At 36.2% G+C, this 126,962-nt stretch overlaps 1 protein-coding gene across 2 annotated transcripts; it reads right to left on the minus strand.

The window, feature by feature from the left end:
- Positions 1-5,780: 5,780 nt before the first annotated feature.
- On the minus strand, positions 5,781-95,227 carry DYNC1H1 (dynein cytoplasmic 1 heavy chain 1). 2 transcript variants are annotated; one of them, XM_031953228.1, is made up of 78 exons: positions 94,740-95,227; positions 85,227-85,314; positions 81,191-81,364; positions 80,784-81,039; positions 79,662-79,848; positions 78,988-79,259; positions 78,668-78,895; positions 76,171-77,247; positions 75,216-75,395; positions 73,842-73,991; positions 72,914-73,060; positions 69,773-69,913; positions 68,733-68,909; positions 68,498-68,608; positions 68,293-68,412; positions 67,603-67,842; positions 61,921-62,076; positions 61,721-61,834; positions 61,337-61,447; positions 61,019-61,228; positions 60,390-60,536; positions 59,982-60,148; positions 59,683-59,856; positions 55,365-55,530; positions 55,090-55,278; positions 54,793-54,996; positions 53,193-53,475; positions 52,796-52,896; positions 52,067-52,226; positions 50,954-51,197; positions 50,643-50,826; positions 47,451-47,663; positions 46,787-47,025; positions 46,276-46,432; positions 45,346-45,573; positions 44,676-44,906; positions 44,377-44,517; positions 43,692-43,925; positions 43,396-43,602; positions 42,089-42,210; positions 41,253-41,418; positions 40,743-40,906; positions 38,959-39,088; positions 37,810-37,943; positions 37,593-37,707; positions 37,294-37,455; positions 37,000-37,214; positions 36,687-36,891; positions 35,250-35,423; positions 35,001-35,120; positions 34,757-34,877; positions 32,243-32,438; positions 31,961-32,078; positions 31,631-31,846; positions 30,419-30,631; positions 30,145-30,272; positions 27,244-27,397; positions 26,602-26,748; positions 26,354-26,504; positions 24,402-24,655; positions 22,458-22,592; positions 22,231-22,325; positions 21,705-21,879; positions 21,423-21,498; positions 18,353-18,513; positions 17,283-17,394; positions 17,130-17,190; positions 16,904-17,027; positions 16,632-16,745; positions 13,926-14,096; positions 13,492-13,709; positions 13,170-13,273; positions 12,052-12,263; positions 10,629-10,782; positions 7,875-8,017; positions 7,413-7,581; positions 7,014-7,141; positions 5,781-6,155 (listed from the first exon to the last, which is right to left on the minus strand). In XM_031953228.1, the coding sequence occupies exons 1-78, from the start codon at positions 94,993-94,995 to the stop codon at positions 6,027-6,029; spliced, it is 13,950 nt and encodes a 4,649-aa protein (XP_031809088.1). In that variant the 5' UTR covers positions 94,996-95,227; the 3' UTR covers positions 5,781-6,026. The 2 variants fall into 2 exon arrangements, with proteins under 2 accessions (XP_031809088.1, XP_031809087.1); XM_031953227.1 differs by lacking the exon at positions 32,243-32,438 and adding an exon at positions 32,778-32,973.
- Between the last annotated feature and the right edge of the window lie 31,735 nt (positions 95,228-126,962).

Here is a 126,962-nt window from a genome sequence, read left to right on the forward strand (position 1 = left end):
TTTGCACATGTGAGTCCCTTTCCCTCCTTTATGATCTCTTTGGGCTACAGACCCAGTAGAAACACTGCTGGGTCAAAGGATATGGACAGTTTGGTAGCCCTTTGGGCATAGTTCCAAATTGCTTTGGTTACATCAGTTCACAGTTCCACCAACAAGGCATCAGTGTCCCAGTTTTCCCATATTCCCTCCAACATTCATCATTATCTTTTCTTGTCATCTTAGCCAATCTGAAAGGTACAAGGGTGGTACCTCAGAGTTGTCTTAATTTGCATTTCTGCAATCAAAAGTGATTTAGAATATTTTTTTCATATGACTAGAAATGGTTTTAATTTATCAGAAAATTGTCTATTCATATCCTTTGACCATTTATCAATTGGAGAATGACTTGTATTCTTATAAATTTGAGTCAATTTTCTATATATTTTAGAAATGAGGCCTTAATCATAACTCTTGGATATAAAGATTTTTTTCCCCAGTTTTCTGCTTCTCTTTTAATCTTGTCTGCATTGGTTTTGTTTGTACAAACCTTTTTATGATTTCTCCTTCAGATTTACCTTTTATGCTTCTCTTGAGTTTTATATTTCATTATCAAATTTTCTACTTGGCTCTGGTCTTTTCATAAGGAATGCTTGAAAATCCTCTATTTTATTAAATATTCATTTCCCTCCTGTAGGATTATGCTGACTTTTACTGGGCAGGTTATTTTTAGTTGTAATCCTAGCTTCTTTGCCTTGAAGAATATCATTATTCCAAGCCACTCAAGTAAAAATCCAGACTCAATTTCTTTATTATAATAGCTGTTAAATCTTGTGTAATCCTGACTGTGGGTCACTATTATCTAATTTCTTTCTACTCACTTGCAGAAGTTTCTCCTTCACTTGGGAGTTCTGGAATTTAGCTATAATACTCCTGGGAATTTTCATTTTAGAATCTCTTTCAGGAGGTGAGCAGTGTTTCTTTCAACTTTTACTTTGCCTCTCTGGGTCTTAAATTATCTTAACATAGTATATAATTTCTGAATTATGATGTAAGCTCTCTTTGATTATGGCCTTCAGATCATCTAATAATTCTTAAATGACCTCCCTTTAATCTGTTTTCTAGTCATTTGTTTTTCTTATGTTTCCCATTTTCTTCAATTTTTAGTCTTTTGATATTGTTTCATTGCTTCTTGATGTTTCATGATTCATTAGCTTCTGCAAATTCAATTCTAATTTTTAAGCAATTATTTTCTTCAGTGAGATTTTCAGATCTCTCCTACCATTTGGGCAATTCTTTTTTAAGGAGTTATTTTCAATATTTTTTTGGCTGTTAATTTCCTTTTCATAATTTTTATGCATAGCTCTCATTTCTTTAATTTTTCTTCTACCACTCTTCATTTTATTGAAAAAAATTCTTTTTGCTTCTTTATTTCTTGGACTTGTTTATAATCTGAATTTTTTTCCTTAAAATTTTTTTATTATTTTTAACATTTTTCTCAATGTTTTATTTTTTCAAATATACATACAGTTTTCAACATTCATTTTTGTAAGACTTTTTGTTCCAAAATTTTTTCCCTTTCTTGCCTTCCCTTCTCCAAGACAGCAAGCAATTCGATGTTAAATATGTGCAATCCTCATAAGCATATTTCCATATTTGTTATATTGTACAAGAAAAATCAGACCAAAAGGGGAAAAAAAACATGAGGAAGAAAACAAAAAAGGTGAAAATATACTTTGATTCACATTCAGTCTCCATAGAGCTTTCTCTCTCTGGAGAAGATGGCATTTTTCATCCCAAGTCTTCCCATCTGTATTTTTATTTGAAGCTTTAATTATAGGTATTCTCAAATGGCACATATGGGGGAATATAAAGGCAGAATCAACAGGTCTTGAAATGAAACAAATTAGGCAATGATCTTGTAAAGCTTTGAAGATCAAGAGAGCCAGGGTCCAAGCCAGAATTTCTAATCCGGCAGCACAGCCTTGATAAGTAATTGAGACAATTCTAGCTTAGTAGATAGTCCCAACAGCCAAAATGACAAGTTCCAAAGCAAGGGAGTGACTCTCCATTTTTTATGCTGAATTCAAAGTGATGTGATAAATGCTTTGTAGAAGTTAAGTTTGAGGTCACTATTCCTAGAGACCCATATGCTGTGGAGCTATTCCTGTGGAACTATTGGGAGTTATGTTATATCCAGTAGCATCTCCCCACCTCATCCTCCCCTTAACTATTATTACATTTAATTTTATTTTTTATATTATTTTATTATTATTCTTAGGACTTAACTATTATTCCTGGGCATTTAGTCACATTGTAAGACCTGTTGCATTCAAACTGCTGCAAATCATTTCATTGTGATCTCTGCGATATATATAAGGTTATACTTTTGCTTTATAGCAATTTTGTAAGTGCTGTCCTTCACTGAGAAATTTAAATCAATATTGTTTGCTATAGCATATATTCATGTGTGTACATGCACATATATATACACACAAATATGTATAATTGATCCTTGCTATTCATCAATTCCACGTTTGTGAATTTGCCTCCCTGCTAAGATTTATTTGTTTAAAATTGATTTCAAAATCAATTCTTGCAACACTTTTGCAATCATCCATGCACAGGACAGAGAAAAATTTGACTAACCTGACACAGGCATGTTTCTGGCTGAGGCTGAACAAGGTAATGTTTTGCTTTGAGTTTTCATTCTGTAAATAAGTGTCCTCTTCCCAGTCAAATGCTATGTTTTTCTCATTTTTATGTTTTTAATTGGAGACTTCATTGTTTAAACTGGCCCACAGAGGTCTTGTTTTCCTAAGTATACAAGAAAGCTGTGATATGCCTGACAGGAAGTTATATTACTGCTGGCTTTGAGTTCAATGTGGTACATCCCGAAAAAGGAAGAAGAAATTTGCCTATCTCCACAGGAAACTGCTTTGGGAAGTGCTAAAGTAAATCTGTGCCAGAGACTCACAGGAACCTTATCCTGTACTTCCCCTAGGAAGCAATGGTTTGGAATCCGCTAATTCAGCATTTGCTGAGACTTTATAGATCCAACGACATGCATAGTGAAAAGCAATTCTGTGTGTTTGCACATATCTAGATACATAAGCAAAGATTTATACATAACCGTAATAAATAAGAACTTTTATTACTCTGTTGGGATATTTGCGGATTCTGAATTGGCATTTCGCATGTGAATCCTTAGGGGAGAAAATCCTGTAAGCACCTTCAGGAGACTTTTCATCCCTCACCCAGTCATTCTTCTGTCATTTGCCAGATAATTTAAGAGACACAACTCCCTGAGGCTTTTAGCCACATGACACTTGAGACACATATTCTAAGCCCTGCAGCTGCTTGTTTCTTGGCTTTTAGCCCCCAAACTGACTGGTCTTAATTTTACCCCATAATAACTCCATTAAGTGTCCATGTGGACCCAGACAGCCTCATAGCACCTCGCATCTTAGATGAGATCCTCAATAGTCGTTAGCTAACTTCCCTGAGTGAATCAGCAAGTGTCTCATTCTCATTTCCCTCAAAGTGCAGACTTGAAAGCAGAGGAAACAGCATCTTGTTCCCTACCAATTACCCTCCCAGGGGGAGCATCTCTAACACAATCACCAATGGAATTTTTCGAATACAAAAGGGCAAGCGGGGAAGTCATCATTGCCCACACCGAGCACAGACGTGGAGAACCACGGCATCCTGCTTTCTTCACCGAATCTCCTGAGGTCCGAGGTGCCGGTATGAATAACCCCTCCACTCCTCTGCCCCCTTTGTTGTTTTGTGCACAGGCCTTTCCCCTTAGCATGGGTGCTGGATTACTAGTGATTAAGAACTTAGAGAGAAGTGATGAACTGACGCTAAGTGAAGTGAGCCGAGTTCATGATATTATAAAGAAAAACAACCGAGTTAAGACTTTACTCCAGAAAACTGATCGGAGTCAAGTTTTCCACTTCTTGGCAGATAGGTGATGGACAAGGAGTATAGAAGATGTGTATTTTCAGACATGGCCCAATGGGTAGATGTTTTGCTTCACTATTTCTAGTTGTTACAAAGGAAAACTTTACTGGGGGGGCAGGGCTAATTATGGAGAGAAATAATGGAATAACTATGGTGATACCAAATTAGAAGAGACTCCCAAAGAAGCATAAAGATGTTTGGAAAAGGCTATAAATAGGGCAGTGTTAAAATTAACATGTTCAATTTGAAATATGAAATCACATAGAGCTTGCTTTTTAAGGTATATCTAGTCTTTTCGGTACAGGAAGATGCTCACTTGTTGATCTTCAAAATAAAAAGGGAATTAGGAAAATGTATTAAGGAAGAGCAGGGATCTGGAGACTGAGATTAAAGAAATCTGACATTAAGAGAAAAGTCATAATTGTGAAATTTGACAAATGAAAGAGGTATAAAGCTCACGTAAAGGGTCCCAGTCTGCTCAGCGAAGGGTAGGATTCTCAAGTGCAGGGGGTGGAAGTAGGGCTGGAGACAAACAGCTGAGGATCAGAAGCCAGGGGAATCAGTGAAAGAGACAGAAATTGAGGGATTGATAAGTCTTCCAGTGGGGTCTTAAGCCCTGGGCCAGAAGCAGAGATGGTAGAGGTTCCTCCAAGGAATTTGAAAGATTTGAAGGTTAGGAAAAAGTAGGTGGGAAATAAGGGATAAAGAATCATAGATAAGGAATCACTGAAAGTGGTGGCTTAATTGCATCTCTGCTAAGCCTTTTGGAAGCATGCTTTTCTGGATACTGTTTTATGAGGTGATCTTGATCAGTCTTGTACCTGTCACCCTCTCAGGTGTTTTTACAAATGAATTTATGCTGGATGCTACCTCTGGTGAGCAGATTAAGGGCAGATTCTAGGTGTTTTAGCAGTTGATGTATATTGTTGAACTTCCTTAAAAAAAAAACTGTAATTGTTGATGCCTGTTCTTTTATCCATTTCCGTTTTTGGGTGTTGGTAACAAGCTTAACTAAATCAGTTTGAACTTAACTGCACACCAAAACTTGGGCGAGACAATCAGGGTTAAGAGTCACAGAGCTAGTGTCAAATGTCTGTGGCCTGATTTGAATGCAATCCCCAGGGCTGATGCCGCCCCACACCATAACCTTTTCAAACTTTCTCAGATCTTCGCTCTAATGAGGCGGCAATCTGACTACCCAGACATCCCACCGTGATTGTTGTTGTTTGCCCTCTGACTTTTGTGATGAGATGCTTCTCCTGTCTAGCACTTGCCCACTTTTGACAGGATACTTTTATATCCTCTTCAAGCCTTTGGGCATTTTATATTTTAACCCATAGACATTTTCCCCAAACTTTTTTTTTGCTGTCCTCTCTTGTATATAATATCTTTGTATTAAAGTCACTGAGCATGTTTAATTTGGAAGCCGTGGCTCATCATGCGAACTCTCTTCTTGATTCTCTGTATCCATGTTGGCATATAAAAATTAGCTGCAGCTTTAAAATGGTCTTTAAAATGCCATGACTGGCCTAGATGTCGTGGAGCTGTCTCACCTCCTCAAAGAATGGATGACAGCAGTGGGATCTGAACCCGGTTCTCCTGACTCCAAAGACTCTTTTCTACCATGTGACCTCGGGTACCTTCCAGTTCCACTGTCCAACTGGAATACAGGCACTCATTCTGAGGAGCTTAACCTTCATTTAAAAGTGTGCCAGCCCTAAGGCCACAGGGCAGAGCGGGACGGGAGGCGCTCATCATGACCTCCACTGAAAAGGATCTGACCCTGCTCCCAGCAGATGCTAACACTGGCACAGAGATATCAACAAAGAGTCTTAAGATTCATGCTTGAAAACTTTATTTCACAATATAAAACAATCCACATCTCCAAACCACTGTTTCCTTTTGCCTTCTCACTATCGTCTACGCCTCAGATGCACACTCAACTTCCAATCTCCCATTACCTACTTGCACAAATCCCTCTTCATACAATCCATAACCCTCTGAACACAATTTAAGCATGAAAAACAGTATTTTTGATGCCCACCAGGACACAAACAAATCACGAGTAAGATGCCAAAGAGAGTTTACTCTGTGCACAAGACTGCCACTCCACGCTCGTAGAAGCTTCGAGGGTCTTCTTTTGTAGCAATTTCAAAGTCCACAGTAAAGATGAGATCTGCCCGAGTGAAGTTCAGATACACAGGTAAGGTGACCTGCAGGAGAGAGCAAACATGCAACAAAGAGCTCAGTGCTCAAGGCAAAAATGCTTCAATCAAATGAGCAGATAGATACTAATTGTCTATATGTCTACTCTGAAGGACTTATAAAAAACCCTATCCATACCATACCCAGAAAAGGAATTGATTGGATTGTTGTCTGAATACAGATTGAAGCATTCTCATTCTCAATTTTTCTTGTGAGTTTTTATTTTCATTAGGGTGGGAGACTTATATTTTCTTTCACAACTTTGACTTATGGCAATGTTTTGCATAATTTCACATGTGGTTTCTTTATTGTGGATGGGGATAAGGGAGGAAACCTAGAACTCAAAATTTTAAAAACATCTAAGAAAAAAAAAATTTTTGAATGTAATTGGGAAAAACATTAAATAAAAAACCAACCAACAAACAAGCAGAACTGAACAATGATAGAATGCTTGGTTCATGAAAAGATCGGTTAAAGCAACAAAGCTGAAAACATTCTACTTTTAGAGGCCTTACATAAAACAGAAAACTTCTCCATTGAGGGGCACTGCCGGATTAAAGCCAAGGCCCCAAACCACCTACTGCTCCAATTCCTCTTCAGAGTTAATGGGCTAAATGTTGGTTCTGTCCAATCATCAGGACCCCAAAGCACCTTTACCATCAACCCCTGCCCTTTCCACCAAAAAGTAACCACATGGACTGAGGTGGGGTACGGTGAGGCCTATAGAGTAGGGAAAGTATGTTTATAGAACACAGGGATTTGTGAAGCTCCATGAAAAAACATTCACAAATTAAAGAAAGGAGCACAGCAATCAGAGAGATGATAAAAGCCCTTTGCCTGCCCCAAATCAGGCAAGCTTAACTCACCACATTTGCTTTTTTCTCCGCATTTGTCTGCTTGATCCAACGTAGCTGAGTAATAGGAAGTATGGTTGAAATTGCATTAGAGAGAGACAATTTGTTATTGTTGCATGTGGCTCCCTGAAGCTTCAAACCTACAAGAAATATTCAACAAAAAAATAAAAATAAAGTGAACACAGAATCTATCACAGTTAATACCCATCCTCCCCAGAGATTTTCATAGACTGTTAAAAGGGAAAATTTTGTAGAAACATCATTAAGTCTATTTGTTTAGCATAAAAGTTAGATAAATATAAACCTCAACAACTAGCAGCCTTTGTGGCTCTCAAGTCACCATCTCAGTTATAACTGTGCCCACACCAAACCCCTAATCTGGACCAAGAACAGGCAGGACCAGAGGCTCACCTGTGACTCCAAAACTGCAGGCGTCCAGCACAGCATTCTGGGCAGTTGTGACATTGACTTCCAGGCAAAGCTCCTCCAGAGACCAGCTGTTTGCTTGGGCCACATACTGTCTGGTGGCTGTAATATAAGCCTCGGGAACAAATAGGCCACCAAGGCACACATGGATGTTCTATCCCCCAAAGAAAAAGCAGCATTAGGTCATGTATGTGAAAATGGAAATCTTTCTCTTTTCAAACCAAAGCACACACTGAGTTTGTCTCACAAGCCAACCTCTTGATCCTAAGAGATCACATTTAATATCCACCTGGCAGTCTCAGCTGATTCCAAATGATTTGCTATAAACCTGCCAAACTATGTGCCCCAATAAAGTCTGATTCCTCCCTTAATGTCAGTCCAGAGCAGCTGCTGACAACTCCTGGATTTCCAATGGAAAATCTAATTTCAGTTAGACATAGGAAGTACCTTTAATTCTTTTGCCCCACCGGATGCAGCTGCCAGTGAAATATTCTGAAGCTGTTTAATTCGTTCACTGAAGTCTGAAACCCACTGAATAACTGTCATACCAGCAGGCACTGTGTAGTGGGACCAGCTCCGAGGCAAGATACCTGCAATAGGAGAATATGAATACTCAGGACAGTTCTAACCCCTTGCCAGTTCAAAAGCTGGATAAGTTTTGTAAAAATATTTTCCTCTCAATTGGGACGGGTTCCATTCTAACTACTGGGAATCATAATAACTACCATTTCTAACGTCACCAAACCTTTTACAAATAATTTGAACTAAGCTAAAGTTCCTGGGATGGATGCCTGAATCTAGAATATTTTGATTCAAGGAACCAATCCAGTGTTTTTAAATACTGCTCACGTAGACAAAAGAATGATTTTAATTATGCTGTGTCCTATAGGGAATTCTATTCCCAAAGCAACTGAAAACAGTGATCATTTTCTGGCTGAAAGTTCAGGGCTGGTTTATTCCCAAACAGAAAAGATCAATTCAGATGTTTTAAAAGTGTATTAATATTTTCATCTTATTTTTCCCTCTGCCTAAACTCCCAAGCAACTTAAAAAAAAAAAAAGTCTAATCTACATTATGTAAAAGGACACTGGTAACAGCTGATGGAAGTACTTCAAGGTCCTATGATTTCAGCAATACACTTCGTTAACTAATGTAGAACTCACTAACCCCGCTCTATCTCAGAGTCATCAGCTGATGAGAAGAATTTCTGACTAAGCTCGTCTGGTTCTCAAGGAATAGATATGTACACAGTCTGTCGCTGGGTTTTTTACCAGAAGCCTTCCCAGCTTTATACTGCCTGCCCCAGATCTTGTGTTCCCCCTGGCACAAAGAGTCTCCTCCAGCTATGATGGACTTTGGTAGAGGAAAACATAAAAATCTAGCCTCAGGCCACTTTTCCTCTGAAATGGACAAGAATTTCCTTTCAGTTCTAAAGGCACCATTAATACTTATGATCAACATTCTTTAGCAGGACTAATTAAAAAAGTAACCTGGCAGAGAGTTGGGAAGAACCCAGACCAGAGACCTTTTACTCCAGGACAGCAAAAAGGAGCAGATGGACTAATGAGCTTTGGGGCTACACAAGGAAACAGGGTAATGAAGAGTCAGTTCTGGAAAGAGAACTCTTCTGGGCATTTATTTATATTGGTAGGAAGCCAGTGTATCTTTGTCCCTTTTTTTCTGAAGCCCTGTTTCAGGTCAGGGAGATGTTTCCTAACATCTCAGAGCTGGAAAGGCTTAAGTCTGACCTAAACTAAGAATCTTCTTTATCACATCATGAATAAATTTTCATCTAGGCTTTGTTTAAATGCCTCTCTCATAAAAGCAGATTTATTTCATTCTTTGATTGCTTTTAATTATATAAATTTTCTTGTAATTATGTAGGATTTATATGATCCCTATTAAACGACACTCTTACTGTCATTCTAGTCTGCTGATATTTTTTTGGATGTGGCTGCCACCTAACACATTAGCTGCTTCTCTCAACTTTGTGTTTTCAGCAAATCTGAACAGGGTATTAGAGAAACCTAGGACAAATCTCTGTGGCAGTCTGTTAAAGATGTCCCCCACTCTAAGTTGCCGCCACTATTCCTCTCAATGTGTTCTCTGTCAGCCAGTTATTCAACTACTTCACAATTCACTTAATTGTGTCATCAACTAGCCTACATCTTTTCCTCTCACACCAACTAGTGTAACAGAAGAAATTGTCAGATACCTAGTGGTAGTTATTCAGATTACTATTAAGGAGACACTCACCACATGCTGTTGCTGTAGGAAAACTTGAGTTATTTAAAAATGTGTGTAACCCAAACCCCTGGAACATAACCACTTGATCAATTGGATCTGGTTTGTTTAAGGAAACTTAACTGTTAACCTCCACTGCAAAAAGTCAAAATAGGATTAAGAATCCTTTATTAGAATCCCCTTGGAGTGAAGGCTCCAGTGAAGGAGCTCATGTGCCACCTGTAACAAGAAGCCTTTTCAGACATGCAATGTTCCCTCAATTATCTTGTATTTCCATTTCTATATCAGTGTTATATCCCACAAAAAACTGTTCTCATTTTGTCTTTGTATTCACAGAGCTTAGACTAGCACCCTGTAACACAGTAATAACTAACATTATACAGAATTCTAAAAGTTTGCAAAGTGCTTTACACATTTCACAGTAACTCCACGAAGTGTTATTATTATTCACACTTTATAGATGAGTAAATTGAGGCTAAGAGGGTCACAAAGCTATTAACATCTAAGGTATGATTGAATTCAGTCTTCCCAACTCTAAGTCCATTGCTCTATTCCGAGTACAAGAAGCAACTATAATTTGGCTTATAGTTGGCCAAAGATTTTTGGCCAAAATCTTTTAACATTCATGCTGTTGCTATGGGCAATGAACTGCTATTATGGAACAAAAGAACCTGAGATCCCATGAGATAGCATGTCTAACCCTTGGGAACAGACCAACCTGGTCTGTACCCAGCAGGAATCAAATGTATCATTGTAAAGATGAAACTTATTTTAAAACATTTTATGCTAGCCCAGCAACAGGGTCCTGTTATTATTCATCATTCATTTACAGAGCCCTTCAGTAGTTTGAAGATCAGCAATCCCTTAATGCCAAATCAGTCTGACTATAGCCTTCAATCCTATGCGTCACCCAGGTAGTGAGACCATTATATAACAAGGAAGCAAAAACCATAATACCTTTCACCAGTTCGTTTATAAGCGTCCGTAGATAGTTGGTTTGCTTCTTTTTTCCTTCACACACCTGAACCACATCAGCAAGATCCTGACGGACATCTTGGAGTAACCTGGCCCCCATTTTCACTTCTCTTTCAAAGAATCTGAACAGAGGGTCCTAAATTTAAAATGAAATTAAAGATAAATTGAAGGGAATAATATTTTCTTTCCTAAACCCAATCACAATCCCTCAGGATTACATATGCTCCCTGGAATTACTTAGCCTTTACCTTGCATACACTTCACATTTATTTATGTTTGTATGTTGTTTCTCTGAGGGGCAGGGACAGTTTTGTTTTTTCCTCTTGTACACTCAGTACCTAACCTGATCCATTATAAACTCACCGATTACTGAAGAAGCATCACTGAGTTGCCCTTGGTTCCTGAAGCACATGCTTAGAACATTCTCCTCTCAATGTGGGTGGGCCTATGAGAACTGATTCCCTCCAGGAAGGGGGATATCACCAAACCAGAGAGCTTAGAGGAATATGTCTGTTATGACAGATTTGTTTTTCAAATGGAGTAGCTGGAATGTAAATGGTGGCTGGAATAACTACTAGCTAAGCTTGATGAACAAACAAATGCAGAGATGTATAGGGGAAATATATTTGTTGTTCTGCTACATAAAGGATAAACTTCTGAATATTTTGCTTGTTAAATGAAATAACTATACATATAGAACCTGGAAATTCGAGTTTCTGAAACCAGATTGAGCATAAACTGGACAAGAGTTTATAAAGATGGCTGTAATCAGATGCTTTTACTAAAGAAATACTGGATGCTCTCATTGTCTCTTCTGGAATACATATTTTGGGATAGATAGCTAGAAGGTGCAGTGGATAGAGCACCAGTCCAGGGATCAGGAGGATCTGAGTTCAAATTCAGCTTCATTTACTTAACACTTCCTAGCTATGTAACCACAAGCAAGTCATTTAATCTCAACTGCCTTGCCCAAAAAAAAAAAAAAAAGGTTAGAATATATGCTGCCCTTTCTTACACAAAAAGATAAAAGATATAAAGGTTTAAAAAAAAAAAAAAAAGTATAAATGTATCATAAAATGAATCAAATCAGCTGTCCCATGACTTGTTCTATGGATGATGTTCTATTAAAACAGACAACTGTTTCTTCTACACAGAGGTGGCTTGGTTCTCACCCAGAAAAGGTATGCTATGATTTCCTTCTTAGATACCACTTGAAAAAATGATTCAAAAGAATGTCTTGACTACATAACTATATAACTTGATTGTATAACATATCAAATTACTTGCTTTCTCAATGACAGTGGGGAATTTGTAATTCAAAATTAAAAAAAAAAACTGAATGTTAAAATTATTAAGTGAATTGAGGGAAAAATAAAAGATTAGATTATACAACAAAAAGACATGCCTTAATGTTTTCTACAGTTCTCTTCAGGTGATTCAGAGTTAATGGTATGAGATGCAGCCAATTGGATGCAGTGGTATGGAGAGTTCTCATCCAAGCTGGGCGGCCATCAGAAGTGGAATCTGTCCGAGTCTTCTTCTCTGTTTCTGCATAAGCTAGGTCATCTTCATCCTCCAACATCTGCATCTTCAACATTTTACTGATCATGTCAATGCCTAAGTCAAACATACATTCGTTTAAAGGTGGCAAGGAGTGTAAAAATTTTTTAAAAATATAAACTATCTAAAATATGTTTACTTTAAAAACTAGGTTAACAATAAACCTAAATGGAATAGTTTGGGTAAGAAAGAAACAGTTGCTTTTATGTGACAGGAATGACTGAATTTTATATCTGATTTCATCACTTGAAAAAATGTAGTTCTAAATAGCAAATAAATTACTGATAAACAGTAATAACATCGCCCCTTCACCTTTATCAAAATCTCTTTTGAATTAATTATTTATAATATGTCTTTCTACCATATTAGATAATAGACTACTTGAGTGCAGGATCTGCTGCTTTTCAGAGGCATGTATCCAAACCAAGACATTACATGTTTATAATTCACACTGTCAGAAAGAATCCAGAAAAAAATGGCTAAGATGATTAAAGTCTGAGACAAGAAGGTGAAGAATTTTTTCACAGAGTTGTATTTTCATCATTGTGGTCAGTCAAGATAAACAGATTTGGCAAGTTAAGAGTTGATTAAAGAGAAAAGAATCTATTTTTGGACCATGTATTAAAATGTAGAACTGGCAGGGTATTAAGTCAGGGTATTAACAATGACTGGTAAGAATATATTTGCTTTGGGTCCTACAAAATTTACCAAAACAGTTTTAAACTGAAAAAAAGTAGTAAGGAAAAACTGCCTGTGTAATTCTAGTTGTGAAACTACTCAGAAATTCATTAAAAGTAGAAATCTAACAAAGAAGTCTGTAAAAAAATCTCATTCCATGAAGAAATTTGCAATGCATGGTGGAGATCCTAAAACAAAAAGGCAAATTTGACTATATGAAGTACTTCCAACATTTGACAGGACTAGACGTATGACCAGAATTCAAAGGAAGAAGAGACAAGATACCCTGAGTGGTGAGAAGGACTTTCTCAGCATTATTCGGTAAGCCAAGCCATGAAGGTGTCTGGGTATCTGGAAGCAGTTCAACCCACTGTACAAATTCCTCTCGTCTGGAAAAAAAAACCAAAAAAACACAATAAAACATAAAATATATATACACCAAATTCATAAGTGTCATCATTATGTACATGATTCCAAGTATTTTATATAAACTGAGTTAGACCTTGCATGGCAAAAGGTCAAGGCAGGCAGAAGAGAAAGCTACACTCTTGTCACAAAACAAGTAATCCCTGCTATAAATGAAGTCTAAATGGAAGTATCTGAATACCTAATGCCATCTGGCATTTGAATGTCTTTGTGCCCATCAACCTTGCTGGCCAGTTTAAATTCACTATCAAAGCTTTTAGTTGTAAATAAACGTTCCAGGAAAGTGTTCAGTAAACGCTGGTCAAATTCATTATCAACACGCCCTCCATAAATGGACTGTGCCATCAGTGTCTTCAGAGCTGACCATGGAATTTTATCAGGAGAGATATTCTGTCGGCCCTAGGGAGAGAAAATAATCTATGTTACAAATTCAAGAACAAAGGACAGATGGACAAAATTTGGATTTCAATTCTAAGAAACTCCAAAAATGTGCTTCTGCTACGTTTCTGCTATTACTATGGGGCAGCACATAGAATATGTCCCATTTTCATCATAATTTCTTACTAATCTAAATGGCTCCACAAGACAATAGATGATTAGAAAGAAACAACTTGCCTTTGCTGTATCATCAAGCCATGTATCCACTGTATCACAGGCAGAGCGTAAATCAGATTCTCCAAATTCATACTTTTTGGACCACCCCAGGGGGGCATATCTCAAGCGTTCTTGGATGATGGCATGGAACCAGGCCAGCAGGAAATACAAGCGGGCACGTTCATTGGGAGACTAAAGAAGCCACCAAGAAAAGAAAAAATAACCATAAAATGGCTCTAACTTCTAAACAGTTAGCAATAATCCAGCCACCACCATCCCTCCCTCATTCCTTCAAATAGTTAAGTCCCTGAAATGTGCATATAAAGGGAAAATTTCCCTACAGATCATATATTGATTCAGAAAACCACAAATTGGCATTATCTATACTCTATTTTTTTATACTGTACTTTAAAACTTATTTTTTATCTATTTTGCTAGACATTTCCCCAATTTTAATTTGGGCAGCAAGTTTGAGACCTCTTATCTATTACAAAACCCTGCCTAATATATTTCTCCTTTATAATGTTTCCAAAAAAACCAACTAGCTTTTGTTTTAAACACTAATGAAGACCCAACTTTATACCTTTACAGAGTAGACCATAACCTTTGGGGACAGCTTTTCCTTATATTAAGCCATAATCTGCTTTCCTCTAATTTTTACTAATTATCTCCTTTCGTATAACACATAGTAAGTCTAACCATTGTATTCCATAATGTATTTCTGCCAAATTTTTCCTTCTTTAGGCTAAACATATTCTAGCTCTTTTAACAAGTCCTCATAAAATAACTTAGGTGGCAGTAAATAGAGGGCTAAACCTAGAATCAGAAAGACTTGGATTCAAATCCAGCTTGCCAGACACTTAGTAGCTGGGTGTCCCTGCATAAGTCACTTAACCTCTGTTTGCCTCAGTTCTCTCATCTGTAAAATGGGGATAATAACAGCACTTGTCTTCCAGGATTGTTCTAAAGATAAAATGATATTTACAAAGTACTCTGAAAACTTTTAAAGCCTTATATGAAAGCTAACATTATTGCAATAAGACAGTTTCACGTCCTTTACCATCCTTTGGATCTGCTCAGATTTTGCAATGTCCCTTCTATAATGTGTTGCTCAGAGGATACCAGGATAAAGTACAGCAGAATTAAGAGTATCATCTCCCTCACTTAGGACACTATGCTTTTAATCACTTGCTGGCTCTGTGTGTGAGTGCATACATCCATAATTCTAAAAAATTCAGTATAAGCTCTAGTAACATGGTTAGGAACCTGGTTCCTAAAGGTAGAAGAATACAGAAATATATTGGAAGCAAAATAATATGTATGAATTTGGAAAGAATTTCTGGGCAGATGATGAGCCTCAGAATCAGGAAGATTTGGGTTCCAGCTTCCTCTATGACACATATTGGCTAAATGACCATGAGCAAAACATTTAACCCTCAGTATTCTAGGTCATTCCTTAAGATTATTAGTTACAGAGAAAATGCCTAATTGCACTGGTTGGGGGTGGGAGTGAGTATGCTCTGCCTTATCTGGGAGATACCTATTCTAATAAAATCTTGGGCCCAGTCCCTACACTCATACCCTATTGGAACGAAAACAAAATTAATAAATTAAGAAACTGATCACTGAGGCCATTATCGCCTTTCCAATCAAATCTTAATTAATGATCAATTATTGATTTATAAATACAATTAGATTTTAATCATTCATCTGGATATTTCATTTCCAAAATGAATGTAATGTTTAATAGTATAGCAAATGGTCAAAATAAACACAGGCATTTACTTTTCTAGGAAGTATCTAACCATCTATGCCCTGTGGAATCCTTAGCAGCAACATATCTCATTCAGAGGAAGGTAATGCTGACATGGCTGGCAATTTATATATATGTACACACACACATACACACAGTCTGTATAAATGTGTACATGAATGCATGCTTGGCTGGTTTTATGAAGAGTTTCATTTCTGAGGCATTAATTAAATTAATATATGATCACATGTCTTCTATCTTTTCTAACCAGAGTATAGGTTTGTTCTGATTGTTTAGCCTTCAAAGAACTCATCCATAAGGAAATGAAGTACCAACCATCTCTGTTGGTGCTATGGCTACTTTCTGTGAAAAATAGGAGAACAGACTATAGGAGTGTTCCCCTGTCAGATACTAGTTTTCTGCCACAATCCCTGAATCTACTTCTTTTGCTTTGTTATATTACTTGAAATTTTACCAACTAGATATTCCTGGAATTATCAATCCTGTCACATGTTAATGTAAATTACGGTCACTAAGATTACTTTATTTTAACAAAAAAAATTGATCTAAAATTTTTATTTGGGTGGGGAGGGGAGAGAATTCTGGAACATCAGATTTTAGCAGATGGACTATGAAGTAGAAGAAATGGGTGGAATTAAGACTGGTGCTTTATTAAAGAAAGGGGCAAGAAACTTGTTCTTCTTACACTACATAATTCTCTCTTCCCAGGACTGAGAAGTTAGGCTGATATCATTAAATCTACAATTTGACTATGGTACAATTATAAGACTATAATAAAGGACTTCTCATCAACTACAGCACTATTTCTACAGACAATAATTGATTAAGAAATGACCTTTGGGAACACAACTTATTCCTCAGTTAGGGATGGCCTATCTCCCAGGGTGGGTTATATCAATAAACATTGACCTTTGGAATCTGCACAGAAAAGGGCAGAGAGCATTGTTACTTACCTTGCATATTCTTGACACAGGAATACTGCTGAAGGTCCTCAGCATGTTGGCTTTTACACCAGGAGGAGGCTCAAATACAAAGATGCGTCCAGCACGAAGCAAGTTCACAGGCACCTGAGGAAGAATGTGGCCCTTGTATCAACTCTCATGTTTCTTCATGTATAAATCCAATGCCCAGACCCCAAAAGCCCCAAACCAGAGTGTTTGTATGAAAGCCTGTATTAAGCCAGCATTTAAGAAGAGTATACCAAGGCAGCATTTTCAGTCTTTACCTTAGGATTAATCTCCATTGTGAGGAAGAGTCTGAAACAAGCATGGGGCTGCAGAGAATGAAGCTTCTTCTCCAATTGCATCAGCCATCCTGGGGCCAGGTGGACATTTTTCAGCATCACCCACCTAGAGAAAGCAAGTAGCGGCATTCCATGACATTTCACACCATGACTTGCAGTGTTTGAACACTGAGATTTTCAATTGGGAAAAAAAAAATTCATCACCTACCTGCCAGACTTGACTGCTGTGTTTATTGCTTTATCGGCTTGATTAAAGCCTTCAGCAGAGCCTACAAACAGAAAGAAATGGAAAGTTGCACTCAATTTTTAGGCCCCAATATGTAGTGCTATGACTTCTTGAAAGATAGCCAAGAATTCTCACCAATTGCAATAGATGTAATCTGGGTGTTCTGTTCAGCTGCAAGATCTTCCACATGTCCACTGGCATCATAACCAGGCACAGAACACATCAGGACAGGAGTATTTGGCTTTACCTATAAAAGAAAGACATATTCAATATGATAAAAATATGGATAAAAGCAGAAACTATACTTATCTTTCTTTATATCCTTAAACATATGGGGATGGGAGAAGAAAGGGCATGGTAAACAAGAATATATGGTAATTCTTTCTTCACTGGAAATTAAAATGCTATCAGAATGAGCCCAGAGAGGTTTCACAAAAGTCCCATGGGAATAGTTTACTCAGAATGCACAAGAGACCAAATACACTGATGAAGCCAAAGAAGCACTGAATTGGGACTGAAAGGAAACTTCAGCACGTCACTTAGCTTGACCTTGCTTAGAGTCTCCAGAGACAGGGAGGAGCTCCTCCTCTATCTCCTGCCAATGTTCTGTTCTGGCCTTTACTCAATGAGCTGTTACTGAAATGTGCCTCCTGGCAACTTCTGCCAACTGGTCTCAGAGTGACAACTTAATACAACCTGTGTTCCCACCCCCGTGTTCTCTTTTCCCAACCTGAGCATCTCCACTTCCTTCAATGGCTCTCCCTTAGCTTAAGTTCCCTCACAATCCCAGTCACTCTACTCTGGATGCATGTTAAGGCTTTCCATGTGCCCAGATCTGAACATAAGGTAACATATGATGGGGATCCCTAACCATTCAGTCATGCCCAATTCTTTGTGACTCCATCTGGGATTTTCTTGGCAAAAATACTGGAGTGGTTTTTGCCATTTCCCTCTACAGTTCATTTCCTAGATGGGGAAATTGAGGCAAACAGGGTTACACTGTTAGGAAATAGTTTGAGGTCACATTTGAATTCAGGAAGAGGAGGCTTCCGGACTCCAGGGCCCCATTCCATTTAAAAATCCTAAGGTATTTCTCAATTGCATTGCTGTCCAAATGAGAGAAAACTACTGTCTGAGTAGGATAAAGTGCTACTTCCTAATATTTCTCAAGTGCTTTGCATTTTTCAAAACCTGGTTTGTATTACCTCAGTATCCACAATGTGTGTCAGATCTAATGGCTGTTCCATGATGGACATGAAGGATTCACCCAGATTTGTGGAAACAAACATATGGGCCATGGCTAGAAGACGATCAGGGCGGAAAGCCTGGATCAGCAGGAGGCGGTGAATGGCTTGGCCAATGGGGGCTGAAATGAAGAAAAATCATTATGGGAATGAAAAGGCAACAATAATTCAATTTCATTCAATATATTAGGAATGTGACCTCCCACAGGTTTCCCTTTTGTTTTTCATATTTGATGACCAAGTCTACTTGACTCAGAATAGAAATTTGGATTTATTTTCTTCCATTGCTCTGATATTTTCAGAGTTAGAATCTTAGAATTAGAAGAGACCCTAAGAAGTAACAGAGTGCAATCAGATATCAAGAATCCCAGCAGTAACTCCTCACATAGGTTGCTGGCCAACTTCTAGTTTGAGGTGGCCCATCTTGCCTCTGCTAAATCCACCTCTACAATTTTCAACAAGATCTTAGCTTGCCACTCAGAACAAATCTACTTCTCTTCTACATAAGTCTTCCTCCTTGAAGATGTTACCCCCATACCAATATCCTTACCTACCTCTTCTCCAAGAGATGCCCACTTCAGCTGAGGTTTTTGCACATGAATATGAGGCCAAGCCCTTCACCTTTCAACTAGGCTGTCCTTTTCTAGATTCCCTCCAGTATGTTAATTAAAATGTAGCACCCAGGGTTATTTTTTTCTTTTTAAACAAAACAATCTAGTGTATTTTTGATTCAAGGGAGCAAAGTAACATTCCTCTCTCATTTTGAATTCTATTCCTATCTTAGGGTAGTCGAAGATGGTTTTAGTTTTCTGGGTTTCATATTACATACCTAACTCAAAGCCTCCCGATCTTTTTCGTGGGCCCACATCCCACTCATTTCAAAGCTTATCTTCTTAAAAGCAAGTTTAAGAATTTGTCCCTATTATATTTCATCTTAATCTGAAAAGTATGCTTTTATCCAAGTTAGTGGATTTTTATTATTTACAATTTGTATCAAGATAGGTCTCTGGAGTAGTCTGCTAGAGATTCTCCTCCAAAATGATGTGAACCATTAACAACTACTTTGAGTACAGCCATGAGTCTTTTCTCATTTGGAATATCAAATAACAGCACTATTACTGAACCTCCATTTTTCCCACTAGGCCATCAGATTGTTGATTACCTTTTTGAAATAAAAGATTGAAAAATGATTTCTGAAAATCTACTTTAACTTTTATAACAATAGTCTTCCTATATCCTATCTACCCTATCTAGTGACACCTGTCACAAAAAGGAAATGAGTTAGTCTGACATGATTTGATCTTAATGAGACCCAGCTGGCTCTCTGAGATCAGAATTTCTGTTCTTGAAGTTCATTAATCATTCATAATATAGTCTCTATTTTCATCAGTAAAAGAAATAAAGTTCAAGTGATAAATGACAGAAAATGATAGTGAAAGGGCTATGAGAAATAAGCATATTAATGATGGAGCTCTGAATGAACTCAGTCATTTTGGCTGTTTGGAAGTGCTTGAATCCCTTTGATGAAGGGATATTGCTACTAGGTCAATATTCCAAAGAGATCAAAGAAAAGAAAAAGGACTTATGATATATGCAAATATTGCTAGCAATTCTTTTTGTGGAGGGAAAAACTTTTGGAAGGTGACTGTCAAACTGGAGAATGGATGAAAAATTTGTGGCATATTTTGCTGTAAGAAATAATGAAGGACAGTTTCAGAGACAATTGGGAAAATCTGTACAAATTGATTCAGAGTGAAGGAAGCAGCAGTAGAACAATTTACATGACAACTAAATTATAAAAATAAACAACTTAAAAGACCCAAGAACTCTGAAAAAATGCAATGATTAACCACTATTCGAAAGGCTCTAGGATGAAGAAGCTATTATCTGACAGATGGACAAACATTTTGTGGATAATGGCCAATGTGGGATTTTTCTTGACTTGATTTGCTCTTCCTTCCAAACTACCTTATGTTTAAATTTATATTTATGGCATATACATAGCACTTATTTCCCCATCAGAATATAAGTGCCCTGAGAGCAGAGAGAATTTCATTTTTTATACTTATATTTTCAGTGCCTTGCATATAAAAGATGTTTTGAAAATGCTTGATTGATAGATATACATTAGGAAGTCTCTATTGCATTCTAGACATAAGTTTTGGGACTTCCTACTATTACTATTAGGATAACAAAGAATTAACATCATTAGGGAACCAACTTGGATGTTAATCTTTTCTGGCCTTTACTCAATGAGCTAAGAATAGCTGTCAATCTACCATTTTTAGAGGACAAGTAGCAGCTTCCTCTTGAGATGGTCCAACTCCCTTCCCTTTGTCAAGAAGAAATTAGGGATCTCCTATCTTCTTAAGCATTCACTGATCTTTTCCCCTCTCTTTTGTGTCATACAAGGTCAGGATTTCTCACTGCTTTTCTGACTCTTTTCTTAAACTCCATCTGTTTTCACAGTGAATCCCCTTCCCTCTGATCTTTTAAGGATACTCCCATCTCCCCAACATTATGAGAAGTGCCTCTTTGCTGTCTTTGGGAGGAAAATAAGCCTACACTTTGAAGTCAGAAGACAGTTACCAAGCCCTGGGGAAAAAAATCCCAAAAAACATCTTATGCATGCTGAAATGTAAGCATAGACCTTCCTCTGCTTTTTGTAAGTATCCTGGAAATGAAATCCTGAAAGTTCTGTCTTCCTTGCTAGTAGCTTTTGGGGTCAACTGTTGCTACAACAAAATTCCATGGAGTTGATAATTTCCTTATCCTATTAGCACATTAATAGCATAGGTATAATCTCTTAAAACTTAAAATTTCCACACTGCTGATTCTTTGATAGTTTATTTGCTTCTTGCTCCTGCCTGGGAAATTTATACAATTGTTAATCATTAGGTAACTTCAATTTCTTGAGAGATTTCTTCAAGAAACAAGATTAAACTTGATTGAAAAATCAAAACAATTGTAGTCTAGGGATCAGTTCTCAATAAATTATGATTATAAGAGAAAAACTTGAGTCTAAACTCACTGGCAGGTTTTTCTTCACTCCAGAGGTATGGCACAGTCTGCTCTGGGGAGCTGCTGTCTAACCAAATGCAGAATTGCTGTAACAGAAATATTTAACACATTACCATTATACAAAAAAAGCACATTAAAAAGTATTAAGGTATTTCTGATGGTCATATGTTGAAAACCCAAGTCAAGATTCCACAACTATAATTTATGCTGTTTTATAGGCTCAATTCCTCATATTCAATTTTCTGGGACAAGATCAGTCTTCTTCATAATAATTATTAATTAAAATACTTACCTCATCAGCTTGAACTTTTGCAACTATATCTTTAAATGCAGGAAGGCAGCTCAGTCTCATCATTGCTTCTGTCTGTTCTACAGTCAATCCATTTATTTTGGGAACAACACCAGTGCTAAGTACGATTTCTTTCCCTCTCAAGAAGTGCTGGAATTCAGCATCATAAGTAGGCTCCCTGAATGTGAAACAACTCAAGATTTCTTATTTGCATATTCACTATTACTAAAATTAATAGAACCAAAATAATACTTGGTCATGGAATAAATACAAATTATAGCAGAAATCCAAAAAATTGACATAAGAAAAACACAAAGTTCTTTTCCTTTTTTCTACTTCTATAATAATTTGCAAAAGATTACACATTCTTTGCTTCACAAAGGCCTGGAAATTCCAGCCATATTTTCTACTCAGTATCAAGAATAGGGATTAAATATAGAGCAAGCACTCAGTAAGTATTTGTTTAGTAAATGAAAACGTATCTAGTTCTTTGCCCATTGGTTAATCTGAATAAGGAAAAAAAATTTACCCAATAGTGCCTTTCAGTTTAATTCTTGCTAAAAGCATTGCAAAGGTGATGTGATCTTGATGTAGCATGCCTCTGGCCACTCTGTTAAAAGCCACCTGTTGACAGAAAAGAAAGATGTTAATGTTCTCAAAGAAAAATCAATGAACCAATTATTTTCCCTGGAGTAAACAAATTTCACAAGAAATGCCAAGTTTTTTTTGCATGAAAAATAGATAATCTGTTCTTACCTGGAAGAGATCTTTGGTAATGATTGAGAGCCGCTGAGTATGATCAGTAATGCTCTTTAAGTTTGGATTCTCATATAAAACATTGTGATAAATATCCAGGAAAAACTGTAGGGAATACTGATATAAGAAGTGTATCTGAAAAGAAATAATTTAGCCAGTTAGACAAATTTTTTTTGTAAAGCAAATAACTAGAAAAATTTTTTTAAATCCATCAATTTTTAAGTAAAATTTTTCCCGAGTGATTGTTTCTTTCCTCTACTTTCCAAATAACAGTGAAAACACAGTAGAAACAAAAACTCTTCCTGACAACTGGAGCTGGGTTACCAGCAAATTAGTCCAAGAAGATTAAAAACTCTTGATAACCTTACAATTGGTCTATAATTACAGGTCTTATAGGTCTCAAAAATTTTACTGCAGTATTTATACCAAATACCAAAATGAGCTTAAAATATACAACCTAAATATTCAAAAATCACAATATTTTTAAAAATTAGAAGAGAATCTTTTGTAGACATTTAGTTAAGGGAAATGCTTGTAAACAAGGAATAGAGGCATTCAGAAAAGATAAATCATTTTAATTACATAAAACTGGAAGGCTTTTTGCATGTGCAAAATCAAGACAACCAGGATAAGGGAAGCTGCTCAAATGGGGAAAATTTTTGCACTACATATTCTTTAAAAGAATCTAATATTCAAGATATGAAGGTGTATAAAGGCAGAACCATTTTACAATAGATAAATGGTCAAAGAATATAAATAACCAGTTTTCTTTTTCTTTTCTTGGTGAGGCAATTAGGATTAAGTGATTTGCCCAAAGTGACACAGCTAACAAGTGTTAAGTGTATGTGAAGTCAGGTCCTCCCATCTCCAGAACTAATGCTCTATCCATTGTACCACCTAGCTGCCGTACCAAGTAACCAGCTTTCAAAAGAACTACAAAATATTATTCCACATGAAAGATTATGCCAAATCACTAACATTAATAGAAATACAAAGCAAAGTGTTAAAATAATCAAGCAATATTTGATGAACGATAAAAAGACAAGCATGGTAGATCTATGAATTGGCCCAACCATTATGTTAATGAAGTAAACACAATGTCCATATAATCACCTATGTGCCAAGTACTGTACTAAGCAATGGGAAAAAAAAGAGCCAAAAGACAGTCAGACAGTCTTGTTCTTGCAGAACTTACACAAAAATATACAAAGCACATTATATACACAGAAAATAGGAAATAATTAAACAAATGCAAGTCCTGAAATTAGGAGTTGGGAAAGGCTTTCTGTGCCTTTGTGTGTGAAGATGGGATTTTAGTTGGAACTTAAATGAAGCCAGGGAGGTCAGTAGTTGGAATGGGAACTAGAGAAAACATTCTAGGCATAGGGAAAACCAGGAGGCCAATGCCACTAAATCCAAATATCACTACTAGGTATTTACCCTAAATAAGTCAAAGAAGAATACTTTGTGTGTGTGTGTGTGTGTGTGTGTGTGTGTGTGTGTGTGTGCGTGATTCTGCTTTACAGAATTTCTCATTTCCTTCAAGACACGGTTCATGTAGCAAACCTCCTCAAGGTCTTTTCTAAACCCCCAAACTGCCAGTAGTTTTCCTTTCTTAACGACCTCATACAAATCTACCTTATTTCTCTTCTATTCCTACTATAGATCCTTATACATAACTGTAAATCTCCCCAACAGTGAGAATTGTTTTATTTGCTTGTTTTTATAACTCTAGCTCCAAGAACACATCAGGAGCTTAAAAATGTTTGATTATTAACTGATGAATTGCTTGGCACATGAGGCATAAAGCCAGTCAAAACAAGTTTGGAAAAGCAACAAACTTTAAGATTTGAGCTCCAAAGCAGTGGTCTAAATTATATAAATTCTGAAAAGGTTAAAAACCAAAATTTTAGAACTGAGGGAAAGTCTCAGTATCTTTTTTACCTGTTTCAATGACTCCATGGTAAAATAAATACTGCTACAGGCAGTAGAAAGTGGAAGATACTGCTGGGAAACAGTTTCAACTTCTTGCATAACTATGTCAGTTTCTTCTACTTTTCGAGTGACCTCTGCTGCTTCCTTCTTCAGATTCTCCAAGGTAGTAATGATGGTATCATCATCCAAAATACGTCCCTTAACCTCATTAAGAGCTTGCAGCAGAGACTTTTCTAACTGCCGTAGACGCAATTGGAATTCACCTTTAAAACAAACAAACAAACAAACAAAAAACAACTTTAGCTACAGTAATGAAACTCAGTCAATCTCTCACCAAATATTTACCTACTTTATACAAGAAAGTCAGGGAAGGCTTCATAAAGGCACTATCTGATGAAAATCAGTTCAAGATTTTATACTCTGAGAATCAATGTAAGCCAATGAAAGGTTCTTGTTTTTTAATCAGAGGATTAAATACAACCAAAGACTTGAGCAATGCTATTAAAGATTAGAGAAGAGGTTATTCATAAGTAAGAAAATGATAACAATAGTTTTAAATAAGAAAAAAAGAAGACCTGGATTAGCATGGCATATTAGTGGGAGAATAACAAATGATTGGTTGGGGTGAGGAGGTGGGGAGGTGGTGAGAAGAATCACATCTGATGTTACAAGTGTTACCATCAACAGAAATACAGATGTTAGGAAAAGGAATAGCTGTTCAATTCTAGACATGATGAAGTTCTGAGGTGATAAGTTGCAATGTCTTTTCAGTACACATTATTAGGATATTTTTTTAGCCTAGGATAACAGGGATAAGGAGAAGCATAAGAATCAATGACAGAATTAAGGAAGCATGTAAAGAAAATAAAGGAACCCAAATGGACTTGGAAGATTAAAATGACCTGAAATGATATGGAACAAAAGGAAATGTAAAAATAACATCCTTCTATCTTAGTCATCAACTTTATAACAGACAGACCAAGAGAAAGGTCAAAGGGAACTGGTGGCCACTGACAAAAAGAACAATGATGTGCACAATTTCTAGTACTAAATTTACACTGGATAACACCTACTGCTAAAAGGAAAGCAAGCTTATTATGTCATATCTACATTTACTCTCAGTCTACAATACCTACATAGTAAAGAACATTGTAGCTATTTAAAAGGGAAAAACAAACCTTTCCTGAGGTCTACTTCTTCTCTGAGAGCAAATAAGGATGAACAGAAGCATCCATTCTTATCCTCATCTGTTCTAGGTAAACTAGCTGCTGCTTTGGAAGCATCAGTAAATTACTACAGACCAAAACAGAAGGTAAACAATCCCTGGTATTACAACCTTATTAAAAGGCTAGATGAGTCATTCTACAGAAGCTGTAATTATGTCTCCATGAGTAAACTCAACTAGTGAATTCTTAAGAGTGGATTAAGTGTTAATATCCAGGTTACAGCGCACTGTGAGTCAAGCTCTGCAATGGGGAGAAGTAGCTGGAGGAGCTGCATAGCCTGGCTCTCATTCCTTGGGGGTCTTGCAGAATGACATCCACCTTTCCTTCTATCAAAGTTTCCCTAGACATGTGTGACAAAACCTGAGATGCTGAACTTCCTCAACCTTCTAGTCTTATTGTGGTTCAGTTGCTTCTGTCATACCTAACACTCTTCATGACCCAGTTTGAGGCTTTCTTAGCAAAGGTACTGGAATGATTTCCCATTTCCTTCTCCAGCTCATTTTACAGAAGAAGTAGTGAGGCAAACAGGATAAAATGACTTACCAGGGTCACATTGCTAGCAAGTATCCAAGGTCAGATTTGCGCTAGGAAGATGAATCTTCTTGACTCCAGAGCAACACTCTACTTACTGTATCATCTAGCTGGCCCTCCTAAACCTCCTAACTTTCACCAAATAAACTTCTATACATTTTTCTCAGACTTCATTTTAGCTTACTGTTAGATTTGGAAACATACCTTGAAGTTTAAGGAGATCAGAACGCTTTTCATCCACATCAGGTCTCTCAGCTTTAAGAACCTCATTCAGACATTGACTCTGTAAACTGCTCCGGGTTACTGTAAAGTTCACAAATGTCACACGGGAACAGAGATCTGGTGGGAATTCAACCTATAAAAAGAGATAATGGAATACATTCTGCCTTGTATTCAATGCCAATACCCTAAAACTTGATAGATTTTTATTCATGGTTTGTCTCCTTCCTTACTGTTGGGTCTCTAGTAGACAGGAAGATGACAAATGATGGAGACAAGTCTATATCCTGATCGCCAAGGGTGATCAGTACTCTTCCACCGGTCCTGCGGACTTCACGATTCAGCACTGGATTCAAAACTGGGTCATAGCTCTCCACATCCTAAATATGAATTTAAGTTTAAATACCGAATAAAACACCTTTCACAATTAGCATCAATTAAATGGTGACTTTAAGAACAAATGGATGCTTTCAATAGTCAGGATAAACATTTACAATCACATAGCAGTTGAGAGCTTTTCAGATAGGTTTTTCAACTGAATCTATAATAAGATTTATTCTTGTGCTATTTTTCATAAAGTTATAATTTCTAAGTTTTATCTTCTCTATTCTACTACTACGTGAAACTTCAGAGTTCTCAAATTATCAAAATTTCTTTTTTCATATTAGTTCACAAATTCTAAAAAATCAAATATGGCCCTAAAGCAGAGGTTATTAATCTAGGATTCATGAACTTAAAATATATTTTTCGTATTTTAACCTTGATTTTGAAGAATTCCTATTTTTCACTGGATTTCCAGAGAATTCATACATTCAAAAAGCCTGATATAAATACACTTGAGAGAATAAAAAATTTTGTGGAATTTAACTACACACCTGGACAAGAAGGGGGTTACCAAATCTCAGTGCACTTTCTAAATTCTTTCTAAAGGCATCATCCAAAAAGCTTGTTCGAGTAATTTTCCGATCTTTATACTCATTCATAATAAATTCTGTGGCTTGTCCAGAAGGATCAATGATCAATGGATATCTACAATCACATAATAAAAGAGTCAGCTTAGCAAAAACAACAACAAAACCCATTCTAAGTTTGGAAAAAAGTATCACAAACTGATACTAAGTTTTTGATGAAATCTGTGAACATACACATATTATCATCATTTAAACAAAAGAAAAAAAATGCTTCACAATAGCATAATAGCTTCTGTTATAAACAATGTCAGGTTTGCAAAGACCAAATAGTCAAACATCAGAAATATTTATTAAATAAGAAAATGGATCTCGGATCTTATCAATAAGGAATTCTCTCCAATGATGCAGATTGGGATCCATTCATTCCTCTCCATTCCCGATGTTCTCCCAAAAGTCACTACACTACCATTTGTGCCAAAAGCCCTCCTCTCTCCCAATATATCACATACCAAGGCATCACCTGAGGAGTCTGACTATCCATCTGTTTGTTATTAGACTATAATGATCAGTTGTTATGAATGGGAAACACTTTGTTACAAAAGAATTCTTAAGGTAGTACTTTGTTCTGTCTAGCAAATCAAATGTCCTTTCATAATCAACAAAAAATAAGTACTATGGATGTATCTTTTATGTTCTATATGTGCAGACCTGTGGTAAATATCACTTGTGAAAAGGTTGTCACTCTCTATTAATACCCTTATTGGGAGAAAGAACACTGGGAAATGAATGTAAACTGTTTGCATTTTTGTTTTTCTTCCAGGGTTATTTTTACCTTCTGAATCCAATTCTTCCTGTGCAACAAGAGAACTGTTCAGTAATGCGCGCGCGTGCGCACGCACGCACACACACACACACACACACACAGAGATATAATAAAAAAAATTAAAAAAAAAAAAGAAATCTCTCTTCCAACTGGACTTTGTATAGGATAAGGTAGAATACTTTTGGTATGCCTATAAAATATTACATTGAGGCTCATTTGTTTCTGATAATCAGAGGATTATTGAGCAGAGTCAAGTCTATTTTTGCATCTATTAAGGGATATTATATGATCATAACATATGCACCAAGGTCACTTTATTGGATGGAGAGAGCCCTTAAGGAAATTTTATTCTGTGGAAGGAAAAACTTTTTAACAAATAAAAAAATCAACAGAAAAAACCCACCTTCATTGGGGATGGGTTTTTCTCCTTTCAAATTTATCCCCTAAACTGTTGCCTAAGTCCTGACTTTCCAAAATACAGATTTATACAATTATACAATTGATATTATACATACATTACACACACACACAGAAGTTAAATTTAAAATAAATCTAATGCCAGATATAAATTAATGTGAAATGTTATAATTAAAAATGTTATTAAGAAGGCATTTCATCACAAAACTGTGCTGCCTGAGAACATTACAATTCTACATTTCAGTCCTCACTGCAACAAGATATCCATTTATTTCTTCTTAATTAATCCTTCATTTCACTACCAAAACATCTCTTGTCTTCCCAAGATAACTCCCACATCTTTCCTCACAAGATTCTTTACCTTGCATGTTTAAACTTACTATCTACTTTATTGAGAAAGCTAAAGACATTTGCTATGGGGTTTCTCCTCTTCTCCCCTTTTCTTCATCACCAAGTCCCTTGATGACATCTCTTACTATCTCCTCCTCTCCTACAGTCTTGGATGAGGCAGTCCTTCTCTTTGCTAAAGGCCAGCCCTTCTGTAAGTTTCCTTGATGCCATTTCCTCCCGCATGTTCTCTCTTTTTTTTTACTGAGGACAATTAAGATTAAGTAACTTGCCCAGGGTCACACAGTTAGGAAATGTTAAGTGTCTAAGACCAGATTTGAACTCAAATCCTCCTGACTTCAGGGCTCGTGCTCTATCTACTGTACCACCTAGACGCCCCCTCGCATGTTCTTTTTAAGGTAATTCCCATCCCCTTTCTCATCCTCAATTTTTTCCTATCTCTTGGTAACTTTCCCACTGCCTCTGCATATGTCCAAGTCTCTCTTATCCTTTGAAATCCACATCTTTCACATTCCTCCCCTTTTCTACTCAAACAGATACCACCTCTCACCCAGATTATTGCCACTTACGAGATTTCCTTGTCTTGCATCTTTCCCCTTTCAAATTCATCTCCTAAACTGTTGCCCAAGTCCTGACTTTTTCATGAGGGCAGATTTGGCCATGTCACTTTCTTAATCAATAAATGTCACCAGCTCCCTAGACCTTTAAAATCCTTTACAACTAATCTCAAACTACTTTTCCAACTTCATTACATGCTAATTCTCCTTCCCCAAGTTCCACCAAACTAGCATTACTACTCATACTTGGTACTTTATCTCCTGCATATCTTTCCAGGCCCAAGATGCCTGAGATTCCTCCTTGCCTCTGCTCTGTCTATTAGAATCCCTCACTTTCTTCAACTATCACATTCTACACAAAGTCATTCTTGATATGCTCCCTAAATTACATCTTATTTACTTTACAAATACTCTGTATATATCACTTTGAAAAAGAGAGCTTAAACACAAATTATATTTCAAAGCCTAATCACCTTCATTCATTACTGCAGCTAAGTTCCATTTTCTCTCATCCCTATCTCACTGAAAAAAAAAAAAAAAAAAAATCACTGGACACTTTGCTCCAGAAGAAAGAATTCCGGTTTTTATAACATTCCCCAATACTTCTCAGAGAAGAGAGGGGAGTTTGAAAATTCACCAACAGTGAGATTAAAAATGACCAAAACATAAACACTTAGTTATTCTTTGAAGGAATTAGGTTTGATTTTCCTTTAAACATACCTATTAAACCGTTTAAGCATGATTGCATTTTCAGTGCACAGATCATCTGCAGGTAATGAACTTGCTTGCCAGCGAAGTCGTTCATCAGCATTTGAAAGATATTCTGTCCTTGCAATATCTGTACGGAACTGAAATAGTAAGTCTTCGTTATTTTTCCTTCATCTAAACTCTTTTGCACAAAACTCTACTGTTGTCTTTGCAAAAGCCAACCAAATATTCAGTTTGGTCTTACACTTTTAACACTAGAATATAAGCCTCCTCACAGGATTCCTACCTGTATATTTGCTTGCTGTAAGTGATGGGACCAAGTAGTAAATAAGTTTTGACGCATCTGTTGGTCAAAATAGCCAGCATAAGCAATGAAGGCAGCAGACAACAGACAATCTCCTGCAATCGTTGACATTTGGTTTTTGAAGGTTTCACTTGTTTTCTCCCAGCGTTCACGCTCAGCAGACAAACTCTTAAGAAGAGCAGTACTTCGGTTTACCTAAAGTTAAAGCATACAATTTAATTGAAACCAAATGCTGCATTATAGTTGAGTTATTTATGCAAAACAGTTAGAAATACTCCAGGTACCTAATATTTCTACTCTCATAAAATGCATTAGCATTAAAAAAAATCCTGTTGAATATATAGTCATATGAAAAAATGCTATAAATCAATATTGATTAGAGAAATGCAAATCAAAACAACTTGGAGGTATAACCTCACACCTTTCAGATTGGCTAAGATGACAGGAAAACATAATGATGAATGTTGGAGAGGATGTGGGAAAACATGGACACTAAATGCATTGGTGGAGTTGTGAATTGATCTAACCATTCTGGAGAACAATCTGGAACCATGCCCAAAGGGCTATAAAAGTGTGCACATCCTTTGAACCAGCAGTGTCATTACTGGCTCTGTATCCCAAGGAAATCATAAAGGAGGGAAATCATAAAATCCACACGTGCAAAAATGTTTTCGTAACTCTTTTTGTGGTAGCAAAGGATTAGAAAAGAAGTGCATGCTCATCAACTGGAGAATGGCTGAACAAGATGTGGCACAGGAAGGTAATGAAATATTATAAAAAATGATGAACAAGCTGATTACAGAAAGGTCTGAAGATTTCCATGAACTGATACTGAGCAAAACAAGCAGAACCAAGGATACACTGTACACAATCACAGCAAGAATGTGCGATGATCAACTATGAAAGACTTGGTTTTTCTCAGTAGTTCAGTGATCCAAAGCAATCCCAATAGACTTTGGACAGAAAATGCCATTTGCATCCAGAAAAAGAACTACAGAAATTGAATGTAAAATCAACACATGCTATGTTCATCGCTTATTTTTTCTGTTGTTTTTTGTCCTCTCCCAAACCCTTTTGTTCTGATTTTTCTCCAGCATGATTCATAAAGCAATGTGTATCAAAAATAAATAAACTAAAGAAGTCTGGAAAAAAATGGAATGAGAATCAATGTACGGGTTAGCAGTAATATGTTACCTTTGCTTCCACAGCAGCAAGATCTGCTTTAATTGCCTGGGCCTCAGAGATCAGCACAGCATATTCCTCCTTGTACCGAGCAATGCTAGCTTCCAAGTCCCGTATCATCTGTTCAACCTCATTAGCTTTCTGCTGGTTGTCTTTAGCATCATCTTCCAGTTTCTGTAACTCATTCCGCAAGGGCTCTACTCGTTTTAGCATGTCTGCATAGTTAAGCTGTTAAATAAACAAAAATGACCAATATTTACAGATAGTTTAAGGAATCTCCAATTCACTAGATATCACAAGTAAATACTTCCACATATGGTTTTTCCACATGGCACCAATTACCTGTGCAATTGCCCATTTAACCATAGGACCACAAGCCAAAGATGCTCTGTTTACAATTTCATAATTGTAACTTGGATTTGACATATAATTCTTCTTCATCTTTTCCCTTATGGCATCACTGCAAAAGAATTATTCTCATTAGTATAAAAATAAAGAGAAGAGTAGGTCAGCATCTCTTTGGGATTTAGTTCTTCAAAGTATAAAAAGTGCTATTTCAAAGTCTCTACAGTATTTCTATACATTACCCCAAATGACCACTAAAGACAAAACTAAAACCAATACCTTAGTTCTTCAATATTAAAGTTGACAATGCTGCTGATGAAATTATCTCTGAGAATAACTGGTCTGATCTTTTTCCAATCATTAGTTTCCTCACCCAACAGAAGACAGATTGACTCTAAAGCCAGTTTTACTGCAGCAGGAGGGTTGGCCATTGCTCTTACTTCAACAAGATGCTGCTTCCTTATAGAGCTCACAGCTATTTGTGGGGGATGAAAACAGCATTCAGCATGCAGGAGGTTAAGGAATTATAATACTACTGCTGGGAATGTCCGAAAGAAATTTCAGTTCTTCACTCAAGAAAAAATTTGCCTAACAAGATGTCCATCTGATAAAACATGGTGTCTTTTAGCAAACAACACCAAAAAGTACTTATACAGCAAGTGACTATTATAGTTAATTAGGATTTCTGCTAAATATAAGGAATTCCATTGCCAAATTTAAATTCCTCCTTCCAGATAAAGACAATGATCTTCAAATACGTTATGAACAATTTCTTTCAATTCCCAGCAGTAGCACTGTACATTCATTTAATCACCTGATCTCCTCAGCAGAAAAGTTTACAATAGTTGGTATGAAGTTTTCCCTCATAATGATGGAACGTATCTGTTTCCAGTCAGTGGTGCTTTCACCCAACAGCAGACAGATGGACTCTAGGGCCAGCTTCACCGCTGCAGGGGGATTTGCCATAGAGCGGACCTCTACCAGGTGTTGCTTCTTTATTGATTTTACAGCTAAAAGACAGCAGTCAAACCAGTTGGAGCAGAAGGAGTAGAGAAAGTATTGATTGGAGAGAGGGGAAAAGAAAGATCGAGTACAAACATAGTAAGATAGGAATAACAATCACCACCTGAAGCTTTGAGCATTCTCTAAAAATTCATGTTATGGCTAAGATCTGCTAGACTAATGTAAGATTTGGCAGATATCCTAGGGCTTTAGCTCTTCTAAATTCCAATCAATAGAAATATAATTTTATTATACAGAATGCAAACTAACTAGATTTAGTTACCAATGTGAAGCACAGTACTCCTGCAAAATTTACTGAAGCAAAGTTACATACTAGATGGACAGAAGTTATTTATCATTCACAATGACAACCCTAATGACATTTGAAAAAGACTAATAATAACATAGTAAAACCCTCTTATTCACATATTATCTGTATGTTTTATTTTGTACCTTCCAGCCCAATTTTCCCATTCCTTTTAGTAACTGATTCCTTGAAAAACAATAATGAAGAGAGTTTCACTATGCTAGATACCATCACCAAAGAATAAAATCTGTTCATCCATATAAAACAATTTTCTTAAAAATAAACAAAAAAACTAGAGAATTTTAAACAATGAAAGTTTTATACAGCTTGAAGGAAAGATGCAAACTAGAAAAAAAAGAGAGCCCAACACTGTTCTTAATTTTCAAGTGATAGAAGCATAATGATGGGATTTAAAATTCTAAAACAATGGCCAAATCTTACATCAACTGAACTGTATAACTTCCTGTTGTGTTCAGGATAGAATTAGATCTCAATCTGAATAAAAGTGGCAATAAACATTTAAATAAGTTTATCATATTTCCAAAGGTTGATGAGCCACTGCCTCCAAAGAATTCATATAGGAAATTAACATTATATAAGGCATTAATTGAAAGGCCTTAGAATATGAATCTTTTATCTTAAAGAATGAAAAAGGTATAAAAACTCAAGGTTTTATTATTAGAAACAATAAAACCTGATGGCAGGAAAAGAATGAAACAGAAAATTCTAAGATTGAAAATGAATTACAGAGGGGTCAGGGAGAGATATTTTGCTAACATATTTACTTTGCAGATGGAAAAATTAATTTTGGCAGAGTTAGGGAGGGGAAGAGAAGTGAAAAGAAATGACTGCTGTCTCTACTTACATTTAAAGCACTGATTTAGAGTCAGAATGTTTTAGTATTGGCTTATGAAATGGCACTGTGTATTTCAATATAATGCATTAACACAAGGATGCCATGATGCCATGTAAATGAAATACCCAAACAGCTAAAACAAATAAGCCTCAAATCTCTAATATATATATAAATATCTATATAATAACATTTTTCAATTTCAATTTCCAACTTGGAAGAGACAAATTTTTAATTCAACTATTTAAACCTCTCTGGACCTCAGTTAACTGACCCATAAATATGAAAGACTTGCTCAGTATCCCACAGTGACTTAGGGGCAGAATCAGGAGGAGTTTCCAGGTCTCACAACTAATTAGCCCTTTGCTCTTTCTTCTGACACTCTAATTACTTTTTCCTTATGAAATAAGATAGGCAATGTATGGACTATTCTTTGAGATGAGTACAATGCCCCCTTTAAGATCTTTTGTTTTTACAGATTATCCTATTTTGCTCTTAGAGAAGTGCAGGAAAATTTCCCTTGGCAGTGTGTCTCACCTCCTGGACATTATCTCAGAGAAAGTCAAGTTTGATAGCCCTGAACTTGAAAGCTCTTTTCCTAAAAGTTCAGTCCTTAGTTTTACACACGTACCATTCTGTGCTTCAATGACAGCAGGCTCGACTTTATCTAGATCTTCCTTTACGCTCATCTGCTTGTCAGCAATCACTTCCTGCTGCTTGTGCAACTGTTCCTGAATTTCTTGGCTCATAACCTATAAAGAAACAGTAGTTTGGGAGTCACTGGCTCCTAAATATTCAGTATTTGGAGGTAAGGGGAAGAAGGAAACAAAACCAAACCAAAAAAACCCTAGTTTTCTAAAAGACAACATAGCAACCTTTTTCTTTTCTGCTTCTTGCTGATCTTTCACCATCTTCTTCAGCTTGTCATTAGCAGCAGCATTCTTTACTTCCAGCTCCTGGCTTTTTATCCTCAAGTCCCGACGCAGTTCCTCCACCTGCAGTCACAGGACAGAGAGTGTAGTATGGGGTTAGCTACCTTTACCTCCCCCCTCACTGCTCTTTCTCCCCATCCTTTCTACCCGCCTTTCAGATCAAATCTAAACAAGCCACATTTTAAAAAATACCTGGTCAACTGTTTCTTTGATTTTTCTAAGGCCAACGTTCAAATGCATCTGCTGTTCTTCCAGTTCACTGCGCTTTTCATTGAAGAGATTAGCATAATGATTGATGAAATCTAAATAATGACGAGGTGTGATTGCCATAGTTCTGCCTCCTCGTTTTGCTAAACGAGCATTAGCCTTTAAAATGAAAGATATGAAAAAGCATGAAGAAAGAGTAAAGAGAATCAAATTCTAAAAGGACAACACTGATTAGTTTAAGAAGATTTCGGTTCAAAAGTATGCAGGGTGCCATATGGCTAAAAATGGAGACAAGGGTATGAAGCAGATTTAATTGGAATGGACTCTGAGAATGAATCACTGGTCAGGGCACAGAATTCTCTTATATAGATGCCCTACAACAGAAACGGCATTGCCCAGGGAGAAGACATATAATTAAGAGATTACTTGAAAGCATGTCCCAGAAAGGAGATTTATTTGCTGGCTTTAAGGAAGAATTGGTGGGTTTGATACCATTATTCAAAAAAGCCATCAATGACAAAGAAACCTGTTGCCTCAGTGTACTCATGAAAAAAAAAAAAAACTTTAAAAATTTAAAATATGTCATGAACTGTAATGTTCCACTTAAATGTTTTCTACTAGTACCTGAGCTCCCTAAGGAGGACTATTTCACTCTCCTATATGGATCACCCATATTTAACACAGAATGCACTTAATATAGGCTTATTCATTCCTCATAACTCCTATGATTATACTGATTTTACCAAGCCAGAAAACATGAATAACTTTTAAATATCTTGAACAGTCCAGATTTTAAAAATGATTTAAATTGGGCTTGTAGCTATGAGACTGCTTTCTGTATTTTTAATATTCAAATTCTAATTGCATTGTCTTTTACTTCTTAAAGAAAATTAAAACAGTTTAGATAAAAGTTGATGAAGTACAATTTTTAAGCCAAATTCTCAGGTGCAAATATTTATAAATATTACTTATAGAGAAGATCTTAATTTTTTTTGTATGACTTTTACATGTAATGAAAAGGAATGGGGTAGAAAGGAGATAATGTCTTAGTTAAAATTCTATATATAAAACAACTAATGTCCCTCGACATATATTCCTGTGTTTTATATATATATATAGCAAGGAACGAAGCAGCTCCATTTTAATCCTTAATTCTCTTATATTCTACATGGTCAAATAGTGTGACAATAATTCAAGCATTGCTTTTGTATTAATGAAAAGCATTTCATTATAATTAATTTTGATTACAAAGAATATTAAACATTTAAAAGAAAAATAATCATTCACCTTAGTAAGAATATGCTTCACACTAATGATTTTCTACAATATATTCTTGAATTGAAAAGAGGACACACCAATCAGGTTTAAGTCTGTCAAAAGTCTGAGTGGAAAAAAATTACTTAGTGTAGTGATAGAATTTACCTGATGTAGAGTCTGATGAACAAATACACAACTATTCACAATGGCTTCCCGGTGGGATGGAGGCTGTGGTAATTTATCATAAACAACTGGCATATAATCTGGTACAATGTAATTTGGCTTCTCAAGGTCCATTTTACTAGTGAATTCTTTGCCAACTTGATACAGGGCTTCAGTAGACCAGTCACCAAACCAGTTGAGCACACACCTAAAAAAGACAAAGTATTATGTCTTTCTACATAACAGCATTTTCTCTGGTCAATCAGGAACCTTTGGGACTTTGTGTGAGGCAATAAGTGATAGTGCATCAGTTTACCTATTGAAAAGAGCGGGTGAAGTAGCTGCTCTGTCTTTCAGTCCCTCAGAAGATGGATTCATGGTAAATACAACATGGAGATTGCGAATAACTTGGCTAGTGAACCATTTGTATAATTCTTCATGTGAATCCAGCATTAAGCCTTCTTTCTGAGCACCCTCTTTACACTGGGTCATAAGGGTGGCATACTCATCTCCTTCAAAGAGACCAGGAACCTGAGTGGAAAAATCAATCACATTTTTAAAAAAATCTGATGATTACCAGATTGGTTGATTCAATATGTTATTTAATTACCTCTCCATTGGCAAGAAGGGTGTTCATTCGCTCTAGGAACCCAGAATCCAGTACATTGGACTCATCCATAATGAATGCTATCTTCTCATTTTTACAGCCAGAACGTCTCAATACAGTTCTAAGATCTTCATCAAAATCTTCACCAGTGTACTTTCTATGGACCTACAAGATTAACAAGATAAAATTACTTCATGGCATTGGATCTTATTCTTCTAGGGGAATGCTTTTATGTTAGTAACTCAAATAATATTAAATCCATAGGCTTTTGGTGGTATAAAGGGACAACAGGTTGTACTTACCTTGATCTGATAGACACTTAAACCATTCATCCAGGCAACAAATCTGGAAAGAGTTGTCTTTCCTGCTCCACTAACTCCAATAAGTAGCAAATGACCTTGAGGCTGACGGAAGATTCTGAAAAATATTAAAGAAGGATTTGCTTTGTTTTGCTTTTTTTTTTTTTTTAGTAAATTACAGCACCTGTTCTCACATCAGGAATGACAGAATTATACCTACCGGTCAATCCTGAGGACATGATCCAAAACTTCATTAAATAGCACAAGAGGCACATCAAGTTCTTCTTCATAGAACACTTTCAACCTAGCTTTGACATAATCTCTTAACTCTTCTTGATCCACTGGGATGTAATCCTACCAAAAAAATCCAGACAAAAACAAAATCCATATCAATCAATTTCCATAGCTATAATCCATATCAATCAATTTCCACAGCTATATTTAACTCAAGAAAATCAAAAGGGGTAAAATGATATTTCAGAAGGAGAATTTAATTAAGATTTGAGGTATTAAATAAAGTTTTAAGGGTTGCATATGTGCCTAAAATGAAAAGAATACAAACATTCTTGGGGTCAAAAGTAACTTTTCTATCCTTAAAAACTTAAAAATATTTTAAAAGACTATGATAGGCAATTAAAAGGTCATTATTTTATAATTTATGTCCAATTTCATAGGACTGTGGCCAAAACTAAATGAGACAACATTTGTAAAAGTATTTTTAAAGCTGTTACATGATACACAAATGTAAGGTACTGATATCATTAGTAAAGTATCTTAACAGGTAAAGAAAAGATGAAAATCAATATGATTTCGAGAAGTCCTATCAATTTAGATAACAATTGTACTAAACTGACAAAATCCAGGCTGTTTTATTGATGACTTGTATAACTGTAGTTAAGATTCACCATAAAATAAAATTGTCTATTAAGAAAATATGTACAGCACTAATTATAAGCCACAGATTTCATATAAATCAGATTTGGGATGAAAAAAATACTGCCTCTGTTCACATTAAGAACAAAAACTCCATGTGATTCTGGAAGTAACGGCAGTAATTCTTAATACTATATAAAAGAGAAAAAGATAAGTGAGAAAAAAAAAAGAAACAATTCCATCCCATTCCACTAACATCAGACATCTACTCTGCAAAATGCATTGTGGATACAAAGACAAAACTCAATAAAACGCAACAAAACAGTTCAAAAAGCTTGCTTCCTACTTTACAAGTTTTCATTCTCAGCTGAGATTATTTTAACTATAAATACCTATTGTAAAATCAGCTCTATTAAGAACTGTGTAAAATTTAGAGGTCATAAAAGGACAACAGAAAAGGTAACATTATTAATGAAGCTATTTAAAATTGGGTTACCTTTGACAGCCAATTGCTATATAAGATGGGCCTGCTCATGGCTTTTTCTTTGTCAATATTAGGGAAGTGCTTTAGAGCTACCATATCAATATTTTCATCAGTCCAACGTCTTTCTTCATCTTCCACAAGTCTGTTTTTAAGGAAAAGAATAAATAGCAACATAGAAGTTAAAAGGTCTAACTAATACAAATGTTGCGCTTATAATTAACACAGTATTTTATATGCTATTGGAATAAATTCTGGAGGGCCTATGAGAGAATAGGCACATTGATTTACTGTTGATAGAATTGTGACTTGGTTTAGTCATTCTGAAGAACAATTTAGAACTATGTTCGTGAAGTTATTAACTGTGCATTCTCTTTGATCCAGCAATAACACTACTCAGACTAAACTCTAAAGAGACCAAAGAGAAAAAAAATCCTAACTGTACAAAAGGGTTTAAAGCAGGTCCTTTTGTGAAGGCAAAAATCTGGAACCAAAAAGAGAGCCTGTCAATTGGGGAATGATTGAACAAACTATGGTTTATGAAATGTGCTTTGAGGAAACAAAGTGGAATTAGATGATACAGTGGATAGAAGTTGGCCTTGGAATCAGGAAAATTCAGCTCCTTGAGTTCAAATTGGCCTCAGACACTTAGTATCTGTGAAATTCTGGACAGAGTGAACAATGATGGTGACACATAGCTGGAAAGGACACCAAACTACTGAACGACAGAATTGATCTATACACACTTATTAAGTAAAAATTTTCTGGGGCCTTGCCACAAGTTAGGCTGGTCTTTAGACAATTCAAAGAGCTTTTGGGCCTATTTATCAGACTTTAACAATTAATTGGCTTCACCATGAGAAGGAAATGGAGCACTTCTACAGAGGTTGATGCACTTAAGTATCATCGTGTACCACTGTCTGTTTCACATTGCACTACTAGATTATAAAGTCCACAAGGGAAGACAACTGATTTTACAAAAAAAAGTGCCCCCAAGCACCCAGTACTTAAGTGCATGCATTGTTGAACTGAACTTTAACTGAACCCAGGTCTAATGGGCCAGATTAGATGATAATTAAGGTGACCACAGGAGTCAACTAGTATTTATTGAAAGCATGCTATGTGCTAGGCACTGTGCTAAGCACCAGGAAGAAGGAATATCAAGATAGTTCATGTGAGCAAAAGTTTTCTCTTTCATTTAAATCATCACAAATTCCTCCTCATGGACCTCAGAGGGTGAAAAATACTTAAATTAAAGAATATTGAGTTACCCATTGTGCATTGTGCTGGTGGAATTGTGTAAGGATGAACTGTTATGGACTTGTCTCTTGTAAGCAATGTGGTGGCCCAGGACAATTACAACAGACTTGGGATGGAGGATGCCATCTGTATTCAGATGAGACTGAATGTGGACTGAAGCCTAGTATTTTTACCCTTTTTTTTTTGTTTGCTTTTTCTTTCTTGTGGTTTTTCCCCTTTTGGTCTGATTTTTCTGGCACATGACAAATACGAAAATATGTCTAAAAGGATCATACATATATAATCTACATTGAATAGCTTGCTGTCTGGGGGAGAGGAGAAAACAAAGGAGAGGGAGAAAAAATTTGGAATACAAAATCTCACAGAAGTAAATATTGACAGCTACTATCTTTGCATGTTTGGAAAAACAATATTGTTGAAGGAAAAAAAAAGAATGTGAGTTATCAATACTGAAAGCTGAATATACTGTGGCCAACTATCATTTCAGAGGACAAAAATTTCAAATTAAGTTCTATTTTCAAACATTTCAATTTCCTTACCTGTCTTGGAAGAGACGGAGAGCTTCATGTGCCCAAATTCGAATAAGTCCTTCCACAGGCAAAGTCTCCAAGGGTCTTAAGGCTTCAAAAATACCCCTTACCCATCGGGTCATTTCACGGGGTGAATAGATATAATGAGGCTGTGTGTCCTGAGTGAATCTCTCCTGTTAAATTTCAAAAATTTAAAAGTTTATATATGAATATTTTACTACAAGATATCAAGGACAGAGATCATAAGATTCCTGATCATCATTTATCCCAAATTCCCAGCATTTAGTGCAATATGCTTTGGATGTTGGAGATATTTAACACAAGTTTGCTGAATCAAAAGTTAAAAGTTACATGCATGCAAAATGAAATTATTTTAGTAAACATACATGCATATGCACAAAGTATGCAAAAGGTCTCAGAAAAAAAAATTTAGTCTAAAAAAGCATCAACCAGAAAGATGATTTTTAAAAAATTTAACTATTAGAGAAAAACTTGGTAGTAAATTTAGATGAAAAGTACCTGAGACATTGTGTAGAATTCAACCATTGCAGCTGTAAGAGGTTCTGCATATGTTCGAAGAGATGGAATGAGTCTCAGCATTGCTCGGTTGAATGTACCATATATCTGAGTTAGTGATGCAGGTCCTGGATAATCCACATATACTACAGGTACATGACGCAAAAATCTGGTAAAAGCACAAACCATTTTAAATAGGAAATCTCATCTAAAAACCAAATTAACTATTCAATCACATCCAACAAGCATTTACTTTTCTGTTTTGGTCCAAATCATTGATGCTTAACCTTTACTTGAAAGTTACATTTGCTAGATCTGGGAAGGAACTGACTAAAATTTAAAAAGCATTACTGATCTCTATAGTCAATCCCAGATTTCAAATTTCATGAAAATGTTGGTTTGGCTCAAAGGGCAAAATAAAGTGGTATCAAATCAATACAGACTGCTAGGAAGGTAAGGTATGCTATTTAAGAATAAAATTATGTCTCCTAGAAAAATAAAAAGGATAAGAAAGCTAGGGAGAATGTTTATAAATTAGAATAAGTCCTAAAACTAAAGAGCTGAAAAGGTACACTGCCCTTTTTCATATATAGGGAAACAAAGCCCCCCCCCCCCCCAATAGGGAAATCACTTGTCCAAGGTCACTTGGCACAACTAGATTATTAATTGAGATTCCGTAACTAAAGTGTGAATACTACCTACAAGTAGATTTGTACTAAAATATGCTACCTCTTTTTAAAAACTACCTTTTATAATTAAATTTGGATTTTATTTGTATAGTTTAAATTACAAGTAATGTTGGGTTTGTGCTAAAACTGTAAAATGTACAAAGCTATTACCTGTGTGAGAGAGGTTTTCTTCCAGGATCAGTAGGTGGATTACAAGCTCCAACAAACTGAATCCTCTCCAATTTCACCCATGTTTGATCAGATGTTCGGTAGAATCCTCCATGTTCTACCATCTAAAGGACAAAAATGGGAATGTGAAAGATGACAACCACAGAATCTAAGAATTAGAAAGACATAATTAGAAAATAGTAAAGAAATATTCTCATATAAGATAAAAAAATCTCCCCCCCCCCCCCAATTCCTTAATGAAGAATTCAGGGTCATGGAGAATTGAAGGATGATGGGAGATGCAATTTATAACTGAAAAGAAATCTCTCAACAACACCCACAAAAACAGTTTGTCCAAACTCTTCTTGAAGAGAAACAGTGAAGCAGAAATTATTACATCAATAGGTAATGGTTATTCCATTCACAGATAGCTCTAATTTTAAAGTGATTTTCCTTACAAAAAGTCTATCCTTTACCACTTCTAGATGTTGCTCCTAGTGCTGCCTTCTGGTACCAAGAATACTTCCTTTCACTTGAAAATGAAGATATTCTCCAGAAGTTTTCTCTTCCTGAGGATAAATACCCTCAGTTCCTTCAATAGCTCCTTATCTAGTGTTCTCTCAAAGCCCTTTTTAATTCTGTTTGCACAACACTGCCTATCCTTCCTAAACTATGGCTTCCAATAAGTAAACTCAAAGTATGATGTGAAAAGACAAAGTACAGGGAAACTATTACTGCCCTCATTGTATATAGTATGGTATTGTTAAGGCAATATAGGACATTAGCTTTTCGAGTTGGATTTTTTTTCCCATTACTCTCGACTTACATGAAGTTTGTAGTCCAATAAAATCCCCAGATCTTTCTCAAAGAATTGTTATCTAGATCCAGTCATACCTATTCCAACATATCAATGAAATTGACTTTCTGAACTTAAGCATTATAACTTTAGATTTGTCCTAGTTGGCCCAACACGCTAACTTGTTATAAACTTTTTCGGTAAGAACTCAATTATCTAAAATGGATTAACCATTCTTTTATGCTTCTTCAAATAAACTGCAAATCTGAGAAGTATGCCAGCTCCATTTTCATCTAAAATTTTGATAGACTTAAGAACTGAATCTTGGGGTACTCTCCTAGAGACTGCCCTTAAAGCTGACTTTAATCCATGACTATTCTTTATATCTGTCATTAAACAGCAACCTAATTAAATGACCATCAAGCCTATATCCTTTGTTCACCAGGATAACATGGGAAACTGTGTCAGAGATGACAGATTCAATTAATTTATGATTATTTTAAAGTATACAAACCTGTCTGATAAATGATATAACCCTCTGTGTTCCATATTTGTCCATATCTGGCAAGTTGATTTCATCACAAAACAAAACCAACCATTTTCCAAGCTGGACAGGTGCCAACACCACTCCATTTGGTGTACGCCTGTATTCACAATAATGATCAAAGGTTTTTAGAAGCAGCTCAGGAGTTGTAGCACTTGAGAAATTAAGCCCAACAACCTAGAAAAATGAGGGGAGGAAATATTTTAATGTGGGTACTGGATTTTAAGTCTATGGCATCTCAGGTGACATGTTGTTTTTTCTTTTACCTCCATATCGGGCAAAGCCCTGAGAGCACTAAAGAGAGTCATAGTCTTTCCAGAACCTGGTGGCCCACACAAGACTAAAGGCTTATGCTCTGCAAGCCAGGTATACAGAAGTGCTTCATGACGGACTGTGTCTAAGGTTGGTACAACAACATCAGGAGCAGCAACCTTGTGTGTCTCTACTTCAATCTGAGGAACCTTGGATTGCCATGGTGCCCATTCACCAGTAATAGAAACCTATTAAAACAAGAAATATTAGGTTAGGATAGTTCCTCAAATCAAATAGTTTGTTTACAATCAAGTACACTAAAACTTACAATAAGAATCAAAGCATTTAGAATTAAGAAGGATGTTAAAGATGATATAAGGCAACTCTCATAATTTATAGATGAGGAAACTGTCTATTCACTTATTAGTGTCAGAGCTCGAACCCAATTCTTCTGATCCAAATCCTTCTATTACATGATGCAAGGGCCATGGATTCACTCTTTAGTACTCACATTTCTTGCTATCCTTCAATATCAACAAATGAAAATCAAAGTTCTCACAATTCTTAAAAAAAAACAACAACTTTAAATTTACTGTAAGGATGTTTTGGGAGTAAATCAAACCTTTCAGCCAATGAACATTAAACAGAACTGTGGGTTTTGAAATAAATTGTAAAAGACCAGAACCTCCAAGCACTTACTTCATAATCAATTATGGGTATATTAGGTGCAGTAGGCAATGGCACAGTAGTAATTCTTCTGATGTATTCACCCAGCTCAGCTCTCATTTTCAGACGACTATCTCCAGATAAAGACCACAAGATAGCATAAACCAAGTATCGCTGTTGGAAAAGGAATTATAATTTAATTTTCTACAAATTACAAAGTAAGAGATGAAGTACCCAGTCAATAAAGGCTCATCCTTTACAATCCATCTTACTAAAATAGCAGACTGACCTTTAAGTTTGGGGGTTACTTCAACTTCAATAATTTAAATTACCTGAATATAGCGTTCTAGTTGATCTATCTGCATGGGAAAGTCAGGATGGTTTGCATTGTACTGAGCAACATTTCGGCAGGCCTGATGCAACATGGAGAAAAGGGAGCCAAGACATCGTAACCGAGTGAGGTCCATGATATGTTCCAACTTGAAAGCATGCTCAAGTGCCTTAGTAACCAATCCATTAGATGTGAAGTATGGTTGCATGATTGTTGCTGCATCTCTCTGGATCTGTAAGTAAAAAATTAATGATTATTATCAATAGCCTGCAAACTTTTTTTTAAACCACCAATCACAAGAATAGATCCCATGGCCATGATTAAAAAAATTTGGTGTAAAAATGTTTACACAGTTAACACGAGTTCTGAACTACTTACTAAAATAAGTGTTCTTAACTTGGGTCCATGATTGTTTTAAATAAACACATTTTGATATAATGGGTTTCTTTTATAATCCTATATATTTTGCATGTCAAAAAACCCAACAGTATTGTGAAAACACTATAGATTTTGCCAGACTACAAAAAAGGGCCCAAAATACAAAAAAAGTAAAAAAAAAAGTCTTCATCCTAGAAGCAGTCCTTCAAACTCTAGGAATATTCTTAAATATCTGCTGTTACTGTCTTCATTTCTGAAACATCTGCTATATTTACTGTAGTTCTAAATCCTACCTGTAACATTGGTGAAGCAGCTTCTTCACCTTCATCCTCTTTTCCCTTTCGTCTACGTTGGGCTTCATCTTCACCTTCATCCAATGGGATGCTTCGCAGTCTGGCCAGAAAGTTATTGAATATCATGTCGGTGCTCAGAACATCTTCACTAAACCAGACCATTCCACATCTTGATACTGTGGCCAGTGTTGCATATTTCAAATCTTGTACTTCAAACATAATTCTAACCTAGAAAGAAGACAAGCAATAGATTTGGTGCTACGCAGCTAAAAATCAAATCTATTTATATCTGTACACCATCTATTTATTATATACCTATTTATATACAGAAAAATTATAGTGTCATAGAAACAAAGGACTTAACACAAGCTAGTTCCCACAACCAGAATATTCATCTACATTTTCTATCTACAAGACGGGTTAGGAATTCTTTATACAACTGCAAACTGGAGGCAGGGAAGGTTTTAATGTTTCTACACTTAGCCAAGAAAATTTCTGATAGTAGACTCTGCATAAGGATGACTGGGCTTTTAATTTCATCAGCATAGGTTCTCAAACAATATAAGGCAAGACTTTTTTCTGCTCATCCATCAGGTCATTATTTTTACAGACCTATGATAAATATCCATTTTCATACCTGGGTCATTAACATATCAAATTATAAAAGGTACAATATGGATACATTCTTATTACTCTCTTCTTTTCAACATGGCTTTTACTACCAAAAGAAACAAATTTAAAAACCAAGAATTGTGACTAATCAAAATTTTTTTCAGTTTAGAGTCCTACTCATATAAATGACTACTAAAATAATAACACTAGGTCTACTGAAAACACCTTCGCAACTTTTTCTAATAGTGCCAGACTGAATTTCAGTAAAGATAGTAACAGAAGAATTTAGCAACAAAAACGTGAAAGAACACAATTTACATTGGGTGGAAGACTGAGGCGCTCTCCATTTGGCAAAGTTAGTAGTTTATTGTCATCTAGTACAGAGTTTAAGTTCTCAACCCACTCAGGATCTACATCTCCATCAAAGATAATCCATTGGCGTTTCTGTAGTTCACCTCTTACATTATCGATGATTCTGAATTAAAAGAAAAATTTATATAAAAATCTGGTTAAGAAAGAATTGCAAAAAAAGTTTTTCCTACTCTCTTCTAGGATTGAGGTATTAATGAAATTATAGTAAAAAAGTTGGGAGTGCTTCCTGTCTATTCAAACTTGTAACAAACAGTAAGATGCCTTACTTTTCTGAGACTATTTCTTTAGCTATAAAATTAGGGATAATATTTTTTTAACAAGATGATTATAAAACTATGAGGATCTGCTACTGCTACAATTACTACTACTATTACAATTTAGCACAAGAAATAAGATTGTTAATTAATCTTGAATACAGAATCTATTCATGGAAATATAGGTCAAAACCTTAACTTACTTTCTGAGAACATGTGTGAATAACCCGTCTGTCCATTCTCGAGTATTTGGATCTAGGGTACCATAAAGATGATCCTTGCTGATTGCTTTAGGATCAATGATGTGTGCTACCCCTTCCACACCTTCTAATCTTTCTAGTGCTTTCAGGAGAACTCTCCAAGCCATACTCTTTCCACTTCCTGAAGGCCCCACCATCATTAAACCATGATTTATTTGGGTTATCTGATAGAGCTGAAGAACCTACAAAAAGAAAAGAAAAAAAAACAAAAACCTTATACTCTTTAATATTTTATACATCCAAAAGAAATCTATCCTAGATTTATTCCTTTTATATGGTCATTGTGTACTAAGAATTTGGTCCAGTGAATTTTACAAATAAATTTATAGAAATATATTCAACATTTATTAACATAATACATGGAAGACAGTTTCATATGAGTTAAGAGAAAGTAGGAATGTTTACAGCATGCGATTTTTCTTGTAACAGAGAACAACTTATCACTTGGGTGCCCAGTGTCCAAGGCAGAATAGTAAACTAGATGGACCACAAGATTAACCTTATATAACAATTCTTACACATTTATATGATGATGGTGATGATGCAAACAGTAAAAGTTTTTCTAAATCTATACCAAAATGGCCTCCTCCTCCAATTTGTGAGTTACCTTTTCAACCCACATTCCACCAACTTCTTCTCCATCTCCGTATGTCAGGTACATTTCCTGACAAACTTTCTTGAGCTCTTCTCTTAATGCTGTCATCTCACCACGATGGTACTGGACCCCAGGAAATACATCAGAGAGAAGACTGAAGAGCAAAGGAATATCTTCTGCTACAAGCTTTGGTACCATTGTTTCACAGACACTCTGAATTAGAATCTAAGTAAAAATAATAGATTAAAAGTTTCAGAGGAAAGGAAAAAAATCTATCATAATCCTTTATATTTAACCAGCTAAAAATCCACATTATCATAGCATCTCTAATGTGTTTGGTTTAAGAATTAGGAGAATTCATTTCTAAAATATAGAGAGAATTGATTCAAATTTATAGTAGTTCAAGCCATTCTTCAGCTGATAAATTGAGGATAAATGGTCAAAGGATATGAACAATTTTCAGATGAAAAAATTGAAATTATTTGTAGCCACATGAAAAGGTGCTCCAAATCACTATTGATCAAAGAAATGCAAATTAAGACATCTCTGAGATACCACTACACACCTGTCAGATTGGCTAAGATGACAGGTAAAGATAATGATGGATGTTGGAGGGAAAACTGGGACACTGATGCATTGTTGGTGGAACTGTGAACGGATCCAACCATTCTGGAGAGCAGTTTGGAACTATGCTCAAAAAGTTATCAAACTGTGCATACCCTTTGACCCAGCAGTGTTTCTACTGGGTCTATATCCCAAAGAGTTCTTAAAGGAGGGAAAGGGACCATTACGTGCAAAAATGTTTGTGGCAGCTCTTTCTGTAGTGGCAAAAAATGGAAACTGAGTGGATGCCCATCAATTGGAGAATGGCTAAATAAATTATGGTATATGAATGTTATGGAATATTACTATTCTGTAAGAAACGACCAGCCGGATGATTTCAGAAAGGCTTGGAGAGACCTACATGAACTGATGCTGAGTGAAATGAGCAGAACCAGGCGATCATTATACACAACAACAAACAAAACTAAGTGATGATTAATTTTTCAAAAATGAGATGAATGAGATGATTCAAACCAGTTCCACTTGTTCAGTGATGAAGAGAGCCATCTACACTGAGAGAGAGAACTGTGGGAACAGAGGGTGGAACACAACATAGCATTCTCACTCTCTGTTATTTGCTTGCAATTTGTTTTTTTTCCCTCAGTTTTTCTCTTTTTTCCTTCTTAATGTGATTTTTCTTGTGCAACCAAATAGCTGTATAAATATGTATACACATATTGGATCTAACATGTATTTCAACATATTTTACATGTATTGGACTACCTGCCAGATGGGGGAGGTGGTGGGGGAAAGAAGGGGAAATTTTGCAACAAAAGGTTATGCAAGGGTCGATGTTGGAAAAATTACCCATGTACATGCTTTGTAAATAAAAAGTTTTAATTAAAAAAAAATAATAATAATTAGGAGAACAGGCAGCTAGGTGGTGCCATGGATAGAGTACCAGCCCTGAAGTTAGGAGGATCTGAGTTCAAATGTGATCTCAGACACTTGACACTTCCTAGCTGTGTGACCCTGGGCAAGTCACTTCACCCCAACTGCCTCAGCAAAAAAAAAAAAAAATTAGGAGAAGACAGTTCAATTTCATCAATTCAGTTTAACTTATCAAGTACCTATTATAGGCAATATTTGCTCTGAAGAGGAACAAAAAAATAATGCCTGCTCTAATAAAATCATCCCTAGCAGGGGAATCCAGAAATGTACACAATAATAAAGATAAGATATAACAAATGCAATAAAGTATAAAGTGGAATAGTTAAAGAATTCAGTGGGGAGAATATACGTGGAAGGCAAGAGACTTGTGGCATTAAAGATGCCACTTTGCCTCCAGGCAAAAGGAGTAGCACTAACCAAAAAAAAAAAAATTATAAGAAAAATGAGTCAATGAAAATGAAGAGTACATATCGCATGTTCAGGGAACACTAGACAAGTAAGTTTGACTATCATTTTAATTCTAGTCTAAGGAGTTTGCACTTAGTCAAGAATATGAAATGTGTACAGGATTGACACTGTGCTTCAGAAAAATCAATCTTTCACAAATGAGGAGAGGATAGATAAGAAAGAACAGAACAGAGTCAGGGAAACCTATATATAAGTCTACTATAATAATACAGACAACAGAATTGTAAAATATGGGCCATTCACATTCAGTCAATTCAACAAATATTTATCAAATTTAAATTGGAAGTAGTACATAAAGGCTTGATGGAGGAGATAGAGATTTTAGTTAGACTTTAACAGGTAGAAAATGGAAAGGGAGATCTGGATTAAGATGAGAGGAAAAGATATCTATATAGACAGCCTAACATGTTTGAAAATAATGAGTGAGAGAATAGCCTGGGATCCTTTTTTGGGCTGGGACCAAATCACTGAGGGTACTGAACATTAGGTAAAAGAGACTGAACTTTCACCTACAGTCAATAAGGAGTCACTTCTGGTGTTTTACTAGAATGAAGACAATTAAACTATGGAAAAAAGTAACCTGGGAAAAGACCAGATAGGATGGACTGAAGGAAAGAGACAAGCAGAAACATTAATTATTGCAAGAGTAAAAAAAATATGGAATGAGATAAATTAAAATGAGGGACAATAATAACATTTACAAGGTAATCTGGGGGATTAAATGAGACAATGGCTACAAAGTATTCTGCAAACCTCAAAGTGTATATAACACTTTTTCAGTTGTTATTACTGCTATGATTATGAGGGCACGCAAGAGAAAAGGTGCCATTACCATTGAGAAAAGGAGACGGATTACACAGTTAAAGACTACACTGATTAGAAGTGACAAAGCAAAGAGGTTTTTGAGCTTAACTGTTCTGAATGGGTGATGGTGAGAGGAGTGATATCATTAACAGAAAAAATGATGTCAGGATGAGTAAAATAGTTTTGTGGAAAAAACCAGAAGAATGCTACTTTGGTAGGATTACAGGACATTCAGAAAGATGTATAACAGGCAATTAAAGAAGAGCTTGAAGTTTAATGAGAGGCTGAGGCTATAGAAAAGTATTGTTATGAGTACATGAGATCATGAATAGAGATAGTATAGAAAAAGAAGAGAGATGAAGCCTAAGAAAATAACCACATAAGTCAAGACAACTTTTTAAATAATATCATCAGTATCTGTATAGGAATTGTATATACCTCTTGTTCTGGTAGATTTTCAGCAATTTCCCCTTCATCGACTACTTCACCACGTTCTTCTTTTTCTCTTTTTATTTTCTGTATTCTCTCTCTCTTCACATTACCTGCACTTACCAATACACTCTTCAAAGCTCGAAGACCAAAATCATAATGACTTTGAGAGGAAAGCTGTTCATCACACAGTCTAAAAAGGGGGGGGAAATTTTCTTTTTTACTAAATAATTACAAATCTAAAAAAAATTTATATTTAATGTTTAAAAAACCCCCAAACTTTTGTCTAAAAAATGTGATTGTGGATGACTGTTACTCACTTAAAGAATGGTACAATCTTGTTGGCAAGTACTTCAGCAGTACGGAAGCCCTGGGAATACAACATGACCTGCGCAATCAATTGGCGATCTGGCTTTGTCATTGCCAGACTTCGGAATAATTTCTTCAAGTTGTCTGGGAGGTTTGATCTGCCCGCATAGCCAGGATTCATGGTGATAAAGATAGCCATATCTGGGCTCACTTTGACTTGTTTGTTCAACAATTCACAAGTAATAGGTGCAGAAGCTAAAATTTAACAACAGGACTTTAAGTTTTTAGTAGATTTTTAAAAAAAGACCCTTCATTAATAGTTTCTTAAATCCAAAGCATGAAACCCTCAAATAAAAGCTAAACTTCAAACAATAGGAATGAGATAATTCTGATCGGGCCCCTTCCCTCCCAGAGTTCTTCTATATCTACATCTTCATTCCTATACTATGGTGGCATCCTTATCCCCTTACTGCTAACCATATCTGCTGGGTGAAACCTTACCCAAACTTCCAGTTCAAATGTCACCTTTTCCATGAATCTTTCCCTGCCTTCCCTGGTCAAAAATTATCTTTCCTTCCCTTCCTCTAACCTCACTTAACACACCATACTTTGCTTATGAATTTCTCAGTATAATGCATACACCAAATACAACTGACAGAATGGCTCATTTTACTAACATTTTTCTCCCTTTCAATTTTTGCTATTATAAGAATAATGTCTTACTGTGTAAGGGAGTAGAGGAATGATAGATTAAAAAATGAAGGTGACCTTAAAAACAAGATATCCCTTTTTGAAATATTAAAAAAATAGAAAAGATGGATTTGAGCTACTTGCAGTCAAACACACTGAGAGTAGCAAGAGACCAAAAAACACATATGAGAACCCAAAGAGCAATATGGTCTGAGGTCTTTTAGTATCAAGAAGCAAATGTTATTTTCTTTAATAGATCTTAATTGTACCACCGAGATATAAATGATGATCATAAATCATCATTGAGAGGTTAAATTATTACAAAGAAACCTCTTTATATATAGACATGTGAATATTTGTACATACATATGTATTTATTTTATATTTATATTATTTCAAGGGAAAAAGGAATTTAACCAGTAACAAAGTCTTACTCTTATCATAGTTTGGATTAGAATGTTCTCGTAGGGCCTCCTGAATGCACTGAACTTGTTGGGACACAGCAGAAAGCATGCGCTCCTCTAATCTGTTGAACTCATCAAAGCAGCCCCAAGCACCTACTTGACAAAGTCCCACAAAGATACGCCCCATTGCCTAAAAAAGAGAAAGAATCACTGGATTAGTAAAAAAGTTCAGTTTTTAGAAGGACATATTCCTGGATTCCCTTACTACCTAATAAAAATTTTAAAACTACCACTTAAATATTTCTTCACTTAAACTGAATTAAAAAAAAAAAAATCCAAACCCTTAAGCCTTTCTTAAATGGGAATATATGGAATTTCCAAGTTCAATAATTGTCAAATATTTGAGTTAAATGCTAAATGCATCTGATCTGGGTAAAGTCCTGGGTGGTCAGGATACCAACAAAGGAGTCACCTGATGTAATTTTAGGTAGCTTCCACTCTAGAATTATGCTGGCAAGGTCACAACAGGGCATTAAGTTAAAAGAGATTAAAAAAATCTCACATCCACTGAACTATCCATAATTTCTAAAATTATGCATTATGACTGTCAAGATACAAAAGGCAGCAGAGATACTCAATGTTTCTTATGAAATCAGATTTTAGCATAATCTAATAACATGAAATCTCCCAAATGATATTCTTCAGGAATCAAATGGTAGTTATATAATCCACCCCCCTCAAAAAAAATTCTCTATTTACCTGGAAATCAAATGTTTCATCACAGTTAAAAACAAGAACAAATCGCCCAAGCTGATGTCCAAGAGCTTTGACAGATTCTGTTTTGCCAGTGCCAGCAGGACCTAACATTTGAAGAGAGGAACAATTAGGACCTCAATTCAGACTATTACCACAATATCCTTTACCAAATTTTCATGAAATGCTGAAATACTTTTTTCCACTAGATAATTACTGCATTTGGAACCTAGAAGAAGTTTCAACAGCTAAGTGATTGAGTCACTTCTGTTCATAAGTCTATTTTTTTCCTCTGTAACCATAGGCAGCAGAGAGCTATGAGGAAAGTCCTTTTGTGAATCTTAATATACCTACATTAACATGAATTCAATCACAGTAATACTGATATGAAATTATAACTCACCAAACGGAGATCCTCCAAGTCTTGCTTCCAAGGCTTGTGTCATTGTCAAATAGCAGCGGTCAGTAAGTGGAGTTTGTACCAATTTATCTTGAACACCAAGGTACTCAAAACCATAGTTAAACTTGGCATTAGCCATTTGAATAGACAGTTGTTGCAACACATCAGTTTGCTTAGGATCAAAGTAGAATCTCATCTGGCTAAGCCATTCAAATGATTTAGAGTTGTCAATCTTGCTTTTAAGTAGGGACCTTGTAACATCTCTCTGGTGAACTAACTCTGTAATCTAAAGACAGACAGTAGATTAAGAAAACAATTTATCACAAACTAAAGTAATGCAATGTATTCTTCACATTTTGGGGATGGAGTGGTTGTTAAGATTCAATTTAAATATTATTTCAAAGACTTTTGTAGATTACACAGGGCTACCTACTACTAATAACAGATTAAGTGGTTAGATTTTGGGACCTGGATTAAGGAAGACTTAAAATCAAATGTGACCCCAGACATTTATTTAGCTGGGCAAGTCACTTAATCTCTATTTGCCTCAATTTCTTCATCATAAAATGGTAATAATAATAGTATCTATTCCCAGAGTTGTGAGGCTAGAACGAGATAAAATTTATAAAGTACTTTGCAAACTTTGAAATATTATGTAAATGCTAGCTATTATTATTACTAAGAATTTTCTATTAAGAGATGTAAAACAGGGGCAACTAGGTGTCTCAATGGATAGAGCACCAACCCTGAAATCAGGAGGACCCGAGTTCAAATCTAGTCTCAGACATAACACTTCCTAGCTGTGTGACCCTGGGCAAGTCTCTTAACCCCAATTACCTCAGCCAGGGGGAAAAAATGATAAAGATGCAAAACAGAAATTTCTAGAAGGGGATTACAACTCATATATTAATTTTTAGTTCTGGTAAATATCCTATAAGTATGTTTCATATCTAAATCAGGCTAAGCCCCAGCAAGTAAGCCTCTAAGTATGTGAACCCCTTGATTTTTTTTGACTAAGGAAACCCTTCCCTACAATACTCAGTCCCTCAAATATCACTGCAGCCACCTTCTTGGGAAGAAAGCATTAAGGATGAGTAGATAAAAATTCCTTTACTCATTGAACATTTACTAAACTCTTGCAATGTATGAAGCACTGTGCTAGATCTTAAGAAAAAAGAAATCAAGTTTAATAAGCCAAAATTCCTCTCTTTCAAAGAGCTTAGTAACTGAAAAAAATGGCAGCAATTATATAATAAACATGGCATGACATGTGGATTAGACTTGCTAAATAAAATGTTATGAGAAGCCTAAGGGAGAGTTATAAGTAACTAGGAAAAATCAGATAAGGCTCAATGGAAGTGATGTTTAAGCTGAACTTTAAAGGATGAGTAGGATTTCACCTAGGGCAATTCCCAGAACTTACACATTCCTCCAATAGAGTATCTATCTTTCAGCTGGCTCACACCTCAATTTTTACTGAAGATGGCCTACAGACTTTCTATCTAGAGTCCCCTCTCTTTTAAAATGATAAATATGAACACATTTCAGATTCATTTTCTTTATAGTCATGACTTCAAATGTAAAATCAGGGCACAACACTTACCAAATGTTCCAATTTTCTTCTGCGCAATGGGGGCTGTTCCATTAGCACCGAGTCAGCCAGAACATTCAATGTGACCTCAACATTGGTCAGCACAGACTGCAGAGGAGTTGGTGAATCACCATCGCTCCCACCCCCAATACTGGTCAGTGCAGATTCTACATTTTCAGACCAAGCTATCTGGGCTGACAAAACAACAAGCTGGGCCTGAAAAGTAATTGTAAAGTACAAGTTTTCAAAACCAGTAAATACACCTTTCCTTAGAGATATATAGTTAAATAAATGTGCAATTCAAGTTACCTGGTACTTGTCAATCCAAGTGATATAAGTATTAGGATCAATTGAAGTTGCCTTGCCAAAGATTTCTACTTCTGTAACAGACTCAGCAAGAAGTTTAGCTAGGGTAACTCTCATTTCTTTTTCCACCAGTGTGAGCCATTCATTGATTTTAGGATGTTCTGTGATTGACACAGGAGTTTTAAACATGACCTGAAATAATTAAATAAAAAAAACCCTGAAACCTGTAAAAATTTAAAGTGTCATTCCCCATGCCACAAAATTAAACTTTTGGCTACCTCTTCTCCTTCACGTGAAGAAATTCCCAAGACGATGGAGTTATCTTCATTTAAAATGATGCTAGAAACTCCAGCAAACATTTTTTTGAAGTGTTTCTGCAATTTTGCCACATTCTTGCTGTTTCCAATTATCTCAAGCAAATCTTCATCACCAACAAAGTAGAACCTAGAAATGATAAAATACTTATTTTAAGCTGCTTAAGTTAACATTACAATATAAATACATAGACATTCATTTTATGGTTAAATTTTAAGCATATTATCCTGGATCCTCAAGCCAGAATTGGATTCAACTCAGGCTAAATTTCCTTTAATTGCTGGCTTAAACAGTTGTTTATCCCCTTTTCTCCTTCAATACTAAGAGAAAACATTCAAAAATGAGTAAGGGTAATATTAAATAAAGATGAAGTTATTAATTAATCCTATTCGTAACAAGTATACATATGGAAGGTTTCTTTTAGTAAGAAGAATTTAGATTACAGAATGTCAGGCCATTCATTTAACTTCAGGAATTCTTTTAGATATTACCAGATATAGGCCTAGGTTGCCTGGAGCTGGGAAAGCAAGTTGGTTGGACTGGTGAGCATGTTAAGGCTATCTATCATCTCTCAAGAAAAGCTATAACCATTTTTGTAGGAACTAGAAGGCACTGAAGCTAGAAATGCTGGTCTTTACTCTCCCATGTCATCCCCATCCCCCATCCTGCTAACACTTTCCCCTTAATTTTAAAAGTAGGAAAATTTAACAATGTTTTAAAAAACTTTTAAAATTAGCTTTAAAATTGAAAGTTAGCTCTAAGTTACTTTGCAGCTTTTCACTTATGCTTTCCCCTTAACTGCATTTTTCTGTGGATCAAAGGTCCCATTAAAATTCAGTTACTTTACAATAACAGAATGCTTGTCAGATGCAGTCTCTATCAGTTGCTTTAGTTTAACTGTTTTTTACTTTGTTACAAGGAAAGGTTCAATTCTAGAAATGGGGGGGGGGGGGGGAAGGAAGTTGGGAGGAGGGAAGGGAAGGAAAAAAGAATGTGCACATATATACAAAAATGATAGATATGAAAACCAAAGATATTAATAAGAAAGTTTAAAATGTAAATTAAATAAGTTTCTACCCTAGGTATATATCAACTGACACTCAAAGAAGAAAGGGGCTTCTATAGATTGTCTGATCCAACTCCAGTCTCTCCCCTCTCCCTTTTCCCCTCACTACCTTAGTTAGGCAGGGCAAGTAACTAAACTCCCAGGGGAAATACAGACTAATCTTCTTAAGTATCTTCAAAGAGACTGAGATATACTTAAAAGTATATCTAGCCACATTATGATATCAATACATAATATTAATGGTTTTTAATAGAATATCGATAATTTTATTGCACAGAAAAATGTTTATATTCAACCAGTCCTATTTTAAGTAATTTCTTCTGGGCTGGTCTTCTTTAAATATTAAGTAAAATTTTAATTAAAATTAAAATAAAATATTAAATATAATTAATTAAATTTTAATTTAATTTCTTTAAAATTAAATAAAATTAAATTACAATAAAAATTCAAACTTCATTTCTTAATTTTAATTGCAGTTAAAATTTATATATGCTACACAAGTTAACCCTATTGTGTGAATACCTTTAAAGAAAAAAGTGTATAACTGTCACCCATAACAATAAAGCTATATAACTCTCCTTTATTATTTTATTAAGGCTAATAATATTGGCATAATAACAATAATAAAAGCCATCCCATCATCCAATGCCCATATTATACAGAGTTAAGGGTGTTGGGAATTGATTTACAATAGATGCTCAGGATCTCTATGTATCTTTGGGGTCCATCTGAGTTTGTGGGTTTTGTTCTTTTTTTTTTTTTTTTTTTTTTTTAAGATGGCCTACACTAGCTTATGATAAAACCAGATCTCTACATAGTTATCCTAGGTATTTCAAGGATCCACTGAAGAAATTTATAGGTTGGTCTACCGGAGAGTTTAGTTTCTCACTTGAAGGTAACTTCCAATGGAGCTCATATCCCTGTTAGCAGAGACCCATGTGCCTTGGGAGCATATTTGGCTTGCACTTTTCCTTTTGAGTGGATTTTGTTTTTCCTTTTGGCCTTTATCTGTTAGTGTTGTTAGATGTATATGTTATTTAAATTTTATTCTTTCTTCTTTTGGGGAAGGTTAACTAACTGATAAACACCAAGACAAGTGAGGGTAACCCATGAGAATTATGTAAAATATTGTGTAATAAACTATTCAGAGATGAATATAATATCTAGACCCACCAGCACAGCAAGGCTATGCCCTCACAAAAGACTGTCAAAAGAACTGTTTTGCATAGATTTTGTTGGGTCTTAGTATATGGCATGAAGGTGATTAATAAAAATTATGGTGAGATGAAATGGGGGAAATACAGTTAGCAATAGTAACTGCAGAAAGAATTTTAAAGTAAGTTTCTTTTATTCATAAGGAAACTAAATCAAATTTATAAAAAATAAGAGTCATGCCCCAATTAATAAATGATCAAAAGATATGATCTGTGCCAAAAGGGCTATAAATTCACGCATATCCTTTGATCTAACAACACTACTACAAGCATGAATACCAAAAGAAATCAAAAAAAAAAAAAAAAAAAAAAAAAAAGGAAAATGACCTGTGTATGCAAAAAAATATTCATAGCAGCTCCCTTCTCAGAGCAAAAAAAAAAAAAAAAAAAAAAAGAAACTGAGCAGATGCCCATCAATTGGGGAATGGCTCAATAAAATGTGGTATGTGTTTGCAATGGAATATTATTGTTCTACAGGAAATGATGAGTAGGATGTTCTTAAAAAAAAAAAAAACAGCTGGAAATTCCTCCATGAACTCAAGCAAAGTGAACTGTACTACATACAAAGTAATAGCAATGTTCTGGGATGATCAGCTGTAAATGACTTTGCTATTCAATGATTCACAACTAATGTGAAGGACTTATGATGAAAAATCCTATCCATATCCAGAGAAGGAATTGATTTTGTCTCAACACAAATTGAAGCATTCTTTCTTTCTCTTTCTTTTTTTAAACTTCATTTTCCTTGAGGATTTTTGTTTTCATTAGGGTGGGAGATCTGTGTTTTCTTTCACAACATATCTTTTATGAAAATATTTTGTATAACTTCATATATGGTTTTCCGTATTGTGGGTGGGGGATAAGGAAGAGAACCTAGAACTCAAAAAATTTAAAAACAAATGTAAAAAACAATGTTTTAAATATAGGTAAGAAAAATATTAAATAAAAAAAAGAATTAGGGATATAGACCAAGATGACAAAAAGTACCCTAGTTTGATTTGATGAGACAAATATTTAATTAGGTAAGAGGCAGAGCAGGGGTAATCAGAACACATGGTTAACGAGTCCCCCAATCAAAAATAACTTGATAAGAAGGTATAGGCCTTTCTTGGAAAAGGATGTCTCCTAAGGAGCTAGCCATATGCCCTGACCCCTTGATAAGAAAGACAAAGGGAACTTCTAATTTAACCCAGGGTCAAAGATAGCCTCTCTTTGGAGGCACTAACCTCCCCATAACCTAGAAGGATGAGTTGTGATCCCTCCTGCCTTTTAAAATTTATTATTAATTGTTACAACTTGAATTCAGATGCATGATACCTGGAGACTTGGCTAACTTGGGTTCAAGTCATTTTAACCTCTCAGTGCTCCAAATAAAAGAAGTCAAAATCAAATAGAAATGGAACCTTGCTGGGTGCATACTGATCATCTCTATTTTACTGTATTTGTTGTTGCTGTTAATCCTTCTCCAAATACATTTAAATCTAGTTCTAGTTTTTTCTTAGTGGCAAATCTGACATCCCTGCTCTAGGCAACTAAGACCACAAATCATAGAGAAGATACCATACTATATCCTACAGGAGATTCCATCCCCCCATCACTATCCTACTCAGAGTTATATAATGTTTCTCTTTGCCCACAGACAATTGGGCAGACAATACTGACAGCATTAACCCCATTTTATAGATGGAAAAACAGGCTCAGAGAAATTAACTTGACTATGGTCAAAGCAGAGCCTAAAGTCAGACCCAGTTTCCTGACTGTGCATTTCTTCAGACTGTTTCCCTCCTAATATCTTCTATTAAGCTAACTGCTCAAGAGTTTAATGAAGTTGATAGGAAAGTCTGAAGTTATTTATCAGCAGTTAGTAGCATTCAATTGGTAAATAAAATTGAACAAACATGTAGTATAGAAAATGGTAAATAAATAACAAATGATTATCAATGAAAGATGAAACATAGCTGATATTAAACTATATTATAAGACTTATCAAAAATTTAATACCTTGGGAAGGATGATCTCTCTCTTTCCAGATATTCTCCTAATGCTTTTTGGATCTTTCCAAGCAAGTCTGCCAGCCTCTCCAAAGACCTCTGCACACCCTGGATATTCAGAACATCCATAACAAGGGGGGATTTTGATACCTTTTTCATTAGTGCCAAAAACTCTGTACTGATGCTAAAAGTGCAATGAAAAAAATAAATTAGTTTTTTTTTTTTTTTTTTTAAATAAAAGTTTAAGATGAGGTCAAGAATAACTATTTCTATGTATTCATTTTGAGGAATCGTGACTTCAAAACACACCTTTGGAATCTTTGGGTTTCCACTGGCAGAAGGTGCTTAATATCAGCACTGCCTGTAAAGATTCCTTCAAGGTAGACCCAGCGTCTCTGAACATCAATCCACACATCAAAGAGAGCCATTATTCGATTCAGCTTGTCTTCCCAGCTCAAAGCATCCTCCTCAAAAACCTAAAAAAGTAGCAGGGAATTAATTGCAAACCTTTAGAATTCCACCCACATTCCCACCTAGCAGTCTCTCTGATAGTTGCATGGTAATTTAGAATTCATTCTTAAGTGTTAAAAATTCCACTCATTATTACAGACTCAAATTTAATAGGCCTCTAATCATCAGATCAAAACAATGAAGATCAATGGTTATGTGAAAATGTGGCTAGCAAAATGATAAAACTGGGGCAAAATAATAAAGTACCTTGTAATATGGAGATAACTTCATGGCAGAGACGCTATTGATATGTTCTTTGACTTTATTGAAGAGATCATCCCATCCACGAATCAGGCGACACTTATTCTGATAGTTAACCAAATCTAATTCATAGGTATTCCACACTTCTCTAATCTGAATTTAAGGGATAAAGGTATATCAGTATTTGAGTATTTACCTTCATGAGTATTAAAAAGTTAGGAAGATTTAAGAAAAGATATAATTGTTTGTTATTGTCTGTTGCAAAATGTCAAAATTATGCTTCCCATCTCACTATCCCTGCCATAGGATATATTTAGTAAATACTGAATATTTTCTAACTCTGTAATTCACCATATTACTCCATTGCTAGAAGCTTAATGTTGCATTTGATTGGCTTTGTGTCTTACAAAGCACTACATTTATATATATAAAACCTCATTTAATCTTAATATAAATTGATTAGTACAAATGTTGCCCAGTCTTAGAGATGAGGAAATAGGCTCCAAGAAATTGCAATCTGCCTAGGGTCACATAGCAAATATGCAAGAGACTATATCCAAGTCAGAACTTATGGTTCCAAATCCATAGTACCATATCATCATACTGAACAGAAGCTCTCCAATTTTAATGTTTACCTGTTTCAAAAATTCTTCCAAAGCCATTTCCCCTTGTGCTACAAGTAGGACATCTTTGACAACTGCTTCATTTTTCTGCAGGTCAACATCCCAGATCTGGCCAAGGGTTAATTCAGATACAACCCAATTAACATGAAGTCTCTTCATCAGTTGCTTCCAATGCCGATCTTTAAGCGCCTCCGATTTCAATTCAATCACCAACATGTTGATCTATGACAATACATTTATCCATGAATATAAAGCTTCTAATACATTCACCCATGAACATAAACTTCTAACACAATTTACTGCAATTGAGAAAATTAAAGTGGCACTTACTTTCATGTAGCCCTTAAGAAGTCTCTGAACAAATTCATAGGAAGCATATTGCCGTAAACGTGCAGGGAAGTTTTTTAGCTGGTTCAAAAGAGCATCTAAATTTTGTCGAAGCTGAGAGAAAAAAAGTTAAGTTGTTTTTTAGTTAATCAACAAACCCCTTTATGTGACAATGATAAAATGATTCTTTATAAAACTTTTACACAGTATTATTACTGAATTCTAAGTTTTAATTTAGTTTTAATAAGCATCTGAATAATCAAATTTAATCTACAGAACATAAATTACATTTTGCTAACATTCAATATCATTTAAGTCCTTAAATAAGTCTTAGGCTGAATCTGTTGCACAAAATTACACAGGGATATACAGTTAAAAGAAACATACCTTTCGTGGTTGTACTGAAACCCAGGGTTGCTCCTTCATTTGATCAATTTGCTCCCAGACTTTAGAAAGTTCAGACCAAACACCTTTGAGATCTTGTAACTCTTCCAAAGCTACCTATTATAGAAGAAGCAATTCTATTTAAGGGACAGAAAACAAAAGTCTCTCCATAGTGGACAGTGATAAAAATCTGTAGTTTATACCTGCACACGCTCCTCACTGCCACTGAGAAGGCCTGTATCTGTGAGCTCCAGAGCTTCTTTGGCCTTGGCACATTTTTCACGATCATCCTTGAGTCTCCCAAACTTTCCTTCGTAGATAGTAAGTGCCTGAAGAGCCTCCTCTGGGCGAAGGTTGCCCTAAAATAGGTCATACCAAAGTGAAAATAAATGCAACGCTGAGGCTCAGGGTAGAAAGTTAACATTTGTTGCTTGGAAATTTGAATAATTAAAAATAAAATCAATCATTTTAAAATGTGCTCCTCAAAGTAAGTTCAGAGAGACTTCACTTTACTCTAAACAAATATCTATTTATTTGTGCCTTCTTGTTTAGGATAAAAAAATGTACTTAAAACACAAATAGAAAGAATTATAAAATATCTAAGTGGGTTCAACAAAGTGCTATGTTTAACCTCTAGGATAAGGTGGAGTAAATCTATAGACAAAAAATTTAAGTAAAAGATTATTAAGAAATAATGGGCCATCTTTAATGTGCTTTTAAAAATTGGGGGACTTAAAAAATAAATTCTGTATACAAGATTTGTTAAGTAAAGTATTAGAGGGAATGAATAAGGAATAATTTTTCTTACCTGAAATACCATTTTTTTGAATGTAATGACTATAGCTACTGTACACCTCCTATTTTTCTCAATTAAGAATACAAATTAAATTTTTTAATTTAAAATGTAAATCTTTAAAATTCCTGAATAGCAAAGTAATATATTTTTAAACTCATGTCCAGAATTATAGATATCCATGATTACACTTTCTGCCAATTCCCTCCACTACCATTCTGTTGCACCTTCTGAGTTTCAGTATTTGGGTTAATATCCTTCAAATACTCTGGACTTCCAGTTAATTAATCTCCTCTAATTTTTATCTCTACTCAAACTCATCCAACAACATGGATAGTCACATCTTACACCTTATCATATAAAACTATCTATGATTTTGGAGTCTGAAATTCCTTTCCTTGATCATAAACTCTCCCTTTCCTCCTGCCACATTAATACCAATCTTCTCTAACTCTAGGTTGCTTGCCTTCTATTCCTGGATGCATTGCAACAAGCTGCTAAAGGAAGCAACCCCAAAGTTACAAGGACTGGCTTTGTTTCCTAATCTCAATTAGTCTCTCAGTGCTGCAACATACTTCTTTTATTCTTTTCTAGTTGATTATCATACTACCTGAAACAATTATTATAAAATTTTCATCTCTCCTCAGGCCTCTAACATATCTCCCAAACCTCCACCAGCAAATGATTTTACCTCCAAGATAATAAAAGCTATCTCTTTTTTTGTTTGTTTTGCTGCAGCATTTATTTATTTATTTATTTTCTTTCAGAAAAATTTTATTTGTTATTTTTTTAAATAGCTTTTTGTTTACAAGTTATATGCATGGGTGATTTTACAGCATTAACAATTGCCAAACCTTTTGTCCAATTTTTCCCCTCCTTCCCCCCATCCTCTCCCCTACATGGCAGGTTGACCAATACATGTTAAATATATTAAAGTATAAATTAAATACAAAATAAGTATACATGTCCAAACTGTTATTTTGCTGTACAAAAAGAATCGGACTCTGGAATAGTGTACAATTAGCCTGTGAAGGAAATCAAAAATGCAGGCGGGCAAAAATATAGGGATTGGGAATTCCATGTAATGGTTCTTAGTCATCTCCCAGAGTTCTTTCGCTGGGTGTAGCTGGTTCAATTCATTACTGCCCCATTGGAATTGATTTGGTTCATCTCTGCTGAAGATGGCCAGGTCCATCAGAATTGATCATCATATAGTATTGTTGTTGAAGTATATAATGATCTCCTGTTGTTGCTCATTTCACTCAGCATCAGTTCATGTAAGTCTCTTTAGGCCTTTCTAAAATCATCCTGTTGTGATTTCAGAAAGGCCTGGAGAGACTTACACGAACTGATGCTGAGTGAAATGAGCAGGACCAGGAGATCATTATATACTTCAACAACAATACTAGATGATGACCAGTTCTGATGGATCAGGCCATCCTCAGCAACGAGATCAACCAAATCATTTCTAATGGGGCAGTAATGAACTGAACTAGCTATACCCAGAAAAAGAACTCTGGGAGATGACTAAAAACCATTACATTGAATTCCCAATCCCTATATTTATGCACGCCTGCATTTTTGATTTCCTTCACAAGCTAATTGTACAATAATTCAGAGTCTGATTCTTTTTGTACAGCAAAATAATGTTTTGGTCATGTATACTTATTGTGTATCCAAGTTATATTTTAATATATTTAACATCTACTGGTCATCCTGCCATCTAGGGGAGGGGGTGGGGGTGGGGTAAGAGGTGAAAAATTGGAACAAGAGGTTTGGCAATTGTTAATGCTGTAAAGTTACCCATGTATATATCCTGTAAATAAAAAGCTATTAAATAAAAAAAATAAATAAATAAAATAAAATAAAATAAAATAAAATCATCCTGTTGGTCATTTTTTACTGAACAATAATATTCCATAATATTCATATACCACAATTTATTCAGCCATTCTCCAACTGATGGGCATCCACTCAGTTTCCAGTTTCCGGCCACTACAAAGAGGACTGCCACAAATATTCTTGCACATACATGTCTCTGAAAGCTATCTCTTAATGGCATTTTTAATGTCCATAATTCCATGTCTGAAAACATTTCTACTACATCATTCTTTAATCTTTCCTTCTTTGCTATATAGGCTCAGAAAATGCAATGTCTTCTCTCTTTGCCAAAGTTACTCATTCCACATATATTCTTGATCACAGACCTTTCTTTCTCTTCTCAAATCTGCCCCATCAAATATTCCCTTTCTCTTTCTCTATTGGTTCTTTCTTCATTGTTCATCCACATATTCACCCTTTTGCCATTCTCTAAAAAAACACTCATTTGATACTCTACTAACACACTAGCTATCAACACATATTTAATTCTCCCCACCCACTGCTAAACTCCTTAAGAGAGAAAATGCTACAATGACTGTCTCATTTTTCTTAGCTCTCTGACATCTATAGATTCCAGTTGCTATCACTCCATACAAACTGCTTCTCAAAAGCTAATAAGGGTATCTTTAAATGGCCTATTTTTGATTCTTATCCTCCTTAATCTTTCTTTAACTTACCACTCCTGACCTCCTAGACACTCTCTAAACTCAAATTTTGCACTTCAGGTCCCACAGATTTGTCACTTAAATTCTACATCTATTACCTCTTCTTTCATCTTCATTAACATCACCTGAAGTCCAGGTCCTCTGGACTTGATCATTTATTACTATAGTAATAATTTCACATAGTAAACATTAATTAAATGGGTTTTTATTTATTTTCATTTATTCATTGGCCCTGATTGGTATCTATTTCAAAATTCTTTGCCTTTTCCAAAATCCATAGCTGCCAAAATGATTTTTCTAAAACACAAGTCTAAATATGTAATTTCCCTATTTAAACTTTAAGCGTTCCCTATTACCTCAGGAACAAATACAAATTCCAGTTTAGCACAGAAAACTCTTCATAACCTGGCCCTGGTCTACTTTCTTTTCTTTTCTTTTCTTTTGTTTAAACTTCACTACATCTATTACGTCTTGTCATGTACTCTTGGTCCAGGAAAACTAACTTCTTTGCTGTGTAACACATTCATCCCACCATCTCTCAACTCAATATACCTTTGCATAGAGTGTGCCTTCTCCTTCCCCCAGATTATACCCTCTTTTTCAGTCTGATTTTTAGTCTCTTTACTTAATGATAAATCTTTAGCCTAGAAAGATTTACATGAACTGATGCTGAGTGAAACAAGTAGAACCAGGAATACATTGAACACAATAACAGCAAGAATGTGTGATAATTAATGATTAACTATGAAACAACTTCTTAGCAGTTCAGTAATCCAAAGTAATCCCAAAATATTTCAGACAGAAAATGCCATTTGCATACAGAAAAAGTACTGAATGTAAATCAACACATGCTATGCTTTTTTAAAAAAATCTCTCCTATGGTTTTTCCCTTTTGTTCTGATTTTTCTCTCAAAACATGATTCATAAAGTAATGTGTATTAAAAATAAATTTAGTAGAAAATAATAAATTTTTAATATTAAACCTCTTGAATTTTTATTTTCCTTTAAAGCTCATCTCAAGCATCATCTTTTTTTTGCTGAGGCAACTGAAGTTAAGTGACTTGCCCAGGGTCACACAGCTAGGAAGTATTAGGTGTCTGAGGGCAAATTTGAACTCAGGTCCTCCTAACTTCAGGGGTGGTGTTCTATCCACTGCACCACCTAGCTGTCCCCTAAAGCATCATCTCTTAGATGAAGTTTTCCTGATCCCCCTTACTGATAAATACATGTGATCCCCCTCAGCATTCTACATTCTATTTATTTTGCACATATTTATAGATGTATCTGTCATTTCTTCCCACAGACCTAGAGGGCAAGGACTACTTCATTTTTGTCTTTTGTCTATTATATTAGGGACTTAATATTGTCAATAACTTGTCAATAAAACAGGGTCTAGTACAGTGTTTTGCACATAATCAGGCAGCTATATGTAGCATGGCGGATAAAGTGCCAGGAAGACCTGAATTCAAATCTGGCTTCAGACACTTACTAGCTATGTAACCCTAGGCAAGTCATTTAATGCCATTTGCCTCAGTTTTCTCATCTGTAAAATGATCTGGAGAAGAAAATAGCAAACCATTCCAGTATCTTTGTCAAGAAAATCCCAAAACAGGTCACAGAAAATGAGATACGACTGAACAAAGTGCATGCAATGGGTGCTTGATAAAAGTAGGTTGGCTGAACTGAAATGTTGGTTGGTTGACTGAATTGTAATAACCAATAAAGTATTAAGTGAAGCCCAATGCTTAGAGCTATCAAAAGTCTGAATTTGACAGTCTCTAAGGTTCTTTCTAGTGCTAATGGTCAACTAAGATGTTATTATTTTTCTAAGCTTTAAAGAAAGGTGACTCACTTTCTTCACTTCTCTTAAATCCCATTTGTCCCCTGGAAATAAGGACCAGAGATTTTAAAGCTCACACTTTTCATTTGAAGTAAAAGGTATATCCAAGAGATAATTTTCAAATTTCCCTCATGGGGCTACCTATCACCTTTTTCTCTAGGTTTCTCCTAGCGGTAGAATTGGCTTCAGTGCACAAAGGAGCTTTCGGATATAGAAGCTTTACATATTGTATAAAAAATCATAATGTGAAATTTTATCCCATGCATATAAAACACTTGGACCACCAATTTCAATGGGTTTATCTTTAAATAACCCTTTTCTACAGTAGTAGAAGTAGCCAGCTAAAAGGAAGAAAAAACAAGAACATGCAGTTTAGGCATGTGCAGGGCTATGTCAGCCATATACTGAGGATTAACTTTAACATAGGAGAAGATGATAGCTGAGTGGGCCTGAGAGAGGAAGAAGGGTCATGGAGAGTGGAAAAAAAAAGAAGGGATGGCTTATCAAATACAAAGTCATGTATTCCTGGAGAAATTTATCATTTTAGGTAGTGCTATACACTGCAAGCCTATTCTCCACAAGGGGCTAGATGGAGATGAGTGGGTCAATAAAATATTTTGATAAATCCAAGTTTCTACTCTAAACGGGCACAAGCATACATACACACACACACACACACACACACACACACACACACAGGACTTACAGTAACAGGTTTTGTTTTTTCCCAATCTGTGAGTAAATCTGTTGTTCGGCTCTCCACTGCTCTGTCCTCTTGGACAATCTTCATCTGGAGGTTGGCCACTTGTTGCTGAATGGCAGAGTCTTTGCGACGCATGATATCATTGAATGCTCCCCATTCTCCTTCAATATTATCAATGTATAACCATGATGGAGGAAACTGGAATCTTTGCTTTTCAAGCAAGCGCTGGCCATTGCGGTAAAGCTTTTAATTTAAGAAACAAAGATCACCATGTACTTCTTGAAATATAAATAATATCTTTAGTACAACAGATGCTTTTAATGCATGTGACCACACAGTTTAAACCAAGATAAAAAATATTCTTTAGGACTTTAATCTTAATTTCCATAGTTTAACCAACCACTCACTATTGGTGGTCCCGACCAAATGATCACAGATTTCCTTGACATTAACTATGTTAAAGGGTATTTGGAAAGTGTATATTGGCCTCCCTCTTATTTTAAGCCGCAAGAATATTTGTATTTGATTATTTTACTGTCAACAATGGGCAATTCTAAGAAAATCCTTAATAAATTGAATTTACGTCCTCAAAAAATAGCTGAGATAAATTACAGAAATAACTTTCAATAAGGATAAATATTGGTCTGTCTTACAAAAATTAAACTATTCTCATGCAGCCATGAACCACCTTACCTCAACTTGTTTCTCAAACTGCTTGATCTTCCGTTTTAAAGACTGAACATATGTTATAAATGTCACAGCATCAGATGTGCTAGCTGTATCCACAGAATGTTGTTCTAATTCTTGTCGAGACTGTTAAAAAAAAAGTACAGTACTTTAAATATGAAAACAAAGTTATATATGTAGACTAGTCAATATTACAAAAATTACATCTTACCTTTGAGATCTGTGAATGAAATTCTGACATGTTTGTCCCCAGCATTTGTCCAAACTTACTGAGGACCTCTTTATGCCAAGAATCATACTTCAAATTCACCTTAGATTGTACCTGTTAAGAGAATAAGATTACAGCATTTAGCTTTGTCTTAGAAGTTTATATTTCAGTTACATTTTATCCAAAATAAATTTGGTCTTTTGTGAATTGTCCCCAGCTTTTCAATAATACAACTTACTTTGCCATAATCTATAACTACTGGTCCAAACTCTTTCTTAGTTTCTGCATTGTCAAAAGTTCCTCTGGCTTTTCTAATTTGAACCAAGAGAGCTTGCCATTTATTCAGATCTTCTCCAAGTCTATTGTAGATGTTCTCAGCCTGCATATCCCATAAACACTGATACTGAAGCCAAACCTGGAAATACAGAAAATGACTAAGTAATACTGTTAAAAATGTTTAGAAGCTAGAACAAAACAGAACAGCACTAGGACCAGAGGGTTGGCTTTGGAAGCACAAAGACATGAGTTCAAATTTCCCCCAGACACTGAATGGCTCTGGTCACTTAATCTCTCAGTGCTATAGGCAATGATAAAATTCTAAGCTGCAGAAATGTGCCAACCTGCAGTAGTGCAGAGTTTCTTTACATGAGAGGTGCCCTATTCCAGTAAAGCACAAGTCCAGGCCCTATCCTCATTTGGAGAAATGTATCCAAACTTCATTCTCTTTTTCCATAAAGAGAGTTTCCAACGCATAATATCTGTGAATGCTATCCATTATTCTTCAATACTGTTGATGTGTAAACCAAAATGGAGGAAACTAGAACCTCTGCTTTTCAAGTGTGAAAATTACTTCTTGTAACACAGGAGATTTTTGAAACACAATACTTATAATGCTCTCAATTTCATAGCTTAAATCAAGTTAAAGTCTATTACTGACTCTACTCATATTCCACATGAATCTATCAATCTTTAACAGAAAACATGGAAACCTTGCTCTTTAGAGTCTTAGAATATTCAGATTTGGGGAAGCAAAGTTTAAAATGTTTATAGCTAACCTAAGAAAATAACCTCATTACTAAGATGGATTTAAATATAAATATTTCTAAACAACCCAATCATTATACCTATAAAAAATGTTCATCTTCATATTTGTGAGACAAAACCTAAGATAGGGAGTGAATTTTTTAAAAATGAAAATACTTTTGAACTGTATATTTTTAGGGCTTACTATAAAAGCTTGAGAAAATTGAACCCAGAGTTTTAAATGAAGGCTATTACCTTGACATACTGCTCAACTTCAGTCACAATGCCCACAACTGCAGAATAAGCCTCTTCAAGAGCAACAGGACCATCAGGCATCCTTGTTAAAGCATTTCTGTAGAACTTTTCTTCTTCAGACAATTCATAATGTACACCCACCTAATAAAAAAGGAGCCTCTGAGTACAAGCCATCTGTATAAAAAACAGTGTTGAGCTCCTCAAAGTCCACATTGCATCTATGACACATTAACTGGAAAATAACAATTAGGATGTCAAATTTATGTACTACAAATCACCATATAGTACAACTCAATTCTTGCTAACAAGATTTATATCAAATTAAGAAAATATGGTATGATCTATTAGGTTACTTAAGTATACAACAGATAAACTCAATGTTTGATTTAAAAAAAAATTATTCCTGGCAAAGAGTTGAAACAAGTTAATAAGCCTTGCTAATACTTCAGGCAAAACGATACAATTCAAAATGACTATAAATTTGAGTAATAGTTAAGAAAAAAAAAATCTGATAGGACTTCTTAGCTAAATTAAATTCCATGAATGTAAAGATGATTGAATTTTTAATGTCTACCAGTGTCTTAGCAGAGAGCAACAGTGAAATACATAATTAGTTTAAAAATGTCAATTTTGAAAATATTACAAGGTCAGCTACCAATTACTTTTTCAGATCATTATTATGTATTACGTATTAAACAATGTGTGTGTGATTAAAGAAAACATAAACCCTAAAAAAGAGCTCCTAAATTTAAGTATTTTTTTTTTTTTTTTAAAAAGAGATGTTTAAAAGTTAATGTTAATATGAGATTTGGGGGACAATCTCTTGCCCAGGGGCAGGCAATTGGATGAGATAAGATTATAAAAGATATTCCTCATTAAAATAAGGGATCTAATTAGTAGCAGAGTTCCAAAACAAAAACAAAAAACAAAACTAAGGAGGGCAAAGCTGGTAACTCTAAATGCTTGGTAATGGTATTTGACAATGTCAAGATACATTAGCATTAATTGGATTAACTTTGCTCCTCTAAGAATCTTCCCTCTAATCTTTAAAGATTTGCTGGTTTAACTCCAATTACAAACTAGTCCACAAAACTGATGAGCAAACTCAAAAACAGTCTAGCAACACTTAAGTTAAGACCAACTCAAACTCAAAATCACAGTAAGTTTCAAATGAATATATGACACAGATCTATAAAAGCACATCACAAATAAATTACAATAGAGGGAATAAGATTTCTTTGGCAACTGTAGATTAAGAAAATGGTTCACCAAACAAGAGTGAGAGAGGATCATGGGATATCAACTACTTGGCACATAATAAGAATTTAATATTTGTTTATATGATAATTCTAATTACAAAAAAATTAAAATCTTTTGCACAAACAAAATCAACAGTTGAAATCGGAAGGAAAAATTAACTGGGGGAAAAATTTTTGCAAATACATCTGATAAAGGTATATTTAAGTTATGTGGGGATCTGACTCAATATATCACAACTATTCCTCAATTGCTAAGTGGTCAAATGATAGTAACAGACATACTATCAACAATTATATGAAGACATGCTCTAAAACATTAAGAAAAATACAAATTAAAATTGTAAAGTTCCACCTTATTATCATTTTGGTAAAGATGACAAAAAGGAAAATGATAATTGTTTAGAGGTGTTGTAGGAAGATAGGCACGCTAATGCTCTGCTGTCAGAACTGTGGACTGGTCCAGCTATTTTGGAAAGCAATGTAGAACTACACTCCAAAAGTCCCTAAATTGTATGTACTCTCAAACTGTGATACTACTATTGAGCTTATATTCCAAAGATGCTAAATAAAGGACCTATACATACCGAAAATATTTCTAGCAGTCCTTTTAATATGGCAAGAAATTGGAAACTAAAAGGATGCCTATCAATTGAGAAATGGCTGAACAAATATTAATATAGGAAAGTAATGGATTATTATGCTATAAAAACATAATGAAAGACAAGGTTTCCGAGAAACCTGGAAAACCTCAAATTGATGCAATATGAAGTGAGCAAAACCCAAGATAACAACAGGATAGCAAAATAAAAACTTTGAAACATGTTATTTATCTTGTGACAGATGAGTAATAGAATCAAAGTATATAATAAGAAATAAGTCTTTGAAGATGGCCAATGTGTGGACTTGTTTTGTTTTCAATGTGTTTACTTGCTCAAATGATTGTGTCTTTCTTTTTGAGGGGAAAAGGTTAGGGGATAAGAAAAGCTACTGATATTTTTACAGAAAAAAAAAAAAACAAAAGAAAAGAGGGTCAGTGAAACACTATGAAAAATACATAGAAAAAAATACAAAAAAGTTCAGAAGGAAACAGAGAAGCAAAAAAGGTCTGACAGTAACAAGTGAATTTATTATATAGGTTTTTAAAAAGTCCTCTGTACATAATACTTGCAATTTCACATGTAGCCCTCTTTTTTCTATCTTACTTTATATAAGGAAATGTTCTTTTCTGAGGTGTTCATTAAATTTAGAATAAAAAAGTTAAAGATTTGGAGAAACCTAGGAAGACTTTTGTGAAGTGAGCTGAAGTAGAACTATTTATAAAATAACTATAACATCGCAAAAAACAAAACAAATTCCCCCCCTCCCCACCCCAAAAAACCTATGAAAGACTTAAGAACTCTGATACATGTAATGAATAATTAAGAAACTAGAAAAATGAGTCATGTTTCCCATATCTTGACAGAGAAATGATTCCTAGAAGTATAGAATGAGATGTTTTCAAGGCATGGCCAATGCTTGAAGACTTTGCTTGACTATGCTTAGTTGTTATAAGGGGGATATTTTAAAAATATTTTTTATATTTGGAAAGGAAAAGGCTGGAGATAGGAATTTCAAAACAATAGAAGAAAGACAAGAGCACTAATGGAGCACAGAAAAGAAGGAGATTCAGAGAGACACAGAGAAGGAGATCAGCCTTGGAATTGAGATGTTTAATTTCTCATGTACTTAAAAAAAACAATCTGGGCAGATTCACAGAAAGAATTGTGTAGCAGGCTTTTTTTGAGAGGGAGAACATCACAGGAATCCTTTGATCAGTGGTCAATTCATATTAAGTCAGTTATAGGATAAAATAGTTAAGAACCATTGTTATTAAAGTGCTTACCTGATACCTCTGACTCTGAATCCTGGGAAGTGAAAGTATTATTGTCTTCCAGGAAAACATTTCTTGATAGAGCTTGTATCTGCATTCTTCAATTGGTGGATTCAAATAAATCACCTGATTGGTTATTCTTAATTCATGAACAACATTCTGGAAAAATAAATTGCCAATTAAATAACATGAAGTTGTATATACAAACATAAACCCCTCCCCTTCTCTGAATTTTTATAACACATTAAGTCAGAATGACAAAACTTGTTTTCTATTAGATAGAATCTTACTTTTTTTTCTCTAATTCTAATTCTCATTTCATGCTGTTGAGTTGTTTGAAATGCTTAGAAATGTTTTAATGTTTGGAAAGTATTTTCTTCACAACAACTCCGAAAAGATTATGCGAGGTATTATTTTCAAAATTAGAATGAGAAGCCCAAGGCTTAGAAAGGTTAAATAACCAGGATTTGAACATAGTATTCTGACCAAATCTAGTTCTCATTCCTCTGCCCACACTGCTGGAAACAGAAAAATTCAATAGACAGGAAAAAAAGGAAGTGGATTTATTTTGAACATTTCTGACTAGTTGAGTAGAATTCTTTTTCTAGATTAAAACTAAACTAAGGTTTGCAATGGTCCCTACCAATTATTCTCATTCCCAGAAGCAAAAGATATGTAGGATAAGAAACAACAGAAAAATACTGTGGGAGCTCTACTTACTATTTTATCCTTAATTTATTATTCTGCCTTAAAAAATGCAAAACCAGTAACAAAGATTCTCTGAAAAATGCTAGATGAGTCATTTACTTGTAAGCCTTTTAAATTCTTGAAGAATATTTGATTAGTATTTGCTAAGTCAGACCTCATGCATAAAGAAGATATTGAATGAGATTTATTAATTAAGAGTCTCAGAAGGCTGCCTTGATCCTGGGATACTTACTTTAATCTTTGGCTCGCCACCTGGTTTGTGACTAGCTTGAGGGGCATCTGTATCCATGTCAACTTCAGCTTTATCATCGGCCTGTCCGAGAAGAACTTGGGTCCAAGCCCTCAGGCCAGCTTGCAAACGAACACCTAATATTCTTTCAATCTAAAGAAAAAGAAATGCTATTAACCAAGAAATTTTTCATCCCACTTCCTCTTTTCCACCACACAATCTTCCAAAAGCACAAACAATTCTATGCATTTTACCTGTGAAAGGGTGGAAAGGGGATGCCTCTACTGATTTTTATTAATAGCCTCTATACTTCCTCTTTTTCCTCACTCTTCAACTTATCTGACTTCTGATCTCATCATTCAACCAAAATGGCTATGAAAATACTTTAACATGTCTTAATCTTTATATTCAAAGATCTTTTTTCTTTATCTTTCTTGAATTCTCTGCAGAACATATAACACTGCTTGTACCCATCTCCACCCCCATCATCTTGGATGTTCTGTCTCCTCTGTTATCATAGCACAGCTGTCTCCTAGATCATCTCCTACCTATTTCATCACTGATTCATCATCTATATTCTGCCCCTACCTGTGAGGATACCCTAAGCTTCTGACCTGTGTCTTCTCTCTTCTATACTTACTATCTCTTGATAATTACACTAGCTCTCAAGGACAAATTATCTTCCAGGCAGGTGAGTCAGTCAGTGAAGATTTGAGCATCTTTAAATGTCCAACGCTAGTTTCTCTACCAACTATCTATTCTCTTTTCAATATCAGCATCCCACAAGCATCATGACTGCAACATGTCTAAAACAGAACTCCATCATCCATCAAAGAGTTTCCTTTTTGACACCCAGAACTGGTAATAATGAGGACATGAGGACTTTTGATTCTGGAGTAGGGGGGGAAAAACAACCTTAGAATCCTTGAGGTAAGAGTGCCTCTTGGATGCAGACAGATTGGAAGCTCCAAGAGAAGATGAATACAGAAAAGGAAATAGAAGGGTCTACAAATAAAAATTCCTTAATTTTGAAGTTTTACTCTAAACCCAAGAAAGATGAAAAGCTTTTTCCACCTTCCTCCTTTTTATGTAAGATGAGTCTCTGCAACTCAAAAACAGTATTAAAATTTCATTAGAAATTAAATGAGAATTCTGAAGTTAGTCTTGGAATTTACCATTTCCCTTTGCCTACTGGAAATGATGGCCTACATTCTTCTTTTAAGCAATATTACAAATTTCCAATTTATAAAATTACATTTTAGACTATAATTCAATATTAAGCTGGGCACTGCTTAGATTAACTTTAGAAAAGAAAATTATTGCTACCTTTCTCAATGAAAAAAACAATTTATAAGGACTCCTAGTACCATCCCTTACCTCCATGTCAAGTTTGTTGACCCAAATGGGTAAATTGGAATAGGAATGAAGATTCAAATCATCCACAGCTTTCTGGACTCTGTTCAAGATCTCAGAGAAAGTCTTGTGATCATACATACAAGTTTCTAAGGACCGAACTTCAAGATCAATTTTTTCCTCAATAATAAGCAGATCATCCACCTGTAAAGCATTAAATATTATATTTAAGCCATTACTTAAGTTTGTTGCAACAATATCAATTTGGTCACTTTTCCCCTAGTTATCTGAGTAATTTTATTGATGGGTTTATAATGAAAGAAGAAAAGAACCAAATACTCAGGGGGAGGCCAATTTCAATTTCTGATGATACACATTAAATTTCAGAGCTAAATTTGTATGAAAACACATTTATCATCAAGTTAATATCCTTAAACAGTTTGAGTAAAGAGAATTTTTCTTCCACTGTTCAACTTTCAGCATTAAGTATGGCTAAAATCAGTCCTAAAACACTGAATTTGTTTATCTTCAGTAGAAATTAAGTATCAAAGTTATAAAACATTGTAGCTATTTTTTTCTATTAAAAGATCTAATGCATAACTAGAATACCCAACAAAGGAACAGGGACAAAGATAAATTGTAGATTCATTAGTAGGTGGTACCCCCTGCTAAGGAAAGTTCCCTTACCAATGTACAACAGTACCTTCTCTGAAACTTGTGGTCTTAGTGAACTGCCCTGAATGTGGAAAAGTTAAGTGACTTGCTCAGGGTCATCCAAGCCAGTATATATCTGAGGCCAGATCTGAGCCCAGCTTTTCCTGGTTTGGAGCTGGCTATCTATCTACTGTCACATTACCTATCTCTACCCTTAAAACATATATTCCATGGATTTTATGGCATGGCAATATGAAATCCCATGGATTTTATGGAATGGTGATAATTAAAATTCTTTTCAAATTATTTTTGAGATAAAACAAACCTTTTCTTGAAAATTGAATACGGTCTCTGCCAGCCGCTGAACATATGGGTCAAGTTTGTACGATTCCCACACCAGGGCAATGCCTTCTCCAATCAATGCCTGTACTTCTTTCTTTAAGCCAGCTACCAAAAGGGAGATGGTATTGCGTTCTTCCACTTTTTCACAGGTCCGCTCATATGTACGAACACTTTCAATCAGAGAGATAGCAAATGGATAAAGTTGGTTTGCCTGATGAGCCTTGTTCACAATTGCCAGTGGAACACGGAAACCAAGCCACTTGAGATTTCGGACTTCTTTTGAAAGTGTAATGATCTCAGGAAGGAAGTTAACTTTTAGTTTAAGAACATTTCCACTTCGGCCTCTAACTCGAGTGCTTTCAATGGTGAAAATACGACCAGAAACACCAAGGTTACGCTGTTGCACCTTCCTTGCCCAATCATCAAATATTTCTTGAGTGTTAAGCTTCATGCGGAAACTATCTCCATCCTGTTTGAGCTTCTGACCTTCAACGTGATTCTCCCAACCTTTGCCCAGGACATCTTCAACTCGTTTCATGTAGGCAGTAAGTTGTCTATCAATCTGTTTAGCCCAGATAATGGACCCAGATACTGGAGGCAAATCACGAACATGACTCATTTTACAGGCTTGACTTTGAGGGTACTGAACCTTGAATTTGTCATGAAGAGATTCAATGTCATCTTTGACACGCTGGATTAGCTGGGTTTGATATTCACGAATGGCACCACGAATGTGAGGCCTGACAAACAGGGCATTGAATCTGGAGAAGATTCTGAACATTTCATTCGCATTCTTTGCTGTACCAAGTTGATCCCTAAGGCGAGCAGTGATTCGGGTTTCTACTCTGTCAATTCTCTCATCGTATCTCTTCATTGCAGCCTCCCAAGCTTCTGTACCTTCTTTAGAAACATCTAGCCCATCTACTTCCTTGACATTCTCATAAGCAAGGTTTACTTCTTCAATAGCATTAGCATCAGCAGCATCAAAAAGAACTTCAGCTACTTTCATATCTGGGGGTTCAGGTACATCTCCTTGATTCTGCTGGGCAACAGCAGTGACCTGAAGAGGAAATGGGCAGCAAAAACCATATAAAAGGTCTGAATTTCACTCAGTGTGGGTACTACATTACATTATATATTGCATAGAAAGATAACTATCATGTATATTTCCATCTTAATTCAATCATTTCATTACCACAGCACAAACAATAACACAAAAAAGGGTTACTATAAAAAGAAAATTCCTCTGCTTATAATCCAGAACAAACCTATACTTTCGATATTTAGATTTTCATCATCCTTTTGGTAAATCTGAATTATATATTTCAGCTATAAAGTATATACTGAAGATAGGTCTTTTGCTCAATAGCAGTTCTAAATGGTTCTAGTTACTTTTGGGGGAAAAGTGTTCCTGTATTTTAATACTAGATTTCTTTACTTTTCTTTTTTGCTGAGGCAATTGGGGTTAAGTGACTTGCCCAGGATCACACAGCTAGGAAGTGTAAGTGTCTGAGACCACATTTGAACTCAATACTCCTAACTTCAGGGGCTGGTGCTCTCTTCACTATACCACCTACCTGTCCCTAATGTTAGATTTCTATAATAATTTCCTAACCTAACAATTATATCAGTATACAAACTATCACCAAAACCACCATTTGTACCATGGTTTAAGGAAAGGTTAAACTGATAATAAAATAAGAGTAATTGGAAAGAATACTTTCAAATCTGCAGCATAAACTTAATAGGTGAAAACAGTTCAATATTTTGACATTAAATCAGATTATAATTTAGCTAAACACCTGAAAAATGTGACCCACTATTTAGCATTCTAAAGCAATTTTTAAAAAGCATACTAATTATCATTGCAAGCACTTATTACAATAGAACATTAAGTACTTAAATATTTGAAGAATGTTCCCAGAAGGCGAGTTTTTAACTAGATTTTGGACTGCTGGAAAAGCAAGAAACAAAGATAGACTCAGAAGATATGAAGGCAAGGATGTGCATGATAGACAACCTAAGAAAATCTACCTATGTCATGAAGTAATGAATGATGAGATTGATTTGATTGGAAGAAATGTGAATTGGGGGAGAAAAAGAGAGAGGAAAGGAAGCAAGAAAAAAAAAATACCCAACAGAAGAGATGAGAAAACATACCTCCTTCCCCTCTTTGCAGAGGTGGAGGAATATGAAACAATGCATATGCTGTCATACTTGAGTCATATGTTGGATGTTTTTGCTAAATTGCCTTTTCTTCTCCTTTTTTATTCTTTGCTACAAGGGAGGGTCTTTGGAGAAGAGGGGAAGGAGGAATGTAGTTGCATCAACTACTATCAATTAAAAAAAAACAAACCCAAACACCTTTGTGTGTTTAAGTGTATTCTAGCAACCAGATAATAATATAGGCAAATCATCAGTATAATAAGGAGAAAAAAATACAAGTTAACACTTCCAGTGATCTGGTATTAGAACCTTACTTGTGGTCTGAGCACTCGAACAATGACAGCTCTCAACTGCTCGTGCTGGCGCCTGAACTTCCTCATTTGGTCAAGGCGGGCCTGAAGTTTTCTGTGTGCAGGATTGATCCTCCATACCATCTTCAGGTTTTCTTCTCTTTTTCTCTTAACAATGTCTCTCAGTAGCACTTGTAATTTCTCATATTCATCATCCCATGTCTGAAAAACTTCGAAGCAAGCGACCATGACCTAGCGAGGCATAAAGAAGAGTGGAAATATTTTAAAAACAAGCTTCTTTTTTAACTTCCTGAAGAACTGTTTATCACAACATTAAGACTTACCTTTTCAAATTCTTCATATGCCACATGCATGAGTTTTCTTGTCCCCAATACTTTGAGTAGCTGAGAACTCAGGTCTCTTGAAATGGCCTCCACCAGACGCAAGGCCCTCTGAATAGGGTATTTTGTATTTCTGATTTTTCTCAAGTGGGTAAAAATTGCAACCAAAGCCTGCCTTATTTTGTCAAGCTCAGTAGCAGATAGCAAATCATTCAGAGGAAAATCTTTCATCAGAGGATTATAGTCATTTACAGTTTCTAAAGCTTGTTTCAAACCTAGAGTATGAAAGAGAAAAGTTAATCATTTTCTTATAACTATTGTGAACTAATTTTTTTTCTTTTGCTGAGGCAATTGGGGTTAAGTGACTTGCCCAGGGACACACAGCTAGGAAGTGTTAAGTGTCTGAGATCATATTTGAACTCAGGTCCTCTTGACTTCAGGGCTATGCTCTATCCACTGCACCACTTAGCTGCCTCACTATTGTGAACTATTATAACAGAAGTCAGAATATCAGGGTTCAAGTCCTGATTTTCAATTTACATGATCCCTAGGCCAAGAAGCACAGCACATCATTAATTTTACCAAAAATCATTAGTACTAAACATTATAAACAAAACAAAAACAAAAACCTAAATCAAACATTCTCAAGTTAAGATTTTAGCACTTTTTTTTTTTACCTGTATCTGTATCAAAGCTGACTGTTGCATGAAAACGTTTGCCATGTTTCAAGATATCCAGAGTTAAAAGAACCTCTGGGCTTTCACGCTTTTCCTGAATACGGTACAAAGCACGTTCCAAGTTTAGCCAAAAACTTATTTCCTGTAAGGCAGTTCCTGATGCTGGATCTCGGTCAAGTTTGGTCACCTTTAAAGACAAATATTAGGTTAATCAATTAAAAAACAAACTATTAACCAAGCATGTAGTATGTAGCAGGCACTATTCTAGGTGCTGGGGATACAATGACAAAAACCAAACATTTCTTGCCCTCTAAGAGGTTATGTTCTATGAGGAAAGAAAATATGTACAAATAAGCACAAACAAATCCAAAAGAAAAGATTTTTAAAAATACTACTGCATTAAATAGCCAAAAGATATGAACAATTTCCAGATGATGAAATTAAATCCATCTATATTCATATGAAAAAAATGCTCTAAATCACTATTGATTAAAGAAATGAAAATTAAAAACAAATTAAATCATCTCACACTCTCAGATTGGCAATTATCTGACAGAAAAAGATAATGATAAGGGATAGAGGGGATGTGGGAAAACAGGGACACTAATATATTATTAGTGAAATTGTGAAATGATCCAACCTTTCTGGAGAGCAATATGGAATTATCCCCAAAGGGCTATCAAACTGTGCATATCCTTTGACCCAGCAATGCCACTACTAGGTCTGTATCCCAAGGAAATCATTTTTAAAACAATTACCCCAAACATCCTAAACAAATCTTTATTTACTTTTAATATTTAAAATATAAACCATCAAATTCACCTAAAGTCTAAAGTAATCCTCAGTATTAGCATTAATAATATTTTTCAATAATAATATTTTATTTTCCCCAATTATATGTAAAGATGGCTTTTAACATTCATTTTTTGTTAAGATTTTGAGTTCCAAATTTTTCTGCCTTCCTTCTTCCTCCCCAAAAAAACAAGCAATCAGATAGAGGTTAGTATTAATATTTTCTTTTGGAGAAGAGTAAGAGAAAAATGTAAACCTAGTCTCCCATGAAGAACTCAAATTACAGTTTGTAAAGGAAACATTTTAGGTATTCATTCCCTCACTTCTTACTTTCTGAATTTCTCGTATCCAACGATTGACTCCAGACTGCAGCTGATTTAAAAAAGTTGGATCTTCAACCTTATCTCCGAAGTCTGTAACCTTTGGCTTTTCTCCACGTTCATAGCACTGTTTTGCAACATTTGTAATGATTGGATGAATTGGTAAACTAATTTCTGGAATTTCAATATTCTGCTGCAAATGAAGAAGGCCCATCTCAAGTTCTGCAATTTTTTTCTCAACAGAAGGAGCCATTTTATCACCATCTCTGAAAAATAGGAAATACCTTAAAATCAAAACATGTTGAAAGGCTATTTGTAGTTTATATAATCTTCTGCCTCTTTCTAATGGGTAGTACTATTCACATGTAACAATATTAGCAATTAGCTTAATATTTCAAACAAATCAAAGATTTTTACCTATCTGCTTTGCCAGACTCTCTGATATAGGACTTAAAAAATGGAGCCACTGCATTGCTAATGAAGGAATGTAATGTCTCATATGGAGAATCTTCACTCAGTGTCAGAACTCGAAGCTGGGAAGATACTGGTTTGTCAGCATCAATTACTGGAGTACGTTTAATGAATGCAAGACTGAAAAGGAAATAGAAGAAAATATGTATCATTAATCACATTTCAATTTAGTTAAACATAACAACCATTCCCAGTAAATAAATACTCTAAACATATGAACAGGTAATTTTCAAAATAAAGAATAAAGGCTACTAACAACCACATGAAAAAAAATGCTCTAAATTACTGGTTATAAAGTAAAATGCAAATTAAAACTCTTTAGTCTCCCCCCCATCCCCAGACACATCCATCAGATTAGCAAAGCTGACAAAAAGAAAACTAATGGTTGTTGGAGGGAATGTAGGAAGAGAGATACAATAATGCACTGCTCATGAGGCTGAAAAGTGGGCCAACTATTTCAGAAAGCAATTAGAATCTATGCCCCAAGAATTACTAAACTGTACATATCCTTTGACCCAGTGACACCATAAGTTGGCAAAATCCCTAAGAGAGCAAAGAATGGCAGAAAGGAACCATACACATAAAAATATTAACTGGTGTAGAGTTAAAAGGGAAGAATAGGAGAATAATTCATGCAGTGACAACAGTAGCAAAAAAAAAAAAATAACTCTGAAAGACTTAATGTTGAATAATACACTGACCAAATATGAAGAATGAAGAGGAATCATGTTTCACCATCTTGACATAAATATAATAGACTAGAAATACAGAGTAAGACATACTTTTGGACAGTATCAACATGTAGAATATGGATTTTTTTTCTTTGACCATTTTTGGCTTTTGTTGCCAAGGAGGTAAGGGAGTTATGAGCATAAAGGATTAGTGTCTGATGCCAACTACCCCTCCCCTCCAACAATACACTTAAAAATTCCCAAAAGAGAGAAGGAAACCAAAGAACTGAACCTTTCAGAAAGGAAACCAAAAAAACTCAGCATTGTTAATGAACTGTTAAATTTAACATATAATTTTAAAAACCAATAACAGAGCCAATATAATTTTTTTCTGTTCTTTGAGTATGAAAATATCATGCTTTTTTACATATTCATCAGTTTATAATTTTAAAAGAACAATTAAAAAAACCAACGTATAACTCAGCTAAAAGATCAGTACTGAGCTATCTTGTCAGAAAGACATGTATTTTGAGTGTCCTCTACTAAAAGGTGAGGATTTCCTTAAACTTCCTCCTCCCCATCTTTAGACTAATGGCATTTTGTGCACACTCTGACGAAGATTACTAGCAGTGATCATGAAACAGAACAATGTTAACTATGCCATATGTGTAGAGATTCATGGTCTGGGTCTTAAACTATCAGTACTGTGATTTTTGAGAGGCATCTAGATAGCACAGGGAATAGAAGTCTGGGCCTTGAATCAGGAAGACCTGAATTCAAATCCAGTCTTAAAACAATTATGAGCTGTGTCATATAACCCCTGTTTGCCTCAGTTTCCTCTATAAAATGAGGGTAATAATAGTACCTGCTTCTCAGGGTTTTTAAGAAGATGAAATGAGATCATATTTATAAAGTGCTTAATATGGTACCTGATACACAGTAGATGCTTAATAAATGCTGCTTTAATCATTATTACTAGCTTTTAAAACACTTCATTTAACCTGTTATATCAATTTGAAACATTAATTCACAGTAAAAGGAATCAAATGTCATCTTTATTACACATACTTATTTCAGTGATGCACTGAGCCAGAAAATTAACTAGAAAATACTGTGAATGAATCTGAGTTTCTCAACTCTCAGGCCATCATCTGTATGTACCACATTACATTTTATTTTAAGGATTCAATGCTATATCAACATATAGTCATTTAGTATAGGACCTACACAATAGAACTTAGAAAATCAGTTTTGCAACCAGTCTTATTATTTTGTTATACTCATCTTAAGGTGTAAATGTGATTAGCAATAGTCTATCAATAATCAATAACCTTCTTTTCCCTTGAATGAACTGAACCTTTAGCATTATAATGAAGAACAGTATCATTCCATCTACAACCAACCAGCAGCTGGAAAAGTCAATTAAGCCAGAGTCAACTAGGTACCCAAAAAGTAGAGAAAGGAGGTAACATCACCAGTATCACCTTGCCAAGACCCCATCTTAAAGTCCCATGAGTAGCAGCACCCTCTCAAGCCCCCTGGCTATATTTACAAGCTCAACCCTATCGATAGTCATCCAGAGAAGCAATCTCAGTAAAAACATGTATCAGAAATATTTCTGACCAACAATGATGTTTCTACTTTCTTAGCAGCTATAGTTACTAAAGAACTGGAAAAAAATATTCATTCTAAATTTTTTAGTACTATTAAGTTGCTCAACATTAGAATTGGATATAATTAAAATTAAACTAAAGATACCAACCATATCTCTCCTCTACACCTAGCCAAACTACATTATTTACCATTCAGACCACAAAGTCTTACCATTTTTCTTGCCAGCCTTGTCCAACCCATATGCGTTATCTCTCCCATTAGAAAGTACATGAAGACTGGATCTACTATAAATTTATGTCACATAATCTCAACTGGGCCTTCTTGATCACTCTGCAGCCTCTGAAATTGTTGATTATCCTCTTCTTGATACTCTCTTCTCTCTAGGTTTCTATCTATCTACTGCTTCTCATCTTACCTGACTATTCCTTCTCCTTCTCTTTTGAAGATTCACTTCAGTCAGGTCACATTTGAGGATGGTGAATATCTTCCTAGGGCAGGGCTTTGTTTTTGGTCTTCTCCCACTATTTTATTTCACCTGGTGATCGCATTAGCTCCACAGACTCAACTATTAGTTCTATGCAGACATGAGATCTATTCAGTTCTAACCTGTTTCTTGACCTCCAATCTCACTTTCCAACAGCTTTTTGGATATTTCGAACTTGAGGTCCGTATACATCTAAAACTCAACATGTCCAAAACTGAACTCATTATAGTTTTTCTCACCCCCCAAAAACTCCCCTCTTCATAACTTCCCTGCTGTTAAGTACATTACCATCTTCCCAATCACCCAGGCTTGCTACCCAAGGATCATCCATAACTGCCCACTCTTTCTCAACAACCCCTCTCCCTCCATCATTTAATTTGTAGCCAAGTCCTGTCCATTTTACCTTTGCTACATCTTGGATATATCTTCTATTCTTCTCTGATACTGTTAGTATAAGCCCTCATTAGCTCAAACATAGACTATACCTCAATAACTGCGGGTGGGTCTCCAAGTCTCAAATTTCTCAACATTCCAGTACATTCTCTACTCAGCTACTGAATTTTCTCCATAACACAAATCTGATTGTCACCCTTCCCATTCAATGAACTCCACTGGCTCCTCGTCATCTTCAAGTTCAAACATAAAATTCTCTGATACTTTCATTACAATTTCCTCCATTTCCAAGCTTTTTACATCTTATTCTCCCCACTCCTCCCCTCCCCCACACAAACTGAGATTCAGTAACTTTACCTTTCTTTGCTATTCTTTGAATAAGATACCCAATCTCCAGACTCCAGGCATTTTCATAGTCTGTCCTCATCTGTAGAATGCCTTTTCTTATCTCCATTTCCTGTATTTCTTCAAGTCCCAGCTGAAATTTTACCTTCTATGAAAAGCTTTTCCTGATTCCTCAATTCTATTATCTTCCCTCTAGGATTATTTCTAGTTCATCTTCGATACATGGTTGATTGCATACTGTCATTCCTTTATAGTCTCAACTTCTTGAAAGTAAGAACTGTCTCTTGTCTTTCTTTGTACCCTTAGCACTAATCAAAATGCAGTGTTTAATAAGTGCTTGTTGACAAAAATGACTTTAAAACATTATCTCTGTTTTCTATTTGTATAACTAGGGCTAAGTAGTAAACTTAGTGCTTTAAACATAATAAACACTTAATAAGCACCTTTTAATTCCATTTTAACTTTTACTACTCACCTATTGGATTTAAGTCCATAATGAATGTCAATGTTGATATTATAGGAAATAAATTCTTTTTCCTCTTCACCTTCATCACCAACATCCTCTACAAAGCAAAACCAAAAGTTTTTTGTTTTTTATTTTTTAAAAAAAGATTGATCAGATTCTCCCTCTCCCCCAGTTTTGGTTAGCATTTATAGACAATTAATTTTGGGCTTACACTTTAAGTTTCTAAGCAATCTTAAAAAAAAAAAAAGCCATTTGCTAGAAAATTTTCACATAAATGACCTAAGTTTTATGACCTTAATAAAGAATACTTACCCTAAGAAAGCTTAAATTCACTTGTTGCTGTTCAGCCATTTTAGTCATGTCTGACTCTTAGTGATGACATATGGGGTTTTCTTTGCAAAGATACTGGAGTGATTTGCTATTTCCTTCTCCAGCTTATTTTATAGATGGGAAAATGAGCAAACAAGTGACTTGCACAAAGTCACACACTAGTAAGTGTTAAATTCAGTATGGAGACTAATAATAGACTAATAGTTAACTAAAGCTACAAATAAATTCTTCTTATGACAATATATAAAAGCAAAAATTATCTATAGATTTCTCTCTAATTAGGGACTTTATGCAAATGAATAATTTTAGTTTCACCATCAATTATAGGGTACTATACTTATAAAATCAGACTTTTTGGATAGTAAGACTTTAAAAATATAGCTCTACCTTCCCATTTAACATGTGAGGAAGCTAACATGTATGAAAAGTTCATGAGTATATTATCTGAAAGCTACTTTCTTCATTAATCTTGACATAAAATAAGTGAAAGGTGCACAGAGAACTTTAAATCTTTGATATTTATTAACATAAAAACACTTATACTGAAGGTCATTTGGAAGTCCACACAGACTATGAAGAAAAATAGCATTTATTAGGCACCTACTTATGTGCTAGCTTTGTGCTAAGGGCTTTATAAATATGATCTCATTTGATCTGCTCTGATTTGATATGATCTCATTTGATTTGAGGGCAGTTAGGTGGCACAGTGAATAGTTGAAGTTAGGAAGACTCATCTCTGTGAGTTCAAATCTTGCTTCAGACATTTACCAGCTATGTGATATGGGCATGTAAAGCAGTGTTTCTTAACTGATCTGGCCAGAGTAAAATTCTGAAAAATATAACCCTTTTTTTTTGCAGAGCTCTGGGGTTAAGACAATTACTTTGGGGATGGAAGGTGGGGGAGAGTACATTACGAAGAGTGATCACACAAAACAGCCAATAATTTTAATGAATTTAATCCAAAAGGCAGAGGTCAGAGTTGCAGGCTACTATAGTATAGCATCCCCAGGATCAAAGGTTCCCATGTTGTACTGGGAGAAGGGCCAATCCCTTCTAGATAACTTCTGAATATTGAAATGCTTTCATTATTCTGAATGCAGATTAAAGTATACTTTTTTCACTTCCTTTAGGCTTCTTGGTTTTTATTTCATTTTTATGTAATATGTCTAACATGGAAATACATTTGCATGATTTAATATATATAAAATTGATATTATATTTTTTATCTTCTCAAGGAAAGGAGAGGAGTAAGCAGGAGAGATAAATTTTGGAACTCAAAAAAAAAAGTTAAATGTATGTCATAAATAAATAAATGGGGGGAGAAGATGCTTTCATTGAACTCCAAGCATAGCACACACTCCCTAAGTCAGTATAAGTGATGATGCAATGAGATAGTTAATGTAGACACAAGATATTTCATAACAGAGAAGCCATGTATTATTCTAAGGGACAGAAAGATGGCTTTGGAATCAGTAAGACCTAATATAAATGACTGGGGGAGCCCATGTAAGCCAGTCACTTCATCTCAGTGTTTCAGTCAACTCTTCAAACTGTAGTGTATATGTGGACTTATTTTGTTGGAGGACAGCAAAAAATATAGGTATAGATATAGGACTTCCAATATTCTTAGAAGAAACACAGGTCAAATAATATCACCTCAAAACAAATAATGCAGGAAGAGGTCAATACAACAACATAACTAATCAACAAAGCATGTTCTCAATCATGAAAAAAGAAAGAGATTTATTTCAACTTCTATGGCATTCCCTACTTATTACAGAATGGGAAATAAAAAACAGCCTACATGATATAAAAAAAAAATTGAACATATATCAGCTTTTTTCAGCATCAAAAAGCACCATTCTCAGAAATAAATGCAACAAAATACTTAAATATCATTGATTCAATTTATTCAAGAATATAAATTTATATAATTCTATGCCACTATTTTAAAAAAGTATCTTGAATAAATAGCTTATATATAGAATAAATAGATAGCTTAAAACAAGCATTTTCTTGCTAAGATAAAAGAGCAAGTCCATGCATCTGTATCTAAGTGCAGTGTGTTTCTGACCACACTGAAAACATCACTTAGAAAACTGACATTTCTATTTTAAGTAAGGTTTTATTATCTATATTAAAAGATTCACAGACCAAGATAACACATGTTACATTTTTAAAATTTGGTTCCAAAAGAAAATTTTGTTTACCTCTATTCAAATATACAATCTTTGTGTTTCCCTATGTGTTTCAAAAGAAATAAACAAACAAAAAACCCTTTTGATTAGCTATATAAATAAAAACTTGGAGAAAACAAGCAACTCAAACTTGGCCTCAAGCTAAAACTTTCCATTCCTATGATTCCTAATTTTCTGGCTACATTACAATTAAAGAAGACAAAAAGAAATAAGACTCACAAAAGTAATGAGTCATTGGAGTATCAGGAATTCTTATACTTCCACATTAAGACTACTGCAATGCAGCATAAAAATCCGCCCAATGACATAATCTCCAAAGTCAACACATACTGAGTTCCTTATGTAAGTTATATTTCTTAAATTTATTCACTTATGAAAGCCCTGATTTGCTATATGAAAAATAATAGCTTATTACGCATATAGTGGATAGAATTAATTCTTCATTGTTTATGAATTGTGAAATTTTGAATTTTAAGCATTTCTAACAATTTTGGAGTTTCACTTAAAATTTCTCAAATTCTGAGCCCTAACTAGGTTTTTCACCAGTTTTGAGCACATTTTCAAAATAAACAACACTGACTTAAGACTAAAAGAGACAAACATTCTTCAATAGGAGTGCTCCATGAGAGGGCATTAGACCATTAGGTTTGGGTCCATTTACCCCAAATGTGTGAACAAGGACAAATCTCTTAACCTTTTTGTATCTCAGTTTCCTGAAATGATGGTAGATATTACCTCACAAGGCAGTTCTGAAGTTCAAATTACATTATGCATGTAAAGCACTTTATAACCCAAATATTAGTATGAGCTACATTATTACTTTCTCAGAAATCAGTTTCAAAGGGTGGAGAAGGCGGGCAGAGAGACAATGGATGTTACCTCAAGGACAAGAATGCAATTAATCTTTACACTAGCACACTCCAAAAAGTATTCTATGAAAGCTCTACCTATATAAATATAACATACATATTTCCATAAAAATCATTAAACAATGTTAAGCAATATTGACTCATTTTATAACAATTAAACTGAAGACCAGACCATATCATTTGCTTAAGTAAACAAATAGAAGAGCAAAAAAAAAAAAAAAAAAAAACACAACCAAACAAAACAAAACAAAAACCCAAATACAAAGTCCAAGTCAAACACTGAATGTGATATTGCCCGTTAGAACGTTCCAATACCATCTAGATTAGCAACAATTTTAAAATCTACTTGGTAACAACTACTTCTCCAGTTACTGGCAGACCAGGCAGAAGATGACAGGTTGTGTTTAGGCACTAGAATCTGGACTTGGAATCAGTTCAAAAATTGACTTAGAATGAGCTGTGCGACATTGAGAAACTCGCCTGATTTTGCTCAGCCTCAGTCTCCTACTCTGTAATAAGAGTATCTCACAGATTTGTTGACAAGATCAAATGAAATAATCCAGGGTGTCCCAAAAGTCTTAGTGTGTTTGAAAGCTTTTAATATCAAAAAACTACACTAAGACTTTGGGGATACCCTCTATATGGAAAACACTTGGCAAATCTTTAAAAGGCAATATAACAATTAGTATTTAGTGATTAAGGGGGCCTTAAGGTCAAATCCAATCCTCTGAGTTTACAGATAGGAAACAGACCAAAAGAGGTTAAGTCACACAACTAATACTGTTTGTGATGGGATTCTAACTCCCAAGTTCAAGTTCTGTCACAAACAAAGGTAATAAAACCAAACTGGTTTCAGGGATTACAATGACTCATGATGTAAGCTTCCTTTTATTAAATTCTAAGATTTAATTTCCAGGGACACTGTACAAAATATCAATTAATACTGTTTTAAAGTACTTCAAATGTTTTATAATTTCTGACATTATCTTGTGAAAAGGGTGAATTCCTGCCCCCACTGCACTAAGTAATAACTGAAACAAAGAGAAAGAAGGTGGGTAACCTAAAGGATTATATTACTTCCAGATAGGGATAAATAGGGTGGAACTATTTACCTAATTTCCATATATTTATTTTGCCTACCAGTTACTCTTATTGTATCCTAAAACCTAGAGTTAGGAGGGATTCTGGATAGTCTAATTCAATCTCTTAACTTTAGGGATGGGGAAGCTGTGGTCTGGGGAGTTTAACTGACTTAGAAGAGACAGCCTTTCTCTCATTCACAAGTGGCCCAGAAAAGCAAAATATCTTACTGAAGATCTCAAAGGCAATTAGTTTTAAATGCCTTAAAGTTGCAGAAGTAGAATTTGACCCCATCTTCAAACCTCAAACCCTTCCCTACTTCCTTATGCACCTGATTTCCTATGTATTTCCTATGTTCTTCCACAATCTTTTCCTGTCCACAAACCAAGTCTCTTTCCCATCTGTACTCATGAAATTCTACTAATTAAAAACATTTACTTTCCTCAATCACAGAATGTCTTACATCTATTTGAGATTTTTCTTTCAAAGTTTTCCTTGTCTTCTTTCTTTTCCTAATCTTTTTGTTTTTACTTTCAAATTCAAATCTGAGTCTCCAAAAATGTGCGGGGGAGTAGTTGGCTATGGTCAGCAAAAGGTATGAGATCCTAGATACATAGATGGCAGATGAAAAGTTGTTGGAAATGCTCGGGGACAGCCCCCAGTTTCTTCAGCTCTAAGCCTTAATCTTTCAATATGCTAGACTCTTAACAGACATGAAATCTAAGAAATGTTGATATCCTGACACCATCAGGATGAAGTCTGAAGTACTGGTGACTTCAAAGTAATAAGGAAATTGAGAGTGAGAGGAAGTGCAAAGACTTAAGGGTGAGTCAGGATTCAGATTCAGGTCTGCCTGTGATTCTTGGTCTAACCTCCATGTGAAACTGTCTTTAAGGCGAACAGAATAACTCCAAATTTCAAATATTCAGATGAGGTCTGATATTTAACTAATGATAAAATCCAGGACTAAGAATTCTAATTATCTAACTTGCAGCCCAGTATTCTATTAATGGAACACAATACTTATGTTGGAATCATTGACTCCATTAGGGCTATTGCTCTTCTGAAATCAAAGCTGCCCCAAGATATCTTTGTTTATTCACATCTTCTTAGATTCTCCCCTGCTTTCCTGCCTGTTCTACCCTAGCAGCAATATTCTCAGCTTTTGGGCCTTCTCTCACCAGACCTGCTATGTCCAAAGAACCTTAATAAAAAAAAATTTTTTTTAAATAAAGAAACAGATTAACTTTTCCTTTTTCATTAGGATTACTAGACAAGAAATGATCTATATCTACTATACTTAGTTATTAGCAAAGCATTTGATAAAGCTTTTCATGTTATCTTTATGAAAAAATTATAACACATAACCGATTTAGAGAAATTAAAAGTGACCAGAACCAAAAGTAATCATCAATGGGTCAATGTCAACTTGAAGGAAGTTTTCTAGTTCAGTGCTCCAGAGAATTATACTTGGCCATATATTATTCAAAATTTTTATTTCTGCATGAAGCTATAAAAGGTATACTTACTGCATGTACAAATGGCATAAAGCTAGAAAAAGATAACTAAGAAGTTGGGTTGCCAGGCTTCAAGAATATCTCAAAAGATAAAGATGAATGAACTTAATACAAGGAAATTTAAAAGGAATAAACAAAGTTCTATAATTGGGTTCTAAAAAACAAACTACTTTTACAAGTATAGGATGGAGAAATTGTACTTTAGACAACAATTTTTATGAAAATTATTTTTAATTTTAGTCGACTACAAATTAAGCTAATGCTATGGCAGACAAAAAAAATTTTATTGTAAACTGTACTAAATTAGGTAAAAGATTCACAGAAAACTAAATAAGAGTTCCACTATATTCTGCTATGGTCAGACTGCATCAGAAGAATGGTGCTGAATTCAGAACCTAACTTTATGAAATATGGACAAGCTGAAATTCATTCAGAAGTGGGCAATCAGTATTGTCAGAAGCAAAGATTGGTTAAAAAACTGGAGACGTTAAGCCTAGAGAAGACCTGGAGACCCGATAACGTCTTCAAATATCTTAAAAAGTTTTTCATACAGCAGGATCTGAATTGTTCTGCTTGATCTTAGTGGTTAGATCAAGACACAATGGGTAGAATAGCCGATTTAGTCTTAATGACAGAAAACAATTTTAAACCATTGAAACAGTCTTCAAAATGGGAGAATGTGAGGAAGTAATGAGATTCGACTCACTGTAGATCCTCAAGCAGAGGAGTGTTTGATCAGCCATATTACAGGGATCAAAATCTATCTCTCTCAGAAAATGACTTATACTGGATGGCCTCAAGTTTCCTCCCGACTCTTAAGAATCTGTGAAATCTCAGATTCAAAGTATCAAAGCAGTGTTTCATCAAAAGAAATAGTTCAAATCTTTTAACTTCTAAAAAGATATAAAAATAAAATTGTATTGCTCTTTTGTGACTTAATAATGACACATTTCAACAAAATAAAAGCAATTTAAACAAATCAATGTTGGCAGTCTCTAGTTGGTTTGAACTAGTATGACCTGTTTGCATACTAAAAAAACCCTGGATTTTCAGATTCTTGTTGCAATGAAAAGGTAAAATCCAATTTTAAAACGAGTTCTAAAAAAAAAAATAGGACATAATAAAGCCCTTAGGTAATATTGATATATCACACTGTTTCACACTACAGGTAACTTTAAGCTTATTTCAATACTTCAAAAGACTTATTATTTCATCCATATAAGTAGGCATTCCCTCCCTCTATCATCTGTATATACTTGAGAGGGCATTTCCAAAAAGTTGCTATAGTCATCCTTAAGCCTCCCTTTAAAAAAAAAAAAAATTACCTAAAGACCTTGCATCTGTAGCCTGTCTCAATTTACTAGTCCTTGAACATCGTTGCCAACTGGTGGAATCTGTGATTTCAACTTTGTAGCAAAAACCCAGTGAGGAAATTGCATCTTAACATTGAGAATCAGCAACCATTCTGCAATTTACAGCATTAAGAGCAAAGTGCTTTATACATATTTCACGAAAGTTTCAGACTCCTATGAAGTACAGATACTAAAGTTACTATTACCGTCCTTTTATGAATAAGGAAATCCAAATTCAGAAAGGTTAAGAAACGTGTCCACCAGAGCTATTAAGTTACGAGGTAGAATATGAAGAGAGGTCTTCTACTCTGTTGCCTCTTTGGATTATTGTGTTAGTTACACCATGATGAGGCACTGTGCAATCCAGTGAAAGAAATCTAAGCTAATAGGTTTACAACAAAGACTAATGAATTTTTGTTTCTAAATATCAATTTAAATTCAATCTTTGTTTAGATCTCAGTATGAGGGGGGAAAAAAACCAAAATTATATCTACAATAGGAGTTAACAAAAATTTAGCTATTTTAAAGATAAAAAAAGTGAGATTTCATTTTTAAATATTTGAGACACTGAACCAGTTTTCAAAATTGCAAGTCATTATGGAGTTGATGCAAAAGTTGGGATGCTCATTTTTCCTGAAAGGGGGTAGAATGAAGTGAATAGGAAGATCACTTCCGATCTGTAACAGAAGGGATACTGCAGAAAATATTTCACCTAAAATATTTCCATAACACAAAAAATGGACACAATTCAAATAAAGAAGAGCTGTAATTGTGATGTTAACGCAGTTAGAATTTAGAAAACTAGGTTGATCAAGATCTAACAACACATCAGAGGACAAAATTCTTTCTATAATAGTTCTGGTTTAGAAGTAGATACAATAATTTCTTTAGGAGTGCAACCATGATTTCAAAATAATTCGCAATTAGACAAATTATGAAAACTATGCATAAGAAAGGTAATGTGATAAACCAGTGTTCTATTTTGTAAAAAAAAAAAAAAAAAAAAAAAAAAAAAAAAGCATACTATGACTTGCAACCTGAGTTCTGTATTAATGATAATCTAGCAGTAACTGATCATTTTTAAAGCATCAAGATGAAATTCTTGAAATCGCACAAGCTTTATCCTGAGAAAGCCTGGTTTTGTTTTTTGAAGATACAAGTTTTAGTAGAATATGGTAGCGATGAGAATAGCTGGTTCAGTCAAAATAGTGACATTTACATCTATGTCAAAGTTTGTCAAATATTTTAAACTAACAATTCTGGGTGGGAAATTGAAGGTCAAAGATTTATGTGATTTGCCAGGTCACCAGTAAGCAAAAGCGTTCTGAACCCAGGTCTGTCTTGAATCCAATACCAGTGCTTTTTCAGCTAAGCATACTGCTAGGGAGAAAAAGGGTTGATTCTAATCTTTTCTGGTCTTTAAGTAAATACGTGAACTTAGTTGGACAAGGCGGTTCCCTACTTTGAGTCTCAGTTTGTCCATCTGTAAAATAAAGGGGTGGAAGTGAACGATCTTTGAATCGAACTGATATCAGATTCCTCGTCTCTCAAGGCTAGCTTTGGCCTGAATATAATTCTTCAAATCCTGGGATTCCTTCCTGATCCTACTCCCACTGGAAAAGGGAAACTAAAGCTGGCAGAGACCCAAACTCCAACCTAACAAGAAGAGGCTCCACCCAACACGGCCATTTTGAGAGTTGAGAGGAAAGACAATGACCCCAGTCTCCTCCCTCCATCAGATAACTGGCTTCAGGATAGATGCCTCTGAAGTCAGCCAGTCGGTCTGGACCCCACAGTTTAGGGCTCGGGAATCTTAGACTCGGGGGAAGTCTGGGCTGGGAAGGACCCGGGGGAAAGCACTTTCTGGTCCCCCCCTCCCCCCCTCACTGACAGGCGGGGTAACCCGGGATACAAAAACTGACGAGCGCTTTCTTCCCTGCCTCCTCCGGGCTGGGGATGGGGATGGCCTGGCCAGGGTGCCCCCTCGCGGGATGCGGGCTCCGCCCATCCCCTGGGAGCTGCCCCGCGCCCCGCCCTGCCGGGGGTGGGTGGGGTCGGGGGACTGCGGGTTTGGAGGGAGGAAAGAAAGGAAGGCAGGGCGAATCTCGCTGCCGTCGCAGCTCCGGGGATCGGGGAGCCCCCACGGGGTGGGACGGGGCGGGGCGGGGCGCGGCACCTTTGAGCGTGGACCTCTCCACCAGGACGGTGTGGACCTGCGGGTCCGAGAGAAACTTGCGCATCTGCTCGAGGGCGCTCTTCTCCTCCAGGGCCGCCTCCAGCGCGGCCGGGGCCTCGCCGCCATCTTCCAGCAGCAGCGGCACTAGCTTGCGCAGGTGCTTCTGCAGCACGGCCACGTCCGCCACGTTCTGCACCGCCGACACCTCCAGGCCGGCCGAGCCGTCCTCGCCGCCGCCGCCCCCGGACTCCGACATGGGGCCGCTGCCGCTGCCGCGGAGAGAGAGGTGTATGGGAGGTGAGAGAGCGGTGCGTGAGTGATCAAGAGAGAAGCTGGCCGTGAAGATATCGGTGCCGGGGAACCTGGCGAGAGCCAGAGAGAGGAACGGGTCTGGCCGAGCCACTCAGACTCAGTGGGCAACCCCACCGGCCGACAGCGAAACAGACAGACCGGGGCGCGGAGGCAAGACTCCGCCCTAAGTAGCGCCCATCACGAGACCCGTGCGCCGGCGGTCCCGCCGCACTGATTCCTGGGATTTGTAGTTCGCAGGCCTCTAGAACTGGCTAGAGAAAAAAGAGACGAGAGGCAAACAAGGATTGGGGGCGATTAAAAGAAGATGATTATGGTGATGCTGGTAGTCCTTTAAAGTTTACAGACATCTCTGCATGTGCTCGGTGCCTAGACTATATAAGTGCTTTTTGATTTGGCATGCATTGTTTGATGCTCTTGACAACCCTGCGACTTAAATGATATTATGGTTCCCATTTTACCAGTGAGGGAGGACCCAAAGAAGCCAAGTGCTTTGTCCCAAGTCACCCGGGTAGTGAAAGACAGAGGCAGGATTCGAACTCGCATTATCCGATTCTCCAGAGGATAAGATATGGAATTTCAAAATGGAGTAGTAGGACTATTTTAGATGTATTGAGATTGATGCTCCTTGAGCAGTTGGTGATGCAGTTTAGAAAGGGGATGATGGTTAGAGGGCAGAAGCTTTTCTTTTTGCATCCCCAGCACTTAACATAGTGTCTTGCACAAAGTAGGTTCTCAATAAATGCTTGCTAAATTAACTTGAATTGATTCCCCAATGAGGCAGTCATGTGCATAGTCTTGAAAATAAACTTTAGGAAGAAATGAAATGATCAGTCTGCCTAGTGGTATGCTGCTAGACTTAGAACCCGGAAAACTATAGTTCCAAGCTTAACTCAGCCCCTTATTAGTTGTAGGATCCCTCCAAATCTGTCTACAGAAGAACAAGGTGACATTTTTTTCCCCTTCATTTACATGAATACCTGCAATACCATCCTCTCAGTCTCCCAGTCTGAAACCTCGGAGTCATCCTGTATTTCTAATTCTTTCTCTCACCTCTCACATTCAAGCTGTTGAAAAGACCTGTCAATTGCACCTTTGTGACATTTCTTATATATGCCCTCTCCTATCCTCTAATGCTGCCATCCCTCAGGTACAAACCCTCCTTACCTGATGCCTGGACTATTGCAATAGGTTGCTAGTGGGAACAACCTGCCTCAAGCCTCTCCCTAACTCTAATCCATCTTCCATTCAGTCATTAAAATGATTTTCTTAAAATGCAGGTTCTATTCTATTTAATAAATTCCAGTAGCTTTCTGTTACCTTGAGGATCAAATACAAAATGCTCTGTTTGGCATTCAAAGCCTTTCATAACCTACCCCCCTCCTACCTTGGGGTATGAGGAAAGTTTTGCCTTTCAAGGGCTATTTAATCCTCTGAAACTGGAACAAAAGAAAAACAAAACAACAACAATAAAAAAACTGGAGTGCTTTTGCTTTTGCATAGATGACAATATATTGTAGGTATGTTCTACATGAGCTTAGATATGTTGTAAAGAAGATGAAGGATCTTATAATCAAGGCCTTCAATTTCTTTAATAAAATAGGAGTGTATATATACGCAAATAGGGAGGTGAAAGGCTTGAGGAAAGAGGCTTGGCCAGTCCCTTGCAGGGAGCTTCACAGAAAATTAATAGGACTGGAATGGAGCAGTGAGGGGCTGGTTGTGTGGGGAAGAGAGAAATCTCTTAATTTCAGTCTCAGTGAAATGTTGCATTGCTGCCTCTGTAGGTGACTAAGCATTTCAGTACCAAAGTCCAGTAAGGAAATATCTTGACGCAAAGACATCTGCAGGCCCTGTATGAATCAGCAAGAACTGTTTTAACCAGCAGGCTCTCCAATGTCTGAGGAAATGCTTCAGCTCTGCAGTCTGGCAGGAATTCCACATGGGGAAAAAAAGCAGCTCCTTATAGAGCTGCTTCTGTAGAGACTGTGTGCACTGACCTTGATAAATCAGCAACAAGGGGAAATGCATAGTTAGCTTTAAAATACTTTACTTAAAAACTTAAAAACATTACTGATTTTTTATTGTAGAAATTCCAGTAAAGTAGAAAGATTTCTGAAACGAAGTCAGGAAAGATCCAGGGTTTGAACCCCACTTGTATAGATCACTCTGACTTCCTTAAGCCTGCTTCTTTATTTGTAAAATGAAAACACTAAAATCTTTGGTATTTATCTGATTTGAGGATCAAATAAAGTAATGATTCCAAAGTGTTTTGCAAATCTTATTATTATTGCTGTACTCCAGGGCTGAAGAGATCCTCCTTCTGATTAGGTTTAGGTTTTGGCGTTCCCTTTGTCAGGAAACCAAATGATGAGGTCTAGATTTAGGGAACCAAAATGAGATTAGGGTTCCTGGGGTCAGAGTTAAATGATAAGGTCTAGTGGCAGGTTTGGGGTTCAGAGAACCAAATGGAAAGGTTTGGCTCCCCTAAATTCTCTGTAAAAGAATTTACAGACCCAAAAAGGCTAGACTGATAATAGAGGTTTGTTACTGGCATTGGGAAGTCAGCTTTACTATGCAAGAATAAAAGCAGAATTCCTCAGTGGAGGCAGAGAGAAATCCTGACAGAGAGGCATAAAGTCTCGATAAGGAAATAGGTGAGGATAAAAAGAGGATAACACTGGAAGAGAATATGATCCCAGTGGGCAGAGGTTTCCTTGGCATAGCAGGGCATAGCCTGGCATGGCATGTGAGGATTTCTCTGCAAGGAGTTGTTTCAAGCTGGCTCTTTTTATCTACAAGCTGGGTTTCAGCTTGGGCTGGAATTTGAATAGAATTAAATGAGTCTCTAATTCAATAGGTTTGGAATTCTTTTAGCTCAGGACTGAACCAACCCCACCTAGATAATAGAATGAAGCTGTTTATCTTGTTTCCTTTGGGTGGGGTCCCTCACTGAGGCAGATTTGAAGAAGATTTTTTCCTTCCAGGAGTTTTAGAGTTTTGGGGTCCCTTCTTCATTCCCCTCTCAAGCAGTCACCTCCAAATTCATTTGGGATAAAGGGGTGACGGTCTCTTCTTCATCCATCTCAGACTTCAGTCTGGTCCACAGAGACCCAGGTTCAATTCAGGAATTTTCCTGACTCCAAAGAGAGAGGTGTTAGGCTTTTTCTCTTATTCTCTAGTTCTCCATTACCCCCAACTCTTTGTTTTGTGAATTTTTTCATTATTTTATTTTAGGTATGCGTGTACATTTATTTTTTACAAAAGGGGAAAATCATGAGGAAAAAAAACAGAAGGAAAAAAAAGGTGAAAATAGTATGTGTTGATCTATATTCAGTCTCATAATGATACTTGAACCCTGAAGGAAGAGAGGGATCCAATGAAGCCTAGGTGAGAAGAATTTACATTCCGTGAATGGGAAATGACAAGTGCAGAATGTGGTGACAAAAGACTGAGAGTTCTGTGTGAGGAACAGAGTCTAGTTTGGCTGAATTGAAGCATTTGAATGGCTTTAATAGCTAAATAAAAGTTTAGATTTTATCTTAGAGGCAATAAACTACTAAATTAAACATGCAGAGGGCTAACAAGGTCTATACATTAAGGGAAATCCCCTTCTGTACAGAATGATCTGGTGAGGGGAGAGACTTAAGACAGGAGTCCAATTGGGAGGCTGGTGATTGAACAAAAATGGTAAACATGTTAGCAGAAAGAAAGGAATAGATGTAAGAGATGTAAATTCATGTTTAAGGTCTTCCTAAATAGGATTAACATGATCCATTCTAGAAAATCTATTCTTTGTAAATAGAGTATTAGGTATATGTATAGGTTCTATCTCTGAAAATGCATAAAACAAATAATTCAAAGGTATATATTTTTATTTTTACTAAAGCTTTTTATTTTCAAAACATATGCATGGATAATTTTTCAACATTGATCCTTCCATAGCCTTATGTTCCAAATTTTCCTGTCCTTCCCCCTGCCACCTCCCCCACTTGCCTAGATGGCAAGTAATACAATATATGTTATACATGTTAAAATATATGTTAAATCCAATATAAGTAAACATTTGTACAATTATCTTGCTGCACAAGAAAGATCAAATTAAAAGGGAAAGAAAATGAATAAGAAAATAAAATGCAAATGAACAACAACAAAAAGAGTGAGACTGTTATGTTATGATCCACACTCAGTTCCCAGTTCCCACAGTCCTCTCTCTCTGGGTGTAGATGGCTCTCTTCATCCCAAGATCATTGAAACTGCCCTTATTCATCTCGTTGTTGGAAAGAGTCATGTCCATCATAATTGATTATTGTATGATCTTCTTGCTGTGTACAGTGATCTCCTGGTTCTGCTCATTTCACTCAGCATCAGTTCATGTAAGTCTCTCCAGGCCTTTCTGAAATCATCCTGCTGGTCATTTCTTATAGAACAATAATATTCCATAGCATTCGTATATCATAATTCATTCAGCCATTCTCCAATTGATGGGCATCCATTCAGTTTCCAGTTTCTTGACACTACAAAAAGGGCTGCCACAAACATTTTTGCACATGTAGGTCCCTTTTCCTCCTCAAAGGCACATGTTAACAAACATAGAGAAATATTAAGCAATAATCCATTACACTAAATTGTGAGGACCAAGTTAGCACCCTGGATACTTTAGACTCAGCCGGAGTCAGGATAAGCAAAAGTCCTTGGTCTTTATTCTTGGTCCAAGTAAGAGGAATGGACACAGGAATCTTCATACCTCTCTTCTTCCTCTCCCACCCAGAAGTCACTCTGGCTTGTCTTATTCCACCCTCTAATCCCTCCTGCAATTCTCTGTATACACCAACAGATTGAGCCAGCACAGAATAGTGGGCGGGTTATTTTCCAAGAATATGCTAATAGAATATTGTCCCATAAGTAATTAGCCTTAAGTGCTCGGTTGTTTGACCTCAGTGCATGAATTCAAGAGTTTCAGCCCTTTACATCTTCCGCTTTCTTTTGTTTTAGAAGATAGGTGGTCACGCCATCCCTGACTTCTCAGGAAAGGAGGTGAAAACACCAAAAAGGAGGTGATCACCCCCTCTCCCCCCGACTTCTTAGGAAGGGAGGTGAAAGCACTAAAAAGCCCTCCCTGACATCTCAGGAATGGAGATGAAAAGCACCAAAGGGAAATGGGGATTGCTAGTGGGTTTCTGGGCTGAAGGGTCTTATTAGAAATAGGTATACACAAACCCATTAGCATGGGAGGTATTACACAAGCACATAGCAATAACGCACAGGCTATTATTAGTGGTGACTCTCCCCACAGCCAGTGCAGGCTCAATGTGGTGTAACAAACATGAATTGTACATGCAAGTAGTGATATAACAAACAATATGAATCAACATGGTATTGTAAAAGATTTCCAGTCCTAGAAGAAGGGTATGTAAACAACAGTCACACATACACCTTCTTCAGCAGCTAAGAGATTGTCCATTGCTTCACATGTCAGGGAATCCAATGATCCCCACAAGTTTTTGAAGTCCTGCAACAGTCTTTTTATGTGTTAGGGAATCCAATGATTCCAGCAGATTTTGAAGTCCTGCAACAGTCTTATCATTTCTCAGAAAATCCAATGATTTCTGAGGGCTTTCAAGTCCTACAACAATCTTTTCATTTCTCAGGGATTCCAATGATTCCTGAGGGTTTTGAAGTCCAACAATTTTTGATGTCCATGAGTCAAATGCCATAACTTCCAGGCTCTTTCAGCAGTGGGCACAGTCAGCAATGGAACCACCTGATGATTCTAGGGTCTTCTCCTTCATTTCAAGGGTCTGCTCTGTCTCTCTGCGATGGACAAGGCAAATACAGCTCATTGGCACCCATTTGATTCCTTCTCCATCTGTAGAGATACAAGCAAACCCTCTCCCCCAAGCAGCCTATCTGATCCCTTCCATTCACCACTTTCTGGGTCTCTCCACATCACCTGGCGATTATCTAAAGATAGTGGACCTGCTCACACTGGACACTGCTCTTCCAGTGGGTTATAAAACCTGTGTGCCAGAGCCAGTGCATCTTTGTCAAAAATCAAGAAGTTAATAGTATAAAGAGCTAGATTTAGAAGTTCTCTAAGGTTATCTGTGGTTCCCCCTTTCTTTTGTTTTTGGAGGAGTATCTTAATGTCTCTGTTTCTCCTCTCTACCATTGCCTGTTCTTGAGGACTAAAGGGTATGCCAGTGGTGTGTAAAATCTTATACTGTGCACAAAAGTGTGCAATTTTTTTAGACGTATATGCAGGTCCATTGTCTGTTTTTATGGCTTGCGGCACACCTATAATTGCAAATGCTTAGATAAGGAATTCAGTGACCTCCTGCCATCTGGGGGAGGGGGTGGGGGGTAAGAGGTGAAAAATTGGAACAAGAGGTTTGGCAATTGTTAATGCTGTAAAGTTACCCATACATATAACCTGTAGATAAAAGGCTATTAAATTTAAAAAAAAAAAAAAAAAAGGAATTCATTGACCACTGGGGCTGTCTCTTTTGCTGCTGGTATTGCAAAAGTGAATCCTGAAAAGGTGTCTACCACAACATGGATAAAACACAGACAACCAAAAGATTTATAATGGGTCACATCCATTTGCCAAATTTCACTGGGTCTCAAACTACGAGGGTTCTCCCCTGGAGGGAGCATAGAAGCATGGAAAGGAAGGCAAACTGTACAGGCTTTTATTATGCTCCTAGCTTCCTCTCTTGTTATTCCAAATTGTAAATGTAAAGCTCGAACAGCCTGATGATATTTAGAATGTGTTGGAATCTTTACAAACTGTTAAGCCATTGGAGTTGATAGAGACAATAATTATCTAATTTGCCATCGTTTAATATGATTGATTTGATCTTAGAAGGAGATATTTTGGGCCAGAACTTGAAACAAGATACTAAGTACAACTGATGGAGACAATGCTTGTGTTTACACCTTTAGAGAGCTCATAAGTATCTAAGTACTCAATGGAGTTCACAGGTTTGGGAGATTTCAGGCTTAGTATGAGGTATCCGAATTCACACCTTCCTTAGGACCAGAGAGCACTCTGGGAGATAACCCAGAATCCCTCTCCCTCCAGAAGGCAGAATTAACCTTTGGGAGATCATATATATACAGGAAACTCTTAGAGCTTGAGAGAGTTTACTGGGGAGAGTTACTTGGGAGCATTCCCAGGAGTCGGAGAGGAGCTCTCTGGAAGAAAGCCTACAAGCCCTATCTTTGAGGCAAGAAAGATTCATTGTATCTTCTACCTTGGTGCTGGCTGGAGCTGGAAGGACAAACCTTTAGATTTGGAGACATTTGGGCGGAGCTGGTGGAACCAAGCAGAGAGATAGGCCTGAGCTAACCAGGCTATATTGAAGGACACAATAAAAGTTCAGCTCTTTTATCAGCTGGCTGCGATTTTGGAGTAATTATTCATTTCAACTGAGACTAAGGCTGCCTCTAGAAAACCTCTCCGAGAAACCTGCTTTCTCTCAGAGAGAACTCTTAAACACCAACAAGAATGAGATTCCTGGGCTTCTTGAGATAAAGGAATATTGGCCAACATAGTTAGAAGGCTATCTGCCTTTGAATTACCATCAAAAGTAGGATCTGGAAGTCCACTATGAGAGTGAACATGCAAGATATAAATCTTACCTGGATGCTTTCTCACTTGCTCTTGAAGTTCCTTAAAGAGCTGATATATATTAGAGGCTACAAATTTTATTTGGGCTGTGGCAATTCTTTGTACCACACTTACTGAATAGGCTGAATCAGATATTATATTTACATCTTCTGGACAATAAGTAAGAGCTAGTATGATGGCATATAATTCATTCTGTTGAGTGGACTGAAAAGGAGTTCTGAGTGGTCTCTAGTTAAATCATGAGAGTATACAGCACAAATGTTATGTTTGGATGCATCTGTAAAGATAGTTGGTCCTTTAAGAGGAACCTTAGAAACTTTTTTTTCAAAATTATACCAATTATGCCAATTATGTAACAGCCAGCTTATCTTTAATGGAGACCCATGTGTAAAATTTGGAGCTGTGGCCAAAAAAATTTGCCACTCTTGGATGATTTCACACTATACATTAATTTGTGCATTGGTATAAAAGGTATATATCTTGTCAGGTCTTATCCCAGATAATTGTACTACTCTCTTAATGGCCTTTAATAAAATTCTAGCCACAGGCACTGGATAAGGAGTAAGGCTTTATTCTGGTTGTGCTGGGAGGTACACCCACTCTATTACACTGTCTCCTTGATGAAAGACTGCAGTGGGTGCCTCTTTTGTAGTAAAAACTGATATTTCCAAGGCTTTTTGAGTGACTCAACTATATTGGATAAAACCAGTTCAACTCTCTCAATGCCTCTTGTGCTTCTTTTGTAAGCTGGCGTGGTGAATTTAAAGCACTGTCTCCCCTTAAAATGTCATATAATGGTTGCAATTGATAGGTAGTCAAACCTAACACTGGACAAATCCATTGGATATCTCCTATCAATTACTGAAAGTCATTTAAGGTTTTTAACTTCTCTGTTCTTAAGAAAAGTTTTTGTACTGTAAGCACCTTAGGGTTTACTTCATATTCTAAATATTGAAAGGGAGCATGTCTTTGAATTTTTTCTGGAGCTATTTGTAGTTCCTTAGTGTTTCTATGGTCTTTTGTAGACATGTTTCTAACATTTGCTCGTCAGGTGCACACCCCAAGATATCATCCATATAATGTAACAACATAACTTTTGGAAATAATTTTCTTACTGGAGTAAGAGCAGCAGCAACATACATTTGGCACACAGTAGGGCTGTTTTTCATTTCCTGTGTACATTTGGCACATAGTAGGGCTATTTTTCATTTCCTGTGGCAAAAATGTCCATTCATATCTTTTATAAGGTTCAGCTAAATTAACACTGGGCACTGAAAAGGCAAATCTTTTCATATCCTCCTTATCCAGAGGGATAGAAAAGAAATAATTCTTAATGTCTATAACCCAAAGAGGCCATTCTCTAGGCAATTGAGTAGGAGATGGAAGTCCAGGCTGAAGAGTTCCCATAGTTTCCTATTTCTATTTCCTTTTCCTTTTCTCAAATCCAGTCAACATCCTCCATTTTCCAGATTTCTTTCTTGCAACAAATACAGGGGAATTCCAAGGATTTAGAGAAGGTTCTAAGTGTCCTTGGTCAAGTTGCTCCTGTACTATACCTAATAAGGCTTGAATTTTATCATTAGCTAAGGGCCACTGTTCTATCCACACTGGTGTATCAGTTTTCCATTGAATGGGAAGAGGTAAGAGTGCAGGTAGGCCTTCAACAGCAGTCCTGCCTAAAAAGCCAAGTACTTAATTGTAATCCTAACTGTTGTAAGATGTCTCTTCCCCATAGACTGATGGGGATTTTTTCAACTACAAAAGGAGTAAAAACTCCTGTTTCACTTTCAAATATCCATCTCAAAGGGGTAGCACTAACTTCAGATGCTACTGATTCTCCTATGCCAGATATATAGGTGTCTGCCGTAATCTTTGGCCAATGACTGGACCAACTGCCACCTCTAATGACAATTACGATCTGTATCTGTGCTACCAACCCTTCTAATGGTATGCCATTTACATAGAGAGTGAGCATAGGATGGTCAGCTGTAATGGTTGCAGTGCAGAATATTCCTGGATTCTGTTGTTGGGAGTCAAAATCTGGGTAAACATCACCAAATTGCCTATTAGGAGTCTGTATCAGTAAACCTGATGTTACCACTTCTCCTGGTTAATAAGTCATACATTGTCTACCTGTGTTAGTGACTGGGATATTAGTTACATATTCCCCAGTTTCCCACATCAGTGTATGGATGGACACTGTTTTGTAAGGACTCTCAGGAGGTGAAATGGTCAATCTGACTGTGCCTGGAGGCAAAGGATCCATAGGCTGGACAGGGACAGATTTCACCTCTCCAGGGGATATCTCAGTAGTCCTACCTGCATACAACTCTATTCTCTCCAATTGTAATCTCCCATCAGGCTGGCTTCTCAGCTGATTGATCATGGTCGAGTACTGAACTTCTAGAGATTCTCTGGGTGTAACATCATCTGCCATCATGCCCCAAGTGTTTTTTGCCTGAGGCCCTGGAGTTGAACCCCGCTTCCTGTTTCCCTGAGCCAGTCTACATTCTGATGCCCAATGGAATCCTCTGTTGCATTTTGAACATAGGGTTTTGGGACTTGTTCTCCCACCTTGCTTTTTCAATTTCTGTTTATGCCAATATTGAGCTTTCAAATACCCTACTTTCCCACATTGAAAGCATTGATAAGTCTCTGTGGAAGTCCCTTGTCAAAAGGGGCCCTGTCTTCCCATGTCCAGATCTTGGGAAGTCTGCATCATAGCCTGGGTATAAAAGGTATTTGTACCCACTGTGGCACAGCGTCTTATGATCTCATCTAAAGGAGCATTCTTGTGTAGACCTAGTATAATTCCTCTACAAACCTCATTAGCATTTTGTTTAGCAAGTTGTCTTATCATAATTTCTGTTGCTACATTTTCACCAATAGTTCGAATGACAGCTCTCTGCAGACATCCCACAAAATCAACAAAGGGTTCATTTGGACCTTGTGCTAGTTTCATGAAGGCTTCCCCTCTATCTTGTCTTCCTGGGAGGGTGCCCCATACTTTGATAGCAGCAGAAGCAATTTGCTCATATGCTGTCAAAGGGTAATCTGTGCTAAACTGTCTTCATAAGGACTTACACCTGTTAGTTGGTCAGAGGTGACTGATACATTAAACTCCAGGTTGCCTATTTCATTGGGCTTGTATTCTACAGAGTTCACTATACTCAGAAAGCCACAAGTTTTGTCCAGGTTCTAAAGATGTCCTTGCTATATATTTCCAATCACTAGAGGTTAAAACTTCAAAAGCCAATTTCTCTAATAACATTTTAACATAAGATGAAGTAAACCCATAAAGAGTGCAAGCCTTTTTCAGATCTCTGATAATTTCCAGATTAAATGGAGTGTATTTTCTTTTTTCTTGACCTGAAGAGTCAAACTTTCAATCACAGGGTATATTTCTATTCTCAAATCAGCTGTATCCTGGCCTTCCTATTTGGCTTTAATTTGTGCCCTTTGTAATTGTGCCATAGGGGGTGGACAAAGCTGCTGCATGAGTGGTGCTGACGGTATCACTGCCCCTCCCACTCCTCCTCCTCCCTCAAAGGTGAAATTGAGGAAGGATGGTCAAGAGATGGGGAATTCCCTAAGAGTGCCTGCTTGGGTGTAACTGAACTGTGAAAAGCGAGAAGCACCCTTCCCCTTAAGTTCATCAGCACTCTGTTCTTATCCAATTCTCCATGCCTTTCAGCTGCTTTGTCAGTACCATCCCCCTCCTCCTCCTCTTTCTCCTCATACTTCCTTGTCTGGCTGTTCTCCTTAGAACTTTTCTTCTTATTTTTTTTTTTTAAGAACTTGTGAGATTCTTTAAAGCAAATTATATTATATTGTACATAAGGAATGTTTCTTTAGGAATTGAATCAGGACCCATAGCCTCATAATATTCAATTAGTTGCTCTTCCACTAGTTCCCATATATCTGGCTCTAATTTTTCTTCCTTAGATAACCAAGGAGACATGCACTCTAATATATTTAAGAGTCCTGTGATCTGCTTCCAAGTTACCAACAAACCTTGCATCTTTATTAACCTAACCATGCATTCTACATACTTCCCTTGGGGTTGAGGATGCTCTGTTCTTAGTATTTGCTCCATTTCAGCTAAAAAACAAAAGTGACTAGTTTAGCTCTTACCTAAGTTTCCTGCTTGTTTATTTTTATACTCACCCTATTTCTGGGTCTCAGGAACTTCTCCACTGAACTCGTCCTATCTCGTCAGTCGAGCTGCTTTGTGCCCTGCTTTGCAAAGTCCTGCATTTCTAAGACCCCACTCAAGAGTTTCAGCCCTTTACACTTACACTCTTCTAAAAAGGTAAATACAATTTTGTGAGACTGTTGAACAAATTTTTCACATTTATCTCAGATCTTAATCAGTTGGTCATTAAACATTTATCATCCAGATATGTGCCAGAAACTCTCTGTAGGGTATACAAAAAGAGGCAAAAGACAGTCCCTGCCCTCAAGGAGTTCACAATCTAATGGGAGAGACAGAAATCAAATAAATGTGTACAAACAAGATACAGGAAAAATAGGAAATAACTAATGTAAGGAAAGCACTAAAATTAAAAGGGAATGGGAAGACATCTTGTAGAAGATGAGATTTTTAGTTAGGGTTTGAAAAAAGGCAAGGGAGACAAGAAGTAGAGATAAGAAGGAAGAACATTCCTGGCATGAGGGAAAAGACAGAGAAAATGCTTTAAACCAAGAGATGGAGCATCTTGTTCCTAGAACAGCAAGAAATCTAGTGTCCCTGGATAGAGGAGTTTGTGATTTTTTCATGGTGGAGTAAAGGCAAAAAAAATCATTTTGGTGGCTGAATGGAGGATGAATTGAATGAAAAATCTGAGGCAGTCAAACTTACTGGCAAGCTCTTACAAATAATCCAAGCACAAGCAGATGAGAGATCTCTCCAGGGTGATGGTGGCAACATCCAAAGAGCGAAAGGCACAGTTAAGAGATACTGCAAAAATAGTAACAGATGGGATATAGGAGTAGGAGATATTGAAGACTCCAGGATAACTTCTAGGGTATGAGCCTGAAGAATTGAGATGATAGCTTTCTCCACAGTAATAGGGAAGGGAGACTGGGGGGAGAAAGATAATTCCTTTTTGGACAAGTTGAATTTAAGATGTCTACTGGTTATTCAGTGTAAGGTAAAGATAACTGGAGATATGGAGATTGGAAGTCAGCAGATAGATAGGAATTCAAAGTTGGCTTCAGAAACTCACTAGTTGTGTGACCTGGGCAAGGCATTTAACTAATTTTCTGTTTTCTTTAGTTACTTCAGTTGTAAAATGGGAGTGATAATAGTAGCTACCTCCCTGAGTTGTTGAGAAAATGAAATGAGATAATATTTGTAAAGTGTTTAGCACAATGCCTAGCACTTAGTAAGCACTATGAATAAGTTAATTGTAAGGAAGAGGAGGAACAGGGAGGAAGAAAAAAGGAGAGGGAGGAGAAAAAAAGGATACAAGTCATTTGACTCCTCCCTGCCTGAGCTTTTTCATCTAGAAAATGAGGGGATTGGATTCACAATACAACCACCAAAATCCTTTCAAGCTCTAAATCCAATTCAATCTAATCCTATTAAGTAAACATCTGTTTATGTGTAAAATATTTCTCTGGGTGCTAGCAATATAAATACAAAATGAAAAATAATTCCTGTTCTCAAGGAGCTTTCTTTCTTCTAGAGCAGTGTTTCCCAAACTTTTGACATATGTGTACCCCTTCTATAATTTCCATAACACTGAGTACTCCTTGTCAAAAAAATGGATGTATTTTAATAACAATCAAAATATATTTATTTTTCCTTTTTTTGTACATACATACACAAAATAATAAATGAAAAGTAAAATTATTCATAATAAAATATAAATGCATGCCAGAAGGTTTGTTGCATACCAGAAGAAGAGCAATTGGTGGAATTGGCTTCAGATGGATTCTTGAAAAATAAACATAAGGAGTGTACTTTAACATCATTCTGGTTACAAATGCAACATGTGTATCCTGTTTTAACAGAAAAAGTTCTGAAATACATCTTGCCTTTTCTAACTTCATATTATGTGAAGTTGCTTTTTCAGCATTTGTAGACATTAAGTCGAAAAAAAGGAACAGACCATTGGACATGGAGCCGCATCTCAGATTAAAATTAACAACAAATTATGATGATCTGTTATCTCAGCACAAATAATTTCATCTTTCTATATAAAAATAATCAAATTAGTGGGACTTACTAAAGCACATAATAAACCTTTCCTATAAGAAAAATCTCACAAAAGCTAAAAATACACGGGTGCCTGGAGAAGCCACTATTAACGAAGTAAGTTAACTCTGTAATGAAGTACAGTATATTCACACTGTGTCACACTGGACCATCTCATGCCTCACAAGATTGTTTTGACTTGACTCATGAGAAGGTAGAATTAGGTGCAGCTAAGCACGTGCATATCCCCACCAAACTCTGGTGCAACTCATACTCCCACCAAACTCTTCTCATACCCCTGGGGGTATGCGTACCACACTTTGGGAAATAATGTTCTAGAGAATACAAGAGAAGAATCACCCATTGGTGATCTAGAGGAGTGTATATTCCAAGCACATGATAAGAAGAAATTGTTCCAATAGCCAAGGTGATTGAAGCAGGCATTGTAGAGTGCTTAGAGCTTTGTTTGACACTGAAAATGCCAAGATCATCCACTGCATTCTGGGCCATACCTAATCCTCCTGACTTTTGTCTTGCCACTGAATTTCAATGATTCAATGAGTCAACAAAGTTGACTATGTGCAATTCTGCCTATCAAATCCAATTCACGCAAATGAAAATATCACTCATTGATATGTCATTGGTCTTCAGAAATGAAGGACAGACAAGATAGCAAGATAGTAGATTTGAGAATCATTATTAGCACATGGCATCCGTGGAATCCGTGGCAGCCAATCACTAAGATCATCAAGATCATCAAGTGAAGTAGTATAGAGAGTGAAGAGGGCCCAGGACAGAATTTGAGAAATCAACCAAATTGATCTACAATTAGATCAAAGCTTCTTAAAAGCTTTACTATCCCATGTAGGATCACGTAATTAAATATTTATGTACTTAGGATCATAAAAATTTCTCCAGTGAAAAAGGTTTGTGAGTGGAAAAAAAATTAAGTCCTGAATTAGAGAGCATCATCTGAATGAGAATCTAGTAAAGAAGATGAAAAATAACATAATTTGATAGGTAGAAGAATCAGATGAGAGTTGTGTCCTGAAAATCTAGAGAGAAGAGAATAATTAGGAGAAGAAACTTACAGAGAAATCAAGGAGAAATGGGAGAACATTTCTGATGGAATAATAAGATCAGAAGCTATATTCTAAGGGGAGTAAGGAGGAGAGTAAGAGGAGAGAAAGGAGAGGCATTGGATGGATTTTTCTGAAATGTTTAGCTTCAAAGGGCAGAAAAGAAATAGGATGATGATTAGCAGGGGTGGAAAGATCAAGTGAGGTTTTATTGAGGATTGATGAGAGATGGTCATGTTTGTAGGCAGTAGGGAATAAGACTTCAAGTAGAAATTGAAATTAGAGTAAAGGATGATGCCGGGACAGTCTGCTGGAGAAAATAGGATGGAATGGGATCACTTGAACAAGTAGAGGGGTTAGCCTTGTTAAAGAGTAAGAACACTTCATTAGATTGAACGGGGGTTGTAATGTTCTCTGGTTTGGTTTTCTTGGGGTCTCTGTGAGCAGCCCTCTTCTCTTCTGTGGCTCTCAATCCCTGCTTATATGCTCCACAATGAGTATAAATCAGTCATTATATCACTAGGAAACCATTATTTGTTGTAAGATTAAGTCAATCATACTGAACTTAGAAAACACTAAGCTAAATTAGATAACCATTATCTTTATTAATTCCACTGATTTAACATCTTGTAAGAATCCTTATTTCAGAGTTCTGGCCCATAACAAAGGAAGAGATAGTGGCAAAAGATACCTGAATAATAGGAGATAAGGAATCAGGAAGAAGAAGGTGTTCATGTCAAATAGCCTCAATTTTTTTTTTTTTTCAATTAAATATGAAGCAAGGATATCAGTTGAGAAGATAAGGGGAGGGGAAACCATGGGAGTTTTGAGAAGGGAAGAAAAAGTTTAGGAGAACCCATGTGGAAAGTGGGATAATGAGTTGAGAAGAGAGATACAGTAGAATTGCTTAGCAACAGTGAGAGCCAGGGTTGAGATTGTGTTATAAATCTGTAGTGACCCAGTAAGAACAGTTGTGTGATTTTCTCTACCTTCATTCAGCAGCATGGGTATGGCCCCAAGGTGGCAAATGGTGGGAGTGACTCAAGACTGAGACTTGGCAGAGTATAATCATTGATATGTTAGGGGGATGTAGATTCAAAAGAAAAGGACAGTATTGAGTTAAATTGAATTACCAAGGTGCCAAGATATGGAAAATATGAGAGAATAGCTAATATAGGGGGGATAGCCTGGGTATGGATTGAAAAGTCTAGGGATTTGAGGTCATGATACTGATGAAGAATAGCATTTTATAAGGGAAGGCAAACATGAAACATGAAAAGTCAACAGGTTATGGTCAGATAAGGGGATTTCAAAATTCTTGAGCATGGAGGTCTTATGTTTGTGGGTAATAACATTGCCATCAAGGGTATGACCATTTTTAGGGTGGCTGAGGTAGAGTACCTCATAGGAAGTGAGTAGACTGAGGAAATGAGAAATTAGGCTTTTTGAGATGGACTATATTGAAGTCTTCTAATGTAAATACAAGAATTAGGAAGGAGAAAAAAATTGTGAATTATGTACTGAATTCATTGAGGAAGAAAAGGGAATGATCTGGGGGTTGGTGGACAATTGCTACTAGGATTTTGAATAGTAGGTATGGATAGTATGAATCTTAAAGAAAGAGAAGTTTATAAATGTTGGAGGTAAGGAGAGAACCTGAAAATGATTGTGACAAGTAAGGAGTATTACAACTCTTCCTCCTTGACCATTCAGCCAAGGGGAATGAGGAAAGGTGAAACTAGTACTAGAAAGGATGGATGGGTAGACTGTGTCATCAATGGGGAGCCAGCTTTCAGTAATAGCTAGTAGATGAAAAGATTTAGGATAAAAGAAAGTTTGTTAGCTAATTTAAAAAGATTATTGACTAATTAAATTATTCTTTTACTTTCAGTTGTTGGTTTCTAAAATTCTTAACATATCATTTGTAGCTTTTTCTGTCTATTAATTTATGAATGTTTAAACTACATGCTTAATTCTTTAAAATTATCTTGCATAGAATAACTCTTGTATACCAGAAGTTTTTGGAAACCTCTACTGCCCCCATCCAGATGACATGGGAAAGGATGGAAGGGATGGTCATGTTTGTAGGCAGTAGGGTATAAGACTTCAAGAAGAAATTGAAATCAGAGTAAAGGATGACAGAGGGGCATTCTGCTGGAGAACATAAGATGGAATGGGATCACTTGAACAAGTAAGGGGTTAGCCTTGTTAAAGAGTATCATGTCCTCTCCAAGGACAGCTCCCCTAACAAACATACAAATTCACAAAAAAGTTAATAGAAACATATGTTTCATTGAAAATAATATTACTCCCTTTAAGTTAGGGCTCATTAAACTTTTTCCACTTGTGACCCCTTTTCACTGAAGAATTTTTCACATGAAGCTAGGAATATGAATTTATAAAATAGGTATATCAATCAAACATCTAATGATAATAAGTCATAATTTTGCCACCCCCCACATTATGTCAACAGTTTAAGAAACTTTCGTTTGAATAATTTTCCCTAAAATAATTCATAAAACTTTTGTATTTAATTACAGAGGTTTTATGAGTGCTGTCTTAGAGAGGGAATTGATCATCGTAAAATCTTGTTGTTACCGTGTACAATGATCTCCTAGTTCTGCTCATTTCACTTAGCGTCAGTTCATGTAGGTCTCTCCAGGCCTCTCTGAAATCATCCTGCTTGTTAGGATTCTTACAAAGTGATAAGTTGGTTGTCTAATTTTAGCATCATGCTTAGCAGTTCTCTGGTTCATGAATGTATAAATTACTCATTGGAGTTCTACAAGATTTACAAGTCCAGGAGATTCACAAGTCACAGCTCCCACCATCCCACTGTCAGAGGAGGAGTCAACTTTTGAGTTCACACCTCTAAAAGAGCATATAAAAGGACGAGCTTCAGCCAAGAGTCAGTTGGGGAGATTGAGAAGCCAGAGACTGCAGTCGGGCAGAACAGGGGATTAGGAAGAAGAGAGGCTGAAGCTGGCAGAGGCAAAGGCCTGGCAACAAGAGCTCTTGGAACCAAGGAGAGATAGGTCTCTAAGAAAGCTAATTGGGCTATTTTGGAAGAGACAAAGGATCTGAACTTTTAACAGCTGGCTCCATTTAAGGTGATTATTGATCTGAACTAGAACTAAGGTTGCCTCCAGAAGCCCCACAAGAAATCTGCTCGCAGAGAACTTTATATTTTAGAGAAGAGAACACTACGCTGCTGGTCGTTTCTTATAGAACAATAATATTCCATAACATTCATATACCATAACTTATTCAGCCATTCTCCAATTGATGGGCATCCATTCAGTTTCCAGTTTCTTGCCATTACAAAGAGGGCTGCCACAAACATTTTTGCACATGTGGGTCTCTTTCCCTCCTTTAAAATCTCTTTGAGATATAAGCCCAGTAGTAACATAGCTGGGTCAAAGAGTATGCACAGTATGATAACTTTTTGAGCATAGTTCCAAACTGCTCTCTAGAATGGTTGGATCTGTTCACAGTTCCACCAACAATGTATTAGTGTCCCAGTTTTCCCACATCCCCTCCAACAATCATCATTATCTTTTCCTATCATCTCAGCCAATCCGAGAGGTAGTGGTATCTCAGAGTTGTCTTAATTTGCATTTTTCTGATCAATAGTAATTTAGAGCACCTTTTCATATGACTAGAAATAGTTTCAGTTTCTTCATCTGAAAATTGTCTGTTCATATTCTTTGACTATCATTTGAAGAATCTGCCCCTTACTTTTCAACTCCCTTTTGTGATATTTCCCCATTACAGTGGATAATCAGGCTAATTTGGCTCTTGGAAAGCCAGGTATGCTCCACTTCAGAAGGGTTTTCTGATACCTTAAAGGGACTAAGAGGTGTCTAGGCTTTCTGCCAGTGCTCTGACTCCCTGCTGTGGTGTTCTCCTTCAACTGTAGGGGGTAATCCCATTGAATTTGAGTTCTACTTAGTCATTAAGATTCACAGTAGCTTTTACCTAGAAATATTTACTTTTGAAGGTTTAATAATAATTATGCAAATTTACTCCTTCAATATATGGGAGGCTTAATTTTCCTTCTTATCTATATCACCTCAGTTTCTGGGGAGGGAAAGAGAATGAAATTCATAGTTTATCCAGGTTCCTATTGTGAAAAATGCTGAAAAGTTGGCTTTCCACAGTATTGCAAGCTTTGAGGTCGTGTGGGATAGTTCCATTGACCAAGAGATTTTCAGAACAATTTGGTGATCAATAGAAGCCTTGAGCAAATAAGAAATTGGGGGGGAGGGGGAAGGAAGACACAGGTGGATTCAAAGAATCAGAAAGAGTCTTGTGGTTTTAAAAACCACAAAGTTAAGATAATAGCCCACCCCAGCCCAAACTAGTTGGGGTCAATGATCTGACTTGACCAAATGAACATGCCTGCTTAATAGGCTAATTGAATATTAAGCAACACACCATAGAGGAGGAGTTTTCTGCCATTTTTGAACATGGGATAAATGATGAGGGGGGCATGTTTTATACATATTAAGGGGAAACATATAGTGGGCATATCAGAAAGACTGTAACCTGGATAAAAAAGACCAATCCCTTCTCTGAAAGGAGGAGCTGCATCACACTAGCAATTATAAAGGTTCCCACATTGCTGTACTCAGGGTTTCCTCTTACCGAAGAGGAGTGGGACCTGCTTCTGGCCAGAAATATTGAGATGATTCCTTAAGATTCTTCTTTAATAAATTTTCTTTGATATCTGATTTTCAGTGTCGAGTATTATTTTTAACACTATAGAGCACAGTCCCAATTTCAAATCCCAAATCTCTCTCTGGCTTGAGTCCCAGGCACCCTGGCTTTTCAGGAGTTCCATGCTGAATTGGCTTAGTTATACCACTCCATCTGCAATCCTGGCCCCAGATTGCTATGTCTCCAATCTTAAGTCTCAAGAAGGTTACCTTTGCCACCTGAATCTGAGAAAACCACACAGATACTTTTTGATCCACTTTTCAGAGCTGAAACAAATGGAGAGAAGACCAAGATCCTTCCCCTTTCACCCATTCAGTTCATAGCATTAATGCTGTGCATGAAAGAAGGTGGTCCTGATTTTTCTTCTCCAATATAACTCAAATGGAACTGTTAAAAATTAATATACACATATAATCTAAAAATAATAGTTAAATAAAATTGAAAAAAAAAAGTTAAAGGATGGAGGGAAAGAACTAAGGGCTCAGATGACTTAGTCTTGCCAGTTTTAGAGATAAAAGTCTCTAGAGTAGGAAAAAAAGATAAAAATCATTTCCATTTTAGGTGATTTGGAAGTGCTCCATATGCTCCTCAAAATGGTCCTCCATTATTGGAACTGGGTAAATTCCAGAATTTAATGAATTTCATGGCATATAATAAGCACCTAATGTTTGTTGGCTGCCTTGATTGCCTTTTTTTTCTTTTTATAGTATTTTATTTTTCCAAATACAAGCAAAGATAGATTACTTTTAAATTTTTTTTATTATAGCTTTTTATTTACAAAATATATGCATGGGTAATTTTTCAGCATTGACAATAGCAAAACCTTTTGTTCCAATTTTTCCCCTCCTTCCCCCCACCTTTCCCCAAGATGGCAGGTTGACCAATACATGTTAAATATGTTAAAGGATGAGTTAAATACAATATATGTATACATGTCCATGCAGTTATGCAAAGATAGTTTTCAATATTCACCTCTGTAAAACTAAGTTCCAAATTTCTCTCTCTCTTTCCTACCTCCTCCCTCCCCAAGACAGCAAGAAATCTGAGGTAGATTAAATATGTGCAATTCTTCTAAATATATTTCCATATTCGTCATTCTGTGCAAGAAAAATCAAAAGGGATAAAAACATGAAAAAGAAAAATGAAACAAGCAAACAAACAACAACAAAACAAAAAAGATGAAAATATTGATTCACATTCAGTCTCTAGTTTTCTCTCTGGATATAGATGGCTTTTTCATCTATTGAAATTGCCCTGAATCACTTCATTGTTGAGAAAAGCCAAGTCCAACCGATACATTGTTGGTGGAATTGTGAATGGATCTGACCATTCTGGAGAGCAGTTTGGAATTATGCTCAAAAAGTTATCAAAGTATCCATAGCCTTTGATCCAGCAGTGTTACTACTGGGCTTATATCCCAAAGAGATCTTAAAGGAGGGAAAGGGACCCACATGTGCAAAAATGTTTGTGGCAGCCTTTTTTATAGTGGCTAGAAACTGGAAACTGATTGGATGCCCATCAATTGGAGAATGGCTGAATAAGTTATAGTATATGAATGCTATGGAATACTGTTGTTCTGTAAGAAATGACCAGCAGGATGATTTCAGAAAAACCTAGAGAGACTTACATGAAATGATGCTAAGTGAAATGAGCAGAACCAGGACATCATTGTACACGACAACAACAAGACGACAATCAGTTCTGGTGAATGTGGCTCTCTTCAACAATGAGAGGATTCAAAACAGTTCTATGTGTTCATAGAGCCATCTACACTCAGAGAGAGGACCATGTAGAACACAACATAGAATTCTCACTCTCTCTGTTATTTGCTTGCATTTTGTTTTCTTTCTCAGTTTTTTTCTTCCTTCTTGATCTGATTTTTCTTGTGCAGCAAGATAACTGTATAAATATAAACATATATATATATATATATATATATATATACATATATTGGATTTAACATGTATTTCAACATATTTAACATGTATTAGACTACCTGCCAGCCAGGGTAGGGGGTGGGGGCAAGTGGGGAAAATTTGGAACAAAAGATTTTTCAAGGGTCAATGTTGGAAAAATCACCCATGTATATGCTTTGTAAATAAATAAATTAAAAAAAAAAGAAAAGCCAAGTCCATCACAATTGATTATCACATAATCTTGTGTACAATGTTCTCATGGATGATTGTCCATTTTCTACCACTTAACTCCTTGATGTGGGTTGACTTTTTTTTTTATAATAGCTAGGAGACACAGTGGATCATGTTTGACTTGAAGTCAGAAAGATCTGATTCCTGCCTCAAATCCTCTTGAGCAAGATGCTTAACCTTTCTCAGCCTCAGTTTCTTCTTCTGTAAAATGAGATTAAGAACAGCACCTTTCTCATAGGGTTATTATGAGGAACAAATGACATGTGTGTAAAGAATTTTGTAGCTTAACATGTTATATAAATACTAGTTATTAGTAGATGGTTTTCTTTTTTGTTGTTGTTGTTCAGTCATATCTGACTCTTTGTGACCCCATTTGGGATTTTCTTAGCAAAAATACTAGAATGGTTTAACATTTCCTTCTGATGAAGAAACTGAGACAAACAGGTTTAAATCCCAACTTCTTAAAACTATGATTCATCCAATTCTCCCTGTGCAACAAGAGAACTGTTCGGTTCTGCACACATATATTGTATTTAGGATATACTGCGACATAATTAACATATATAGGACTGCTTGCCATCTAGGGGAAGGGGTGGAGGGAGAGAGGGAAAAAATCAGAACAGAAGTGAGTGCAAGGGATAATGTTGTAAAAAATTACCCTGGCATGGATTCTGTCAATAAAAAGTTATTATAATAAAAAAAAAAAGAAAATTAAAAAACAAAACAAAACAAAAAAACCTGTGATTCATGACCCTGTGTGAAGCCTCATAATTGAAAGTGAAGAGTCTCATAATGTCTGAAAATTATTTTATTAGCAAATGATTTGTATATCTATTTTATATATTCATATATCTGGGGTCACTCAAAAATTTCTCAGGTAAAAAGGAGTTACAAGTGGAAAAAATTTAAGAAGCCCTGATTTTAGTGACTTGCCATAGTGTCTGAGGCTATATTTGAACTCTGGAAGATGAATCTTTCTGATTCCAGGTCCCACACTCTGTCCTTTGTGCCACTTATTATCTCTACATGATCCATATATATATATAGTAAAATAAATCCCAAAAGTATAGAGTCTCCTTATTGAGTGGATAGGATATTATTTAACTCTCCCTCCTACCCCCCCTTCTTGTACTACCCAAAACAGTTTTTATTCAGCCTCCTGTAGAATTGTGGTAGATCAGAATTGGAGACTCTTTCCACAGGACCCAAGTGTCCTATGGGAAAACTGCTATTCAAAAACTTAGAAAAATTATGTCATAATCCAGCCCATTTATGTAAATAAGCACTGCCTTCCCCCAGCATATTAAGCTCTCCTTGTGTGTGTGGGGTGGGGTGGGAAGGAGGGTAGCGGTGGTCAGTGACTTGGGACTTTCTTGCATACAAGTCATTTTCCTAGTTCTGAAATAAATCATACTGCTACTCTATGTCCTTACATACCTGCCTCTACCTTGTTCTCGTTGGCCTCTCCCCTTCCCAAGCTAGAAACTGGTCCAGTCTAGTCTTCATTAAAAAATCTGTTCACACAGAATTTGGCCATCCTGCATCCTAGACTCTCCATCTTCTTTTTTCCCATATGGAGCTGGGGAAGGTTATTAAAATTCCCTGAGCTGGTTCTAGAAAGCAGTTGGGATATTTGCACTTTTTGAGTGCTTTTTGCTCCTCTTGTGATTAACTTTCACAAGCACCTTTGTCCTTAACTTTTATCTTCAATGAGTTGTTGCTTTGCCATTAGACCACTGCATTTATGGCTTCCTTCATATTTCAAATTTCCTACTTCTCTATGACCAAAATTGTTTGAGAAATTCCACCCTTTTCCATTTCATGGCAGATTCAATAAAAAAACCTCAATCAAATCATATTCTTTAATGTTCTTGAAACAGCTAATGGTTTCCATTTTCAGAACTCTCCATCGAGACTATAGCAAGTGTTTTTTCACCCTCTAGTGGTAGAAAAGATTTTTTTCTGCTATAGAACTGCTGTGTATTGTAAAGTCAATTTAAAATCTCTTCACCTCCTAATAAATCCTAAACAATTACCAGCTTGATCTTCATAAAGCACCATTTGAGCATTCAGTAGAATAGAAGTTCCAAATGTTACATATTTTGCTTTGTCTCTGAATACTTGGTTCTTTGTATAGTGTTCAAACAAATACAAAAACTTATAATCAACAAATATAACAACTTGAATATACTAGGTTTCAAAAATGTTGAATTAAAAAAAATCATTCCCCGTCCATAGTTTCAGAGGAAAATGGAAACATATATGAACTTATAGATGAAGTGAGCAGAACCAGGAATACATTGTATGTAGTAACATATAAAGTACACAGCAACACTTTTTCTCAATAGTATTTTATTTTTCCAAATACATGTAAAGATTTTTTTTAACATTCATTTTTGTAAGAGTTCACTTTCCAAATTTTTTCCTCCCTTACAAAGCTTCACCTTCCTCAAGACAGAAAGCAATCAGATGTTATTTGTGTACAATCAATCATTTTAAACATATTCCCATATTTGCCATGTTGTGCAGAAAGCAAAAACAAAAAACCCAGACCAAAAGGGAAAAAAAATCACGAGAAAGAAAAAAACAAAAGGTAAAAAAAATATATTATGCTTTGATCTATGTTCAGTGTCTATAATTCTCTTTCTGAGCATGGATGGCATTTTCTATCCTGTCTATTGGAATTATATTGGATCACTATCTTGCTGAGAAAAGCAAGGACATAATATTATCGTTGTGTACAGTCTCCTCCTGGTTCTGCTCAATTTATTCAGCATTAGTTTATATCTTTCTAGGATTTTCTGAAATTAGTCTGATCATTATTTCTTATATATTTTCATTACATTTATATACCACAACTTATTCAATCATTCACTAAATGAGGGTCATCTATTCATATTGTAACAATAACGCACAAAGACTTAGCTACTCTGATTAATACAATGATCCTCAACAATTCCAAAGGATCCATTTTGAAAAATGCTAAATACCTCCAGATACTTTTTCTTAAGAGTACAGATTCAAGCATATTATTTTTTCACTTTTTCTTATTCTCCTCCCCACCAACATGGCTAACAGAAAAATGTTTTATATGGTTTTACATATATAGTGGTTATCATATTGCTTGCCTTCTCAATGGGCGTGGAAGGGGCTGGAGAGAAGGAAAGAACGAATTCAAAAACGAATGATCAAAAAGATGAATGTTAAAAATAATGGAATAATACATTTTGAAATCGGTATCTTGAAACTGGCACAGCTTCTGAATAGATTCTCTGAGACATTCTGGCTCTCCAGTGCCCTTTCTGCAGAAAGGAGCGGAGTGGCAAGGATGGAGCAGCAGCAATCGGGGCACTGAGCAGGTGGACAGCAATTAGGAGACGAGTTCAAATTCTTTATCTCCCACTCACTACCTGTATGACCTAGGGGCAAGTCATTGAATTTCCTGGGAGCACATTTTTTATTAGATGAGAGAATTTGGATCATTTGATAGCTAAAGATCCCTCTTCTGCTGTTGGATCCTAGGTCCTTCTATGACTTTTCAGGATTCTCTAAAGTTCCTCCCTCTTGCCTCTCCTTTGGAAAGCAATTTATTATTATCAATGTTATTATTATTAACAGTAGCAATAATAATTGACAGGCATTTATTAAGCGCTTCTTGTATGCCAGGCACTGGGCTGCTGTCTTCGCTTGCCCAGAACGCGATCTGACACGACCGAGGAGCACGAGAGAGGACAGCTGCTCTGCGATATTTCTCCTCCCCTCATCTGCGGCGAGTCTCGATGAAACCTCAGGGTCATTTTCGCTTGGTATTACCTTACCGTTCCAATGCGGCGGGAATCGGCCAATCCTGCTACGCCAGCACTCTCGGCTTCCTCCTCTCTTCCAACTACAACTCCCAGCAGGCTTGGCTTAGATTCAGAGGACTTCCGACTCAGTTGCCTAGCAACCCCGCCTTGGCATCACCAGCCTCCAACCCTTCCTCCAGGCACTCAAGCTCGCACGTCTATCTTTCCGTTTTTTCTCCCGGAGACTCCGCCTAGCGGAGTGGTCGGTCTGCGCTGGACTGAGCTCCTTTGCTTCCCAGCCCCATTGGCTCCCTCGTGGCGTATTGGGCCCCACCCCCAGGGAAAGCGAAGGCGTAGTTCGCAGCTGCTGGACGGCTTTGCTGGGCCTATCCTCTGCTGCGGCGGTGATGTCATTAGAGCTACCCCCAGCTAAGAAAAAAAAAAAACTGATTTCCTCCCAAGTTTCAGGGAAAGCTGATGGCCTCAGCTTTCTAGGAGCGCCCCAGTGCGTCCGCCAGTCTTGGAACAATTGCCTTGGAGCATTTGGTGAAGATCGTTTTTCAAGCAATCTCAGCTAGGGAATCGTGGACGTGTTACATGTATGCTGTGCAAAAAATGAACCCATCAGGGCCTGCGCGCGCACACACACACACACACACACACACACACACACACGTAAAGGGTGCAACATATCGAACGTTCAGCGCCTGCCTAGTTTAAAGTCTGGTGCATAGTTGGCACTTAATGATGAATGCCGTGCCAGCTGATTGAGTGAAGGACACAGCTGGTCCTCCCAAGGTGTTTAATGTGAAGGTGCAAGTAAGGTTTTCTTATAAGTGTAATCCCTGCCCTTATGCTTCCTCCTACCTGGCAATATCAGCTCTCAGGAGAGGATTTATTTAACTTCCGACTTTTGGCAGAGAGGCGGGACCGGACTCGGGAGAGAGCCTTATTTTGGATCTGGACTCTGCCACTTAGTAGCTTTGTGCCCTTGGACACCTTTTTGAGGTTTCCTATTAAGAAGGAAGTGCTTTGAAAACCGTAAAGTATTTTGTACATTTGAATCAACAGTAACAATAATTATTTAAAGTTTCATAAACATGATGCTTCCCCTTCTTTGTTACAGATAACTGCTCCACACTTATGTGGTGGACCAAAAAAATTTTTTTCTCATCTATTGGGTTGTCATATCCTTCTACTGATGACTCTGGGAAGCCAACTTGAAATAAACTCTCCCTGGGACTGTGCCCAAAGACTTTTTAGTTTGATAGAATGCTCATTAGTATCTAACTGAATTTGTGCTTCACTAACATAGCCTCTGAAACTTTCCACAGGAGGATGAAACAATGGAATAGAACTTAAAAGAATCATTTCATTGGTATTTTACTGGAAATTCCTGGTGAGGATACTCCCTCTATTTTGTTCTACTGCTTAGGATGTTAGAATCAGTTAGAGAGTTGCTTTGGGCCTAAAAAAAGTAAGTGTTCTTGTCCAAAATAACAAAAGAGGGTTTGGAATTGATCTTTAACTCTGGTTTTCCAGAATCCAAGCCAGCTTGCCAGCTTTCAATCAGCTACAACAAGCAAAATTTTTGTAATCTGATTAATTCTTTAGTTAGTTAGAGAAAACCTCAAAAAGGTGTCCAAGGGCACAAAGCTACTTTGTAACCCCCAACTGGGATTTTTTTGCAGATGAGGAAACTGAGGCAAACAGGACTAAGTAACTTATCTAGGGCCACACAGGTAATAAGTGTCTGAGGCTGGATTTTGAATTCAGGAAGATGATATTCCTGACACCAGACATAGCACTTTAAATTTAGCTGTCTGGAATCCTCAGGTTAGGGTGAATATAAATCAATGAATTATCTTTCCTTGATGAATATGATTTTTTTCTCTCTACTGTTCTTGAACCATTGCATTTATTTATTGCTGAGGCAATTGGGGTTAAGTGACTTGTCCAGGATCATACAGCTAGGAAATGTTAAGTGTCTGAGGTCAAATTTGAACAAAGGTTGTTCTGACTTCAGGGCTGGTGCTCTATCCACTGCACCACCAAGCTGACCCCATTGTATTTATTTTTAATTAATGATTTTTTAGGGTTTTTTTTCTTTCTTTTTTTTAAATATATTACAACCATTTTCTCAATTAAAATGCCTAAAGGTTTTCTGTCCAGAACTTTCTTCTCTTACACTCTCATGGTAACCTCATCAACTTCCAAGGGCTTAATTAATTATCAGCTTTATTCAGTTGGCTCACAGATCTACATAGGCTCTTCCCTAAACATCATTCCACGTACCCAATTCCCTTCTGGTTATTTCAGATTTGATGTCCCAGAAATATAAACATGTCTCCAAATGAACTCATTATCTCACAAATCTTCTTTCAAACTTCCCTATTTCTATAAAAAACATTATCATCCTTTTAGATTTGTGACCTCAGCAATATTCTTGACTGCTCTTCCTATTTTATATATCTGAGTCAGTTGCTAAAACTTGCCATTTCTGATGTTAGATTATGTCTCTCTTCCCTCCCACAGGTGCCTATCACCTCTGTCCTAAATTACTGCTTCTCAGTTCTCCCTGCCTCAAACACCCAGCAGTCAAAGTGATTTTCTTTAAGTCCAGATCTGAACATGTTAGCCAATCAACTCCCTAATAGCACTAGAAAAAGGACTCTAATAGCAGGACAATCCATCCTGGACATGTCCCCACTTTGGGACTTGACCTCCCAGATTAACATGTCCCTAGCTAGGATTGCCATTTCATGATAAGCCCCAGTCATGTTCATTTGTATGAAGTGTTCAGGGAGGACTAGCACCTCTTTATGTTAGAGCCCTTTTGCTCATCTACCTTTGGTAGATTTTCACCTGACTCTCACTTCTGGCTCCAAGAAGCTATAACATAAGCACTGGACACACCCTGGTAAACCACCCAGATTGAGGGCAACTGAGAATCTCAAATCTCATGGCTAGAATGTCTATGCCAAGCATAAGAAGATTTTTCCCTATGGAATGGATAGATGAAAATAATTTGTTCCAATGGCCATGAAGGTTATGAGCAATTAAAACTTGGTCAGACATTGAAGATGGCCTGGGACCATTGCCAGTTGTCCTGACTTGCCATTGGGCTTTGATGACTCTGGAAGATTGGGGCTGATGACTATGGGTAATTTTGCTTTAGTTAAATCCAATCAATACATGAGTCAAGACATCATCCCATGATGTCATTAATCTTCCCCCCCTCCAGGCAATTGGGGTTAAGTGATTTGCCCAGGGTCACACGGCCAGGAAAGTGTTAAGTGTCTGAGGGCAAATTTGAACTCGGGTCCTCCTGACTTCAGAGCTGGAGCTCTATCCACTGCGCCACCTAGCTGCTCCCATTAATCTTTTTTTTTTTCTTTTGTGAGACAATTGGGGTCTTAGGGTCCCACAGCTAGGAAATATTGTCTTAAGCTGAATTTGAACTCAGGTCCTCCTGACACTAGGGCTAGTGCTCTATCCACTGTGCCACCTAGCTGCCCATCATTGGTCTTCTTAAGGCTCAATGATAGCTCAACTTTAATAGCTCAACTGACTCTTCTGCCTGCCTCAGCAGCAGTTTTGCTTTCCTGATCTCTTTTGGTTTCCCCTTTATATTCTGTCTTCCTATATTAGAATATAAACTCCTGTTGAGTAGAGACCATTTCAGTTTTCTTGTATCTGATTCCTAATACTTAGCTTAATGGCTAGCTTAATAAATACTTTATCTGTTGAAGGCATCTTTTACCCCCCTCGCCCCCCCATGACAGAAAACTTCCTTTTCAGTGTTGTCAATATGGCATTTTGAATCAAGGGTTCTGTCTGGGTTTATAAGCCAAAAGTCACTCTGTTGCTCATTTTTCTGAAGAGATGTTCTGACAACAGCTTGGGGGATGGGTGGTTTATTTTTCTAGTCATATGCATTCAAAATAACTTGAGGATAGTTGGGTGTCAATATTTCTGATACATTTTTAAATATGGCCACTCTGGATTACTTTTGATTGTGTTAAACTCCTTCATCTCCTGACCCTTTGTATTTTTAATTGGGAGGAAGAAAGGGAAGTTAATGGAAAGTGGAATTAATTTACAATATATAATAATAATGATGATGATGTTTTAAAGGACTGTTGTAATATTTTAAATTAACATAAGGAAAGTTTAATTATCCAGCTAGTAACATGACAAGCAGAACTGCTTTGAAGTGAAAGTAAAATTAAATATTTAAAGCAAGTAATTGTAGAATTCAACGTTTCATTTGCAGTTCTCTGCAGGGGGAGGGCATGTTTTGATTTATATATGACAATCTATATTTAAACTTAGCAATAAATAATTATAATTCAAAACAAAATGACCCACCTTTTTCTTATTCATTGGCTAATATCACCAGAAACAGTAATGCCATTAAGTGAACTACAGAATTTTCTAAGCCCTAGATAAAGGTATTATTTTGGTTCTATTTGGGGATACCTCATTATCAGAATGTACATTTTCTATCTTCTGTCTGAAGAAATGTCACACCTGGAGGGGAAGACATCTCCAGGTCTTCTGGAGACATGGTGTTTTGACTGCATTCATTAGTTTCAAAGTTGTTTATTTATTTATTTTTTTTGTTATACTGATTTAAATTATGCTTATTTCACTTTGCATCAGTTTATATCAAGATTCTATGAAATCACTTCATCATTTCCTATGATGGAATAATATTCCATTACATATATATATACTGCTTTAACCATTTCCCAATTGTCTAAAAGTCTATCTAAAATACTAAAGTATTCTGTCTTTGACTTTAATTCCCACATCAGAAACAGGAAATGTTTTTCTTATGACTCTTACCTTCCCAGTATGTTGCTGGACCTGTTGCTCCCTGTTCCCCTATTTCCCATTTGAGTTTGGTATACTTGTAACATGAGTCATTTCTAAAAAAAAAAAAAAAAAAAAAAAAAAAAAAAAAAGGAACCAATCTGCAATGTGCTTACCTCTCTTTGTACAAACTTCAAGGCTGCCTTCTTTTCCTAGGAATACAATACAATGGCTTTCACACACACAGTCCTGTGATTGTAACAAGGACAAAGGCATGGTTTGTGAGGCCTAAGAACCAATTTAGGAGGCTAGAATATGTAACATGGAATTGTTTCTAATCTATTATTATCTTGGGCTACAAAATATCACCTATGTGGGTTGGGCTGAAAAATACTAGCCCAAGAGATTTCACTAGCAAAGATCTTGGAAGATCTTTGTGAATAAACTATGGGACAGACTGCTGTTTTTTCTAGAATTTGAATTGCCTGTATGTCCCATTTTGCAAATTTGGGACTGTTGCATGGCATAAATAAGAGCCCTTGATTGTTTGTGATGCTGTCTCCATGGGTTTATCCCTCAGCCCTGTGTTTAATTGATTCATGGAACTTATTCTAGTAATCCATCTCCACATTTCTTAGCCTAGGGTATTTTGTGGGTTTCCCAAGTAGTGGAAATTCCCATTAACATTCTTTCCAGTGAAAAACCAGATTTTGGAAGTGTAGGAATTCTAGAGGTGAACAGCCTATATAAATGACACATTGCTTTTTAATTTATCTATTACCTAATAAAATAGCTGATTTAAATCATTAGCAAGTGACTTCATTGCTACTAGAGTTCTTTGACTCAATTAGTGTAGCTGATGTAGACTGAAACAATATATAATTCTCATCATTGAGAATGGCAGATTAGGATTTCTTAGAGCAAGGATTTTAGATCCTTCCCATGCATATTCTCAATGGCTCTTCATAATAATAAAAGAATTATCTCCTTTCCTACTCCCTTGCCTCTACTCTCCCTCCCCTCTAATTGTAAAGAGAGATTGTGACACACAGATCTCACAGAAAGTGGCAAAATTAATAAACTCAAGTCTTCTGGCTTCCATCTTATTTTTCTTTCCATTATACTTCTACATTGTGAGAGTGAATGTTAGGTTACTGGTGTTTAGGTGCCTAGGTATACTTGATAGATAGTATAAGAAGGAAAGGAATTGTTAGGCAAAACAAGGAGGGGGGAGGTGTTAAACTGATAGGACTTTTAAGGTCTCTTTGATGTTCAATATTTTTTTTTTCCTTTCCCTGCTCCCAACAACCATATCCCCAAAATGTGATCATTCTGAAGGCATATATCTAATCATACTCTTCTATTAAAGCAAACAAAACAAAAACCCTTCAATAGATCCTTACTGTCTATTAATGGGCAGGACCCGGATGAAGATTCAGGAAAGGAGACTTGAGTGAGAAGAAAGTTAGGTAGGAGGAAAATCAGGAAGATCAGTATCATGAAAACCTGGAGAGAAGATGAGAAGATACCA

This window comes from Sarcophilus harrisii, chromosome 2, assembly GCF_902635505.1.
Source record: "Sarcophilus harrisii chromosome 2, mSarHar1.11, whole genome shotgun sequence".
NCBI lineage: Eukaryota > Metazoa > Chordata > Mammalia > Dasyuromorphia > Dasyuridae > Sarcophilus > Sarcophilus harrisii.

Excerpts from the sequence above, each read along its gene's own strand:
- DYNC1H1 (XM_031953228.1), bottom strand. The coding sequence starts at position 94,995 with ATGTCGGAGTCCGGGGGCGGCGGCGGCGAGGACGGCTCGGCCGGCCTG. Across the intron at positions 85,315-94,739 it reads GGAGAGGTCCACGCTCAAAG|AGGATGTTGGTGATGAAGGT; the intron begins GTGCCGCGCCCC and ends TTTGCTTTGTAG. Across the intron at positions 17,191-17,282 it reads GATTACATCTATTGCAATTG|GCTCTGCTGAAGGCTTTAAT; the intron begins GTGAGAATTCTT and ends TTCTGTTTGTAG.